Source organism: Prionailurus bengalensis, chromosome B2 (assembly GCF_016509475.1).
Source record: "Prionailurus bengalensis isolate Pbe53 chromosome B2, Fcat_Pben_1.1_paternal_pri, whole genome shotgun sequence".
Classification (NCBI taxonomy): domain Eukaryota; kingdom Metazoa; phylum Chordata; class Mammalia; order Carnivora; family Felidae; genus Prionailurus; species Prionailurus bengalensis.
Genome location: NC_057349.1, coordinates 73648570 through 73792748, shown reverse-complemented (window position 1 = coordinate 73792748; position 144179 = coordinate 73648570). Strand labels below are relative to the sequence as shown.

Sequence of the window (144179 nt, the reverse complement as noted above, 5' to 3'; positions counted from 1 at the left end):
TGGGTTGATGACTACCTCAACACCTGGGAGCAATCATAGAATAGCAGATATGGCTCTGAGCTGCATGTACCTGGCATATACTATGGTGACAAAGACAGAGTGTCATGAAATTTCTAACAGGAAAATACTGTCTTCTATAAAGTTAATTCTGACATGACTTGAGAAATAAAAGAGAGAAATACCCATGGTATTTACATGGACATACATGTTGCCCAAGCCTCTCTGTCACATTTTTGGTGCCTGGGATAACCTGTAGAAGAGGTGCTGAGCTGAGTGCTTCATGTTAATCAACTCAAAATAAATCTGGGAGATGCATGTTAAAATATCCCTATTTTACAGAGAAAACAGATTTAAGGAAATCACTGGTTTGCTCAAAGACACATAATTTCTACATGGTAGAGCTGATCTTAAAACCTAGCTCTGTCTGTGTTCAAAGCTTTGCTCCTAACAACCACACCGCATTGAATGAATGTGTCAGGAAGTTTGGAAGAAGGGTAGTAAGATGGTGTATCGTACAGATAAAGTTATTTCCAGAATTATGAATCTACAATATTGCTATTTAAAAGAAATATAGATTTGATCATTCAGATGACTGAAATTTATTTCTCACATATATTTAGTTTTCATCTATAGTTCCTGGCTCACAGCTTCCAAAATTCTTGTAATGTCCTAAGTATTGAAAGTGGTAAATATGTTTTTTGTTATTTTAATGAAGTGACTTTTGGAAAGCATCTATGGATGGGGGCTGGTGGCCAGGAGAGCCAACCATGTGATTAGAGGGTTGTAACTCTCCGTCCCACCCCCTGACTTCTGGGGAGAGGAGAGGGATTGGAGGTTGGATCAGTTCCCAATAATCAACCATGCCTATGTAGTATAACCTCCATAAAACCCAAAAGGTAGGGTTCAGAGAACTTCCACGTTGGTGAACATGTGGAGATGCTGGGAGAGTGGCTGCCCAGAGAGAACATGGATGCCCCAAGCCCTTTCCCCACACCTCAACTTATGTATCTCTTCTGTCTGTTTCTGAGTTATATCTTTTTATAATAAGCTGATATTTTAGTAAATAAAACATTTCTCAGAGTTCTGTGAACTGCTCTAGCAAATTAGTCAAACCTGAGGAGGGAGCCTTGGGAACCTCTGATTATATATAGCCAGTCAGTCAGAAGTACAGGTAACAATTTGGATTTGTGACTAGCATCAGAAGTGGGTGGGGGGTTAGGGAAGAGTCTTATAGGACTCAATTCTTAACCTGTGGAATCCGATGCTATCTTTGGAAAGATAGCCATAAAATTGAGTTGAATTCTCAGGCACTCTGCTGATGTCCAAGAATTTCCTGGTGTTGTGGAGGAAGCACACCTCTGCCACCTAACGTGCATGTTGCAACTGGGTCCAGGAACCCAAAAAGAGAATCCATATACAAGAATAAATTTAATTAGCCAGTACTCTTGGTGACAGAAACCCAATTCAAACCAGCTTAAGCCAGAAAAATATATATATTGGCTTATTTAACCTACAAGTCCAAGGGGTAACAACTTCCAGCATAGAACCAGGTACTTAAAATGAAGTTTTCAGGAAGCATTCTCTGCTTGTATTAATTTACCAACTTTGCTTTTTTATTTGTTTATTCGTTTATTTTTTTGGTTTTGGTTTTAATCTGTAGGCTGACAGTGTCTACATAATGAGGATGCATCCTGACAGCACCATATTTACACAGTTCTTGAAGTTCATGACCTCAAATGAGTAAAAGTAATCCTCTCTCCTTGATCATCTATATCAATCCTTGGAAAACTTTCTGGCTTCCCTTGAATCACCTGCCCATCCTTGGACCAATCACTGTGTTTGAGAAGGAGTACAATACTCTTGCTGGCCAGCCTGAGTAACAGGTTCACTCCTAGGACAGGTGAGGCCAAATGTTCCACAGCTCTGTTCCAAAAAAACAAACAAACAAACAAAAAAAAACAGGTCCCCAGACAGGAGTCTGGGCAAAGAAAGGTAAGAAAATAAATATGGATACAAAAATTACTAACTTACTAAATAAACAGGGCAGTCTCTAGTTGTGGGTGGCTAAATGAAGGATGTGAGCAACTCAAGCATATGAGAAAACACTGTTTGCTACCTCATTGAGCAAGAGACACAGTGTATTAAAAATAGCTCCCTTGAACAGAGTTCACTGCTTGAACAAAAATAAAGAGATGTTTTCCTTATTCTTAAAATGTAATCCTATACTACTGGAATAATGTTAACTTCCATCTCTGAAACATTTTTTTTTCCTAGCGAAGAATCATGAATCTCCATAGACTTATACATAGAGTTATACATAACTCATCTCATTATTCTGAAAATAAAAATCAATTTATGCATAAGAGCTATTATAATTATTTTAAATGGAAAACAAGAGGAGAGAAAATGTCTTCATCTAAAGTCGATGCCTGGTAGACTGAATACAGGCGACCTGTAATTTAGAAACACTCCTGACAGAATAGCATCTGGGTGCCTAGCTCTGGATTCTCTCAAGCTCAGAATCCTCCCAGAGCTGCTTTTTTTGGAAGACCATTTTAGCTTTCACACTTCGAATTCTTCTCCCCAGCCTCCCCCTTCTGAGTAGTCAGTGTTCAAAGGGTGTTGGACTAAGGAAGAGCTTGAGGTTGGTATTACAGATGAACCAGCCCAGGGAGTCCTTTCCCTTCTCCATCTAGTACCTGTTCTTCCTCCAACCACCTAAGGCACTAACTTTAGACTTTACTCAACCAACATCTCTCTTATGCATTCTTCTATCACAGAACTTCTCTTATTTTGTTGTCCTATTTGTTTATATGTGCATCCTTCCTCATTTTCTCCCAGTCCCCCATCATTGACAAGATGATGGAGCTCATGTTAATTCATTATTGTATCGAGAGCAGTTTTTATACTGCCTGACATATAGTAGGTACTCAATAAATGTTGGTTGAGGGAATGAGAACTTGACCATTATTTGTAAAGCAGTGATTCTCTGTATTGTTAAGAGACAGAATAGAATTCAGGGAAATTTTTTGCAGAACTCTAAGTACTATGGATATTCTAAAGTTAATTGAATAACTAAGTATATAATTTTATACTAAATTGAGTTTCATACTAGATTTTATTGTGGAAAAGTAGCAATAATATCAAAGGTTTAAGGAAAGCAGTAAAATGTATAGCTTAAAATGAGCATTAGAGGCCAGAACACCTAGGTTCTATTATTGGCTGTTCTGGTCATTATACTGCATAATGAATTACACCAACACTAACATTACAAACTAGTAGTTCTCACTTGGAATCTCTCATGCATTTGCAATCAGATATGGGGCTGCAAGCATCTGAAAACTTGGTTCTGTTAGAAAATTTTATTTTACTTTAATTTTAGAGAGAGGGGTAAAGGGAGGGGTAAAGGGAGAAAGAGAGAGAATCCTAAGCAGTCTCCATGTTCAGGATGGGGCCCAACACAGGGCTCTATCCCATGATCGTGGGATCGTACCCTGAGCCAAAATCAAGAGTCAGATGCTGAACTGGCTGAGCCTCCCAGGCATCCCAGGCTCTGCTAGAAATTTAAATGACTTACTAAATGGTTGACAGTTGATGCTGAGCTGATTACCAGAGCATCTATCTGTGGCTTCTCTAGCATGGAGGTCTCAGGATGGTCAGATTTCATACCTACCAGTTGGCTTCTACCAGAACAAGCATCACAACAGAGCCAGGTGCAAGCTGCATGACTTTTATTTCTTTATTTTTTTTAATGTTTATTTATTTTTGAGAGAAAGAGAGAGACAAAGCACAACAGGGGAGGGGCAGAGAGAGAGGGAGACACAGAATCCAAAGCAGGCTCCAGGCTCCAAGCTGTCAGCACAGAGCCCAAAGTGGGGCTCGAACTCACAAACCATGAGAGATCATGACCTGAGGCAAAGTCAGATGCTTAACTGACTGAGCCACCCAGGCATCCCTGCATGACCTTTCTGGCCTAGCCTCAGAAATCACACAGTTTCACTTCTACCGGATTCTGTCTGTTGGATATAAGTAAGTCACTAAGGCCAGCCTACTTTTAAGGGAAGGGGACATAGACTCTGAATGACAGAAATGTAAAAGAATTTGTGGACATGTTTAAATCTACCACACTAGGGGCACCTTGGTGGCTCAGTGGGTTGAGTGTCTGACTCTTAATTTCAGCTCAGGTCATGATCCCAGGGTTGTGGAATTGAGCCACGCTCAGCATGGAGCCCATTTAGGATTCTCTCTGTCTCTCCCTCTGCCCCTTTTCCCCCTCTCACTCTTTCTCTCTCCCTCGGAAAGGAAAGGAAAGGAAAGGAAAGGAAAGGAAAGGAAAAAAAAGAAAAGAAAAGAAAAAAGAAAAGAAAAGCAAAGAAAAAAGAAAAGAAAGAAAAGAAAAGAAAAAAGAAAAGAAAAGAAAAGAGTAACAGAAAACAATAAATCTACCACACTAGCTCTACCACCTAGTATTTCAGTAGCCTGGGGGGAAATTAGTCATTTGTGGGTTTTTTTATCTGTAAAATAGGATCCTTGTGAAGATTAAATAAAATGATGTATGCAGAACAATTAGCTCACAGTAAGCTTTCAAATGCTCTTTTATTTTGAGAAAAAAATATATGGGGAAAAGCCTTAAAACCAGGAAAATACTATATAATAATTGCATTGCCCTGAAAATTGGGGAAAGACCATTAGTCTCTTATATTTTTCTGTAAAACTTCTTGTGGGGATACCAGTGTCCAGTGGGAACATAATTTTAAAAGCACTAAATTCTAACAATATTTGTATATATCCAATCGTTCCAAGTTCTGATCAGCTGACCTCAAAGTGAACTTTTGCCAACTCAAATTTGTTTGTAATTGCAAAACAGTTTCCATATGTGTGCATGTATATCCATTTATTATGCTAATAGTGCATAACCTTGCTATTCTGCCAAAGAGATAAAAGAAAAGAAGTTTACCAGAAAAAAAAATCTGTTAGTCACTGACTGATATGTCTTTTTATTATGCTAAAAAATACCGGAAGAGAGACAGATGGTTGATCTTCATTTAACACAAAAGCAAGAACTTTAAAGACTATCAGAGCCTTTGCTGAAATATCACATTGATTCAATAGCTAGAAACACAATTAGTAAAGAATAGGAAAATCATGGGTGAAAACAATCATCCTTGTAATCAATCTTTTATAAATTCCCTATGGGTAGTTAATTTCATATAATACTATCCAGTGTTGTAATTCCCTCCCTGTTCTTCCCCTTCCCCCAAGCCCAGAAATATTTGAAATTCAATACAAGAACTCTTGCCACAGAATTATATTAAAAGATTTAATTAACAGGAAATTCTGCATAGCATATCTATCAGCTACAAGGAGATTATTCTCCATAGAGATCCCATGGACTCCTGAGCAACCTCTGCCTAAAGAGACCATTCACCTCAGTCACAATCTCTAACACATGCATTGTTTGTCTTCCTGAGAAGCTGTGGCTGATGTTGATTTTCAGTTACTTTTATATTTAACTTCTCAGTACTTTCTGGAACTCTTCATGCAATGAATCTTGAAAATGACCAAGAATTTCCCCTTGGCTCTTGGCATGTGAAATCATCATCTCTCCTCTCTAGAAGCCCTCACTCCATTTTTCTGGCTGTTACCTACTCACTCAACACCTTCTGGGAAGCCACTGAACAAGAGAAACAGTTGCCGAACCTGGAGAGATATGGGAACTCTCCTTGCTATTGCTAAAAGGAAGGGAACTTGGACTTTTTGCTAATGATCACCATCTTGTTTCTATGATAACTTTCTTATATTGGGCAGAGTAATATTCTCTCCCCACTGGGTCTATAATGGCTTTACTACCTTTCTCATTCTTCTAATGCTCCTTCACAATACATTCCTTCATGACAGTCTTATTTTGGGAGATATACTAGGACATGCACAAATGGGAGAGGAAAAACTAGCACTAATAATAATGACTTGACATCAGTGAAGAAACAAAGTAATACAATCCAGCCAATGTTGAATATTAATGAAGCATAAATGAATTGACCAACAATCAAATTCTATTCTCAACTCTCCTGGAAAGATTCCTGCCTTTGTGGTCTTCCTTGAATCCTAAGTACTTTTTCTTTTTCTTTGTCTTTTCAGTGCTACTTTGCTTCATTGGCCAAATATTCCCTTTTGTGACTGAGAAGGCACTCAGTGATTTGGTGGACAAAACACTCTTCCTTCCTGTCCACCCCCCACCCCATACAAAACATTTCCTTCAGTAGGACATTTCTTTCATCAGACTTAGTTTTATTGTTTGATATGCATGTGTGTGTGTGTGTGTGTGTGTGTGCTCATAATATATATGAACTAAAGAAATGGATATTATTTCAGTGAGACAGTGTGTTAATAGAATTGGTTTACCTGATAAACCAAGACCACCTATTATTTGGAAAGTTGTTAGGTCATAGGTTCATAAAATTTGAGAAATATGACAACACATAGGATTGGTAGATCATAAAATGCTCTGGAGATCATAGACACTGGTACCTTTAGAGGAAGGTTCTGCAAAGAGATAGGAACTGTTGTAGCCAATGTGGAAGACTGCAAAAGAACAGAACAGAAATAGACCTGAAAAATCACAGAAGAATAGTGTTACATATGCATCTTTCAGCTAGCCAGTGTCTCCAGGTTATTTATTTTCATATTTTTCATTTTTTATTGTGGTAAAAACATATAGGGTAAAATTTCCCATCTTAAACATTTCTAACTGTACAGTTCAGTAGTGTTAACTATCTGCAACAGATTTCCAGAACTTTTCATTTTGCAAAAATGAAACTCTATACCCATTAAACAACACTCCTGATTTCCATTTTTTCCCAAGTCCCCAGTAACCACCATTCTACTTTCTGTTTCTATGAATTTGACTACTCTAGACGCTTCATACAAGAGGAATCATACAATATGTGTCATTTTGTGACTGGCTTATTTCATTTAACACAATGTCCTCAAGATTCATCCATTCTGTAGCATGTGACAAAATTTCTTTCCCTTTTAAGTCTAAATAATATTCCATTATATGTATATACCACATTTTGTCTATCCATTCATCCAGTGATGGACCTTTGGTTTGCTTTTACTTCTTGGTTATTGTGAAGAGTGCTCCAATGGGCATAGGTGTGCAAATATCTCTTTGTGACCCTGCTTTCAATTCTTTCAGAATTTTTTGGATGTGTACCCAGAGTGGGATTGCTGGATCTTATGGTAGTTCTATGCTTTGAGAAATCACCACACTGTTTCACCATAGCAGCTACACCATTTGAAAATACTACCAATAGTAAAGTGTTCCAATCTCTCCATATCCTCACCAACACTTATTCTTTTCTGTTTTTTCAATAGTTGACATCTTATTAGGTCTGAGGTGATACCTCATTGTGGTTTTGATTTACATTTCTCTAATGATTAGTGATGTTGAACATTTTTTCATATGCTTGTTGGCCATTTTTATTGATTTGTTCATTTAAAAAAAAATTTTTTTAGAAGTTTATCTTTGAGACAGAGAGAGCACAGGAGGGGCAGAGAGAGAGAGAGAAAAAGAGAGACAGAGAGAGTCCCAAGTAGGCTCCATGGTGTTAGCACAGAGTCTGATGTGGGGCTCAATCCCATGAACCACAAGATCATAACCTGAGCCAAAGCCAGATGCTTAACTGACTGAGCCACCCAGGTGCCCATTGTTGGCCATTCTTATATTATCTTTGCAGAAAGGTCTATTCAACTCTTTTGCCTATTTTTAAATTGAGGTTATTTGTTATTGCTATTCTTTATAGTTGCAGGAATTCTCTATGTATTCTAGATACTAACATCTTATCAGATATAGATTTGCAAAGATTTTCTCCCTTTCTGTAGCTTGCCTTTTCACTCTGCTGTTTTTGTCCTTTAATGCACAGAAGATTTAAAGTCTTATTTGCCTATTTTTGCTCTTACTGCCTGTGCTTTTGGTATACCCAAGAAATTATTGACAAATTCATTGTCATGAAGCTTTTCTCTTATATTTTCTTCTGAGAGTTTTATGGTCTTGGGTCTTACATTTAGATCTTTAATCCATTTTGCGTAATTTTTGTATATGGTATCTGATAAAAGTCCAGTTTCATTCTTTTGCATATGGATATCCAGTTTTCCCATCACCACTTTTTGAAGAGACTATTTCCTGTTGAGTGTTCTTGATATCTTTGAAGATCATTTGAGCATATGTGGGAGGGTTTACCTCTGTGCTCCAGTTTATTTCTAAGTGAACTCAAATGTACCACTATTAGACAACTCTATATGCAGACCAAATGCACAGCCTCTTGTATCAGTCTGAATGAGTGTAAGTACCCCAGCATTTATTAATTGTGTGACATTAGATAATTTACTTTTCTGTGACTCACTTTCTTTATTTGTAAAAGAGGAATAATGATAGTACCTTCCACAGAATGGGGTTGTGAAGATTAAATAAATGAAACTTGTTAGAAAAGTCCTGATACATAGAAAGTGCTCAAAAAATCTTAGCTGTTATTATTGCCTAAATTTGCCTTTCTTATAATTTTACTAGGGCACGTCCAATACAATGATAGGCCCCTAATGATCTTCAGATCATAGCAATTCCCTCAATTCTAGATGCCAACCCTATTCATGCCTACCATGCACTCTCCATTGGTATTCCAACACCAGGGGTTTTTTATTTTATCTTAACTTCATAACCACTTCACTTGTACCCTTCTACCCATCCCCCACTTTCCCTAAATATAGGAAATAAAGAAAGATCAATATTGGGAAAATATAAAAGAAGGTAAAGGTCTCTGTAGTTTCTCAAAGTTGGTATTCAGTATATATTGATCCATGAACCTGAAATAGGTTTGAAAAGGATCAGAGACTCTCCCCCCTCTCCTTTTCTGTGGTGTATTGTGAAGTGACTAAGGTCAGATGGAGAATGTGTGAGGATATAGGAAAAGTAAAGTTTTTTTTAGCACAGCTTAATTTGAAATTGACAGGCAGCTACCACAAAACTGTTCTTGGCTTTAGAAAGTTGCACTGCTTAGTTCCTTACCTGACTGATACTACTGCTTGAATAAGGATAGAACAACCTACACTAAATTAAAATAGGGGCGCCTGGGTGGCTCAGTCAGTTAAGCGTCCGACTTTGGCTTACGTCGTGATCTCACGGTCCATGAGTTCAAGCCCCACATCGGGCTCTGTGCTGACAGCTCAGAGCCTGGAGCCTGTTTCAGATTCTGTGTCTCCCTCTCTCTGACCCTCCCCCATTCTTGCTCTGTCTCTCTCTGTCTCAAAAATAAATAAACATTAAAAAAATTTTTAAATGAGTATATTCAATCACTATGGTGTATACCTAAAACTAAAGTAATATTGCGTTTCCACTATACTAAAAAACATGCCAAAAATGAGTATATTAACTATACTAGCAGCAGAACAAGTGAGAGCAAGGTAAAATCATAGTAAATCTAAGGAAAAATCAAATAAATCTAAGCAAAAGTAAGTGTTAATATTGATGCCATGCAATGAGACTGGTGTAGCTGGCGTTCGCCATGTCTCTGTACTTCTGGTCCTTTTCAGATGAATTCTTTCTGTTAGACCTTATGTTCTTTTCATTACCTTTTGATCTCCTTCCCTTTCCATATTAAAAGACATCTGGAAAACCAGAATTATAAATGTTATTTGTAAAAATGTTTCTTGTTCCAATATTAATGCAAATTAACTAACTATGCCTGAGATATCAATGTCCAACTGATCTCAATATAAAAAAAAACCCAGCCATATTACAGTTTTAATTAAATTGATAGCTATCTTTAGTTCACATTATTTTATCCCAGAAAAGACAAAAATGTTTAAAGTGGATATTAAATATTAAGAAAGCTTTTATTCTTAATATACTTAATACAGTATTTATCAGCATGTAATTATCAAACATGGAAAGTTAATAAGTCTTAAAACCTTGGAACATAATGATTTCATTGTCAGGGAAAACCTTTATGGGAATTTTTAAAAGCATAGACTATAAATATAATTGAATATTGTTTTTGAAATGAGAAAAACTTCCAAAATTATTCAAGAGACCAGCAAGATATTTCCTTCATCTTTCAAAAGTTTCTCATAGAAATAAAGAGCATGTGTTCTATGGTTTGATTCCAAGCCTGTAGACTCATTTATAGTCTTCTATTGTTTCTATGATTAAAATAAAGTCAAAAGTAGGAGAATTGAATGTTATTTCAAATCAAATCTTGTGTGTCTGTGTACTTGTGTGTGTGTGTGTGTATGGAATCATAACTCACTTTTGGTGCCTCCATTTGTCTAAATATAATCCTTGTATATGTAGCCAGCCAGATGCATGGCAGACACATCTAAGAGATGCATTAAATATTTAAATAAGTGAATTGTTTTCTTTCAGAAAACAAATGGCTTTCTACTATTTTTTTCAAGATTGGATTTAGATGGGATCTAGGAAAGATGTTATACCATCATTGATCGAAGGGTGTCAATTTTAAAGTTTTATTTATATATGTTATTAATAAGAATAATATTTTGGTGCTATTTGGTCCTCGGTAATTCCTGTTTCCAAATGATTATGAGGCTGCTACATTAAGGGCTATACCTACTTGGCAGACTCAAATCAAGTGTTTCTTTCAGGGTGTGGAGAGGATAACTCATCCATCGTTAAGGCTGTGCCACTGGGCTCAGTGTTATGAGGAAAAAGAATATGATGTAGAGGTCTCTTCCAAAGAGGAAGAAAAAGAAAAAAGTCTCTTCCCTTCCAGAGCAAGACAGTTAGAGGCTGGATGTTCACCTCTTGGGAGTGGAGCTTTGAGGCAAGATGCAGGTGGGGACAGCTGGGGTGGCCCCATGAACGTTCTAGTTACACTTCGCTACATGCTAGGCAGAGATGATTTCAGAATAGCTACCAGATGGCAAAGACCAATAGAGAAGAATTACTAAATGCCAAGGGGCCACACTGCTAAGCATACTTTCCCCTACGGACCTTAACTTGAGTTTTTCTACTCAAGGAACATCCCTAGTAGAGAGCTGACAAAATATTTACCTGAACACAACTGTTAAATCTGGAAGTTATTTTAATTGGCAAGTTAAAGTGTCTCTTGTTCTGCCACTGAACTGTACATTTAAAAATGGTTATGTGTAGGGGTGCCTGGGTGACTCAGTCAGTTAGGCATCTGACTTAGTCTCAGGTCATGATCTCATAGTTTGTTAGTTCGAGCCCCACGTTGGGCTCTATGCTGATAGCTCAGAGCCTGGAGCCTACTTCAGATTCTGTGTTCCTCTCTGTGTCCCTCCTCCACTCATGCTCTATTTCTTTCTCTCTTTCAAAAATAAATAAGCATTAAAAATATTATTAAAATGGTTATCTGTATTTTACTACAATTTTTTAAATTGTAAACCATTTTAAAAAATGGTTATGTGTATTTTACTACAATTTTTAAAATATTTATTTGAGAGAGAGAGAGCAGGAGAGAGGCAGAGAGAGAGGGAGACAGAGAATCTCTACTCGTGAACTGGGAGATGGTGACCTGAGCTGAAATCAAGAGTCAGGTGCTTAACTGACTGAGCCACCCAGGAGCCACTTTTACTACAATTTTTAAAAATTAAAAGTTAAAATTGTAAAAAGCGTCTATTGTTTTTTCACCTTCCCACCTCAGTAATAAGAAGTAAAGGAGTTACACTTCTTTGCATGTCTAATAATACAACTGTAATTTAACCCTGAATACCCCCACCCCATACACACATACTTTTTAAAGTTTATTTAATTTTATTTTTGAGAGAAAAAGAGAGAGCGTGAGTGGGGGGAGGAGCAGAGAGAGAGGAAACCAGAGACAAGGAAGCCGAAGCAGGCTCCGCAGGGTCTGCACAGAGCCCAGTTCAGGAGTCAAACTCATGAACTCTGAGGTCATGATCTGAGCGGAAAACAAGAGTCAGAGTCAGAGGCTTAACTGACTGAGCCACCCAGGTGCCCCTAGACACGTACTTTCTATTAAAATTCTTGAGGCTTTCCTTTCTAGGACCCTTTTTAAACTGTCCTTTCTCTTAAGGTTCTTCTTGAAAGTGAAATTCCTCGGGGTTGGGGTCACACGTGAAATGTGATCTGGCACTGGATTTTTTCTTCTGAGTTCCTCATGGTCACATAATTATATTCACTCACATCTCACTAATAAATATAAAAACAGAACTGGGCCCAGACTTATACTCTAGCTTGTCCTCCCTACAAATCCCCAAATCTAGAATATCTGAGGAAATGAGAGTTTTGAGGAAGTCATGTGTACATATCACATTCCAAAGGGAACTTTGCGGGTGGTGGGTTCCACAAACTGTTTTGATAATAATATAAACTTTTCACAGTATTTCTCCATCCCTAATATATACTGACAGCCAGTTTCCCAAACTCCTGCTTTTTTTCATATGTGGCACTATTAGTGCCCATGACAAAAACCTCTATCCCTAGATAAAAGCAAGTAAAATGAAATGAATGTGAAGCCAGATGGGACCACACCATTCATGAACTATATGACTTTGGGCAATTACTTATCTTTGACTTGTAATTTTCTCCTTCATAAAATGAGGATAATTCAAATTTCATGAGGTCTGTTGTGAAATTTAGGGCTATACATACTTGGCCCTGTGTGTGGGTGGCTCAGTCAGTTAAGCTTCTGACTCTTCATTTCGCTGAGGTCATGATTTCATGGTTCCTGAGTTCGAGCCCTGCATCAGGCTCTGCACTGGCAGCATGGAGCCTGCTTGGGATTCTCTCTTTCTCTCTCTCTCTCTCTCTCTCCCTCCCTCCCTCCCTCATTCCCTCAAAATAAGTAAATAGACATTAAAAAAATAATGAATACAGAGTGCTTACTCAGTCTATGTTGCTATTTGAGTATATCTTCCTTAGCCCCTCTCATTTCCATTTTTGAATTGTGAGACACTTGTAAATAAATTCCTCTGTACTTTTAACATTTTCTTTTAGTCCTTTTCCGAGCACCTACTATGGCCCAGATTTAATGCTAACTTCTAGTGATCCAAAAATGAATAAGAGACAGATGTTCAAGATGCCCTTTGAGTAGCAGAGTAAACAAATGCTACAGAAGCCTGGAACAGGGAGCACCTGAGTCTTGCCCAGAGTGGGAGGGGGTCAAAGAAGACTTTCTAAGAGAACATACTTGAGTTGCACAGGAGGGGAGAGCACAGGCAGCTCATGGTGTTCCTTGAACCCCTTCCTTATGAAGAGGTTCCCAAAGATATCCATGCATCTCTGGGCTGCAGGTGAAGTCCGGCTTCCTTCAAATAGAGGGAAAACCTTCCATGACAGGACCGAAATACAGAAAAGATGATTCTCTGTCTCATAAGGAAATAAAGAAAGAAAATCATTGTTGTTCCTTCCTTCATGCATATGTTTCTCCACTCTTCTATGCACTCGCCAAACATTCATAGACTATCAGTTAAGTACCAGACACTGATAGATGCTGGGGATACAGGGAGACAAGAAATGCAGTCTAGTAAAAGAGACAAGAAAATCAAAGATTATGGTACATTTATGAAAGCTCTAGCAGAAGTACACTCAGGGGGACTGGGGAAGCAGTGTTAGGGTGACCAACTATTTTAGTTTACTTTCTATTGTCCATGTTTTAGCAATAAAAGGAAACCCCTCCATCCTGCACAAACTGGATAGTTGGTTTTCCCGGTTCCAGGCCAGAGTGGGCTCCCCTCATGCAGCCTGGCTAAGGTGTGGGGGTACAGTCAGAATTGGTGTCCAGCATAAGTTTAATGAAATACCAGATGGATGAGGACATTGCAACCGTTTGTTAAGTGAATTAATTTAGCGCATGGGAACTACATTACATTGAATGCTTAGGAAAATCCCAGGGCCCACAGTTCCTAGAACTGTATGGAGATTAGGTGATGTAAATGCTTTCAAGCACCTGTTATCTGAAAAGGTAATTCTGACAAAGTCATTGCCTGCAAGCAGCTTGTAGTTCAGTAAAGGATAAAGCTGTATATACAAATCGTGATAAAGTGAGGTAGAGAACGATGACCTCAAACCTCATGTCCATTTCAGATAAGGAGTATCTTTGGAGGGCCCCCGAGGTGACTCCTCAGGAATGAGTATGGGAGAACAAAGGAGAATAGCAGAGAGAATGGGAGACAAGGCTCTCAGGAGAGAAGCAAGAACTTCTTTACAGAAGCAAAGCAAAAAATTCACCTGACACCTTGGACCACGGCCCAACCACTGAAGTGTGGGAAGGAGACACTCGGTCCACGCTCTCCCACAGGCTTGACTTTCTCTCCCTCAAAATCTCACTGCTGCGAAATATTTCCCAGGAACTCTGAAAATGTGCTTACTTTGGGGTTATTTGGACTGCGGTCATACTTTTTTTTTTTGTAATCAGAGTCGATATACCAAGGCTTTGTTGCCTGAAAGCTTTCTTCACAGTGCTAACGGTTTAGTTGAACAGGCTCTGAATGCTTTAGTAACTATCCTCAGTGTGTTTATTAACCACAGTTTAATAAACCACAGTTTATTTTTCAAGGTGGTACTGAGTGATAATTGGTAGCAAAATTCAAGTTTCCTGATTTCTTTTTCCCAGTCGCTAGTGCTCTGAGCATCCATAAATTCAACCACACTGTTCACGGCTGTCTCTCTCACTGCTCCCCTCCTCCAACTTTTGCTACCACAAAACGTAGTTAGTGTTCATGTTTCATTTCTCAGCAAAATTAGGAGATGTGGTGAGTGAATTCACATTAATAATATTTTAGCTAATAACACTTTGAAGAGTCTACAGACCATTGACCAAGGAAACTAAATTATTTCAAATACTTGTGTCAAAATAAATGAACCAAGACTTTTCGGGTGTAATAGCCCAACATTTTATTGTGGGTATAAACACAACTCCCTGATCTCTAAAATTCAGCAACCCTTATTAGGTTCTTTCTTCATTAGTGAGGGTAAAAAATGTTCCCCTATGGATTTTTCCATAATTTTAGTAGTGAAATAGAGGCATTTTTTCCCTAAAGTAATTCAAACTAATATGAAATCCTTTTCTAATATAAAATTGTCTTTAGAACACCTTAGAATTATTGCAAACGATAAGTAGAATTTATTAAGGTTATGAATCAAAAAGAAATGTTGTGTGTTCTTGTTGTCATTAAAAAAAAAACCTCAGAGGTTAATCTTTTCCCCATTTTTTGGCTTAACAATGACTCTGGCTTTTTTTCCTCTCCTGATAGGTTCTCTTTGGTTCCAAGGTACTCCCAGCTGCTGAGAGTCACAAATTCTGTCTGAATAGGAGGGTGACCTTTCCAGAGAGAAGCCAATGTTTGTAAGCTAAAATACAAAGGAAGGGGGAAAAAAGTTTGCTGAAAGATGTGTGCTGGAGGAGGAAAGCTCATTCCAAGCAGCCACCTTCCACCCCACTCTGACCCACACCCAAGTGTCCCAACTCCATGTCTCCATTCCTCCCTGACCTTACTGGGCTAATAGAACTGCCAGCTGCAGACACTGTAGTCTGCTCAGGCTCTTTGATGTCTAAAATTCTGCCTCAGTGTCTGCTTGTCTCTTGCAGGGAGGAAGCAGCATCTGGTCCCTGGGCTCTGCTCCTGAGAAGGGGAGTCAAGAAGCAGCCAACAGGCCCTAGGAAGGCAAGTGACCTGGGTTATTCCTACCCACTGCCAATCACACAGATTACATTTTTCTGGATATGACCAGATGTCCTCAATTCCCCAAGCCTGAATACACTTAACTTTCCTTCTCCAAACTGCTTTATATTCCTTACCCACCCCCTTATCCCCCTCCATTCTTAGCTCTTAAAAAAAAATATCACAGATGCGGCAGTTATCACACATCTTCTGACTTTTCATCACAGCTTTGCATACCCCTTTCAAATATTCTCTTCCTTTCTCTCTCTCTCTTCTTTTAACCTCACAGTTTTGCTTTTTGGCAACCAACCAAAGATTTCTCTGTGCGACTTAAAAGAAATATTACAAGACAAACCTTCTCCTGGAACAGGAGCTACAAAATTATTTGCATACATAATCTCTTCCTGTGCCTCCTGCTAGCCAGGGCCTCTTGGTCTCCAATCCTCATGGTGTAACAAAAGAATAAATTATGGTACTACTGACAGAACATTAAACTGACAATCTTCTGAGGCACTGGCAGTTTTAATGGAAACCAAAGAAAATTCAAGATTATACATTTTCTTGTAAATGTATTTCGTTTTCCTGTCTGCCCTCTCACACATTATCAGTTTTCTTGCCTTCTTAGTATTCAGTTTCCTCTCTGAAATAGACACAACAAATCTAAAGCTGCTTTTGAGCCAATCTCTAATCAATTGAACTGTACTTGCTGATAGGAAATTAAGGTATGGCAAATAGGTTATAAGGTATTTAGGCCTATAATTTAAAGATTTCGTTAAATTAATAAACTGTAGCAATTTTTAAAAGACTGAACAGATTACCTTACCTAATATTTTGCCTCCTTCCTGACTACTTTGGGAAGATGGGAAAAGTGGAAATAAAGGTGTTTATATAGTGCCATCTAGTGGCAGATACATTTGAAAAAAAGGACTCCGTTTTCCTCTAGGGATTGTTGAAAGAAACCCAGAAAACATCTGCTACTATTGGAGTCTAGTCCAGGTTTAATTCTAGTTTTGTTTTAACCTCCTCTGAAGAGAATGCAATCCTGGGGGCTCTTTTTGGTGTCATTGAGAGTTTTAAGCTTTAATCTGGTTTGCGGAGAGCAAAAAAAAAGATGAAAAATCCGAAAATTCACAGCACTTACAGCCATAGTATTTTAACTTTAGACTTTTCCTTGCTGGTCCACTTCTGTGTGTCTCACTAAAACAAAGCACTGATTCTGCTAAGAATAGGAAATGTTAGCAATCTAAGGAAACCGCAATGATCATGCTACTTCAAATAGAACACTGTTCCCCTCTTCTCATTTAAATCTATGGCTCTTAAAATTTAAATCTTATGAATAGGAAGAAGCAAAGGTTTCTTCAAGTACGCTTATTAAAGAGACACCTGTAAGGACAGAGTTTTAGAAGTTAGCCCGCTGTTAGCAAAGTCCAAAATCAATAAACAACCCTTCCCCTACACATGAGGAAAGAAAACAAAAATTAGAAAAATAACAGCTCAATCAGAAACTAATTTATTTGTATTTCCCAGCATCAACTTGCCCTTTCAAAGACCAATCTTTAACTTGTAGCTCCTTTGGCCGTGAGATACTTGCAGGACTAAGCCTGTCTTCTGACCCACATTTATCAGGTGCTGTTTCCAAAGCACCTTCCACCTTTCTTAGCAGGTCTCTCTTCAAATCTGCCTGCGGCAATTATCACCCGCTTTCCAAGTAGTAAGAGAGGTGAATTCTTAGCATGTTTACCTCAGAGGCTTCGGGTTTCTCAGGACCTCTTCCTGTTGTGCATTCTTTCATTCTGTCTTGATCATGTGGATAAACTAATAGCCATGAATTTGGATTGAAATATAAAACATGCTGAGCAAATCCAGAAAGCTTTGATTAGTAGGAGGTAAATGGATGACGCTCAGAAATCATGTGACGTTAGCTGAGATATTGTTATATCTACTGGGCCAAGGGGCTAAATCTGTAATTTCCCAATAAAAGCCATCATCTGGAAATTTCTCCTTAAATAAATCTGATCTTCCTTTCTCAGTTCCCTGACACTTATGAAAGGGTTTCTTTGGCCTTAATTTTTTCTTCATTAAGATACCCATAACTGTGAAAATGAACATAATTTTTCAGAACGGCAAATTTTACCATGTTATTTAGAATGAGAGCAACTGAATGAGGCACATCTGTCAAGAGCAGTTTCAATTCAAGAAGACTCAAACCTCTGTTTTTAATTTCAGTCAAACTCTTCTAGAATTTTCCTTTCAGAAACAGGATAGTGACCTCTTGACCTCTATGGTTTCAGCATCCCCGAAGTATCAACTCAAAGGCTTCTGTTTTATTGATGGCATTAGCGGTGATTTTATAATTGGTACCTAGAATTGACATGCGGTGAGATTTAAATGGTTGTTGAGATCTTTGTAGATTTAAAGATTTTTAATTAAATACCGGTTTAGTATCTGATGTCATTTGAAAGGGCCAATCTTCCACAGCAGGAATTTTAGTGGAAGATTGCCAAGCAAGGCTCACTGCGTGTTTCCCTTCCAACCCTCTCCAGTGGTGCCAAGTTTATTATAGGTTAGAAACTGAACAGGGTCTAGCAACCCTTTTTAAAATGTAATCATTTAATTTTCATATAATTTCTTGAAGGCAGTTTAATTATTTTATAATTACATAACTGGAACAAGGTATGATACAAGGTTGTGATGAATGTACTATCTTACCAGCTTAAATATGGCAAAAATAAAGAATCAAATCATATACAGAAATTGAATTAGAGCAATGCATAATCTGTGTTGGCATCTCTTTCTCTCTCTTTCAGGTGATATAATAAGGAAAGCCTTCCTTCCATGTTATTCTGATTTCTCTGAGTTCTTCAACTTTCTAATTACCAATACAACACTATTGTGTGCTGCCCTTAAAAGTAGAAGAATGAAACTCAATAGTAGGATAGAATAACAACCACAACAACAACATGAGGACCCTCCTCTCAGAACCTGTCAACTCATCTCTGCTCCGCTTTCATTAATGGCATGTAATGATGACAGGCATAGATGTTGGGCCGTGGGCTTTGTGCTCTTACTCCACTTCAAAATAGCAAAAGCATGTCTGTGGTGTCCAAAAAATATTTCTAGAACATATTGACTCCTATTAAAATTTCATGGATTTTATGGACATAATTGAGGCAAAAGAATATTTCACTTTATGAGACAACCTCAGAGAACTCTAAGACACTCATGATCCCTTATATTATAGTTCTCCTTATTTTTAGAGGGGTTTTTCATGCTTCAGGTACTAAAGAGAAAGGGACATGGGGATAAACATAAGCAGGTATTTGTATCTTCACAGTCTAGAATCCATGGCCTATAGTTGCATGGTTTAAAGAGGCAATATAACTGTCTATTCAAAAAAAGGACAGGGTGTTAGGGACAGAAGTGAGAGGAAGGTGCATGGGCAGGAGCTGGGAAGCAGAGATATGAGGGGCTCCACTGGGAGAGAGATCAGAACCTGCTTGAACATTAGGCTCTGTAAGGAAAGACTTCAGTGGGAGAGGCCATGGTGTTAGAGCTGTGACACCAGGATTCTACTTGAGGTGTCTGGGATGAACATAGGTAATGAGAAGGGGCTACCTGCCAGAAAACAGATTTGCCTATCTATGAACAGAAGTTATCTGCATTGCCTTTGATTATCTGCAAATTAGAGAATGGTGAAATAGCTCAAAGGCAACGAAAGGCCAAGTGACCCTATAGACTCAGCTAATGCACCCAGTGTTCCACTGAAGTCATCCAGTGATCTTTTTGGTCAATTACAAAGTTCTTCTATAGTTTTTCGCTGCATTGGCAATCATGGAAACAAGAAATCTTTCAGATGTTCCATAAAATCCTTTTCATCCCTAAATTTCTTCATAGATAATTCTATTTAGAAGTTTTTTTTCTGATCCCTGCAACTGATTGTGATTTCTCCTTTGTAGCCCTTGTCTCTTTTTCATGGTACTATTTCATTTTACCACCAGTGATAATATGTATCTATCTAATTCCCCATATTGGATTATAAATTACTTTTTAAAAATCCTCTGCAGTAGCTATCAGAGTGCCTAAATATGTAATGTGCTTGATAGATATGTTTCATTGAATTTAATGTAATTCTTACATCCATTCAGCTGGTCCTGATTTGCTCTCTCATAGGTAAAGATGGCAGCTTCCTGCAAAGTCAGATCTTAGGAGCTGATCTTTATCTGGAATCCTCTTCCATAACACTAATATAAACTGAATAACTCTAGGCCATGCTTTCTTTAGATCCAGTCTATTCCCAAATCTCTCTGTTAAGCTACTATGAGTTCCTAAAAACATTCCCATTATTGGATTTACTAGTGGATTTGGTGAATTAAGATATTTCAAAAAGGCTCAGTACTAAAAACCCCACTAGACATTAGCTATTAACTCCCACTCATAGATCAACATAGACTATTTGATAGGTCTCAAAAGAAGGCAAAAAAAGGAAGAATTTTCCTCTTTTTCTTTTAAACAGTAAGTGAAAAAATAGAACAGCTATGATTGGAGATACACTGGGTCTGTAATGACTGAAGATGAACAGAAGTCCTTCACTTCATCCTTATGAGAATTTACTGTTATTTTCTTCAGTGAAATTAGAAGTTTAGAAAAAATATTGCCATAAAAAGAGTGAATAAAAAATTTTTAAAGTCGTTTTTAAGGATGCCTCTTATTTTTTGAAGTACAGATTCGATCATGATCATCAGCTATTATTTATGGGTTGGTATTACAATGAAATCTTTATGTCATTGGGTATGTGAACAGATCAAGGGAATTTAAAATACTGCCTTCAAAACTAGAAGTGATCACATTGGGACCCAGAAACAGTTGGCATCCTTGCATAAAAGACACTTGGTACCAATTATTTATGCACTAAATGGGTTTAGATTCCAGATTAAATTATCCACAGTTTTGATTCAATTAGCTTTTGATTCAGTGCCTATGTCTTTAACGACAAAGTTATTCTAGGAAAAGTTGAGCCCTGGAAAAGTTTTACCTAGCTAAGATTTCCCTGAAGGGAGGATGTGAGTCACACAGTACTTACACTGGCAAATAAAACCACAGTGCATGTCTGCTCCCTGTGGATTTTAATTTGCAGCAACAATAAACTGAAGTAATGGGCCTTGGGTTAAATGGTTAAATATAAAGTTCAAATCAGAATTAAGAGGGCTTGTCTTGAAAAGGTGAGGTAAATGTCATAGGCCAAATGATCTGAGAAGCCTTACAGAAATGCCTCCCCTCTCTCATCTAGATAGTCTGGTTTTATCTCCCACCTCAGATGTCTTCCTATCAATCTTTTCACTTAAATTAGTTTTTTCAACTCAGGTTGTACCTTGTACTCCTAACCCCTGGGGAAAGGGATAGTAATTATGACCAGGAGAAAATTTTAAGTTGTCAAAGCATGAATTTCTCAGTTAATACCTCCACTTAGGGAGGTATACTTTCAACTCTAAATACAGTGCTCAGGCTGCTTTTCTCCCTCTTGATTTGCTTGTTAATTTATCTTTTTATTTTTATATTATTTTACTTATACATTCATGTTTATTCATTCCTTCAATAAGCAAACACCTACTGAGAATCTGTGGTATTTCTCAATGGAAATGATATAGACATTCAGAGCGAAATAGTTCTTGGAGTTAATTCTTTGTACAGGATTGTCCAATACATTGCAAAATATATTGCAATGTATCCACAAAGCTGGTCTCAATCCAGAGCAACCTAACCCCACTCCCCTTTTCCATTTCCAGACTTCACAAGAGAAGAACCCTGGGTATGATTCACTGCCAAAGGATACCAGAATGAACACAATAAGATTGTGGACCTCTAGAAGCTGGTTCCCTTGTAAGGAAAACAAGTAAGTACACACAGTACAGTGTGATACATGCAATGAGAGAAATAAATACAAAATAATCATGGGGATATTCAAGGTTTCTCAGAAAAGAAAATTCATGAGCCAAGTCTTTAGAACAAGTAAAAATTAACTAGATGAAGAAGGTTTCTAAGCATCTAGATCCAAAAGCCATGCCAGCATTCAGAAACTTGCTTTAGGAGAACTTCAAGCAAATTTACCAAGACTGCTACATGGAAATGGAATTGAGGAGGTGGTGACTAATTGGACAGGAGGTGAGATTGTGAGGATGGTGTCATAAGCCAGGCTAAAATATTCAGACTTTATTCTTAGGAATACGGGGGCATGGAAGTGACATGATCATATTTGAGTTTCATATCACCCTGGAAAGGACTCTAGAATGTTGATTGGAAGAAATAAGATGGAGGACAGGGAAAACCATTTTGAAGTGTTACAGTAATTCAGAAGAGAAATGAGGGATGTTTCAATGGACTCCAACAGATGCAGTGAGGACTGCCAACACCCTCCAGCCAAAGACCACCAGAAATACACCTTTAGTTGACCAAGTTGATTTCATTACTCATTGCAAAGGGGAGGAACACTCACCATTAGAAACATAGAGCTGTTTCAGTAAGAGGGTGTTAGAATCCTATTTATCAGATTTGATCTTCAATAGGGTAATTTTGGGGAGAGCATAAGAAAATGAGGATTTATTCACTATCAAAAAGGGAAATTCCATGATTAAGTATATCAATAAATCTTATCTAAAGGGAAGACAGGCTAGAAGGAGGATTGGTAAAGAAGGAAAAGTCACTCCCATTATCTGGGAGAGGAAGTGTTTGATATTTCATGGGTTTCGGTGGCCTTGATTTTGTTTCATTTTATTTTGTTTTACATTGTGTGTAGACTTCATATACTGGGTTGGGAGGGGAGATAAACAAGGTAGTAGTTAAAACTCGTTGGTTTGAGTGAGTTTTGTTCTTTTTTTGTGAAAAGAGATACTTGATCAAGTTAAACTGAGGAAAAGCACTTAATAGTATAATGTGAAGGAGGGAAAGATTAATGTAGTAACCCCGCAGGTGCTGGAGAGCACGATTTTTATTTGTGCATTCCATGTGTTTATTTGGTTTCTTCTATTAACACCTATCAGCCAAGATGAAGAAAAGTACCTAACATGTCCGTTATTTCTGTAGTATCTATATTCCTGTTTCCAGTAACTACTAATTCCCACTAGGAACCCATATGATCCCAGGAAAATTGATTCAATTTCTAGCTCTAATATAGAACACAGAACTGAGTTTAAACTTCTCAGTCTATTCAATTTACCTGGCTAGAATGATTGGTTCAATGGTGAACCATTGAACCACGTATTTGCTTTTCCTTGCTGGATAAGAATGAAGAAGGATTATTTTGAAATTTTAGAACCCTAAGGCTTCCAATGGGAAAAAATAGGTCACATACCAAGAACTGGGAACAAGAATGGCATCAGAATTCTCAGTAGCACTACTGAAAACCAGAAAGCAATGGAGCAATGCCTGGTCTGAGCATAAAGCCAACTTGGAGGAAAGCAGAGTGAAAAGACCAAAAAAAAAAAAAAAATTGGTATTGCTCACATCATTTGAGCTGCAAGATCAAGCCTCATTTGAAGGCAGTTTTACCTTGGACTTTTCCATTCAAATACCCTTTATTATTTAAGCAAGTGTATGTTAAATGTTCTATTTCTTGTAACCTTTTCTCTAGCCTACCCAAAGTAAACAGTGAGGAAAGCAGATTTGTAGGTTGATCCAGGGTTATGACTGAGGTGAGCATGTACAACAAGGTCAAGGGAATTAAATGTCTTGCAAAAGAATGAATTAGACTGATGGTGATTGATTCAATAGCCATGGAAGTACATGGTCTACCTTCACTAAAATTTTCCTTTTCTCAATCTTACTTCCCTAGAGCAAAGGGAAGCATTTTCCATGCTATTATCTAGTCTAATTAAATTCTAATTAAATTCAAATAAAAAGTTATTTATAATCATTGCATTGCACTAAATTTTGTGAGAATACAAAAGTCTAGGTTCCTGTTTCTAATACTTGTACTATATAATTAGGGAGTTAAAACACACACACACACACACACACACACACACACACTATTCATCCATCATTTATTAAGCTCTTAAAAGCAAGACAAGACAAAATATGAAGAAGAGCTCAAGTGAATTTTACAGATGGCAAGTGCAATGGGATTTGAGAGGAAGTAGAAGGCAATCTGTGCTTTTCAGCTAATGTGGGGTGATTAGAGGAAATTCCCCTGGGCTCTCTTTTCTCTCATTTAATCTGTTAGCATTAGAGAGGGCAGCAGGCTTACTCTGTTTCTGAGGTGAACGATGAGGGATCTTTTTACTAGCTCTGTGACCTTGAACAAGTCACTTAACCCCTTTAAGCATTATCCAATTTAATACCTATTGATAACCCTTTAAGTCCCTACTTCTTTCTCAGGATTGTTGAATAGAAGCAAAAATCTTAATGGGAAACAAAGAATGTCAAAATACCTTCTTTTAACTATTTTTAATGTTTATTTATTTTTGAGAGAAAGACAGAGTGCGAGTAGGGGAGGTGCAGAGAGAGGGAGATACAGAATCCAAAGCAGGCTCCAGGCTCTGAGCTGTCAGCACAGAGCCTGACATGGGGCTTGAACCCAGGAACAGTGAGATCATGACCTGAGCTAAAGTCGGATGCTACCCAGGGGCTCCTCAAAATACCTTCTAAACTGGAAAGCACCAAAGATGAGTAGGTAATAATAATAGTTAATGGTGGCCCTTGGCAGACTCAGAGCTACCCCAACTTCCCTGTTTTTTGTTTTTGTTAGTTTGTTTTGTTTTGTTTTTTTGTTTAAAATTTGAATAATGAATGGTAGAATTTTAGAAAATATAAAAGGAACAATGACAAAGCTATGTAGAAGAAATTGTTATACACATCACAGCGTGTATACCTCTGATGACCCTATCATCTCCATTTGGGGGAAATCCATTGAGCAATTACATAAAATCTTAGGAAGTGCTTAATTAGCTGCATTTTACCCACAAATGTAAAACTCAGATCAAGAGACAGGTATAAAATAAAACTGTTTCTGTTTGGGACCAAATAAAAATTCCATTCAAATGAAGTTGTGTGGTTCTGCTCTTGTAAGCTTTATAAATTAACTTCTTCATGTTACAACCTAAGTAAATTAGGTACAAAGTCCTAACACCTGCAAAGATCCAAACCCACATACACATTTGATACAAAGCAATAATAAAGGGAAATTGTGACTGTGAGGTCCTTAAAGACTCTGCCCTGGCTCTCTTCCTCCTTCTCCTGTTACTTAAGCCAAGATAATTTCTGTAAGTCTTATTCCTTTTTTCAGAACTACATTTCTCATTCTTTTCTCTTGCTCTCTTCTCCGGTCCTTTGCCTGTCCTCTTGTGCATTCCGATCTGCTTGCAGCATAGGGCAATTGTAAAGCCCTCAACCTTCCCCTTAGAGAGCCCTCATTTAAGGTGTGCTTGACGCAGGCTTAATTCCTCCCTTCTAAGAACCAGTATGATACTAGCCCTTTTTTCATATGTCATTTGCAAATATCTTTTCCCAGTCGGTCAGTGCCTTTGATGGGGCGTGGGGAAGGGGGGAAAGTGGGTGATGGGCATTGAGGAGGGCACCTGTTGGGATGAGCACTGGGTGTTGTATGGAAACCAATCTGACAATAAATTATATTTAATATAAAAAAAAAGAACCAGTATGAGCCACTCAAGAGGTTTAAAGGGCCAGTGCTGCATATCATCAATGAAGTATAGAAGAAAAAACCGTGTTCTGGACACAGAAGTACACACAAGAGTTCTGGTATCTTAAGGATTTCAGAATTAAAAAAAAAAAAACTCAGAAAGACAGGGCCATTAATAGTTGCAAGGTGACATAAGTTCCAGTTCTCTCTACTTCTAGAGAAGTAGAAGTAGCTGTAATCAGGCTCATAACAAAGAAATTCTTGAGGAGTGTCATATATCCATTTACTAATGTGTAGCCTGACAGCGATTTCTCAGTGACCTCCATGTATATACATTTTAGCTTTATTTATCCCTCCTTAAAATGCCTCAGAAAATTCAGATATGCAATTAAAGTGATTAGAATAAAAATCAGCCAGTGTTCAAAGCTGCAAACAACAGAGCCCATATTGTCTTGTTTAAGCAGAAAAGGAATGTATTAAGATATTGTGCACCTTACCAATCTCCAAGAGGGCCTTATAATCAGGTTTATAGGCTACACAGCCTGGCAATAATTGGGCTACTGGGCTTTCCAGTGAAGCCTCTACCATGCCTACTTCTGGATGAAGGAAGCTTGGACTTTTGCGTCGTTAACACTGGATATGGGATTCAACTGCTAGTGCCTTCCTCCTAACTACCTTTGAAATCTTGGATACATGGGGCACCTGATAGGCTCAGCTGGTAGAGCATATGACTCTTAATCTTGGGGTTATGAGTCCCAGCTCCATACTGGGTGTAGAGATTACTTTAAAAAAATCTGAATGCCTTTGTTAAAAAACTTTATTTCCATTTCTTCACTTTTTAGAAAACCTTTTTATTTTGTGATAGAGATTCCCAGGAAATTGCAAAACTAGTTCAGAGAGGCCCCTTGTACCCTTCATTCAATTTCCCTTAATAGTTACATTTTACATAACTATAGCACAAATTCAAAACAAGGAAATTGATGTTGGTACAGTCCATAGAACTCACCCAAATTTCACCAGTTTTACATGAACTTAATTGTGTGTGTTTGTGCGTGTGTGTGTGTGTGTGTGTGTACAGGTCTATGCAAATCTATGGATTTACCACCACCACCATCTAGATATAAAACTGGTCCATCACTGCAAGATCTCCTTTCTACTACCCTTTTATAGTTACACCTACTACCTCCTGTCCCTAATCCCTGGCAACCATTAATTTATCTCCATCTCTATACTTTAGTCATTTCAAGAATGTTATATAAATGGAATCATATATGATCTGAGATTGGCATTTTTCATCCAGCATATGGCTCTTCAGATCCATTCAGGTCATTATGTGTTATCAATAGATAGTTCCTTTTCATTGTCAAACGGTATTCCAAGGTATAGATAAATCATACCTTGTTTTTTGTTTTTGTTTTTGTTTTTTTTTAATTTTTTTTCAACGTTTATTTATTTTTGGGACAGAGAGAGACAGAGCATGAACGGGGGAGGGGCAGAGAGAGAGGGAGACACAGAATCGGAAACAGGCTCCAAGCTCTGAGCCATCAGCCCAGAGCCTGACGCGGGGCTAGAACTCCCGGACCGCGAGATCGTGACCTGGCTGAAGTCGGACGCTTAACCGACTGCGCCACCCAGGCGCCCCAAATCATACCTTGTTTAACTGTTTGCCCATTGGAAGACATTCTGCTTGCTTCTAGTTTGGGGATATTATAAATAAGGTTTCTGTGAATATTCTAGAGCAGATTCTCTGGTCAACTTTGAAGCCAGTATCTTTCTCGGGGGAGTCTGCTTGATAAACCCAGGCAGAGTTTGTGCTCAAGCCTCTCAATAGATCTTTTACCACCATTAGCCCCTACCCGTCATTTTCAGTACAATTTCTAACATTCACAAAGTAGACAATAGTATATAATGAACACTCCTGTCCATCACTGAGCTTCACCAATTATCAGCATTCTGCCTTTTTTTTTCATCCCTACCTTCACCTACTCTCCCTACCAACACTGGATTATTTTGAAACAAATCCCAGATAATGTGATTTTATCTGTGAATATTGTAATATGTCCAACAATTAAGAACTCTTTTTTTAAAAAAAAAATAACTAAAATGCCATCATCCCAACGTCATACTGCAGTTCCTCCAAAAGCCGATACTGAGCAGAGGTTTTAGCAGGCAGGGAAAGTCCTCAGGCAAAGAAATGCAGGTGCTGGCCGCTTAATTCTGCGTAGCATGCACCAAAGTGGTAAGGGACTGTGGGACCTAGGAACTGACAGCATATCCTACACAGGCCTAAAAACAATGAACAAGTAACCAGTCAGTGTTCACATTTCCCCTAGTGTTTCATAATAGTTTTACAGTTTATGTGTCCAAATCATGATACAAATAAAGTTCAGTGTACTTGATTTACAGGTCTTTAAGTCTCTTTCCTCCGATGTTTTAGCTTGAATTTCTTAAACATGTAACAAATTTGGAAGAATTTTGCTGTGAAGGACTATGTATCCATCAAGATGACAGCATCAAGGGGCGCCTGGATGGCTCAGTCGGTTAAGCATCCCACTGTGGCTCACGTCATGATCTCACGGTCTGTGAGTTCGAGCCCCTCATGGGGCTCTGTGCTGACAGCTCAGAGCCTGGAGCCTGTTTTGGATTCTGTGTCTCCCTCTCTCTCTGCCCCTCCCCTGTTCATGCTCTGTCTCTCTCTGTCTCAAAAATGAATGAACGTTAAAAAAAAAATTAAAAAAAAAAAAGATTACAGCATCAACATGTTTTTTTAGTTATTTATTTTGAGAGAGAATGAAACCACACACAGACACATACACCCACACGCACGCACGTGTGGGGGGGGGGGGAGGGGCAGAGAGAGAGAGAGAGAGAGAGAATCCCTGGCAGTCTCCATGCTGTCAGCACAGATCCTGAGGAGGGGCTCAGTCTCACGAACTGTGAGATCATGACATGAGCCAAAACCAAGAGTCATCCAGGCACCCCAATAGTGTCAATATTTTTAATATACTTCCTTTATCACTTATATACCACCTATTCACCTTTTCTTCCAAATAATTTTTCTTGATGCATTTTGTAGTAAATTGTAGGTATCAATTGACAATCCCTCCAGCATAAAAATTATTGCTTAAGTTCATATGTTTCCTATTTATTTTTCTTTTGAGGTACATTTTACAAGTGCACAAATGTACATTTGTTGAGTTTTGATAATGCATACACCTGTGTAAACCACACCCCTATCAAGGTACAGAATATTTCTACCACCTCAGAAAGTCCCCTCATATTCTTTGCCAGTTTCTATCTCCAACTCTTCAAAGGCAACCCAGGGGTGTGACTTTTTAACCTAGTGTTGTTTATAGTGTTCTCTTATTTTTCCTTCTAATGTCTGTAGGATTTATAGTGATGGCTACCTAAATTTTTTTATTTTGTTTTTATTTTAATTCCAGTTAGTTAGCATAATGTTATATTATTTTCAAGTGTATAATATAGTGATTCAACACTTGCTATACAACACCTGATGCTCATTACAACATGTGCACTCCTTAATCCCCATCACCTATTTCACTCATCCTCACATCTCTTTCCCCTCTGGTAACCATCAATTTGTTCTCTATAGTTGAGTCTCTTTCTTGATTTCTCTCTCTCTCTCTCTCTCTCTTCCTTTGCTTGTCTTTTTTGTTTCTTAAATTCATAAGAGTGAAATCATGTGGTATTTGTATTTCTGAGTTATTTCACTTAGCATTATATTCTCTAGCTCCATTGATGTCATTGCAAATACCAAGATTTCATTCTTTTTTATGGCTGAATAATGTTACATTGTGTGTGTGTGTGTGTGTGTGTGTGTATTACATCTTATTTACCAATAATCAATCTATGGACACAGGCTGCTTCTTTATCTTGGCCAACATAAATAATGCTGCAATAAACATAGGAGTATATGTATCTCTTTGAATTAGTGTTATGTTCTTTGGGTAAATACCTAGTAGTCTGCTGGATCATAAGGTAGTTCTATTTTTAACTTTTTGAGGAACCTCCATACTCTTTTCCACAATGGCTGCATCAGTTTGCATTTCCACCAACAGTGGAAGAGAGTTCCCCTTTCTCCACATCCTCGCCAACACATGTTGTTTCTGGTGTTGTTGATTTTAGCCATTCTGACAGGTGTGAGATGATAATGCATTGTAGTTTTTGATTTGCATTTCCCTGATGATAAGTGATGTTGAGCATCTTTTCATGTATCTGTTGGCCATCTGTATGTCTTTTTTTTTTGAGCTATTTATTTAATTTATTTTTTTACTTTACATCCAATTTAGTTAGCAGAGAGTGCAACAGTGATTTCAGGAGTAGATTCCTTAATGTCCCTTACCCATTAGCTCATCCTACCTCCCACAACCCCTCTAGTAACCCTCTGTTTGTTTTCCATATTTAAGAGTCTCTTATGTTTTTGTCCCCCTCCCTGTTTTTATATTATTTTTACTTCCCTCCCTTTATGTTCGTCTGTCTTGTATCTTAAAGTCCTCATATGAGTGAAGTCATATGATATTTGTCTTTCTCTGACTGACTAATTTTGCTTAGCATAATGCTCTCAAGTTCTATCTGCATACCTGCAAATGGCAAGATTTCATTCTTTTTGATTGCTGAGTAATACTCCATTGTATACATATACCACATCTTTATCCATTCATCCATCGTTGGACATTTGGGGTCTTTCCATATTTTGGCTATTGTTGATAGTGCTGCTATAAACATTGGGGTGCATGTGCCCCTTCAAAACAGCATACCTGTATCCCTTGGAAAATACCTAGTAGTGCAATTGCTGGGTCGTAGGGTAATTCTATTTTTAATTTTTTAAAGAACCTACATATTGTTTTCCAGAGTGGCTGAACCAGTTTGCTTTCCAACCAGTAGTGCAAAAAGAGATCCTCTTTCTCTGCATCCTCACCAACATCTGTTGTTGCCTGAGTTGTTAATGTTAGCCATTCTGACAGGTGTGAGGTGGTATCTTAATTGTAGTTTTGATTTTTATTTCCCTGATGATGAGTGATGTTAAGCATTTTTTCATGTATCAGTTGGCCATCTGGATGTCTTCTTTGAAGAAGTGTCTATTCATTTCTTTTGCCCATTTCTTCACTGGATTATTTGTTTTTTAGGTGTTAAGTTGGATAAGTTCTTTATACATTTTGGATACTAACCCTTTATCTGATATGTCATTTGCAATTATCTTCTCCCATTCTGCCAGTTGCCTTTTAGTTTTGCTGATTGTTTCCTTCGCTGTTGTTTCCTTCGCATATCAGATATGTCATTTGCAAATATCTTCTCCCATTCCATAGGGTGGTTTTTGGTTTTGTTGATTGTTTCCTTCACTGTACAGAAGCTTTTGATTTTGATGTAGTCCAATAGTTTATTTTTGCTTTTATTTCCCTTGCCCCAGAAGACATATCTAAAAGAAGTTGCTATAGCCAATGTCAAAGAAGTTACTGCCTGTGTTCTCTTCTAAGATTTTTATGATTTCAAATTTCACATTTAGGTCTTTCATCCATTTTGAGTTTATTTTTGTGCATGGTGAGAGAAAGTGGTCCAGTTTCATTCTTTTGTATGTTGCTGTCCAGTTTTCCCAACACCATTTGTTGAAGAGACTGTCTTTTTCCCATTGGGTATTCCTTCCTGCTTTGTTGAAGATTAATTGACCATATAATTGTGGGTTTATTTCTGGAGTTTCTATTCTGTTCTATGAATCTATGTGTTTGTTTTTGAGCCATTAGCATACTGTTTTGATTACTGACACTTTGTAATATAATTTGAAGTCCAGATCTGTGATGCCTCCAGCTTTACTTTTCTTTTTCAGTGTGATAACTACGTTTTGTTCCTGATACTGGTAATTGAGCTTCTTTTTGAGAAACAATTACCCATGGGTCTCTTCACTTTTATGCACATCTTGTGAGCTGAGTCACTGACAGCTTTGTCCCTATCTTCTTAAGGACATTGTTCCAGCAAAAAGCCTTGGTAAATAGTGATAGTGGCTCCCTCCAGAGCAGAGGATAGGTTTGATTATTGTCCAGTATAATAATTTCTACTTCAAGGGTAAAAAGGCAGGTTTGTTTGCAGTTTATTTTAAAATGTTAAGTGTCCTAAGCTTGGAGTTCCTTAGTTGGTTTGCCAATCCACTACATTTGCAACACCTACCTGGGCCACTCTGTGTCATTCTTGTCAAATGGAAGTGATGCAAACATAAAGCTCATGTTGCTTGCTCCACCATGAGTAATCAAGTTCTGTCTCTGACCCAGGAATCTCAGTTAGTTGGCCAGTATCCATGAAACTGGCAGGCTAACTTATTAGCTTTGCAAGTAGGGTACAATCTCAAACACTTGAAATTCTTGACAGTCCCAATTTTTATTTTTTTCTTGATAACTAACTGTAACAAGGACTTTATGAGTTTTGTTGATCTTTCCAAATAATGACTTTCAGCTTTGCTGATTTTCTCTATTGTTTTTCTATATTTAATTTAATTGATGTTTCTCTTTATTTTTTTCTTTCTTCTGCCCACTTTGAATTTACTTTTCTCTTTTTCTAACTGCTTAGTGTGGAAGCTTAGGTCATGGATTTTTTTTTTAAGTTATTTATTTGTTTTGAGAGAAAGAGATAGAGACAGAAAGAGAGTGTCAGGGAGGGACAGAGAGAGGAAGAGAGAGAATCCCAAGTAGGGTCCACACTATCAGCTCAGAGAGTAAGGCAGGGCTCAATCTCACAAACTGATCATGACCTGAGCTGAAATCAAGACTCAAATACTTAACGACTAAGCCACCCAGGCACCCCTGCCTCTTTATATTCAAAGTGAGTTTATTTTGGACAACATACACTTGGTTTTTGTGTTTTTTTTTTTCAACTCATTCTGACATCCTCTGCCTTTCATTTGTAGTGTTTAGTACCTGATTGTTGATGTAATTATTGCTAGGGATGGATTTATTTCTATAATTTTATTATTTATTTTCTCTTAATTGATTTCTGTTAAACTGTTTCTGGTTTCTTTACTTTTTCTGATATTTGAACATTTTTTATGATTCCATTTTAACTTATGTATGGCTTTTTAGCTATACCTCTTCGCATTATTTTGTTTTACCAGCTGCTTTAGGGATTGCAGTATGCATCATTAACTTTCCAAAGTCTACTTGTTAGTATTGTACCAACTCATGCAAAATATAAAAACCTTGGCTTTGTATAGTCCATTTATTTTCTTCATACTGTCCTTTAGGCTATAGTTGGCATTTATACTACATCTACATTCATTATAAACCCATAGGCAATATAGTTTTGCTTTTGAGTCATATGTATTTAAAGACATTGATAAGAAATTATAAACTTTTATGCACAGTGATTCTTGTTATTTAAAATAGTTGTGTTTTAAAAGTCACCAAAAATACCAAATACCAAATTAGTGGATACTCTCCCAGGGGAAATATAAGGTTAGGTTCCTGGGAGCCTGGGTCACAATTATTTGTCAACTGATAAATGCATAACCTTGTTTTATGCATGTTTCTGTTTGAAGACACCTTATTTAATATATATTGTTGATTCACTAACATTGAACTAGGGGCCAATAGCACCACAAGTCATGCTCGAACAAAGTTTATCTAACATACAAACTTTCTTAATAAAGGATATTAGAGCCTTGGCCTTAGGAATGCTAGACTACATTTGAGGGCCATTTCAAGCAGTGAAATCACCAAGGAAAGCACACATACAAACAATCTGGTACTAAATAGACAGGAAAAGACACCTGTTTACATGATGGCTGAAACAAAGAGGCAGAGCATTTATCTTGTTTGAACTCAGCTGGGAACATGCTGGGAGTGTGCATGCACTAGGCGGCTCAATTTTTCATTTTTCTGCATATGTCCCTGACTTACGGTGAAGGCATTTTGAGTATTAATTTTGACTTATAAATAAATTTCAGCGAGTGGGCAAGTTCGTGAATGCGGGATCTGTGAATACAGGCATATCTCATTTTATTGTGCTTTGTTTTATTGCACTTTGCAGTAATTGTGTTTTTTACAAATTGAAGGTTTGTCGAAACCCTGCCTTGAGCAAGTCTATTGGCACCTTTTTTCCAATAGCATTTGCTCACTTTTTGCCTCAGTGTCACATTTTGGTAATTCTTGCACTATTTCAAGCTTTATTATTATTATACTTGTTATGGTAATCTTTAATCAGTGATCTTTGCTGTTACACTGGTAGTTGTTTTTGGACACCACGAACCACACCCATATAAAGTGGTAAAGTTAATTAATAAATCTTGAGTGTTATAACTGCTCCACCAGCTGGTCATTCCCTCTAATCTTCTACTTCTCCTAGGGCCTCCCTATTCCCTGAGACACAAATTATTGATATCATCCCAGTTAATAACTCTGCAATGGCCTCTGAGTGTTCAAGTGAAAGGAAGAGTTGCATGTCTCTCACTTTGATTCAAAATCTAAAAATGATTCAGCTTAGTGAGGAAAGTGTGTCAAAAGCTGAGATAGGCTGGAAGCTAGACCTTATGAACCAAAGAGTGAACCAGGTTATGAATTCAAAGAAAATGTTCTTGAAGGAAGTTCAAAGTGCTTACTACAGTGAACACGTGAATGATAAGAAAGTGAAACAGCCTTATTGCCAAAATGGAGAAAGTTTTAATCATCTGGATAGAAGATCAAACATTGGTCATAATATTTGCTTCAGCCAAAGCCTAATCCAGAGCAAAGCCCCAACTCTCTTCAATTCTGTGAGGGCTGAGAGAGGTGAGGAAGTTGCAGAAGAAACATTTGAAGTTGGCAGGGTTTGGTTTATGAAGTTTAAGGAAAGAAGCCATACCCATAACATCAGAGTGCAAGCTAAAGTAGCAGGTGCTGATGTAGAAGCTGCGGCAAGTTATCCCAAAGATCTAGCTAAGAGAATTAATGAAGGTGGCTCCACAAAACAACAGATTTTCCACGTAGACAGAACAGCTTTCTTTTGGAAGAAGATGGCATCTAGGACTTTTATAGCTAGAGAGAAGTCAATGCCTGCCTTCCAGGCTTCAAAGGACTGGCCAACTCTCTTGTTAGGGGCTGATGACTAAGCTGAAGCCAGTGCTCATTTACCATTCTTAAAACCCTAGGACCCCTAGGAATTAGGCTAAATCTATTCTGCCTGTGCTCTACAACTGAACAACAGAGCCTGCATGACAGCACATCTGTTTACTGCCTAGTTTACTAAATATACATTTCAAGCCCCCCTGTGGAGACCAGTGCTCAGAAAAAAAAGATTCTTTCAAAATATGACTGCTCATTGAGAACGCACCGGGTCACCCAAGAGCTCTGATGGAGATGTGCCACCACGAGATTCTTGTTGTCATGTTGTTTTTATGTCTGCCAACACAGCATCCACTCTGTAGCCCATGGACCAAGGTAATCATTTTGACATCCAAGTCTTATGATTTAAGAAATACACTTCATGCAAGTATAGTTGCCATAGACAGTGATTCCTCTGGTGGATCTGGGCAAAGTAAATTGAAAATCTTCTGGAAAGGATTCACCATTCTAGATGCCATGAAGAACCTGCATGATTCATAGAAATAGGTCAAAATAGTAACATGAACAGGAGGTTAGAAATTGATTCCAGCCTTGGTGGATGAGTTTGAGAGAGTTAAGTAAGTGTAGATGTGGTGGAAGTAGCAAGAGAACTAAAACAAGAAGTGGAGCCTGAAGATGTGACCAAATTGCTGCAATCTCCTGATCAGTCTTAAAGGGATGAGGAGTTGCTTTTCATGGATGAGCAAAGACAGTGGTATCTTGAGATGGAATCTCCTCTTGGTGAAGATGCTGAAGACTGTTGAAATGACAGCAAAGGATTCAGAATATATTACATAAACTTAGTTGGCTAAAGCAGTGGCAGGGTTGAGAGGACCGACTTCAGTTTTGGAAGAAATTCTACTGTGGGTAACATGCTATCAAACAGCATCACACGCTACCGAAAAAAATCATTCATGAAAGGAAGAGTCAGTTGATTTGGCAAACTTCATTGTTGAATTGTTTCAAGAAATTGCCATAGCCATCCTCACTTTTAGCCGCCACCACCCTGATCAGTCAGTAGCCATCAACAATGAGGCAAGAGCCTCCACCAGCAAAAAGATTACAACTTGCTGAAAGATCTGATGATGGTTAGCACTTTGTAGCAATAAAGTATTTTTTTATTTTATTACTTTTTTTAAAGGAAGCTCTATGCCCGACATGGGGCTTGAATTCATGACCCTGAGCTCAAGAGTTGCATGCTTTACCGACTGAGCCAGTCAGGAACCCAAGAAAGTATTTTATAAATTAAGGTATGTATATTATTTTTTAATTTTTAGACATAATGTTATTTCATACTTAATAGACTGCAGTATAGTGTAAATTTAACTTTTATATGTTTTGGAAATCAAAAAAAGTATTTGACTCACTTTTTGTGGTATTTGTCGTATTGTGGTATTTGCTTTATTGCAGTGGTTTAGAAGTGAGCCTGAGTTATCACTGAGGTATGCCTGTCATGGGGATTGACTTTATTTCATTGAGTGTTTTCCATTTCTCATGTTCTTCCTTCCTTACTGAAATTTGTAGTTTCCATCTGCAACATTGCCTTCAGACTGAAGAATTTTCTTTAACATTTCTTGTGGGGACACTTCCAATAGCTGCTCTTTTTCTTAATTTTTATTTCTTTGAAAACATCTCCATTTGCTTTCATTATTGTGGAAGATTTTCTGGGTTGATAGCTTTTTTCTTTTGCTCTTTAAAGGTATCGATTTACTGTCAGCTTCAGTTACTGTATGAAATCCATGGTGATTCAAATCATTCTTCCCCTATGTAATATTTCATTTTTTTCTCTGAATGCTTTGAGATTTCTCTTTATGATTGGTTTTAAGCAATTTGGTTATGATGGGTTTTTTTATGTTTGTTTATTTATTTTGAAAGAGAGAGAGAGCAGGAGCAGAATAGGGACAGAGAGGGAGGGAGAGATTGAATCCCAAGCAGGCTCTCAGCACTCAGGGCTCGATCCCAGGCACTGTGAGATCATGGCCTAAGCTGAAATCAAGAGTCAGTCATACACTTAACCAACTGAGCCATCCAGCTGCCCCTGCCTATGATGTTTCTAGGCATAGTTATTTTTGTATTTATTCTGCATGAGGTTTGCTGAGCTTCTTGGATTTGTAAATTTGTCTCTCAGGATGTTAGCTTTCCTCGAATATTTGGCAATTCTTGCTTCTGTGCTCATCTGTGTACTTGAGATTCTTTTTTCTTTTTAATTTGTTGCACACTCTGGGCAAGGAGTAAGACCTGTGACCAGCGCCTGTATATCTGTCTTTTCTTTAGATGTATGAGGAAGCGGTGGGGCATGCTGCTGAACAGGAAGAGCTAGGGACTGGTGTTCTGTGTTTAAGAGCTTCCTGATTGTTCCAGGTTTTATTAGACACATGGACACTATCCAATCTATTAAACTGAAGGTCCTGTATTCTATCTAGAGACAGATACCCTGTTGTCACAATGGGATAGGGGGATGAGGAGCTTCAGTTGGCTCACTTTATCCTGCTGTGAGACTCCAGTTAATTACCTTGTGGCTTAGTCTGGACCCCTTTCCTGCTCCCAATAGTCACCTCTAGATGAGGAACACTTTTGGGGCGCTTGGCTGGCTCAGTCAGTTAAGTGTCTGACTTCAGCTCAGGTCATGATCTCGGGAGCCTGGCATCAGGCTGTCTGCTTTCAGCCCGGAGCCCACTTTGGATCCTCTGTCCCCCTCTCTCCCTGCCCCTCCCCCACTTGTGCTATCTCACTCTTTCTCAAAAATAAATAAACATTAAAAAAATACTTTAAGATGAGGAACACGTTTTGGTGCTATTACCTTTTATAGCAGTTCTGTCTTGTTTGGGGCTGTTATTCCTTTCTTCTGTCCAATCCATTCTCATAAGTTCTGGGAAATTCTAAGTTCTGGACCACCAACAGCTAAACTTCTTATTTTCTAATGCACTTTTGAATTTAAGCTTTTAAAATATGTCTTTTCTGCCAGGTCTAGGGATTGATGGCATGAAGAGAAGGTTGTATCATGTGCCCACTCTGCCATTTTAAATCAAACTTGCTTTTCTTCTCCTTTTTAAAAAAAGGAAGCAGTGGTGTTAACAGCTTGATTTGATTAAGTAGTTAGGTAAAGAAGGAACGGAAGCAATTGTAGGAAAGGAACACTACAAATTCTTAGTCACGTAAAGGGGAGAGAGCATTTAGGGAGTTCAGATTGTCCTCATTATGAAATGATGCTAAGCCTGCCAAGTTTATAAGGTTGCTTTCTCACAGGTTTGCTTGTTTCATGTAGGCTTTAAATTTGCCTTGAATTTCTCCAGTATTTGCCTTAAAGTTTTAGATTCATTGGTGGACTCTGCTTTCATGCCTATACAGTTCTAAAGTTCTATTCAAATACTGCCATCTTGTGGGTCATTCCTTTTCTCCCCATCCCACCCATCAAATGCTCTCCCACAAATACAACCAGAAGAGTGGAGATAGGTCAATTTCGTTAAGGGCTAAGAGCTCTACTGAGAAATTTACAGATATGTCATTTACACTTCATAAGAACTTTATGAACAAACTAGAGATGAGGAAACAGAGACCTAGATGGGTTATGTAACTTGCCTAAGGTATCAAAACTACTAAGAAGAGGAGTCAAATTTTGTATTCGGGCAGTATGCCTCTGTAGCCCTTGCCTTTACTGCATCCACTGTAAAATAGTAAATCTAAGAATAATATAGTGTGACACAATAACATGAATAAGTTATAGAAGTAGTAGAGAGGAGGGGATAACTGTTAGGAAGGTGCATCAGGGATGGCTTCACAGATTTTTAAGGAGGTAGCCTCCTCTACGTGAGGATTTGAAGGATAATCATTGAGTAGAAAGAATGTAGCTGGAGCAATATTCCCTGGATCTAATAGTATAGAAACACCTTACTTGTCTATTATCTTGTCTGCCCTACCCCCTGCCCTCTTTGGGGGAGCTATTCATTATTCTGCTTTGAAGATGACTCTCATAGAGGCCATCAAGCATCATATCCTTGACTCTTCACCTAAACTGAGCCAATATGAACCCATCAGGGACCCTGGAATTTTCGTGCTTGAGGCAGAGGGCACAGGGCTGTCTTCCCTAATGGAAAAGCTGAGGTATGTGTCAGAAAGCTGTGGCTGGCCAAGCATTCTCACATGGAAAATGGTCTGGAGCAGAAGAGAATAGGGCCAAACCATAAGGTTCCAGTCATCTCTAGGTCAGCTGCACTGTTGACCTTCCTACAGTAATAACCATTCTTGCAGAACCTAATCAGGTTTGGGTTTTGATCCAATGGAACTATACAAGTTCTAACATTCTTAGGTTACCAGCTGAAGCAGGAGCAGCACTGGCAGCATTGCCTATATACAACTTGAACGACAGCACAACGCATTTTGATTATGGAGAGAACTATTAATTTATTTTGGAACAATGACATTTAGGGAGTACTGCAAATGCTGTGTTGTTTAAAAATATTTCTGTAGTGCTCTATTCTGGCCTCATCTCAAACTCTATTCCTGATACCTGAGCTATTCTCCTCCATGTCTACGTCACTGCAATTTTCTAAAGCCATCTCTAGATTTATTTCTTGCTTTAAGTCTGCTTCAGAAATTCTAGTCCATTTTGGGGGGCAAATTTGTTTTTTTTTTAATTCAACATTTAATTATTGCAAGGAAAAATAAATTATAAAATTCAAAGTGACAGAAATTAAGAATCACCCCTAATTTCACCACACTGAGATAATCATTGGTATACTGCTGTCTCTTCTTTCTTTTACGTGTAAACACAAACAAAAATGTTTAAAAATCCTCACAAAATGGCTAGTTTTGATCTCTTCCTCCCCTAACAGTATCTGCAATGCATTTTTCACTTAATTGTATTTCATTTGCACAATTTCTTGCAATTATTTCAATATTTCATGCAAATAACCAGTATCTGTGAAAGCATTCCATTTTCCAGGGGAATGAGAATTCTACATCATTTGGACTGGAATGTTCCTTCTTTTCTGCTTTGTCTAGTTATCTCCTACTTATTCCTGGGATCATAGTTCAAGTGTCACTTCTTTGAGAAGTCAGATTAAATTGATAGTATTCTTTGTCGTACTTGTAAAGGTTGCAATCTATTCTTACATTGGGATTATCCAGGTCCATATGTGTTTTCTCTCACTATTGGATCTCCAGTGCTTGCACTTGGTAATTGTTAAAATGAATTAATGACTTTTGGAATAACTCTGCTGCTATGGGAATACTTTTAATTCTTTTAAGATTTTGTTTGTAAGTAATCCCTACACCCAATGTGGGGCTTGAACTCACAAACAGATCAAAAGTCACATACTTTCCCAGCTGAGCCAGCCAGGGGCTCCTGAAAATACCTTCTGATTTATAAAAGTAAGATTATTCATGAAGTACTAGCCACTCTATCTATATCTATATAACTACATTTTCCAGAAATGTGAATGTATTTTTGTTTCTAAAATGCATTACTGATCCTATTTTACAAATGAAGAAAGTGAGTCTTCAGAAAAGCTAATTAACTTGCTTTACATCTATAAGAGAGAAAAGATTTGAATTCATGTCAGGTCTATACATTTACTTACATTATTCTTTTCATTACTGGTTTCTTTGTTCATTAATATAAAAGTCCTCATATATAGCTTATTTTCAAATCACTTAATTTTTACATTACTAACTGGTTTTTGTTACCTCGAAGTCGGAAATGAGAATAAGGGCAAAGAAAGAACATTGTATTGGGAAGGGCAGCAGGAGAGCTATTCACCCTTTCCCCTCACTAACCAGCTACAAAGAGAGTGGAGCTGAAATGACATCTAGTCCAACTTGGTTTTACAGATGGAAGAAAGAGTGGCGTGTAGAATTGACAACGTGGCAAAGCTGTACAGCCAACTCCTAACTGCTAGTGTTGTTTGTTCTGAGTCAAACTACCCCTCCTTGAACATTTACTGAATGCCTACTGTATGAGACATTTGGCAGCAGTGTTTTCCCATTTGGTATCCTAGCATCGGTTTCCTCCTCCTCTTCCTAAGACTGCTACTTTCTTTCCTCTCTCTCTCTCTCTCTCTTTTTTTTTTCCACTCCGCCACTTTTAAAACCGGCCTTGGATGCAGAGTTAAGTGGGGGAGAGCAGAGTGTGAGCCTGGAGGTCAGGCACAAAAGCGACGCGACCCTAACGGGCAGCAAGTCCCACAGTAGCGATCTAAGAAGGCAGTGAAGCATTCAGACCAAGGGAGTGACTCTTAGATAATCTGAAGGTAGAAACGGGCAGGAAAGGGCAAGGATGCGTCTCTGCGCGAGACAATGACTTTGGCTTTCCAATGACCCCACCGTTGGGTCGACGGAAGAACTATTCTGTGCAAGATGCCCCCGCTTTTGGCTTCTGCTGCGTGGTGACCGGCTGCCCAAGGCATTCCGCCAGGTCTCCAGGGCCCTCGCCGCACCGGGGTTTATCCTGAATTCCAGGGCTGCAGCTGACATTTCTGCCTAGGCCATGGCTGACCCTGCAAGAGACATTTCCACCACCGCTGTTGGCCTGTTGGCCGAGAGTCCCCAACTGCTATGTTTCCCCACCTCCGGGTTGCGCCGATAATCCCAAGGCCGGGGGTCATGTTCCCTTTGGATTCCCGGGAAAGGCCACAGTTTAGGTGCTGCCACGCGAGGCCTTCTGAGCAAACACCAGCCAATCCTCATGAGGCATACACGAGCCCCAGCCAATCAACGCCCGTCTTATTCCTGGGTCCCGCCCGCGCCGGCCTTTTTCCCCCCCTGCCCCCTTCCCCGTGCCTGTAGTCGCGGCTGTGGTTGCAGTCGCCTCCACAGCTTTTCCGTGCGTGGGGACCAGCCTCCCCCTGGCATCGTTCGGTTTCTCCTGTTGTCTTCACTAAGGATGAGTCCCTGCGCTACTGTGTGTCCGTCTCGCGGAGACCACCGGCGTACTTTCATCTAGCGACTGGTGAGGGAGTGCTCAGCGCGGCTCCCCCGTGCGGAGCGGGTTTAGGCGACGGCGTCTCTTCAGCCTGGGGGGTGGCGGGGGGGCGATGGGACAGTATTCAGTTTCCAGAGGGTGTGGGGTACTGGGGACGCCAGTGGCGCGGATGGACCGCGGGGAAGAGACCCAGTGGCCCCGAGACTGACGCACTTCGTGTAAGACAGCGCTAAGCGGGCCGTGGGGCCCGTGTCAGAGCGCCCTCCTCCCCGCAGCTTGGCTCTGCTAATGAATGGTCTGTTCAGCAAAGTGCTACGTTGCTGGCCTGCCTGACACGCCCTCCAGCGTTGCTGCCTTGCTAGTTTCACAGAGTTGACGGTGTCACTTCCGTTGGAGCCTTGAATTTGAAGCCATTCCTTGAAGCATTATCCCTTCCTGGGGGTCACATAGTTTTAGTCCACTTCGGGGATACTAACTGTGAAGTTCTGTGTGAATTGACTATAGTCAAGACCGGTGAAAAGGGACCGGTTCTTTTGGGGGGTGGGGGAGACAGAGACGATAGAGGCTTTTTATTCTTGTGTCTTGTCCGGTTCTAAATAGTTTTAGTTCAGCAGACATCCTTGGCTACTGTTTTCCAACATATTAATAAAACCTCAGGGTTTCTTTTTAGGAAGCAGAAATTGGTATAGCACTCCCGCCCCTTTCCGCCGCTCCATGCTTCGAAGTAGAGCGTTCGAAATTCGATATTTATAGAATTACTGAAAGAATGTGACTTGTATGAGTGATTGTGTTTCTTTACCCATAATGTACCAGTTCACATTCTTGTATAGCCACTTGTTCTTCTCACTCCTTTTTCTGTTTTCAATTCCTTGATTTTTAATTGGTTTTAGAAACTGGTGTAGATTAGATGAAGACAGAAAGATGTTTTCTAAAAAGAACTTATTACAGATATTTGTAGAAACTTTAGCCAAAGCAGAATTTACCTCAAGAAAATTTTTAAAATGGCTGTTCCTTTATTTAATTAAAACAACAACAACAACAACCTTGCATTGAGGGCTCTTAGTATCCTAAATTCTATGAAGGAACTTAATACATTCTTTTACTCTCATTATGCTTTAGGACCATATAAAGTTCCATAGACCATAAATGGATTTACCTATTACATAAAGGAGCTCAGTATTACTTGGCTTATTATTATAAGCGGTATCAAAGTTTGTTATTATTAGTAGGTCAATGACTTTTTGCCCCATGTGTAGAGATGTGCCTGCCCCCTAAAATTGGGCAATTATTCTGTTGTGAAACACTGATAAAGTATTCAAGTTCCTCTTTTTTGTACCAAGAGAATATTTGAGAAAATGTTAGACTAAAATGTAATATTGATGAAGCAAAATTATTAATTTCCTAAAGGAGTAAGTGCTTGTGTTTTAAAATTGTTATGTGAACTCTTTTCAGGACTTAACACAAGGAATTAAAGATGTTTATGACTCTTCAATTATGAGTTATAATTTGTAGCTTTGTAAGTTAATTTAATATATATAAGTTTAAAAGGAAGATGTTTTAGTATTAGTGTTTTTACCAATAAACCTGCTTATTGAATATATGTGTGTGTATCTACTTATATATATATATTTAAGTATATATACTATATATATATATATTGCACACACATATATATAGTAAGAAATATAAAGAAATACAGTATTCTCCCCCCACCCCAAAAGAACTTAAAATCTTTGTGTAGGCAAGGTACATACTAACAGGGCAAGTTATTATCATCTACTTTGCAGATGGAGATACTGGAATAGGGAGATTAAGTTATTTGGCCAAGGTTTTAGATAGCAGGAACCCAATTCTTATGGCTACAAATAAGGCTAATTTTTTTCTACTACACTATTCTACTTCTCATTAAAGGTTTCCTAACTGCATTTTGAGAGAGCAGTTTGGGTAGAGTAGAATAGGTGGAATCTAGAGTATAGGCTACTTAAACTTTCACATAAATTTCCTCATTGTAAAATGAAGGTGCCTATGTATAAAGGGCAGTATGAGGCTGAAATTTGTGTGACGCACCATGGTTGTCCATATGAAAGTTCAAAAGATGGTAGACACTCTGTAAGCCATGGCATGTTAAGCAGCCTTGTAAAAGTCTGGGTGAAAAGGATTCCAAGCAGAAAGGACTCTAATACAGTTAGGCCATTTTCCGACCTCCTTACCAATAATGTCCCGTTTCCTCCCTTTTTTTTCCCTCTTAAATATTTGTCGGGTGCTTACATATGAATGAATTGTCTCATTTATTTTTCAGAACAACTCGGGAAATAGTTGTTATCCCCTTTTTCCAAATGAGAGAATTGAAGCTTAGGAAATTGTGACGTGCCTAGGATCATTTAGTTAGTGGTGTACCTGGGTTACTAGCTGAGCCAGATGTTCTGAATTTAGAGTCTGAATTTTACGTGGTCTCGAGACTCAGTTGATATCCTCTTCCTGAGATCACAAGGCTAACCTTACGTGAAATAGAGATATTGGGTTTGGAGAATGGCATGATCAGATTTGTGTCTTAGGAAGATACCTAAACTCCTAACCAAGGATAAGTGGAACGATTATGACCTTTGTTAAGGGCTCATCCTCTGCTGGCTAACCCTTTTGTGGTGGGCCAGTTCTTAAGACTGAACAATTGCCTGTAGCTAGCTATACTCCTCCAACTCAGTTTTCCATCAGCATTTCATAATCCTCACATGTAAAATAACTTTCTACCTTCAATTTTTATTTGTTGCTTTCTTTAAGTTTGTTTTGTTTTTCTGATTTCCAAAGTTTTACCCCTTAACTCTGCTTGGCTGCCCTATGTATAATCAGGCCAGAAACCTGGGAGTTATCACCATATCTTGTCAATTCAAGAGCTTAAATATCTAAATGTGTCTCTGAATTGCACATTTTCTTTATCCCAAAAAGGGCACATAAGACTGTCTACATAATCTGGTCCATCCTTGTGTATATGTTAGGCCTCACTCTTTTCTGTTTTCTGAATTACTTGGAATTTTCAGGATAGACTAAAATGATTCTAATGCTTTTATTTATATTTACTGTTCCCTCTGCCTTGAATGTCCACCTACCCTGAATTTATCAGGGAAACCTGTGCTCATCCTAATATGGGAAATTTTCCCTATGTCTCTCGTCAACTCCTTATTCCTATGATTCACTTGTTTTTATCTTTACCAGGTTTATAATAATATGTTTTTATTTCTTAAAAATCAGTCTCTATCAAACTGTGACCCTTTGATGGTAGAGACTATGATAGGTAATAAATTTTGCTCATTCAATACAGATGTTAAATGAGCTATAGTTTCACTTAAGTATTATCTGTGAGCCTATACTTTTATCATTTTGTCTGAAATATACATGCCGTATTTATTTTGTATTCCTAGTACCTTGTGACATACAGTGGATGCACTGGAGAGGCAGTGTACTGTAGTAGAAATAGCTTGAACTTTGCTGTTAAACAGATCTGTGTTTGAGTTCTAACTCCTCTTTTATTGGTGCAATGATTCTCATGGCTTACTTAACCTCTCTGTGATGTAAGATGTCCAGTACATATTAGATGCTTAATAAATATTTCCTTTGCTTTCTTTGCCTTCAGTGAGCATTTGTTGAATGCATAAATAACATTTACACTGGTAATTGGAAATACGGGCCTGGAATTTAGGAGAGATGTGAGGGTAGGAGACAGATTTGGGAATTATGAGCATGTAGGTTACGGTTAAAAACTAGAAAGAAATTGAAATTATCCACGGACGGTATGAAGTAGAAAGGAAAAGAAGACTGAAGGCCAACATGCGAAGGTAAGGGGAGGTGACAAAGTCTTTGGAAGATGTGGTGAGAGAGAGCCCATGCTTAAATGTTTCAGTAATTCCCTATGCTTTCAGTATCCCTTTCTAGATACCTTGGGAGAATGCAGTGTTAATGACGGAAAGCAGGGGAGTCAAGTAAGAACAGAAAGTATCTTTAAAGATTTAGCAATTTGGAAGTCATTTTGGTAACCTTAGTATATGTGGTTTAATTGTAGAAGTATGCATGGAAACCAGGTAGCAGAGACAGTGGAGTTCAAACATGAATTTTGAGATTAAATTTGTTACCCTTTTGTTACTGAAGAAATAATAGTAATGAAAGCTGCTATTTGTTGAACGCCTGTTTATTGAACTGCCAGGTACAGTGCTTAGTAGTTTCACTTATCATTACAGTAACCTTGTGAGGTTGGTGACATTGTCTCCATTTTCAAATGAAGAAATGAGAGATTATGTAATTTTTAGAGTTACATAACTGGTAACAGCTGGCATTGCTATATTTGAATCCAAATATGTAAGACGCTAAGAAACATTAGCTCTTAGTCACTTCCTTATTTATGTTGTTAGTATTCTGTATGTTTCTCCATATATTTTAGTATGCTACCATTTTTGCATTTGATATTTCTTTTTTTTCCATTAAAATGTTTATATATAGTAACAGGGAATTTTCTTCTGTTATACCTTAATTCTTTGTGTAGTGTGTGAGGTATTTGCTGGTAAGTAGTTCTTTTCAGGTATTATGAATGCACTGAAAATGCAAAGGTGGAAAAATTTTAGAGCCTCAAAAGAATGAAATTAACTACAAGTGACTATTTTGCCATATAGCTTATTTTCCAGTTTTCACATTTTAAACACTTCAGGCCTTTGCGCCTTTTTCTTTATGTTAACTAACTACAAAATGCTTTGCTTTTGACACCAACACTTTAAGGTGGGATGTTAGAAAGCCTATATCAAATTATAAAACATGCAGACCAGTAGAAACAGAACTAGAACTAGAAGGGACTAGAAGTACTCTAATTCTTTACTGTCATCTCCAGATGGGGAAGTCAGAATAGCGAAGAACCAGTTAGATTTAGGACTTCTTATTCTTAGTGTGTGGTTTGAAATGGGAGTGGAAAGTGCAGATTGGCGATGTTTCGTACCTGTCTATGGTGCACAGTTTTCCCTACACGTATAGTAAACTCATATGTGTCTCTCTAAATAACTTTCTTATAACTGTTTTTCTTTGTCATTCAAAGTGTATATTTAAAAAATTAAAATGAATAAAAGTATTTTGGAGAATTTGTTTTATTTTTAAAATTTATTCAGTTTATTTAAAACAAGAAAAAGCAAACTGGTTCATCCATTTCTGTCCCTGCCCCCCCACCCCCCCAACCCCCCCAGATTCCATAACTACCAATTTGTTCTCTATCTGTGAGCTTCTTTTTGTTTTAAGATAACCACACATGAAAGAGTCATGCTATTTACTTTTCTCTGACTTATTTCACTTAGCATAATGCCTTTGAGGTCCATTCATGTTGTTGCAAATGGCAAGATTTCATCCTTTTTAATGAATGACTCAGTAATATTTCAGTGTGTGTGTGTGTGTGTGTGTGTAACTTCTTTATCCATTTATCCATTGATGGATGCTTAGGTTGTTTCCTTATCTTGACTATGCAGTGAACATAGGGGTACATATATCTTTTCAAGTTCGTGTTTTTGTTTTCTTTGCATAAATAGCCAGAAGTGGATTTGCTGGATCATATGGTAGTTCTATTTTTAATTTTGGGAGGAACCTCCATACTATTTTCCATAGTGGTTGTATCAATTTATTTATTTATTTATTTATTTATTTATTTTTTTAATTTTTTTTTCAACGTTTATTTATTTTTGGGACAGAGAGAGACAGAGCATGAATGGGGGAGGGGCAGAGAGAGAGGGAAACACAGAATCGGAAACAGGCTCCAGGCTCCGAGCCATCAGCCCAGAGCCTGACGCGGGGCTCGAACTCCCGGACCGCGAGATCGTGGCCTGGCTGAAGTCGGACGCTTAACCGACTGCGCCACCCAGGCGCCCCGGTTGTATCAATTTATATTTCTACCTATAGTGTACAGGGGTTCCTTTTTCTCCACATCCTTGGCAATACTGGTTATTTCTTATCTTTTTGATAGTAGCCATTCTAGCAGGAGTGAAGTGATATTTTATTATGGTTTTGATTTGCATTTCCCTGATGATTAGCAATATTGAGCAATTTTTCATGTACCTGTTGGGCATCTGTATGTCTTTGGAAAATTGTCTGTTTAGATCTTGTGCTCATTTTTTAAATCCGATGGTTTGGTTTTTTGCTCTTGAATTGTATGAATTCTTTGGATATTTATATAAATTATAGCTCTTTATCAGATATCTGATTTTTTTTAAGTTTATTTAGTTTTTTTGAGAGAGTGAACAGTGTAGGGGCAGAGAGAAAGAGGGAGACAGAGAATCCCAAGCAGGCTCTGCACTAACAGAGATGTGGGGCTTGAACTCATGAACTTTGAGATCATGACCTGAGCTGAACCCAAGAGACAGACAGTTAATCAGCTGAGCCACCCAGATGCCCCTCGGATGTATGATTTCCAAAAATTTTTCTCCCATAAAGTAGGTTGCTTTTTCATTTTGTTTATGGTTTTGTTTATGGTTTTGCCGTGCAGAAGCTTTTTGATTTGATGTGGTCCCACTTGTTGATTTTTTTGCTTTTGTTGCTTTTGGTGTCAGATTAAAATAATCCTCTCCAAGACCTATGTCAGAGAGTGTATTGCCTGTGTTTTCTTCTAGGAGTTTTATGGTTTCAGCTCTTACATTTAAGTCTTTAATGCATTTGAGTTAATTTTGGGGTATGGTTTAAGATAGGGGTCCAGTTCCCAGCACCATTTGTTGAAGAGACTCCTCTTGCCATCGTATATTCTTGGTTCCTTGTTGTAAGTTAATTGACCATTTATGCGTGGGCTTATTTCTGGCCTACTTTGTTCCACTGATGCATGTGTTTCTTTGTATGCCAGTGTCATGCTGCTTTAATTACTACAGTTTTGTAATATAGTTTGAAATCAGGGGACATGATGCTTTCAGGTTTGTTCTTTCTCTCTTGCTTTGGCTATTTGGGGTCTTTTGTGATTCCATACAAATTTTAGGATTGTTTGTTCTATTAAGTATTTTTGATAGTTTGATACCTTGGAGAAGAGAATGTACATAGAATTTCTATTATAAAATCTTTAAAATATAGCCATTATGAAATGGATTGATTAGTTACTTATAATCCAGAGATTAAAAAAAAAAATCCAGAGGACAAAAATACTGAAAAAAAAATTAGGAGATGATTAAAAGATGATGGAGAAACGTTGATTGTAAAGTAGTCCACTCTAGGTATAAAATTTCTAATATATCAGTAGTTTTCTAACATGAAGTAAAGAAACTGAAGAATAGTAGTTTGTCAGATAGTTTACAAATAGTATTTCATTTCTCCAGATCTGAATGGGGCAAAGCAGACAGGGTAGCATATTGGAAAAAAAGGAAGCTAGAGGCTCTTATATGGTGGCTGAGTTTTTTTTGTTTTTTGTTTTTTGTATTTTCTATATCCTCTCTAATCAATATATTAGCATTTATGTATATTTTTAGATGTTTATTTTTGAATAGCTTTTCATGCACATGGTGAAGCGTTTAAAAGTGGTTCCTAGTAAAATGCAGGTAAAGTCTGCCTTCCATTTCTGACTCCAACCATTGGTGCCCTTCTGCAGAGGAACCATTCTTTTGTGTATTCTTCTAGACTTCTTCCATGCATTTTCAGGCATGAACATGTAAATACATATACATCTTTTCCACAAATGATATTACATATACTTCACATTTTAAAAAACATTTTGAAGTATATATTGCAGATTATTTCGTATCAGTAAATATATAGCTACTTTGTTTTTTTTTTCATACATAAATACTATTCTGTTGCATGGACATAACATAATTACTTCTAACTAGGTTTTTTTCCACACTTTACTATTTCAAACAGTGACTCAGTGAATAATCCTATACTTATGCCATTTCACACATGGATATATTTTTCTAAGATAAATTCCTAGAAGTAAAATTGCTTGGGTTAGAAAAAAGTGTACACTTTACATTTTCATAAATACTAGTAAATTGCTCTCCAAAGAGATTGTATAAGTTTATATTCTCACTGGTAATGGGGTAGGGAACCTATTTTCTTACAATCCTGTCAGTACATAGTAATACCAACCTTTACTATTCTGATAGATAGAAAATGGTATCTCATAGTTTTTTTTTTTTTCCTTAAGTTTTTATTTTAATTCCAGTTAACATACACTGGTATATTAGTTACAGGTATACAAATAGTTATTCAACAATTCTGTGACTCACCCTGTGCTCATCACTGACAAATGCACTCCTTAATCCCATCACCTGTTTAACCCAACCCCCCATTACCATCAATTTATTCTCCGTGATTAACTCTGTTATCTTGATTTGTCTCTCTCCCCACCTTTGTTCATTTGTTTTGTTTCTTAAATTCCACATATGAGGGAAATCATATAGTATTTGTCTTTTTCTGACTTACTTATTTCACGTAGTATTATACTATGTAGATCCATCCATGTTGTTGCATGGTATCTCAGTTTAGTTTCAATTTGCATTTTTTTTTTTTTTTTTTTTTTTTTTTTAGTGAGATGAGTCTCATTTTTAAAATCTGTCTAAATTTCCTGGTTTTTGGGGCACCTGGATGGCTCAGTCGGTTGAGTGTCCAACTTCGGCTCGGGTCATGATCTCACGGTCTGTGAGTTTGAGCCCTGCATCAGCCTCTGTGCTGACAGCTCAGAGCCTGGATCCTGTTTCAGATTCTGTGTCTCCCTCTCTCTCTGCCCCTCCTCTGCTCATGCTCTGTCTCTCTCTCTCTGTCAAAAGTAAATAAACATTAAAAAAAATTTTTTTTTAAATAAAATAAATTTCCTGTTTTTTCTTTTTTTGGAGTAATGTTATATTCTTTGAGGTTTTTTCTCCTTATTTTAATGTAGGTTTTAAACTGATTAAATGTATTAATCTTTTATACCTTTTGAATTTCAGATCATAGGTAGAAAGGACTTTTGGTTGTTTGAAATTATAAAAAAGAGTCACCCATGCTCTTCTAGTGCTTTTATATTATTTATATGTTTGTCTTTGACTCATCTGAAATTTATATTGGTGTAAGGTATAAAGTAAGTATGTAAAGTTTTTTTTTTTTTTTTCCAGGTTGATACCTAGTTGTTTTGATACCTGATGTTTAATTATTATCTCCTCTTATAGTAGAGACTTTCTAGGCAGAGAGAACATTATCACAGTGCCTGGCTCTTAGTAAAAACCAAATGATGAGAGAGTTGTGCTGGTGGTAGTAATGAAATAATTTTAGGGGGTAAAGGTTGAGATGGGATTGCTATAAAGAGGGTAAATTTAAGTGTGTTTATAGCTTGTGGGGACATAGCTAATAAGAGTGTAAAAATATAAGGGAGAAGGAATGAAGCTTTTGGAAGCAAAAAGAGGTAGACTCCAGAATACAGATACAGAGGTTAACCTTAAACAGGAGACTGGATTAAAGGAGGAGAGAATGATTAGTATAGTTCTAGAATACTGTGGATGTGAAGGTGAAAAGTTGATAGACTTTTATTTTTTTTGAAATAGGAATTAGGGGCACTTAAATATGGAGGTGGCTGTAAAGTACTTGAGGAGAGCAAGAGGTAGATTTTGTATTTTTTACTTTTTCTTTCCCTTTTTTTTTATAGGTCACCCTTGCAATTATGGATATTTAAAAGGACCAGACAGTGTGGAGGGGGGAGTTCCCCTCCTCACTCCCCCTTGGTGCTTGACTCCAGGAATAATTTATAAACTGTGGAAAGTTTTTTTTTTTTAATAAAGAACTTGTATTTGATATAAACTTTATAGAGCTATTTATAATTTTTTGATTAAAGTGCAAAAATAAATTGTATAAAGGTATATAGTTTTATACTACTACCGTGAGGGTTTAAATTATAATCCTAAAAGGTCATTTATTCTCTATAAATCTTTCTGAATAGCACCGTTTTGTCTTGGCTTTTTCATTTTTAAAAATTAGTCTTAACGGACTATCTTGAACTAAAATTAAGCAGTCTAAAAACAATTAGGATGAATTCTTCCATCCCTGACTGTACATCAAAGTGTCGATCCCTGAAACATGCTTTGGATGTCCTTTCTGTGGTAACAAAGGGGAATGAAAACCAGATAAAGGCCTTTCTCTCCAGTTATTGTTACAATGCTGCAACTATCAAAGATGCCTTTGGCAGAAACGCTCTCCACCTTGTTTCCTCCTGTGGAAAGAAAGGAGTATTAGATTGGCTTATTGAAAAAGGAGTGGATCTGCTGGTGAAAGACAAGGAATCAGGATGGACAGCTTTGCACAGAAGCATTTTTTATGGACATATTGATTGTGTTTGGTCTCTGTTGAAGGTAAGTGTCATTTGTTTATTTAAAACTATTTCGTCCGGCATATGTTTTTCTTAGTCTTTTTCAAAGACTCCACTTACTTTCCAAAGATTTGAGTTTGTTCTTATCAATTGTTTGGTATTTTTTTCTATTGTAACTACTCTTTAGAATTCAAATCCCATATATATTTTTACTTAAACTTTTTGTGATGTAGAATTTTAAATATATACCAAACTTTACAATATATAATAGACTGTTGGCTAGTTTTGTGTTCTATATGTCCCCACTGACTTTGTTTATCTCATACTATTTTGAAATCCCACACATTTTATCATTTAATCAGTATTATGTATCTTTTAGTATTCTTAAGAAATACGCTTTTTATGTAACTATTATTAGCTACTTTAAAAGGGTACTAGTTATTGAAATATAACATTTAGGGACTGTTTTTGGGTAGTATGTTTGTTTCTTGTTTGGCTAAGATAAAATTAGTTGTGAAAACATTAATGATTAGAATCAGCTTAATTTATTTGAAATTTCCCATCAAGTAGATTAAATTTAGGTGTGTTGTACTCCATAGCCAAACAATGAAGTGTTTTGAGATATACCTCAATGTCATTTCACTAATGAATGCACATGAAAAACTCAAAATCAGACATCATGATATTAAAATTGAAAAATTTCTTTTGTATAGGCATTTTGTCATGTTTGTAGAGGACACAGAGAAAACAAAACACTTCCTATCCTCAGGGAACTTTTGGTCACATTAGGGAGCTTAGCTTAAGGGTCTTCATCTATTTTTGATTTTTAAAAATGTTTGCTAATTTAATTCCTCTTACTATGTAAAATGTTTGAATATTGGTTTAATTCCCTTACTTTAATCTTATTTTATATAGGAAGCTAGTTGGTATGAGTTAAAGCATTTTATCAGCTCTACTTTTACCCTTTCCCACCTCTAAAACCTCAGCTGTTTTCAAGTATCTGTTAGAAAGCTGGATTACCGCTAGTCTCATCAAGGTTGAGGGGGTCCTTGGATTTTCTGTTATCATAGGGGTTGTTATTCAGGTGTCAGGATTTGGGGCTTCAGTTTGAAATAGCGTCTGGTTTGAATTTTGGGCCTTCCTTCTCTTTGGGGCTTCATTTTCCTTTAGAAATCCTTAATCATTCTTTTCTCCTTGGCTAAGAGAAGCCAGGAAATTGTGCCTTGGGCCTCCTTGCCCTTGGCTTGACTGTCTTTTGTTATCAGAGCCCTATTGATCAATGATAGGTATCTAACAGTGGATGTGTTCCACTGATAAAATTTTCCCACAGAAATCTTTCCTATCCTTTTAGTATTCAGGTCTCAACATATCATGCTATCTGCATTTTGATTTTTAGCATATTCTTCTGTCCTTTGACCTTTCAATGTTGTTTAATTGGAAGAGCTGCAGTTATAGGAGTGTTCATGTCAGTTCTACTTCTGGTCAACTATAGCCCTTAGGATATTATGGTTGTCAGAAAGAGACCATACACAAATATACATTTAAAATAAATTGCATTGATTAAAAACTTTATAGTTGTAAGATTATTTAATTGCCAAAATAAATTGTACAGTAAATATAAACCCATACTTTCAGTTCCTGTTTGCCAACAACAACAACAACCACCTCAGTAGAAACCTCTTGTCTATCAAAAGCTGGAGTAGAGACAGCGAATTTTATGCATATCTTCTTTGGTTCCTTGATTCTATGACAAGATGTGTGCCTGGCAAAGACTGTTTATGCTTGTAGGGTCTTGCTGTATCTGTTGTTGCTATACCATTCTTTCATACTGGTGGTTTATTTATGGTACTTTTCTGGAAAAACTTTAATTTTTTCTATTTGTAAATAGAAGAACTAAATCATAGGATTTAGTGGATTAAATGCTATACTATTTATAGAGTATTTGGAACAATTTTTTTTTTTTTTTTGAGTGCCTGATGAGTGCCAGGCATTAATCTAGGTTCTAGGGATGTGTAATGAACACAACAGACAGAATCCTTTTTTTTTTTGTTTGAGTTTTTATTTTAGTAGAAGGAGATAGACCAAAACCAAATAATTAAATAAACAAATGGGACAATAAGTGTTGGTGTATTAGATATCTTATTTCATGGAAACAGAAACCAACTACGGTTACCTAAGTAAAAGATATTTTATTAGAAGGGATATCAGATACCTCACAGAATAGACCAGTCATGAACCAGAACAATAAAATTCACTGTCAAATTATAAGCAAGACAAATCTCCTTAAACTCAAATAGAATGGTTATAAACTAAATAGAACTGATATGAAGTTCCCACCTCCCTCCTCCAGGATAATTAGGTAGCAGGACCAGTTTATTAAAATTATTCTAGTTTCTGATGTTAAAACCATGTCCTTTGAATATAAGAGAATGCTTATTTTTCTGTTTTTTCTAGTATGAGGACTAGAGCCCAGTTTATCTAAAGGTACTTCCAAAGCTTTAAAGAACAGGCTTGAAAGAAGGAGAGAAGAGTATATCTCAGTTTATCCCACTGGAAATTATAATCTCAAGATAGTCTTTTGATCCTCCCTTTTTTGGCAGTATATGGGCAGCAATAGTGAGAGAGCCATATTAAACTCATTCAACTTAGCTCATAACTAAGTTGGAAAACTAAGTTTGGAAAAATTGGTGTATCAGATACTTTTGCTGAACCACTTCATGTCATTTTGGCCTCACCTTTGTGTATAGGCTTCTAGCAGCTTTGTGTAGGTGTAAATCTGCACCTTGTTTCTAGCATCTAATGCATGCCCCTTATTTTATGCCCCAGAGCTTGGCATTCATGCATAACCGACCAAAAATACAGGAGAGTTAAATCCCCTTTAGAGCAACTGTTTGCTAATGAAGGCAAACACTTAGCCCTTTTATTCTTTGACTGGAGAATTATTCAGTGATATATTGTATAAGGTTTCCGGAATGCCCTGGTAGGATCATTCACAAGGCTCCTTAGCAGTGGCCTACTTGATAACACATTTTTGTATTGGTTTTTCCTCCTTTTATCTACTTTCCTAGCCCCTCAGTTTCTAGGATCTTTTCCCAAGGAAATTATCTGCATGCCAGTCTTTATCATATGCTTTGTTTTTGAGGAAGACAGTCAAAACAGTTCTCTGTATTTGCAGACAGGTATCTCCGTAGTGTTACCAATGGTTTCTAGTGGAATAGCTATATAAAGCGCATCTGCTCCTTGTTGTAGATATTCTCAACAAATGCTCAGGCTTATAAGCCTGGTATATACTTAGATGATATTTAACAAACTAATGAATCTACCTATTCTTTTGGAGGCATGATCTGTATTTTATTTTTAAACAATTTTTTTTTGAGAGACAGATAGAGTGTGTATATGTATGTGACCTGGGGAGGGGCAGGGGAAGAGAGAGAGAGAATCTTAAGCAGGCTCCATGCCCAGCGTGGAGCCCAGTGTGGAGCTTGATCTTGCTATGGTGAGATCATGACCAGAACCAAAATCAAGAGTTGGATGCTTAATCAACTGAGCCACCAGGAGCCCAAGAGTTGATCTTTAAATAAGTAGGATAGACTACACACTGGTCCTACAACCTTTAGAATTTAAGATGAGCATATTAGAAAATATGAGTCCCATATCTAGGGAGCTCTAATAAGTAAGTAAGTAAATAAATAAATAAATGTAGTCTTATGCAATTGGAGCTACTTAGAATGATACAAATGTATGTAGTCTTACTAAGATCTGGTTGGTATGTATAATGTTTAGGAAAATTTATAAAACTGGCAAAATAAACTTTCTAGGGATCTCAGTTTCTGGGATCCCATTTGTTAAATTCTTAGCTTGGAGTACCCTATCTTGGAACTTACCTTTGTTACTCTTAAAAGGTCAATCTCAGGTCTTCTCATATGGATTAATTATATCTAATTAAAAAAAATGCTAGGTAACATATAACTTTAAATTTATTAAGATCTTAGATCATTTCTGATTTAAATTTTTTTTTTTTTTTTTTTTTTTACTGGTTAGCTCATAGCTCATTTTAGTCTTTTTTGCTCATTGACAGTCCTTATGTAATCAAGTATTATAACCATCTAGAACACAATGAATTTAAATTTTTTTTTTTCAACATTTATTTATTTTTGGGACAGAGAGAGACAGAGCATGAACGGGGAGGGGCAGAGAGAGAGGGAGACACAGAATCGGAAACAAGCTCCAGGCTCTGAGCCATCAGCCCAGAGCCTGACGCGGGGCTCGAACTCACGGACCGCGAGATCGTGACCTGGCTGAAGTCGGACGCTTAACCGACTGCGCCACCCAGGCGCCCCTAGAACACAATGAATTTAGAATTGGTTTTAGTGTTTTAGGAATCCATTGTTTCAAGGTAAGAGGAGATTCCTCTTTCTTAAGTAACCTAAAACAGAGTGTTCCAACATATTACACTTAGAGTTTAATAACTTCATAGTTCATCTCTGCCTGTAACTACCCAGGTGAACTGTGTGTACAGATGGGCTGTGATGGCTTGCACCAGTTAAAATAAGGATAAGTCTAATAGTTGAATGTTTTATTAAACTATCAACAAATAGTAATAGTTGTTTTTGAAAATAATGTTTTATATTTTAAAAACTACAGTTAAATAACAATAATATGAATCGAACCTTGCTTTCTATCCCTCCTGCCCCCTTGCACCATATTTTAGAAGAGACAAAAGTATGGTGATAGGGGTAGGGGTGTGCTAACTGCTTTAAATGTTCTATTTCGTGTTGGATTTTGAACTGTGAAGACACAAAGATTAGTTTAAATTCATCCTTAAAACATATACACACACATCCTCAGATTTTTTTTAAGATACCATTAATTATATGTGATTTAGAGAAGCCACAATTAAATGATACTAAGATGAAAACCTATATCACACAAATAGAAATATAAATAGAGGAATATAAATAGAAATATAAAAATAAAGGAATATAGTTGTCTTAAATGTAAATACTTGGTATAATAACATTCAAGGCAAAAAGAGATGGGGCCAAGGTGATCACATTATATAAATAGTAAATTCTAATAGAATGATTGTTCTGTCATTGCCTTGAAATCTTTATAACCCTTAACTGGACTAGACATGGAACATGGCTCTTTAAATACATAATGTGTATGTGTACATGGACAGGCACAGACAGAGAGACCAGAGCTAGGGCATTCTAGGCAACCAGACTTGCCTTACTGTGTTAAACTTTCACATCTAGTTCATTTTGATTTTAAATGTTACTTATTTTATTTCTTAATGTTTTCTGGTTCTTTTATATTCTAAGAATTAGATATCTTATTTTTCTTAGTTCTCTTCTGTGTGTGCGAAAAATGTGGGTGGGCATAGGAGGTAACGTATTTATATATATTTGTTTTCTATTTTTCTTTCTTTTTTTTTTTTTTTTTTTTTTTTTTTTTTTTAGCATGGTGTTAGTCTGTATATTCAAGACAAAGAAGGCTTGTCAGCTTTGGATCTTGTAATGAAGGATAGACCAACTCATGTAGTATTCAAAACTACTGGTAAGAAAATTCCGCAAATATATCCCATTAAGGTATAGCTTAGAAAATTTTAATGAAACTTTGTTCTTATTAAAATACCTGAGAAGGGGCACCTGGGTGGCTCAGTCGGTTAAGCTTCGGGCTTCGGCTCAGGTCATGATCTCACGGTTCGTGGGTTCGAGCCCTGTGTCGGCTCTGTGCTGACAGCTCGGAGCCTGGAGCCTACTTCGGATTCTGTGTCTCCCTCTCTCTCTGCCCCTCCCCAGCTCATTCTCTGTCTCTCTGTCTCTCTCTCTCTCTCTCTCTTTCAAGAATAAATAAACGTTAAAAAAAAAAATACCTGAGAAAATTTGTGTGTGGATATCTGCAAGGAATTTTTACTTTGGTAAAAATACTTTTGGTGTATATTGGTTGATAATTTTAGGGTTTTACTCAGAACACTGATTGATTTTGCATTTTCAATTTCAGTTTATACTGTGTTAGAGTAAGAACACAGCCTAAGTAGGAAGACGGTTGGAATTGTAACTACTGTAATTAATGTGCATCCAGAAAGTAACATCAGTACTGGAGGTAGAGAGGGAAAGGAGGTGATTCTTCTACCCTCACATCCTTCTGATTTCACTTATTTCTCCAATTTGTTTGCTTTTCAACTTTGGAAATGGAAATTGGTGGAAAAGGAGAAGAGTTTTAAATGGAACTGCTCCATAATTTGCATTTAACTAGTGAACAAGCAAGGACACATTCTTCATTTTTATTTCTACCTTGGGTACTATATTGCAGGTTACAGTTATAGATCTAGTTGAAAAATTTATACGCCTTCCAAAATAAAAATGAAGACTTAAAACTTAGCTGTGATTTTTATCCCAGTTTAATGGGTATTACCCTGATCACTAGTGTGATTTTGAATCTATCAAGAGTAAACTATTAAAAGTTAATGTTTCTGTAGGAACAGTAACTAATATCACATTTGCTTCATCTAGAACCTTTATATTGTATATTATATATAATGTAATAAACATCCTATATTTAAATAACTATAGGTATTATTTTCATGGCAACTAAATGGATATGGCAGGTGATATTTTACTCATTTGGCAGTTTAACTGCTAATGAAACAAGGAACAAATGTTAGATTCCTAACATTGATACAGGACTATGCTGATTTGGATTTTCTGTTTCTATTCCTAGAATTAGATAATGTGTTAATAGTTTCATAATGTAAGTGATAATGTTGGCAGCATCTTTCTAAATATGATGGTTAAATTAGTTCCTGTAAAGAGTCTCTGTTGAGGAAAACTGATTAGTAGAGTGTATCTATAGATTGAACTAAAACTGGTATTTGTTTTACATTTTAGATCCTACAGATGTCTACACTTGGGGAGATAATACAAATTTCACCCTGGGTCATGGAAGCCAGAATAGCAAACACCATCCAGAATTGGTGGATCTGTTCTCCAGGAGTGGGGTTTATATCAAGCAGGTAGTTTGAAGTATAATTTGAGTACTTTCAGAGATTAAAAAGAACTATTGTGTTTGATAGTTTATTTTTTTTTCATTTAGATTGTGTTAACTTTGTTGAAAGGATGATAACATTTTAATAAACAAATTGATCAATAGAACTTCACTAATTCTGTTTTAGATTTTGTTAGCTTTAATCCTACCTAGACTGTGATAAATACCATAAAACTATGAGATGTTTGTGCAAGCAGTGTTCGAAATTAGAAGGCACTATAGAGATATTACTTTAACTTTAAAAAGGTAGAGCTTCTGTTGACTTTCTAGCATTTGTTTTCATTTCACAAAAATTAAGAGTTCTTTACATTGTTTCTCAAGTGAATTTGTTATTGAAACTCATTGTTATTAGTTTTACGGGAGGGAACCTGAGTTCCTAAATATAAGTAATTATAAAATTTTAGTTAATATAATTGTGAAGGTTTGGTCTTTGGGCTTATTTCATTATGCTGAAGGATATCTTCCACTTCCATGGATTTTGCTACTGTTGACATAATCCTCTTTTTCTATAATGCAGTGTGTGTGTGTGTGTGTGTGTGTGTGTGTGTGTGTGTGTATGTGTGTATGTGTTCACCTGAGGTTGACTAGGTCCTCAGAATTCTTAAAATGCTATTCCACCCATTAGCAGCCACTGATGATTGATCACAATTAGGGCAGTTACAAAAGGTACCTCTTTTCCTTTTATGAATTAATATATGTAGTTTTCATGAGCTGAGAGTTTTCAGGAACAAGAATTTTTAAGCTAGTGAAGGAAGAAATGGTGGCATTAGGAAACCAGAGACTGACTACCTTCTGATCCTAAGATATATATGTTACAGAGGAAATGAGCATATTCCACTTGGTTAGGCTTATACATGAAACAGTACACTTATGGAGAAAGCAACACGTAAGGCAAGAAAGTGAGAATATTTTGTGAAGAGATTAAGGATTAAGGAATTTTATTTACCACAAAATGAGGGTTGAAGCAAGCATTATGGATAGGTTAGAGAGGAAGAAAAACAGTGTGAAGTACAATCAGAAAAGAGAAGACAAGTTTTACAGGAATATTTACTGAGCACCAGTTATATAGAGAATCCCATTAGCCACTGAAAGGGGCTGATACTGTACTATAGAACCAAGGGAATTAGCTGAGATTATTAATTTTAGCACAGTATATTCTAGAGAATTAAGGTGAAAAGCTGTAATTAGTTATCTCCTTAAAAAAAAAAAAACTCAAGAGGTTTGGGGCACCTGGGTGACTCAGTTGGCTAAGCATCCAACGTCAGCTCAGGTCATGATCTCACAGTCCATGAGTTTGAGCCCTGCATCGGACTCTGTGCTGACAGCTCAGAGCCTGGAGCCTGCTTCAGATTCTGTGTCTCCTTCTTCTCTCTGCCCCTCCCCTACTCACAGTCTGTCTCTCAATAACAAATAAATGTTAAAAAAAAATTAAAAAAAAAAACAAAACAAAACTCAAGGTTTTGAGGCACCTGGGTGGCTCAATCGATTGAGCATCTGACTTAGGCTCAGGTCACGGACTCGTGGTTCATGAGTTCAAGCCCTGTGTCAGGCTCTGTGCTGACAGCTTGGACCCTGGAGTCTGCTTTGGATTCTGTGTCTTCCTCTCTCTCTGTCTCTCTGTTCCTCTCATGCTCACACACACACACACACACTCTCTCTCTTTCTCTTCCTCTCTCTCTCTCTCTCTCTCTCTCTCTCTCTCTCTCTGTCTCTCACTCTTTCAAAAATAAAGATTTAAAAAGAAATTCGGAGGTTTTAAAGTTGGAAGACTTATTAAACTCTGGTATTGGTTGTTGAATAGAAGTCAGAAATATAGAGTGACATTCTAAGATTGGAGATAAAATTGAACAAAATGTATTATTTCTGGCTTCAAAAATTTTTCCTTTACAAATGCTAAATTTGTATTACAAATTTGAATACAATTTTGGGTTTTTAGACTTTGTGGGTATTTGTGATACAGCTAAATGAGATAATGACTTTATACATAACTTACCATAAGTGTACATATTCACAGAATTTACTAAGTAGTTAAAGGATATGTGTAAGTAGAGCTTGCAGTTCAGCTTCTAATTTTCTTACTTTCCATAAGAGCTTGACTTTTTTCTAAGTCAATTTCTAATAATCCTAACATTTCTTTAATTCTTTAAAAAAATTTTTTTAATGTTTATTTTTGAGAGAGAGAGAGACAGCGCATGAACAGGGGAGGGGCAGAGAGAGAGGGAGACACAGAATCTGAAGCAGACTCCTGGCTCTGAGCTGTCAGCACAGAGCCCGATGCGGGGCTCAGACTCAAAAACTGCAAGATCATCACCTGAGCCGAAGTGGGATGCTTAACCAACTGAGCCACTTAGTCGCCCCTAAGATTTCTTTCTTAGTCATTTTTTATATCCAAAGTTAGAAATATTTATAGATGGCCTAAGAAATGTAAATGCAAATGATTTTTAAAAGTAAGCAAACAGAATTTTTAAATACTCTATAAGGTAAAATAAATACACTGAATGTTAGATACATTGAAAAATAGTAAAGTGTGGCAGAAGGGTTAAGTATGTAGGTACCCAAACAGGCATACTTTGTTTTATTGCACTTCGCTTTATTGCACTTAACAGATACTGCATTTTTTACAAATTGAAGGTTTGTGGCAACCCTGCATTAAGTCTTTCGTTGCCATTTTTTTTCAATAGCGTTTCTTAATGTCTCCGTGTCACATTTTGGTAATTCAGTATTTTAAACTTTTTCCTTAGTATTACACAGACCATTGAAAAACTTAGGGGTTGGGGCACTTGACCCCTAATGCAATAAAAAATCTGTGCATAACTTCTAACTTCCCAAAAGCTTAGCTGCTGTTGACTTGGAGTCTTACTGAGAACATAGCACTACTTGTATGTTACATACATTATACTCTATATCCTTACAATAAAGTAAGCTAGAGAAAAGAAAATGTTATTAACAAAGTCGTAGGAAAGGAAAATACATTTATTTATTTTTTAAAGTGTATTTGTTTATTTTGAGAGAGAGATAGCACAAGCTAGGAGGGGCAGAGAGAGGGAGAGACAGAAACCCAAGCAGGTTCCATGCCATAAGCATAGAGCCCAAGGTGGGGCTTGAACTCAAACTGTGAGATCATGACCTGAGCTGAGCTCTGGAGTCAGACATGTAACCGATTGTGCCACCCAGGTCCCCTGGAAAATACCTTTAAAGTACTGTACTGTATGTACTGGAAGACATCTGCATATAAGTGGATGTGCACTGAAATTCAAACCCATGTTATTCAGGGGTCAACTGTATTTCTTCTGGGTGAGCTGTGATAAGTTATCTTTGATATTACCATTGTAATTGTTTTTGGGTAACACAAACTGCATCCATATAAGATGGTGAACTTATTTGATAAATGTGTACTGCACTGTCCATTGTTCCCTGTGTCTCTACCTCTTTTGGAGCCTCCCTATTCCCTGAGACACAAATTATTATAATCAGTCCAGTTAAGAACTCTGCAACGGGGGTGCCTGGGTGGCTCAGTGGTTGAGTGTCCCAACTTCGGCTCAGGTAATCATCTTGTGGTTGATGGGTTCAAGCCCCACGTTGGGCTCTCTCTGCTAACAGCTCAGAGCCTGGAGCCTGCCTTGGATTCTGTGTCTCTCTCTTTCTCTGCCCCTCCACTGCTCATTTGTCTCTGTCTCAAAAATACATAAACATTGAAAAAAATTGTTTTTAATAACAACAAAAAAAAAAGAACTCTGCAGTGGCCTCTGAGTGTTCAAGTGAAAGGAAGAGTTGCATGTCTCTCGCTTTGATTCAGAAGCTAAAAATGATTCAGCTTAGTGAGGAAAGTGTGTCAAAAGCTGAGATAGGCTGGAAGCTAGACCTTATGAACCAAAGAGTGAACCAGGTTATGAATTCAAAGAAAATGTTCTTGAAGGAAATTCAAAGTGCTTAATACAGTGAACATGTGAATGATAGGAAAGTGAAACGGCCTTATTGCCAAAATGGAGAAAGTTTTAATCACCTGGATAGAAGATCAAATGCTCGCCATAATAATCGCTTCAGCCAAAGCCTAATCCAGAGCAAGGCCCCAACTCTCTTCAATTCTGTGAGGGCTGAGAGAGGTGAGGAAGTTGCAGAAGAAACATTTGAAGTTGGCAGGGTTTGGTTTATGAAGTTTAAGGAAAGAAGCCATACCCATAACATCAGAGTGCAAGCTGAAGTAGCAGGTGCTGATGTAGAAGCTGCGGCAAGTTATCCCAAAGATCTAGCTAAGAGAATTAATGAAGGTGGCTCCACAAAACAACAGATTTTCCACGTAGACAGAACAGCTTTCTTTTGGAAGAAGATGGCATCTAGGACTTTTATAGCTAGAGAGAAGTCAATGCCTGCCTTCCAGGCTTCAAAGGACTGGCCAACTCTTTTGTTAGGAGCTGATGACTAAGCTGAAGCCAGTGCTCATTTACCATTCTTAAAACCCTAGGACCCCTAGGAATTAGGCTAAATCTACTCTGCCTGTGCTCTACAACTGGAACAACAGATCCTGAATGACAGCACATCTGTGCTGCCCACCTGTGGAGACCAGTGCTCAGAAAAAAAGATTCTTTCAAAATATGACTGCTCATTGATAATGCACCGGGTCACCCAAGAGCTCTGATGGAGATGTGCCACCACGAGATTCTTGTTGTCATGTTGTTTTTATGTCTGCCAACACAGCATCCATTCTGTAGCCCATGGACCAAGGTAATCATTTTGACATCCAAGTCTTATGATTTAAGAAATACACTTCATGCAAGTATAGTTGCCATAGACAGTGATTCCTCTGGTGGATCTGGGCAAAGTAAATTGAAAATCTTCTGGAAAGGATTCACCATTCTAGATGCCATGAAGAACCTGCATGATTCATAGAAATAGGTCAAAATAGTAACATGAACAGGAGGTTAGAAATTGATTCCAGCCTTGGTGGATGAGTTTGAGAGAGTTAAGTAAGTGTAGATGTGGTGGAAGTAGCAAGAGAACTAAAACAAGAAGTGGAGCCTGAAGATGTGACCAAATTGCTGCAATCTCCTGATCAGTCTTAAAGGGATGAGGAGTTGCTTTTCATGGATGAGCAAAGACAGTGGTATCTTGAGATGGAATCTCCTCTTGGTGAAGATGCTGAAGACTGTTGAAATGACAGCAAAGGATTCAGAATATATTACATAAACTTAGTTGGCTAAAGCAGTGGCAGGGTTGAGAGGACCGACTTCAGTTTTGGAAGAAATTCTACTGTGGGTAACATGCTATCAAACAGCATCACACGCTACCGAAAAAAATCATTCATGAAAGGAAGAGTCAGTTGATTTGGCAAACTTCATTGTTGAATTGTTTCAAGAAATTGCCATAGCCATCCTCACTTTTAGCCGCCACCACCCTGATCAGTCAGTAGCCATCAACAATGAGGCAAGAGCCTCCACCAGCAAAAAGATTACGACTTGCTGAAAGATCTGTTGATGGTTAGCACTTTGTAGCAATATAGTATTCTTTTTTTTTTTTTTAATTTTTTTAACGTTTATTATTGAGAGAGAGACACAGAGCGTGAGCAGGGGAGCGGTAGAGAGAGGGGGAGACATAGAATCTGAGGTAGCCTCCAGACTCTGAGCTGTCAGTACAGAGCCCGACATGGGGCTCGAAGTCACAAACTGTGAGATCATGACCTGAGCCGAAGTCGGTCGCTTAACCAACTGAGCCACCCAGGGGCCCCAGTATTCTTAAAATTAAGGTATATACATTATTCTTTTTTTAGCCACAATGCTATTACATACTTAACAGACTATAGTATAGTGTAAACATAACTTTATGTACTCTTAGAAACCAAAAATTAATTTAACTCACATTGCTGAGAAATTCTCCCTATTGTGGTGATCTGGAGCCAAACCCACAATATTTCCAAGATATGCCTGTATTTAAAACTGCTTTTGGTTTCCTGTTAATTGCCTTTTGATGAAGTTCAGTCATTTAAGTACCGTTATCTTCTGGTAAGAGGTTGTGAGTATATAAGTGTGTGGACCAAGAAGGTAAGGGGGATGTTGGAAACATGGCAGGTAAAAAAGGAAGTGGGGAAAAGAGTAAGAGTAAACTTGAAAATAAATATAAAATTATTTAAATCCATGTAGTGATATTAAAGACATTTTAGACAAAGTCAGAGATATTAAAAGGACATACTAACCACCAGTCTAACATAGGATGTTTTTTAAAAAATATGCTTGGGGCGCCTGGGTGGCGCAGTCGGTTAAGCATCCAACTTCAGCCAGGTCACGATCTCGCGGTCCGTGAGTTCGAGCCCCGCATCAGGCTCTGGGCTGATGGCTCAGAGCCTGGAGCCTGTTTCCGATTCTGTGTCTCCCTCTCTTTCTGCCCCTCCCCCATTCATGCTCTGTCTCTCTCTGTCCCAAAAAATAAATAAACGTTGAAAAAAAAATTAAAAAAAAATATGCTTAAGGCATTTTCACTGTTTCCTTTAATAACATATATTGCTAGTTGTTAATCTTTGTGTTTCATGTTGCATTGCCCAGTTCTTGTTTGGGATTTTATAAAGCTGGGAAACAGCTGGCTACTGCTTTTTGTGGTTGAACACTTGATATTTATATTTCCCTTTGTTTAGTCTCTTCTGTGGGAAACATATGCTTAATTTCTTTGTTCTTTTTCCTATTTATCAGTGTTTTTAGGGATAGTTTTTAAATAAAGCATATATATTTTTAATTTTTATTACATAACATGTAAAAAGTAGAGAAAAGTTACAATAAATCCACACATACCTATCATCCAGCGTAAAGTTAGCAATATTCTGTAGTTTGTGTTTTTATATAAAATAAAACCTATTTTATTCAGAGAAATTCAATAATATTCTCTTGTTTTCTCTTAGGTGGTGCTTTGTAAATTTCACTCAGTATTTCTGTCTCAGAAAGGGCAGGTTTATACCTGTGGTCATGGTCCTGGAGGACGTTTAGGCCATGGAGATGAACAGACATGCTTGGTAATTGAAATGTCATTACTCATTTTAGGTAACTTCAGTAAAATTTCCATAAACTGGAAGCTTCTGTTAACTAAAAAAAACCATTATTTTTAACCTACTATAAGCAGAGAGTTATATACCAATTGATAATATAGTTAAAAAAATCAGTGTCCTGGTATATGTCATGTTCAAATTATAGGATTTTGATATGCACAATTCTAAAGCATCATAGAAAAATTATATTTTGCTTATAGCAAATACTTAGACGAGAGTGTATAAATAAGCTTTAAAATAATTCCATAGTTGAGATTTTAAAAGCCAGACTAGGGGCGCCTGGGTGGCACAGTCGGTTAAGCGTCCGACTTCAGCCAGGTCACGATCTCGCGGTCCGTGAGTTTGAGCCCCGCGTCGGGCTCTGGGCTGATGGCTCAGAGCCTGGAGCCTGTTTCCGATTCTGTGTCTCCCTCTCTCTCTGCCCCTCCCCCGTTCATGCTCTGTCTCTCTCTGTCCCAAAAATAAATAAACGTTGAAAAAAAAAAATTAAAAAAAAAAAAAAAAAAAGCCAGACTAATTGTAAAATGCTTTTCTTAAAGTAGTTGGATTTTTTTTTTTTTTTTAACTTCTCATCAGAGTATTTGTGGTCTAAAAGTTGAGCCCTTATTCTCATTGTATAATCACAAAATTGACTCTCAAGCTACTAAAACTTAGTGATAATTAGAAGAAACCTGCTAATCATTACATTCAATAGAATTGCCTCAGTAGGTATTTTTAAGGTAACTTTTTTTTGAAGGGATTACTGGTATATTTGTCATCTACTACAGGGTGCTTTATAAAGAATAGAGAGGTATGACAACAGCTTCCATTTTTTGAGGGTTTATATGTTCTAGGCATCAGTCATACTTTTCATGCAGTATTATTACCTTAACTTAAGCCTCACAGCAGTCCTGTGAGATTATAGACATTATCATCTCATTTATGTTGTGTCAGAGACTGTTTTTTTTTTATACTTAAAAACTCATTTACTCCTTACACCTGTATTTTCCTGTATTTTTATTTATTTTTTCCATACTTGAATACTTTGGCTGAAGAGCTGCCTTTATTTATACCAAACAAATTTGCACTGGGTGTATAAGGGCTCAAAAATCATTTGTTGGACTGAATTATTTTATTGAAATGTCTTGCTGGGATTTTGTATTTTATTCATAAGCCAATGTCCATATCCTATTAAACTCACCTGTCCCTTGCTGAATTGTAGGGTTTACCTATGATAGATACAGCCATTTATCAGTGTTGTCATTTTGGATACAGTATCACCAGATTCTATTTGCATTTTTGTATAAATGACTATTATACTAAGCTAATTTTATTTTGTAGATCCCTAGGCTTGTGGAAGGACTGAGTGGTCATAATTGTTCCCAGGTGGCAGCTGCAAAGGATCATACTGTTGTACTGACTGAAGATGGATGTGTTTATACATTTGGACTAAATATTTTTCATCAATTAGGAATTATTCCTCCACCTTCCAGTTGTAATGTACCCAGACAGGTAAACTTCTTTTTTTTAAAACAAGATGACTGTTATAAAACCTGTGTGGATAAAAAGATGGAAGATATTGATATGCAACTTATTTTACTTATATTCCATGGTATATACTTTATTTTTCACAGGAGTCATTCAGCATAGTATAAATTAGCATTTGTTTGGAGTAAGAAAGAAGGCACTTGGGAAATTAGGCCCCAAACTGCCTTTGATTCAGCTTCTTTTTTTTTTTTTTTAATTTTTCTTAATGTTTATTTTTTTTTTGAGAGGGAGACAGAATGTGAGCAAGGGAGGGGCAGAGAGATTGGAGACACAGAATCCAAAGCAGGCTCCAGGCCTTGAGCTGTCAGTAGAGAGCCGGATGCGGGGCTGGGACCTGTGAAGCATGAGATCATGACCTGAGCTAAAGTCAGATGCTCAACTGACTGAGCCACCCAGACACCGCTCATCTTTTTAAGTATTCACAAACAGAGGGGGATCCACATTTTTGGGGTTTGAAACAAATAATTTTGAGGGCGTCCTTAAGAAAAGACATGAAATTTATAAATGCAAAATGGGCTATCCAAATGAGTTACCCGGAAGCCTGAGCTTATTGGCCTCATGGAAAATCTGCCTCTGCACAGAAATCCTACCTGGCAAGATTATTTGAGGGGACATAGGTTCAAAAGCCACTGTTATTTGTTCTAATTTCCAGCTCCCATTTGCACAGCTACCACTGCTCAATTTCACAGACCTAGTTCACAGAACTAGGAGTGGTGCTCTAAATTAATATATTACTAGAATCATCACTTAATAACAAACGTGTTTTCAGCTCATAAAATTTTGTATTTCAGAGGTTAAATTTCTTTACTGGTTTAATCCTCTGGATTTAAATTTTTTAGGTATATGGGGTGCCTTGGTGGCTCAGTTGGTTAAGCGTCTGACTTGATTTTGGCTCAGGTCATGATATCACTGTTTGTGGATTTGAGCCCCACATCAGGCTCCATGCTGTGCAGAGCCTGCTTGGGATTCTCTCTCTGCCCCTCCCCCTCACGCACGTGTGGCACTCTCTTAAAATGAATGCATAAACTTAAAAAATAAAATTATTAGATATACATTTTTTATTTACTAAATTATTAAATCTAATGCTTTTCCATTGTGGATGAATAATGGATCAAAAGGAAGTATTACTCAGAAATAGAGGTACTCTCCAATCTGTGGTACTTTTTGGTTGGAAGATCCATTTTCTATAGTGTGGAATTTGTGGATATTTAATCATTTTGTAGATTTCTTTAGAAATGGTAGATTTTATTTCTGTTTTTATTCTCATTGTGTGGCTGTCTTGGAGCTTTGGGTTGATATGGACATACCCAATATTCTCAACTGGGGTTACTTTTGCATCTCCAGGAGCCATTTGGCAATGTGCAGAGACATTTTTAGTTGTTGCACTGTGGGTAGGGGCGGGAGTGGTGCTACTGACATCTAGTACGTAGAGTCCAGGGACACTGCTAAACCTGTAATTTACAAGATAGTCCCCTACAACAAAGAATCATCAGGCTGAAAATGTCAATAGTGCTGCCCTGAATATGTCAAATTTTTTTTTTTCATTTTCTTCATTTTCCTTTTTTTTTTTTTTTTTTTTTTTTAATCTGGTAAGTGTACTGTTTAATTCCCATCCACTCTTTCACCCTTCTCCCCACCCACCCACCACCTCTCTGGTGACTTTCAGTTCTTTATAGTTAAAAACCTCTTTCTTGATTTCTGTCTTTTTCTCCTTTGCTCATTTTTTTTCTTAAATTCCACATGTGAATGAGATCATATGGTATTTGTCATTCTCTAATTTTGCTCAGCATTATTCTCTGTAGCTCTGTGTTGTTGCAAATGGAAAGATTTCTTTCTTTTTTTTTTTTTTTGTGGCTGAATAATCATCTATTGATGGATGCTTGGGCTACTTCCATAATTTGGTTATTGTAAATAATGCTGCAATAAACATGGGTGTACATGTATTCCTTTAAATTTTGAGTAAATACCCAGTAGTGTGATTCTTGGATCATAGGGTAGTTTTATTTGTAGTATTTTGAGGAAACTCCATACTGTTTTCCACAGTGGCTGCCCCAGTTTGTATTCACACCAGTGCAAGAGGGTTTGTTCCCCTTTCTCCACATCTTTGCCAACAATTGTTTGTGTTTTTGTTTTTAGCCATTCTTCCAGGTGTGAGGTGATATCTCATTGTAGTGTTGATGTATTTCCCTGATGATGAGCATCTTTTTATGTATGTGTCTGTGGCCATCTGTATGTCTTCTTTGGAGAAATGTCTGTTCATGTCTTCTGCCCATTTTGAGCGGATCATTTGTTTTTTGGGAATTGAATTGTGTCAATTCTTTATATATTTTAGATACTAACCCTTCATCAGATATGTCATTTGCAAGTATCTCCTCCCATTCAGTAGGTTCCCTTTTGGTTTTGTTGATTGTTTCCTTTGCTGTGCAGAAACTTATTTTAATACAGTCTCAATAGTTCATTTCTGCTTTTATTCCTCTTGCCTCAGGAGACCTATCTAGAAAAAAGTTGCTATGGCCAGTTTCAGAGAGATTACTGCTTGTATTCTCTTCAAGGATCTTTATGGCTTCAGGTCTCACATTTAGGTCTTTTATCCATTTTTGAGTTTATTTTTGTTTATGGTGTAAGAAAGTCATCCAGTTTCATTTTTTGGCATGGAGCTGTTTTTCCCAGCACCATTTTTTGAAGAGACTGTCTTTTTCCCATTGTTTTTTCATTCCTACTTAATCAAAGATTAATTGACCATATAATTGTGGATTTATTTCTGGGTTTTCTGTTTTGTTCCATTGATACATGAGTATTTTTATGCTAATACCATACGGTTTTAATTATTACTACTTTGTAATATACTTGAAATCTGGAATTGTGATACCTTCAGTTTTGTGTTTCTTTTTCAGGATTGCTTTGGCTATTCCTGGGATGCAAGGGTGGTTCAGTATTTGCACAGCAACTAGTGTGATATGTTATATCAATAAGTCATCTGGTTAAAAATGTCAGTTGTGCCATTGAGAGACCCTGAATGTGCCAATATTTGCACAACAATCAGTATGATATGTTATGTCAATAAGTCATCTGGCTAAAAATGTCAGTAGTGCCATTGAAAGACCCTAAATGTGTCAAATTTAAAAGTACTACATTTTCTGATGAAATGAAAATGCCTGTTTTGCATATTGCTTGTTGATAGTTCGAATGATTTGGTTTGTATACCATGCCAATTTTTTATATGTTAAAATTGCTGACTTAAAATGGCTATATCAAAATGTCTTGTGTTCTAAGAAGAGTTGGAATCTCAGTGTTAGTGCTGAGATCTGTTAGTGAATTCTGTCATTAGAACTTGAGAGGGTACTGATGGTGAGTATGCCATATATTGATACCTTCATCAACTGGATCTTGTAAAAATTGTACTAGTTCATAGATACATAGTAAACTGCTGTCTTGTCTTTTTGAATAGATGCAGGCAAAATATCTGAAAGGAAGGACAGTCATTGGAGTAGCAGCAGGCAGGTTTCATACAGTGCTATGGACTAGAGAAGCTGTTTACACTATGGGACTAAATGGTGGACAACTGGGTAAGAAGTCTTGATGACAATGTCTGAAAAAAAATTGAATTCTTAAAGTGGATATTTTGTGATTTATTTGTGCAATTTTTTAGGTTATTTGCCAGATCCCAATGGAGAAAAGTATGTAACTGCTCCTCGTCAGGTCTCTGCCCTTCATCATAAGGATATCACTTTGTCTTTAGTTGCTGCAAGTGATGGGGCCACAGTCTGTGTTACCACGAGGGGAGATATTTACTTACTTACAGACTATCAGTGCAAAAAGATGGCTTCTAAGTAAGTGTATTTCTGTAAAGAAATCTCACTTTAATAATAACTCAACTCTTCCAGCAAAACTCTGATTATCAGCTTTATGCTGTATGATCTGAAGTGTCGGATTGAGAAAGTGGAATGGAGAAAATTTAAAACTGAAAGGAAAGAGTTTTTGCATTTGATGACCTTAGTCTTTTGACAAGTATCCAGGGAATGTATGTAGTAGAAGTTCTCTGTAGGGACACCTGGGTGGCTCGATCGGTTAAGCGTCTGACTTCGGCTCAGGTCATGATCTCATGGTTCGTGGGTTCAAGCCCCATGTCCAACTCTGTGCTGATAGCTCAGAGCCTGGAGCCTGTTTCAGATTCTGTGTCTCTTTCTCTCTCTCTGCACCTCTCCTGCTCACACTCTTTCTCTGTCTCAAAAATAAACATTAAAAAATTAAAATTCTCGGGGTGCCTGGGTGGCGCAGTCGGTTAAGCGTCCGACTTCAGCCAGGTCACGATCTCGCAGTCCGGGAGTTCGAGCCCCGCGTCGGGCTCTGGGCTGATGGCTCAGAGCCTGGAGCCTGTTTCCAATTCTGTGTCTCCCTCTCTCTCTACCCCTCCCCCGTTCATGCTCTGTCTCTCTCTGTCCCAAAAATAAATAAACGTTAAAAAAAAAAAAAGTTTTAAAAAATTAAAATTCTCTGTAAATTATAAAGCAGTATTTCTGAATTCTGTTTAACATATGGTTAAGGGTGACCTATAAATTTCATTTTTTTAATGCTTCAGGTACACAAAACTAGATTAATCATAATTCTTGGTTTGTGACACAATCATCATTGGTTCATGTGTACCCCCCTTTTTTTTTGTTATGTACTTCTTTATTTAAAAAAAAAAATAGTTAATCATATACCATGGATTCAGTCCATGTATTTATAACTAAGTGGTATATTTTTTATCTTTATATTTGTGTAGCCTGTTGTTACTGAAAGTAAGTCTAGTAGAATGCAGTTAATTTAGCAGCAGTTGGTTGGCTCATCAAAAAGCCAGGTAAAGCAGGGAATCCTAGAACTAAGGTGTAAATATCACTAGGTCCACCAGTTGGAGTTCCCTCCCTATCTTTCATACATAAGCTATACCCAGAAGGTGTCATCTCTGATTTCATCTTGAACAGTGTAAGGAGCAAGTGATTAAAACAATTGTGAGATAAATTAATATGGTAAGAGTCCTTTACTTTTCATACATTTTCAATCTTATATAGTCAATTAATCCCATTTCTGGTTTGACAGCAGTTTTTTGCTTTACATATTTCATGTGTCATTCCAAAGTATTCAACTTTCAGAAAAAACATTCTTTTAAGAGTAATATTTTATTGGCTTATATGTTATCTTATTCAATAATTACAGTAATAAATACAAGTAGAGAAATACATCTTGGAACAAATAAGATGAAATTCAACTACCTGGAAGAGTATAGCTCAATTAGTGGAAGCAATAGTGTGCAGGATTTCTAAAGATTCGCCATCTAACTTTTAAATAAGGAATCAGGCATTTAATTTGAAATGCAACAAAATGTGCCTTTGCTATTGTAAATGAGATGGTACTTCATAAACAGATTCCATCCATGAAATTAGCTTATGAGCAGAGAATGTCAACCATCAGTTTGCCACAATTTAGCTTCTATGTGTAACAATTGGAAGGGTATTAATTGTAGGTCATATTTCAGTTTTAGAAACATGAAAGTGTGAACATAAATGTTTCTTGGAACTGACTAGCTTTTTTTCTGGTCATGAGGTAGTTTTTTTGGATATTAGATTTTGTTATTGATTAATAACATTAAATTGTGTAAATATGTTATAGCCAAGTTTCTAACTAAGAAAATTCTTTTGTTACAAATTGTTACAACATAGTAATTTTGAAAAGTAAAAAATAAAAAAAAAATCTTAATGCAAGCAAAGTATCTGAAAGGGAGTACAATGACTGGACTAGCAGTAGGTTTCACACAATACTATGGGCATATCACATGTGCAGATATAATGGAATGGCTAGTGGATGTGTTATTAAATTAGTAATGATTTTCCTGGTAGCTGTAGCTATTTAGGGTTGTCCATATTTGAAATTAAGAATTTGTTTCATTTTGAATTTAAAGTTTTTCATTTCTGTTAAATTGCAAATATACTTAGGAGCTTTTAGTTTTATCAGTTACTTAAAATAGAGTGAACGTGTGCATTAGCAAGTGGGGCTTTAAGTGTCAAATGTGTGTATATGTGTGGGTAGAGGCATTTGGGAGGGAAGGACTTGCTATAAAAAGATATGGCCATTATATAGGGGAAACTTATGGAAAGAAGGGACTAAGGATACCAAAGTCCAAATCATCTTCCTTTACCTTTCACAATAATCACCCGAGATTATTGTTTGGATAGTAATTTCTTTAAAATCGAGCATGTGTATTTTAGAGAACATATTAATGTAGAATTTTTTTTTCACCTAGGCAACTAAACTTGAAAAAAGTTCTTGTTTCTGGGGGGCGTATGGAATACAAGGTTGATCCTGAAAATTTGAAGGAAAATGGAGGTCAGAAAATCTGCATTCTTGCAATGGATGGAGCTGGAAGGGTGAGTGTATATTTATGCAAAAATGTAGTAATTTTGTTCTCAGTTGATAGCTGTAGAGGACCTGATAATGCGAACATGAATTACCATGATAATGATTTCTATTAACTTTATTTCTCTCTTTTTGACATCTAGTACTAATTAGTATGGAGCTGGTACTTCAGGGAAAGTTTGATGACATTAACAAAGCTGCCCTGTGAAACATTAGTTAAAACTGTAGCTCCAGATTTCATTTACTGTGCTTAAAATGGAAATACGGGATTTTGATGGATTATTTGATATGTATACTGAGTACTGATAAAGATATCAAGTTGAATAGATATGATATATGTAACTACTCTTTAAAAAAAGTAATAGCTAAACAGTAGTAATAAAAATTTGGTGCATAATTAGAAAGTTTTCCCCCTATTTAGTGTTTTTTTTTTTTTTTTTTTTTTTTAAGTTTATTTGAGAGAGAGTGAGCAGGGGAGGGGCAGAGAGAGAAGGGGGGAGAGAGAGAATTCCAAGCAGGCTCCATACCATCAGTGCAGAGCCTGATGTTGGGCTCGAACTCACAAACCATGAGATCATAACCTGAGCTGAAACCAAGAGTCAGACACTTAACCGACTGAGTCGCCCAGTTGCCCTTCTCCAGATTTAGTTTTAAACAAATATACATGTATGTATGTTTTCAGAGGCTGTAACTGTCATATATAAAAGATAATGTATTTCTAGATCACTATATGATGACTCTCTAATCTCTCTCCATTTAAGTAGAGTTCTAATTTTAGTTCCCTGTTCAAATATGTCAGTACATTTCTCTAATGAAATTGTTAAATTAAAAGTATGCATTAGTGACATAAAGAATTTTACACTGTGGCTAGAAAAACACAGATTGTTATTTGTTTATGAAGTAGAAACATACAATGAGAATATTTTCTGAGGTTTACATAGTGCTATAAAATTTGACATTTTTGAAATTGAAGAATTAATCATAAATCTCCACCTACTGGTACTGAACAGATATAAACCTATAGTTGATCATTTTAACATAGGGAAGTATATTAGAATTAGAGTTCTAATTTGTACTAATGGAAGCAGAGGCATGGGATTACACAAAATAGTACAAAAAACATTTGATTCTAGTATATGTTTCATTTATATTAATATGGATCTAGTTTATACCTCTGGATTTTTACTTTCTGCAAAATTAGAATCTTACTATGAAAAACCAAGCTCTGAAGGAATCAATCAGTATAGTCTTTTTTATGTAACTTTTGAGTGACCTTGGCAGATAACCATTTTGTTTTAGTTTTTTTAATTATGAGGGGATTGAACTCCTAAAACTAAGCAGCATTAATTTTTCAAATGAGATCTTTCTTGGAATGCAAATATATAAAGCAGACAAGAGTTGCTGCTCTGGATAAAGCTGGATTGTGAAACTCAGCACCCCACCTCTCATTATTTTCTCCATCCCTGAGCATCAGCGTCTAAGCCATTTCTCAGGAACACTAAGATTTGCAGAACCACCTGGAAGCCCTAACTGTATTATGAGTTTTCTATCTCTAAGATTTTGTTTTAGTTTTATAATTGGGTTATTCATACATCTCCTTTTTTTTGAGAGTTAAAGTTTGGTTTTTCATAGGGTGATTTTCATTCTTGCAAATAGATGGTACTGCATGAGTCTGATATCTAAGATACAGCTTTCATAATTTTTTCTTTATCATTGTAGCAAATCTGTTTGCCAAAAACAGGTAATACTGAAAATTACTTCTTCTTAAGAGGAGTGTCTTTGAAATATTTTTAATGCTTCGTATTTGTTTGATATACTTTTTTCTGGAAGACACAGTTCTTTAAAAATAGATTTTTATAGTATCTTTTTTCCATAGAAGAATGAACATTGAAACATTAATTAGAACTTTTATTTTATAGATACTCTTTCCTGATTTCAGTTTTTGGTTGTTCAAATGCTGTATGGGAATATATTTATATTCCAATGTAATTTGGTTTTAGGTATTTTGCTGGAGATCAGTCAGCAGTTCCCTGAAGCAGTGTCGATGGGCCTATCCACGCCAGGTGTTCATTTCTGATATTGCTTTAAATAGAAAAGACATTTTATTTGTCACACAGGATGGAGAAGGATTTAAAGGGAAGTGGTTTGAAGAAAAAAGAAAGAATTCTGAAAAGAAAGGTCAGTTCATATACGTGAGTAGCACATAAAGTACCTTTCAGTTAACCTTTTAATTTTGCAAGTATTTATCATTAGGTTTGAAAGTATTATTAGGTTTTACCCTTAGGTCTCCTCTTCTGGTTGTGGTTTGTGTGTGTGCAGGTAAGCAGAGTGAATTCAGTCCACTTAAATCGAGTTTTCAACCTTTCATCTGTCTCAGTAGATCTTGAGGTCACGGCTCCTTCCTATCGGTAATAGAAGATCACTACTGTTAATAGAATATTACACTGTTGCTAGCCTTGGCTCAAGGGGCAGGGAAGTGTAAAGTTTAAAAAAAAAAAAAAACAGCTTCCCAGATGCTTTTTTTTTTCTTTTTTAAAAAAATTTTTAATGTTTGTTTATTTTTGAGAGAGAGCAAAGACAAAACATTAGTTGGGGAGGGGTAGAGAGAGAGGGAGACACAGAATCTGAAGCAGGCTCCAGGCTCTGAGCAGTCAGCACAGAGCCCAATGTGGGGCTCCAACCCACGAACCGTGAGATCATGACCTGAGTTAAAGTCAGATGCTTAACCGACAGAACCACCCAGGTGCCCCTCAGATGCATTTGAACCATCTTCCAAGCTCCATTTTTACTCTTCCTTCCTACGTTGAGAATTGAGTGGCTTGTACTTTTTTTTTTTACATGTATATATACAGTTAAAGTTTTTAAACAGTACATTTCATGACTTAAGGGAAAATTATGGGAAGAATAGAGTTTTCATATTTATTGAGAATTTTAAAAAGAAAAGGTAGTTGTATTAAACAGCTGCTAAATAGAGATGTTTTATTTCATTCCTTGATGAATATAAAGGATAGCTTTAAGATGCCACCATTGAAAATAGAAGCTTTTCATTATATAGTTCATTCTTAATTTTTTCTGATTATAAATTTATAAATGTTTGGATTACTTGCATTGTTTTTTAACTTAGGTTAGCAACTTTTTTCTTTCATTCATAATTATTCTCTGTTGATTTTTCTTCTGGAGAAACTAGAATACATTTACTTCTTCACAGTTCATTGGCCCCACCGTAGCCCATGTCACATGGACAACTGCAAAAAAATATGTTGCCTTATTTGTACTCTTGTTTCTTTTTATCTGTTCTTAATTGATTATCAGAGCGATCTTTTAATATTCCTGTGTTTTTAAAAACTCTTTAATGGTTTCTGCACTTGCTAAACGTGGCCTCTATAGCCCTTGCTCTGACTCTTGTCTGTGTCTCTGAAATCATCTTGATTTCTCTCCCTTTCATTTACCACTCTCCAGTCACATTGACCTTCAGATTTTCAATTTTGTTCAGTAGTCCCAGGGCTTTTTCTGATTTTTCACATCTCAGCTTAATTTGTATGTCAGAAATGTTTTCACAGATCCCATAATCTAAATTGAGGGTACCCGATTTCACTTCTCATATTCCCTTTGTATTTTCATGATGCAGTTCATTTTTATTTGTTTTCATGTATTTATCTTTGTGACTAATTTTTTTAATGCTTTTTTCCTATCAGACTGTTAAGATGGCAAGGACCTTAACTGCTTTACTGTATCCTTAGCATTCAGCATATTTTCTGACAGATAGTAGTCCCTTATTAAACTATCCGTTGAATAAATAAATCAGTTATTGTATGCTAAAACATACATAGAGCACATTTATACTCAGACAATTACAAACATTCTTCAAAATCATAAAGCCACAGTGGAGTGATTAATGATTTGTTGTATTTTATTTCTTTATAGATTATGCAAGTCTGTAAACATTTAAAGTATATTTACTACATGCCAGATATAGGACTATGCTTTAATGATACAAAATATATGTAAGATAGGCCTCTGTTCTCAGACACTCATAAGTTTGTAGGGATAGTAGACATGTATATAAATACTTACAGTTTAAAAATACTAACATATTTATGTTAGGTTTTTTGAGAGCACAGAAACTGAAATAACTTGAGTATCAGAGTAAGATTAGGAAAGCCCTCTAAGACTGAAATAGAGTGAATTTGAGAGAGTAACCAAAATGCAGGTTTTGACTTGTAAATGTTGGAAGTCCTTGGAATTGTATCTTAGCCATATTTAGTGGTCTAAAACTGAAATCATGATCTCTGCTCCCACATCTGTTTTGCAGTGTTTTCTTTCCAACTAAATGGTTACCTTTGACACCTCACATCCCCCTCCCCCCCGCCCATCCCTGTATCCAATCTGTCACCAAGTTTTTTCACTTAAGTCTCAAGTATTTCTGAAATCTTTCCACTTGCTCGAGTTTCATTGCTACAGTAACTTCAGTGTTATCATTTATTTTTTTCTGGATTCTTATTAAAGTAATTTCCTAAATGATCTCTTTGTTTTTATTTTTAATTACTTCCAACATTCTTCATATTGCAGCTGGAGTCATTTCTTTGCATGCAGATTTCATACTTTTCTTTCATAGCCTTGATCTGACTTGTAATGATACAATCATTTGTTTAAACATCTGTCTTCTCTGCTACATTGTGTACTCCGAGATGGTAGGGACATGCCTAACATCACTACTGTATCACAAGGGATAGACTGATGATCACTGTATCACAGGAGCACAGTGTAGTCACTCAGATATTTGCTGAATAAATGGAGGAATGGAGAAGGAAGTGGGGGAACAAACAAGCATACAAATTATGAGGATGCTAAATTTACATATTTTTAATGCAAGCTGAGGAATTTTAGAAGCCAGTATAGCACTAGATTTGTTTTTTAGAAAGATAACTTTGGTTGCAGTGTGGAGGATGTTTTTGCTGAAATGGATGAAATTGTGGATAATTGAGAATGGACTCACCAAAATTTCCTGTTTAATACCTGTACATAGGGTAGAAATTGTGTTGAAGAGAGGGAGGATATAGTTCTTCAAGAGGACTGACTTCTATATGAAAGATATTTCCATATTCTAGTTGTTTTTCTATTTTCTTTACTCTTAAACCATTTTAATAGCTTCAATAAAGCCTCCATTAATGAAAGTTTATTTATTTTTCTTTTTAGCAGAGATTTTATCAAATCTTCATAATTCCTCATCAGATGTGTCTTGTGTCTCTGATATAAATAGTGTGTATGAAAGAATTCGACTTGAGAAACTTACTTTTGCCCATAGAGCTGTTAGTGTCAGCACAGATCCAAGTGGATGCAACTTTGCAATCCTGCAGTCAGATCCTAAAACAAGGTACACTTGTATATATTAAATTTCATTTTTTAGAAGAAATAATCCCTTTTGTTTTCAGTAGCTGCTGGAACAAATTTAATTGAACTGCTTTTGCCAAGACTTGAAGAGACTTTAGACATAAAATCATATTAGCTGGATAACTCAAAGGTGGAATTTGTTATAGGAAATGATGAGAGTTTCTTTTCGTTTGTAAACTGATATTTATTGAAAATACTGAAGATACATATGTACATGCACAATATTTATTTATATTGTAGTACTTAAGATGTACTCTAGGTTCTCAGATTCTGAGAAATATAAATATTTGTTATGTAGTTTGAAAAAATATCTAACCTTTGAATATGAAAATTAATAAAAGAAGAGGTAGTATATAGTCATCTGTAGGGTAGTGTGACTCTCAGTGCAAATCTTTCCTAAGTCACATTAGTAGAGAGATGACAGGTTAAGATAAATATTAAATATTTAATAAATATTTATAGGGTACTGTTGGGAAGAAATCCTAGAAGCAGGGTGACCATCCAACCTGGTTTGCCCAGGTCTGTCCCATTTAAAGCACCAAAAGTCTCATCTGGAAAACCCCTCAATCCAGGACAAACTGGGAGGATGGTTCCCCTACCTGGAAAGGTGGAATGTGGATTGGGAAGGTGTGATAACATTCTTACAGTATTGAAACAATCAGTGTTGTGGACTGATTGTATGTCTTTGTGTGTGTTTATCTTTACTTCCTGAGTTTCTGACCTATTCTGGGATCATACCTGAAGTATTTGCTCATTTTTTTGTATATTTGGTTTTCTTCACTTATAAGGATAAAGAATAAAAGGATGCAAAAGAAAAGGTTGAGAACTGTACCCTTTTTTTGATGTTTTTAGTTTTATAGTTCTTTGTGGTTAGTTACAGTCATTTAGAAAATTTCTATGAAGTGGTCATTTGGATTTATAGCCTAGTGTTTCCCTATAGAAATAGAAAACACTACTTTTAAAGGAAAATTTAAATCTTGTCATTTTAGTTTAGGAGAAAAATAGAAAAAGGAATGGAAACATTTTAAAGAGTAATATAGTATCTAAGACTGTGCAGTATGCTTATATTTTAGGAAATACCAGATATAAAGTCTTGTAAGTTTGTAACTAAAAAAGAAATTGTACTTTAAAAGGAGAAGAGGCTAGGGATGCTTTTTTTTTTTTTCATTTTCTTGAAAGTAAAAATGATTTTTTGTTTCATTTCTAGCCTTTATGAAATTCCAGCTGTATCTTCATCATCCTTTTTTGAAGAGTTTGGCAAACTGTTAAGGGAAACAGATGAAACGGACAACATACATGATGTGACATTTCAAGTTGGCAATAGAATCTTCCCTGCACATAAATATATTTTGGCAGTGCATTCTGACTTTTTTCAAAAATTGTTTCTTTCAGATGGGACTACTTTAGACTTTGCAGATGTTTACCGGAAAGATGAAGATTCTGCAGGATGCCATCTCTTTGTGATAGAGAAGGTTCATCCTGACTTGTTTGAGTACCTTTTACAATTTATATACACAGATACTTGTGACTTTTTACTTCATGGCTTCACACCAAGAATAAACTTAAACAAAAAACCAGAAGAATATCAGGGTGCTCTGAATTCTCATTCAAATAAAATGAATTGCCATGAAGATAATCAGAAGTCAGCATTTGAAGTTTACAGAAGTAATCAAGCTCACACAGTTAATGAAAAGCAGAAAAGCAAACCTAAATCTTCCAATAAAGGGAAAAGTATTAGGGAAGATGATCCTGTAAGAATGTTGCAAAATGTTGCAAAGAAATTTGGTTTCAGTAATTTGAGTAGTAGGTATGGCCTCTCCTTAATATCTATTCTTGAACCTCATTATGTCCTTCTTTTAGAAATTCTTCTTTTTCTTGTCTACTCCTCTTTTCCCCTCCCCCAACTCTCTCCCCAACCCTCCTTTTTAGAGGGAGGTACATGGATATGTTCTCTCTTTCCTTTCTTCTAAAGCTATCTCTGCAGGACTCACTGGATTAAAACATTAAAGGATGAGGAGGCTGTTAGTCGGTTTGAACTCTCTATGGTGTTTGTATAACAGGGATCTGGAATGGTAGGCAGTGTGGTATGCTGGAAAGAGAACTATCTTTTGAATTAGAAATACCTATATGTGCCTCTTTACTATGACTGCCTGGAGCCAAGATTTCTTAGTTTCTTTGAACTTCAGTTTCTCAGTAAAGAAAATGGTGGAGGGGGGGTGGATAATTGTGATCTCATGTAGTTTTGTTATATAGCATGTGTAAAATGCCTAAGGCAGTATTTGTCATATAAGCCAGATTCTTTGGAATTCTTGTTTTTCTTAAAGTATGTATATTGCTTGTGAAAGTATAATCTTTTTTTTTTTTTTTTTAATTTTTTTTTTCAACGTTTATTTTTGGGACAGAGAGAGACAGAGCATGAACGGGGGAGGGGCAGAGAGAGAGGGAGACACAGAATCGGAAACTGGCTCCAGGCTCTGAGCCATCAGCCCAGAGCCTGACGCAGGGCTCGAACTCCCGGACCGCGAGATCGTGACCTGGCTGAAGTCGGATGCTTAACCGACTGCGCCACCCAGGCGCCCCATGAAAGTATAATCTTATGTGTGGGGTAGGAGCAGAGGAAGAGTGTATATCTTGTTTCCTATATAAAAACACTAATGGGCTTTGTGGTATGATTTTGATATATTTTTTGTCAGTGATGATATTTAATATACAGTTGACCCTTGAGAAACATGGGTTTGACCTGTACAGATCCACTTGTATTCAGATTTTTTGTGATAAATGCAGTATAGTACTGTAAATGTATTTTCTCTTATGTTTTTCTTCACATTTTCTTTTTTCCACATTATTGCAAGAATATAATATGTAAATGAATATAACATACAAACCACAGACATACAAACAGATCTACTCTTTGATACTGGGAACACTTCCAGTCAACAGTAGGCTCTTAGTCGTTAAGTTTCTGGGGAGTCAAAGTTATATGCAGATTTCACCTCCTTGGAGGGAGTGCTGGTGGTGACTCTAACCCCAGCATTGTTCACGAGTCAACTGTACTTTAAATTGAACTAAAATTGAAGGAGAATATATGGTACTTTTTTTTTTTATCACAGAGTAGGGTTTGTTGAGATACTTTTCTAGGTGATATAAATTATATAATTAGGTTCAGATGTAAGGTACTGTAATTTGCTGGATTTTCGTTTTTGTCCATCAACTTAATTTTTATCTACTCTTTGACAGGTTAGATGGAGTCAGATTTGAAAATGGAAAAATTAATGTTATTGAGAAGAAAACTGGTAATAAATCAAAGCTAAATCAGAAAAAATGGTAAGTTAGGAAATGAAGACAAACTTTTCATCTCTAGATTTTGAACCTAAGTATGAAAACAGAGCCCTTCTTACTGACATATGAAACAAAATATGTGAATAGATACCCTTTTACCTTTACTAGTCTTCATTTCTAGAAATATTGGAGAACTGTTAAGGTAAGTGGATAAAATATTAACTTCTCAGTAAGACATTTAAACAGGTTTTTTTAACAGTTTTTTAACAGTTTTTTCATTATGAATGAAAAAAATTTTTATTTTTTCTTGCCCAAGTTTTGTATTTTTCAATAGGTAGGAAATAGTGTTACCCTAAAACCAAACTAATTATGCCTCTGCATCATTATGATTATTTCCTTTAGTATAAGTTTTTTAATAATAACAAAAATATTTAGAATATAATTTATTAAAAAGGTTTTGTGAGGCATGTGGGTGGCTTGCTTGGTTAAGCGTCCAACTTCCGCTCAGGTCGTGATCTTGTGGTTCCTGAGTTTGAGCCCCACATCAGGCTCGCTCCTGTCAGTCTGTCAGCTCACTTTGGATCCTCTGTTTCCCCCCCGCACCCCTCCCCCACCTGCGCTCTCCCCAAAATACATACATACGTATTAAAAAAAAAAGTTTTGTTTTTAGGTATTTTTACTTTGTAGGTGATAAGTTCTGGAGAAAGAAACTATGGAGATATCTAGATTGTGCTTAGCGAAGAATAGGTTGTAAAAGGAACTGACTTAAAGACCTTTGATCATGATGTCACTTACTATTATATTATTAAAATTTGGTCTGGCCTGTACCGAAAAAGGAAAATTAGAAGTCTGTTCTTGAATATTTATCTGTATTCAGTTCCCTTTAAATATTCTTTATTATAAGGCCCTTATTATCTTTCCTCCAGTGGAAGGAGATGAAGTACTTTATTTGTATGTATGCCCTCAAGTTGTTTGTTGTCTGCTATCTTTAAGACAAAATCAAGCCAAATCCTATAATAAATTTTCTACTTGCTAAATATGCTAAAGAAATCACTCTTGCTTCAATTAAAAAAAATTTTTTTTTCAGTTCGTTTCTATGTGATGTGACCATGAAATCAGTGGATGGAAAGGAATTTCCTTGTCATAAGTGTGTTCTTTGTGCCAGACTTGGTAAATATACTTTTTATTAGTTCCTGATTTGTTGGTTTTAGTATTGTTTTACTGTTCTAATAGCTTGTACTTTTTCTTTTCTCAGAATATTTTCATAGTATGCTGAGTAGCTCATGGATTGAGGTAAGATTTAAGTTGAAAACACATGGCTGGTAATCACACTTTTTAAAATATATCCTATATATTTAGTATAATATACTAAAGAAATTTAAAATGGGAGCCTGATATTTTAACTTAATTTTATTTTTGTATTAAACTTGATTTATGCTGAAGCCTGCTGGAAAATAGCAGCATTTAGAATTAAAATTTATTGCAGAAAGGCTTCTTAATTTTTTTTTTTTTTTCCAACGTTTATTTATTTTTGGGACAGAGAGAGACAGAGCATGAATGGGGGAGGGGCAGAGAGAGAGGGAGACACAGAATCGGAAACAGGCTCCAGGCTCTGAGCCATCAGCCCAGAGCCCGATGCGGGGCTCGAACCCACGGACCGCGAGATCGTGACCTGGCTGAAGTCGGACGCTTAACCGACTGCGCCACCCAGGCGCCCCCAGAAAGGCTTCTTAAATCAAAATTTCCCCTTTATTATTTAGACGTGTATTTGGAATACCAGTGTATTTGGTTTTTGTTTCAATTTTTCTTGCTACTCCATGTTATAAGGCATTTTAAAATTAAACGTATGTCATTTTAGCTTTGTGTTTTATAAATGTTTTTTTTGTTTTTGTTTTTTTTTGCATTTGATGTGATTCCTGTTCAGAATTTTCTGTACCAGTCAGAATGTAGTTTTTTGTAGTTTAAAATTAATTATTTTACTTTATTTAGGCTTCCACTTGTACAGCTCTGGAAATGCCAATACATTCTGACATACTGAAAGTTATTTTGGACTACCTCTATACTGATGAAGCTGTGGTGATAAAAGGTATTCATAAGAGGACATTTTAGATGTTTAAGATATAATTGAATAATGGCAAAATCAACATGAATCTTTAATTGAAATAAGCCATCAACAGAGGCTTAATTTAGAATAAGCAATAGGGATGATTACTAATAGTAAAGGAGTGGATAAAGAAAATTTTCATTATCTCTGTGAAAATGAGTTCTACAAGAATTATATATAATAGTTGAGATTAGATTGAACAGTTTCATACCCTACTACTTATGTGATTGAGATGAGGAACTGATGATATGGAGTATGGTTTTGACAAACACTTTACAAAGTTTTTTTCTTGTTTGTTTTCCCCCTTGTGGTAATATATCTGAGGGAAAAGAACTAGACCAAGAATTGAATCAAAATTTATGAAGAGATTGTGTTTATATACTTTGTCAAGCAATACACTGATGTTTAGTTACAAAGTATTTTTGGTCATAGTTGTGATGGACTGTTCAACTGTATGTATATACCACATTTTTTTAAATTCATTCATCCATCAGTGAACATCTGGCTATTTCTATATCCTTACTGTTATTATTTATGCTGCAGTGAACATGATAATGTCTTCAAGATTCTGATTTCAATTCTTTTAGCTAAATACCCAGAAGTGGGATTGCTGTATCATACGGTGGTTATATTTTAATTTTTTGAGGAACCTCCACACTGTTTTCCATAGTGGCTATACATTTTACATTCCTGCTAGTAGTGTACATCCTTTCCAGCACTTTTCTCTACATCCTTGCCAGCACTTGTTATCTTTTGTTTTATTGATAATGGCCATTCTAACAGGTGTAAGGGCACCTCTCACTTTTTATTTGCATTTTTCTGATAATTATTCACATTGAGCACCTTTCATGTACTTGCTGGCCATTTGTATGTGTTTTTTGGAGAAATATCTATTTAGCTCTTTTGTCCATTTTTTAGCTGAGTTTATTTGTGGGTTTTTTTTTGTTTTTGTTTTTGTTTTTTGCTATTGAGTTGTAGGAGTTTCTTATATATATATTTTGGATATTGATCCCTTATCAGATATGGTTTGCAAATACTTTCTCCCCTTTCTGAAGGTTGCCTTTCATTTTGTTGATTGTTTTCAACATTGCTTTGTAGAAGCTTTGTAGTTTCATGTAATTTCACTTGCTTATTTTTGCTTTTGTTGTGTGTGGTTTTGATGTCATATCCAAAAAATCATTTACAAGACTAGGATCTTTTTCCCTGTTTTCTCTTATGAGTTTTACAGTTTCAGGTGTTAGGTTTAATCTTTAATCCATTTTGAGTTAATTTTTTTATATGGTACAGATCCAGCTTAATTCTCTTGCATTTGCTCATTCAGTTTTCCTAGCACCCTTTATTGAAAAGACTACCCTTTTCCCATTTTGTATTCTTGATACTCTTGTTGAGGATTAATTGATAAAATGAGCGTTTATTTCTGGGCTCTGTGTTGTGTTCCATTGTATTTGATTACTGTAGCTTTGCAACATAATTTGAAGTTAGGAAGTGTGATGCCTCCAGCCTTGTTCATCTTTCTCAAGATTACTCTGTCATTCAGGGTTTTTGTGGTTCCATATAAATTTTAGGATTGCTTTTTCTGTTTTGTGCAAAATGCCATTGGAATCTTGATAGGATTTTATTGAATCTGTAGATTGTTTTGGGTTGAGTGGACATTTTAACAGTATTCTTTCAATCCATGAACATGGGATATCTTTCCATTTATTGTTATCTTTAATTCCTTTCATCAATGTTTTATAGTTTTCAGAGTATAGATCTTTTTTTAAGTTTATTTATTTATTTTGAGAAGGAGAATGTGCACAAGTGGTGGAGGGAGAGAGAATCCCAAGCAGATGCTCTCCATTGCCATTGCGGAGTCTGACTTAGGGCTCAAACTCACAAACTGTGGGATCATGACCTAAGCCGAAATTAAGAGTTGGATGTTTAAATGATTAAGTCACCCAGGTGCCCCAGAATACAGATCTTTTATCTCCTTGGTTAAGTTTATTCCTAAGTGTTTTATTCTTTTTGATATAATTGTGAAAGGGTTTATTAGTTACTTTTTTGGATAGTTCATTGTACATAGAAAAGCAACTGATTTTTATGTTGCAATTTTTACTCAATTTGTTCATTCTTTTTTTTTTTAAGTTCCTATATTTATTTTGAGAGATGCAGGGAGGGAGAGAGTTGGCTGTGGGGGAGGGAATCCCAAGCAGGCTCCACACTGTCAGTGCAGAGCTTGACTTGGGGCTTGAACTCACAAACTGTGAGATCATGACCAAAGCTGGAACCAAGTGGAATGCTTAGCCAACTGAGCCACCCAGGTGCCCCTATTTGTTACTTCTAATAGATTTTTGATGGTGTATTTAGGGTTCTCCAGATACAAGATCTTGTTATCTGCAGAGACAGTTTACTTCTTCCTTTTCAATTTGGATGATGTTTATTTCATTTTCTTGCTTCATTACTCTTGCTAAGAATTCCAGTACTATGTTGAATAGGAGTGGCAAGAGTGGGGGTCCTTGTCTTGTTCCTGATCTTAGACAAACAGCTTTCAGATTTTTACTGTTGAGTATGATATTAAACTGTGGATTTGTCACAGATGGTCTTTATTATGTTGAGGTATCTTCCTTCTCTACCTAATTTGTTGAGAGTTTTTATCATGAATGGGTGTTGAATTTTGTCTTCTGCACTTACTGCATGTACTGCAATGATCATATTTTTATTCTTTTGTTTTTTAAGTTTATGTATTTGAGAGAACAAGAATGATGGGGGATGGGGACAGAGAGAGAGGGAGAGAGAAAATCTCAAGCAGGCTCTGTGCTTTCAGTGCAGAGCCTGATGAGGGGCTTGAACTCATGAATTGTGAAATCCTGACCTGAGCAGAAATCAAGAGTTAGACGCTTAACTGACTGAAAATCAGTTCGCCCTGATTTTTATTCCTCTCTTGTTACGATAGTATCACATTTGTTGATTTGCATGTATTGAACCATCCTTGCACCAAGCATTAATCCCACTTGATTGTGGTATATGATCTTTTTAACATGCTATTGAATTTGATTAGTTTCTTACTAAGGATTTTTGCAGCTATGTTCATCAGGGGTGTTGTACTGTGATTTTCTTTTCTTGTAGTGTCCTCGACTCCTTTTGGTATCAGGATAATCCAGGCCTCATAAAATAAGTTTGGAAGTGTTCCCTCTCCTTCAGTTTTTTTTGGACAAGTTTGAGAAAGATTGGTGTTAATTTTTCTTTAAATATTTGGTAGACTTCACCCATGAAGCCATCTGGTCTAGAGCTTTACTTTTGGGAGATTTTTGATTTATGGATTCAGTCTCCTTACTCAGTTATTGACTATTCAGATTTTCTGTTTCCTCATGATTTAGTCTTGGTAGCTTGTATGTTTCTAGGAACTCATCTATTTCTTCTAGGTTATCCATTTGTTAGCTTATAATTATTGACAGTAATCTCTAATGATTTACATTTCTGTGATATCAGTTGTAATATCTTCTCTTTCATTTATGATTTAATTTTTGGAGGGATCATTTTCTCAGTTTACTTAAGGGTTTGTTAATTTTATCTTTTCAAACAACCAGTTCTTAGTTTCATTGATCTTTTTTGTTTTTCTAATGTCTAATTCATTTATTTCTGCTCAGTCTTTATTATTTTTTCCTTCTGACTTTGGGCTGACTTCTTTTTCTAGTTCCTTGTTATATAAAACCCTTAAGGTTCTTTCAAGATCTTCTTTTTTTGTTAAGGCATTTATCAGAATTAGAACTTCTTTTGCTGTATCCCATAAGTTTTGGTATGTTGTATTTTCATTTTCATTTGTCTCAAGATATTTTGTACTTCTCTTTGATTTCTTCTTTGAATTACTGTGTTAATTTCCACATATTTACACATTTCCCTATTTTCCTCCTGTTCTAGTTTATACCACTGTAGTTGGAGAAGATACTTGTTATCATTTCAATTTCTTAAGTTGTTAAGACTTGTTTCATGGCCTAATGTATGATCTGCCCTGAAGAATGGTTTATGTGCACTGAGAAGAATGTGTATTTTGCTGTTGTGAGTGGAATGTTCCATATGTATGTGTTAGTTTCATTTGGTCTGTAGTTTTGGTCAAGTCTGATGTTTTCTTGTTGATTTTCTGTCTCCATGATCTATCTGTATTTGAATATGAATATCCATATTGAAGTCCTTTTATTACTGTATTGTTGACTATTTCTGCCTTCATTTTATGTGTTTTATAAATTTAGGTGCTTCATTGTTGTATACTCGTATGTGTATTTATAGTTCTATTGATTTATTGATCTCTTTATTATTATATAATAACCTCTTTGTCTCTTCTGTTTCTGACTTGAAGCCTATTTTGTCGGATAGAAGTATAGCCACTCCAGCTCTCCTTTAGTTACCATTTGCATGGGGTATTTTTTCCCATCATTTCACTTTCAGCCTACGTGTGTTCTTACAGGTAAATTGAGTCTCTTATAGGCAGCATAATGTTGAATCTTGTTTCTTTATCCATTCAGCCACTTTGTCTTCTGATTAGAGAATTTAATCCATTTACATTTAAAATAATTATTGATAGGTAAAGATTTAATAATGCCATTTTGTCAGTTTTCTGTTTTGTAGTTCCTTTGTTTCCTTTTTCTCTCTTGTTGTCTTCCTTTGTGATTGAATGATGTTTCGGTAGTGGTATGCTTTGATTCCTTTCTCTGCATTTTTTGCATCTGCTCTACGTTTTTCCTTTGTGGTTACCATGAGGCTTACATACATGTAACAGTATACATAAAACAGTCTATTTTAAACTAATCACAACTTAACTTCCATTGCATACAAAACCTCTACATTTTACTTTTCCCCATTCTGCCATTATTTCTTAAAATATTCTTTAGGTCATACCTTTATCTTGCGACTCCCGTATGTATCTTGATATGCTGGCTGGTGTTTCATAGGTCTTTTTTTTTTGTTTCAAAAAATTTTTTTGATGTTTTGTTTATTTTTGAGTCAGAGAGAAAGCATGAACTGGGAAGGGGCAGAGAGAGAGGGAGACAGGAACCAAAGTGGGCTCTGTGCTGACAGCAGAGAGCCCGATGTGGGACTTGAACTCAAGAGTAATGAGATCATGACCTGAGCTGAAGTCAGATGCTTAGCTGACTGAGCCATTCAGGCGTCCCCATAGGTCTCTTATGCCTTATTAATTTTTATTCATTGTTTTTTCTTTCTGTTCTTCAGATTGCTTATTTCAGTTGACCTGTGATTTGTGTCTCTTCATTGATATTCTTGATTTCAAGAGACATTATCCTCATACTTCCTTTTAATTTTTTAGACATTTCCTTTAATTCTTTGTACATATTTAAAATAGCTGATTTAAACTTTAATAATGCAGCATCTTCATTTCCTCAGGGAGAGCTTCTCTTGGTTGCTTTTTTTCCTGTGGATGGGCCATACTTAACATGTATTTTGCATCTTGCATAATTTTCATAGAAAACTGGACATTTTATTTTATATCTATTTATATTTTGGGAGAGTGCAGGTGGGGGAGGGGCAGAGAGAGAGGGGGGAGGATCTGAAGTGGGCTGGGCTCTGTGATGACAGGATGACAGCAGCAAGCCCAATGTGGGACTTGAGCTCACAAACTGAAAACTGGACATTTTAAGTAATATGATGTGGTAACTTTTGAAGTCAGATTCTCTTCCCTCCCTGGGGTTTGTTAAAAAGTTTTTGCTGTTTGCTTTTTGACTTTTCTGAACTAATTAATACTGTAAAATCTCTGTTCTTTGTCTTGTGTGACCACTGAAGTGTCTACTGGGTTAGCTTAGTGGTCAGCTGATAAGTTAGAAATTTCTTTAAATGCCTAAAACCAATAAATGCCCAGCCTTTGCCACAGAGTTCTTTGTGTGTGTGTTGGGGCTTGCCTTCATTTTTCAGGCAGGCAGTTCATGATTCTGCTTTAGCTCTTATTTTCTGTTTTAGCAGAGCCTCAAGTTCAGCCAGAGGTAAAAATTTAGGACCTTAAGTTTTTCCTTGGCATGTATATAGTCATCCACATACATGTGGGCTTCTGCTTTCACAGCAATATTTTGGGACTTTTCAAAGCCCCCATGGACATTTGTATTAGTCAACTGGGACAGCCATAACAAAATATGATAGACTGGTGGCTTGAACAACAGAAATTCATTTTTTCATAATTCTGGAGGCTAGAAGTCCCAGATTAGAGTCTGGTAAGGTTGGTTTCTGATGAGGACTTTCTTCTTGGCTTATTATACATGAATGCCTTCTTATTATGTCCTCACATGGTCTTTCTGTGTGTGTGTTGTGGAGAGAGGGAGGGAGGGAGGGAGACAGTTATCTCTTTGATATCTCTTTTCTTAGAGGGACACTAATCCTATTGGATCAGGGCCCTACCCTTTATAACTTCACTTACTTTTAATTAGTTTCTTAGAGGCCCCATCTCCAAATATTGCCACACTGGAAATTAGGGCTTCAACATGTGAATTTTCAGGGGACACAAACATCTAATCATTAACATCCTTTTTCCCTAGCTTTTATTTAAAAAAAATGTTTTTTGTCTGCTTCTTGTTTGCTCCATCTATTATCATTGTCTCAGTCAGCTTCAACATTAATTGCAACTGATTGTTTTTAATAAACACCCTGGGGGAAGAGGCTGTTCACACCAGTAAAAGCTTTGAGTCAGGTCAAAATAAAGACAAGCCCTGCCGCACATGTCAAATAATGACTTATCTTTAATAATGTTGCTTTGTAACTCTTCTGTTGTCTTCAGTGGCTTTGGTTGTTCGTTTTCACTGTGATTGCAGGCTTGTTGGTTTTTAAGACTGGAGGAGGGGAGGGGAAGATTTAAATAGAAAAACTACAGTGCTCCATTGCTCACTGTTCTTACCAAGATTCAGCCATTTTTCTTGAGTCAATACTCCCTAGATTACTGTAAGCCTTTGGCTAACTTCTAGAATTTTGAAAAAGTTGACAATTTTCCTAGTATCTTCATTGCTTTTGTGGAGAAGAGGAATTCTGGAAGTAGTCCTTAGTTTGCTATTCATAGTGAGTTCACCTCTTCCTCTTTGTCAAAAATAGTTTTTCGACATTTTTTCTTCTTAATCTTTTTTTCTTCCTATTGTGGTTTTGTTTTGTTTTGTTTTGTTTTTGTATTTATGTTATTCTGGCAGTGGCTCAGGGTTACTGCTTTAGGCGTTAATAGTACTCAGGACGAGAAAGATTATTTTAAATAAGGAACTCCTATAATTTAAAAAGAAAATGTACTCTTAGGCTTGCTTGCTTGTTTATTTTGTTCATTTATTTATTTATTTAGAATGTTTATTTATTTTGAGAGAGAGAGCACAAGCAGGGGAGGGGTAGAGAGAGAGGAAGAAAGAGAGAGAACCTCAAGCAGGTCTGCACTGTAAGCGCAGAGCCCGATGTGGGGCTCAAACTCACTAACTGAGATCATGACCTGAGCTGAAATCAAGAGTCGGTTGCTTAACCAACTGAGCCTCCCAGCTCCTTAGGCCTCTTTATTTAAAACAAATATGAGGGGCGCCTGGGTGGCGCAGTCGGTTAAGCATCCGACTTCAGCCAGGTCACGATCTCGTGGTCCGTGAGTTCGAGCCCCACGTCAGGCTCTGGGCTGATGGCTCGGAGCCTGGAGCCTGTTTCCGATTCTGTGTCTCCCCCTCTCTCTCTGCCCCTCCCCCGTTTATGCTGTGTCTCTCTCTGTCCCAAAAATAAAATAAACGTTGAAAAAAAAAATTAAAAAAAAAAAAAAATATGAGCATCTAAAAGCATTATTCACCCTACTCCCTGTATATACATTTGTTCTTAACGTATATGTTATATGTATTTAACACATATCTACATAGTAATTTTGATGCTGAGATTTGAATTTCCTCTCTATTTATTAGATTGAGAAATGTTTAACAATATGGGAGATTTTAATAAATCAGGCATTTTTAGACTAAATGCTTTCTAGACTAAAAAGATCAATTCAAGTTACCCATTTTATGGTCCTAGTGTGAACCAAGGCATTTTGGTGTGTTTCTTTACAGCTTTCCACTTAAAAGGTAGAAAAGTCTCACATTATTACTATTTATCATAGTTGCCAGTCTTTAGAAAATAGTCATTATAATTCTCCCTTCTTTGTGTCTTAATTACTTGAACTTTTGTCATAGGTATAATGTACAAAGTAATAGTTTTGCTTGTTTTCTTTCTTTTTTTAGAATCTCAAAATGTGGATTTTATTTGTAGTGTTCTTGTGGTGGCTGATCAGCTTCTCATAACTCGATTGAAAGGGATTTGTGAAGTTGCATTAACTGAGAAACGTAAGTATTTTTGAATTTGAATATTACTATGTTTGCAGGTTGATACAGGATTATTCATTGACTTTTGATGCCATAAATTTACCATTTTACCATATATGGTAAAGTGCACCATTATGTTTTTGAATTATGAAGAATGTCAAAACATTTAAGCTATTTTGTGCAACAATAAGCACATCCATTTTCCAGACATGTTAATATGTGAAAATATATACATCTGATAATTGAAATATGTAAATTTTTTGAAATGTCATGAAACCTTGAATAATGAAGATGGTATGAAATTTATTTTGAAATTACAAAGATGAAAGTTTGAAAGAATTAAAAAAAATTTTTTTTTAATGTTTATTTTTTTTTGAGAGCGAGAGAGAGCAGGAGTGGGGGAAGGACACAGAGAGAGGGAGACACAAAATACGAAGCAGGCTCTGAGCTGTCAGCACAGAGCCTGACATGGGGCTCAAACTCATGGAGATTATAATCTGAGCCAAAGTCAGACACTTAACCGACTGAGCCACCCAGGTGCCCCTCAAAGAAATTATTCACTCTTGTCCTGGTCTTGGCTGTAAGCCTGTGTTTAGCTATCTGTTACTATTTGCTAGAATTTTTGTTTTAATTTTTTTTTAATGTTTATTTATTTTTGAGAGAGACAGAGACAGAATGCAAGTGGGTTAGGGGCAGAGAGAGAGGGAGACACAGAATCCGAAGCAAGCTCCAGGCTCTGAGCTGTCAGCACAGAGCCCGATGTGGGGCTTGAACCCACGACCCATGAGATCGTGACCTGAGCCAAAGCCAGACGCTCAACTGACCGAGCCACCCAGGCGCCCCCTTGCTAGAATTTTTATATAATCATCTTATTTATATATTTGATCAAAACTTATCTCTTTTCTCTTAAACTCTTATTTCTGTCTCTGTTCGTTACTTCATTTAATAAATAGTTCATTATTTCAGTTCATTGCATGGCTGTCTTTTTGAACATTGAAATTTTGAAACCCAAAGCTATTTTTTATATTGTTTTTGTTCTTTACGTCCAGATTTTTTCAGTTGTCAGAACTGATGCATCTTAACTATATTTATTAATCATATTTCCCCCTACCTTTTTATTCTGTGTCTATGCTAGTTCAGGTAACTGTTATCCATCCCTTCTGTGTAGTGTTACTGTAATGTTTTAAGTCCTCTTTCTGTCTACTTTAATTTTTCTGTTGGGAGTAATTGTGTCTTCCTGTTTTAGGTATTTTTAATTGCTTACTCTAGGATAAAGGTTAGATTTTCTTAGCCTGATATAAAAGTTTCTAATTTTATCTTTGTTAATCTTTGTTCATCTTTGTTCATCTTCATTGTCACATTGTCATACTTAGGAAGTATGAAAGGATTTCCTGTCAGAATTTTCTAATTTTTTCTTGCTGATAGTTTGTCTTAGTTCTGGTGTCTTATATAGTTACTTTTCTTGAACTTTGTGGAGAGACTTCTCCTTGGTTATCAAAAAAAAAAAACCAAAAAAAAACCAACATCTCTAATCTTTTAAGCTACAAAATGGAAATATATTAAAATAAAGGATACAACATACTACAGGAATAAAGTATACGTATTGGAGGGGCTCCTGGGTGGCTTAGTCGGTTAAATGGCTGACTTTGGCTCAGGTCATGATCTCATGGTTTTTGAATTTGAGCCCTGCATCAGGCTCTGTGCTGTGCTGGCAGCTGAGAGCCTGGAGCCTGCTTCAGATTCGTGTCTCCCCTGCTCACGCTCTCTGTCTCTGTCTCTGTCTCTCTCTCTCTCTCTCTCTCTCAAAAATAAATAAACATTAAAAAAAAAAAGTATACATATTGGAGATATTTTTAGTTGTTCAGTTGACTTTCCTGGCATTCCTTGGATATTCTTTTTCGGTCCATGCTACACAGCTTCCTTATTAATGAATATCTTGATCTTCCTAGAACTTAGCAAGAGAAGAGTTCAACAGAAGTTTGATCTCTATTATTGGGTAATCCTTGTTCTCAACTGAACAACTGTAAAGTTTTTATATGATCCATTTTTTTGTGTGTGAAATGGCAGAGTTTGGGTTCATATTAGGTTTGGTTAGGAGCGAAGCAAAAACCATTATTGACTGCAATTACACCTTTTGACAGAGTTAGAAGGAAGAAAAAAAACATAGGGTAAGCCAGGTGTAGAAAATAGTTATGTTCCTCTCTTGGTTTGGACTCATAGTAAATAAAGAATGAAGGGGTTTGGAAAGCCAAAGTCATTTGCTAGGTGAGTAGAATATTCTGAGATAGTCTCTAGCAAAATAGGACACTTCATGCATAAAGTTACCAGGATTGTAATAAAATACAGAATCTTTTGTACAGTTATACCAGATTCTGTACTGGCCATCAATAATGATATAGTAATATTTAAATGTGAATGTTTTCCAAATATATAGTGTGTATATGTGTTTATGTAAATATACCCACATAAATTTTGATAGATTACTCAATGTGAATATATTTTATAGAATGATTTTGTCAGTTTCTTAGTCTTTTTTTAAATTACCCTTAACGTTACTCTTGACGTTATTTTTTATTTTTTAAAATAGTTTATTTTTTAATTTTAAGTAATCTCTGTGCCCAACATAGGGCTCGAACTCACCACCCCAGGATCAAGAGTTGCAGGTTCTACCAACTGAGCTACCCAGGCACCCCTGGTTTCTCTTAATCTTAAGATCTTCTTAGTTTTATAGAAAAGAGACTATTCTGTCTATATAAATAAAAAGGAAGGTTTATTTGTGAAAGTTAAAACTATTCTAAAATCCTTAGATAGAAAATTGTCAATTTTTAGGTGACACATATCATCTCTATTTTCTTTTGGTGTGTTTATTTTGCCTCATAACCAATCATTTAAAATACTTTGGCACATTGGGATGAAAAGTGCATTCTATATTTGCCCTACTATAGTTATTTTGGCAAGAAAGTACTTTCAGTTTTCCTTGTTCAAACCTGACAACTTTAAAAATAAGTATGTATTATTTGCTGTAGTAACATGGCTTTTGTCTCACTTTGTCTTTTCTTTGTAGTTACCCTTAAGAATGCTGCTATGTTACTGGAATTTGCAGCAATGTACAATGCTGAACAATTGAAACTGTCTTGTTTACAATTTATAGGACTGAATATGGCCGCTTTACTTGAAGCAAGGTAGGTTGGGTGCATACATTGTATGACTGTTGCAAAAGCAATTATTTATACATAATAGCAGACATGTTAGCAATTTAAAAGAATAGTGACAAATTACAGCTTTGTAGAAAAAAATGTATGGGGATTCAATCATTCCATCAATATTTGAGTGCTTGCTTGATATATGCCAGCCACAGCTAAGCTACAGCAGTGAACAAAATAGGTAAAATTCTTGCCCTCAATGGAAAGCATGCATTTTTGTTGGAAATTTGTGGGGGAAAAAATTATATTTTTTAAATCTATGCATTCCACTGTTTTTAGTAGTGGAATTATTTGGTGAAATAAATTTGCAGGTTTATTTTTTAATATAAGGTCTAATTTTTATTACTATAAAGTTGGTGGTGAGAAAATGAGTGTTTTGGTGAACATAGAAGTTTTAGATTAGAGTTCCGCATGTCAGTTTGCACTTTTGAAGCTTCAGTATTTTGTTTTGGATATAATAATGATAACTAATACTATGTGCCAGGCAGCATTCTCAAAGTGTTATATAGATCTCAGTTGATTTTCATGTAAACCTTATGATGACATAGATTCTGTTTATATCCTCATATTATAGACGAGAAAACACAGGGACACTTTTTTTTCAAAGAATCAAAATTTTGATCTACATAATTTATTATATATGGTAATAGGTTTTTCACATCTCAGCTTTCAAAGTCAGGATGGTCTTTAATGAAACTAACTCTAAAATATGAAATAAAAGTGCTCTACTTTTTAGAGGTGAATCACTGATTCTTAATAATTGCTATGTAGGATTCAATTCACAGGAAATTCTTTTGGCAGTATAATGCTTTGTTATTTTGTGAAAATGCTTTTCAAGTGCATATTAATGTTATGGGATATTAGTATGATTTTAAAATGCCTCTGGTATTTTGGTATCAGAATCTCGCTAGGGTTTCAGAATAAATTTCTTTGCTGACATCACATTAATGATTTTAATCAAAGCAATTTTTTTTTACTTTGCTTTGCCAAACTAAGCTCATTCATTTGTCAGTAAGAATCAACCAAAATGCAAAACAAGCACTGAATCTACTTAAAATATGATACTGGGGGGGGGGGGGGCGCGCCTGGGTGGCTTGGTCGGTTAAGCGTCCGACTTCAGCTCAGGTCATGATTTCACGGTCCGTGAGTTCGAGCCCCGCTCGGGCTCTGTGCTGACAGCTCAGAGCCTGGAGCCTGTTTCAGATTCTGTGTCTCCCTCTCTCTCTGCCCCTCCGCTGTTCATGCTCTGTCTCTCTCTGTCTCAAAAATAAATAAACATTAAAAAAAATTTTTTTTTAAATAAAAAAAAATATGATACTGGAAAATGATGTGTGTCACTACCATTGTTCAATAGTTACGTTGTGACAGGTGTCAGATGAACCATTAAGAATGGGACGTGTGCTGTGGTGATGTCTCTACTTGTATAATTTTACATGAGTAGACATGTATAACTTGAATTAAAACAAAGATTTGTACAAATTTAACCATTCCTAGACAACTATTTGTTTGCTGGGAGTATAAATAAATATGTATAAAGATATTAAAAAAGGAGAGCTGCACCAAAATGGATATAACATCACAGGTTAATTATCCTCAAAATGTTAAAAACTGGTATGGTACAGATTTAAATATCCAAATTGTTTTGCACTTGGAAAAATAGTTTAACATATATTTTAGAATGTAAACTTGAAGTTTTTACTGATGCCTTAAAAGTATCTCTTTGGAACTGGAGAGTTCCCTGAAATCTACTTTGAATACAACTGATGTAGTCCAAACATTTTATACATCATGAACATACTAAAGTCCAGAGAGATAAAGTTAGTTGCTCAAAGTCATGCAGGTAATTGCTAGCAGTGATAGCTGTAGATAGAATTCAGGTATCGTGACAGGCCATTGTTCTATCACTATAATACTTTAGGAACTAAAGATTACAGATGTGGAAAATGAATACAGGTGGTGCCTGACTTACCATGGTTTGACTTAGGATTTTCTGACTTTACAGTAGTGTGAAAGTGATACACATTCAGTAGAAACTGTACTTTGAACTTTGAACTTTGATCTTTTCCGCATACTAGTGAAAAGTATAAGTGATCCTGGTGATCACTTATGGTGATCCTGGGCAGTGGCAGTGAGCCGCAGCTCCCAGTGACACACAGGGTTTTCAAGGGTGTAAACAACTGACACACTTATTTTTTACTTTCAATATAGTAATAAATTACATGAGGTAGTTAACACTTTGTTTTAAAATAGGCTTTGTTGGGGCGCCTGGGTGGCGCAGTCGGTTAAGCGTCCGACTTCAGCCAGGTCACGATCTCGCGATCCGTGAGTTCGAGCCCCGCGTCGGGCTCTGGGCTGATGGCTCGGAGCCTGGAGCCTGTTTCCAATTCTGTGTCTCCCTCTCTCTCTGCCCCTCCCCCGTTCATGCTCTGTCTCTCTCTGTCCCAAAAATAAATAAACGTTGAAAAAAAAAAATTAAAAAAAAAAAAATAAAAATAAAATAAAATAGGCTTTGTATTAGATGATTTTGCTCACTCAAGGCTAATGTAAGTGTTCTGAGCACGTTTAAGGTAGTTTAGGCTAAGCTGTTCAATAAGTAGGTGTATTAAATGTATTTTTGACTTAAGAGATTTTCAACTTAAGAGATTTATTGGGATGTTGAGGAAGAACTATATTTACAATTTTGCTATGATATAAGTGATATAAAAATCTTTTCTAAGGGTTTGATTTTACTGAAGATGTTTGTGTATGTATCTTCCTGTTTATTTGAAATATATAACTATACATACTTTCAAAAAGAATTTGTAGCATATTGATGGCATATTGATGATTTTAAAAATAATGTACTTATTCAGCAGTGTAAAGTGTCTCAACAGATTTGAAAATCTTGGTAGGTATTAAGTTACTTAAGTCTTAAAATAGAATTTTGTATCTTATTTTTTAGGTCTCTTGATGTTTTAAGTGATGGTGTTTTGAAGGATCTTTCTGTGTTTTATAGAAAAATGGTAAGGTTTATGTTTTTTCAATAATATAATCAAATTAAAGTAGTATATTAGATCAGACTTCTCACTGAAATAATTTCCTAATAAATTGTAATACATTAGGATATTTTAAAAATGAAGACATAGGGTTTTTGTTTGTTTTTTTTATAGATCCCACAGGTTAGTATGATAATCATAATTGAAAGTATTTAATGATAAAACTAATAACTTTTAATTCCTTTATAAATGAAAATTATTGAAGACTTTTCAAGTCTTTCATTACTTGTTAATTTACTAAACATCAGGACAGTACAAAAACATGGATTCATATTATCCCCAAAATTGGATTAATTTGTATTTAATAATGAGTTTTTATGGAAAGTGTTTTTTGATATTTTTTGGAATAATCTGTTTAATGAGTCTAATCATTTTTCCCTTTGTTGTAAGCATAGGAAGTCATTAGGCATTCTAGACTTTTCCTTGTTAATGTCCCCACATATCAAAACAAGTGGGATATTATACCTATTTTGAAAAAATCTTTACACATTTTATATTTAAAAAGTGACTTTTTAAAAAAAAAATAGATTCCAGCAATGGATAGAAGAGTCATTACACCATATCAGGACGGACCAGATATTAGCTATTTGGAAGTAGAAGATGGAGATATCTTTTTGAAAGAAGACATAAATACGGAACAGAATTATTCGTAAGCTCTGTTTCTCTTTCTTTTCTTCTTCCCTCCTCTTCTTCCACTCTTCTCCCTGATCTTTGACACTATTAACACGTTTATACTGAAAGAGAAAATTGGAGAATCCTGAAATAGGAAGTATGTATTTATGTTTATTCTTAGTTTTGCTATAAGAAAGTACATGCATAATTATTTGCAGATGTAACAAAATTAACTATAAATATAAAAGGAATACAACCTTTAAGTTAACATGTTAGGTTGAATAAATGCATTTATCTTGGCTACCTTCCCAAACCCTGCTAAAATTACAATAAATAAAAAAGGCATATTGCACTAGAGCAGAGAGAACAGGAAAGGAGAAACAGCAGTTAGGAGGTGTTAATAGTTTTGGAAGTTGGAAAGTGGTTGCTGAGCAGTAATGACTTAGGAAAAAAAACTAAAACAGAATTCCAGAAAGTCTTAAGAATTAGAGGTAGCAGGTTTATGAAGACCAGGGTGAGTGGTTAGATTTGAAAAAGATCATTTTTTTAGCTTCTTTCAAAGAAAATTGACCTTTTTCTGAACTCAGTTCAACCAAGTGATTGTTCCTCCTTCATCTTGGCTGAAAGATTTGCCCTCTGGAGAGATTGAACTAAGACTACATCAGCCATTATGGATTTTTCTCTATAGAGAACCTGACTGGTTCAAGAGATATGACCTATAGTGACTGACGTTTGGGAATCCTCTAACAAAATATCCCAGGTTCTACATAATCTCCCTGTAGTGTGGCCAAACATATGACAAGCCCTGTTTAGTATTTCCAAACTGTGTGTTAGGCTCAGTTATCAACTGGTTATAGAATTACTTTCCTTCTACTTAGTAAATGACTTGTTAAAATCTTTGGGCATTCAAGTCATTTACTATATATATAATAGTAACTAACTGTGTAGCCCACTGAGAAACTGCTGTTAGGTTCCAGATTTGTTTCTAACCCCTTTTCTAGTGTTTGTTAGCATTTGGGTTACTTGAAGTTTATGATATTTGATTATTTACTTTTAAAAGTATTTCCCTATTTCTAACTTTCACAGAAATAGTCGAGTTACATCTAGTAAGAGTACACACTGAGGTTCAGTAAAACTGAGTAATTTGCTCTGAGCAACATAGAAAAATGCAACTAGAGCATGCCTATTTTTTGTGTTCTCTGTTTGACTAAAATGCTATACACACACACACACACACACATATATGTATATTTATTCTCTTGCTCAAAATGCACAGTTCTTTTGCTGTTAATCTGTAACTTATTTCTAAAAAATGAATTTTGTATTTGCTTTTCTCGTAGGGAAAGTATGTTCAAGAAGGCAAAAACAAGAGCAAAAAAGAAGACACGTAAGCGTTCGGATAGTTCTGGAGGTTATAACCTTTCAGACGTTATTCAGAGTCCACCATCTACAGGTTAGTGAAAGCGTCTTAGGATATATTTCCTGATCTAATCTTTCATGTCTCTATTATCTAATTAATTTAACATGTATCAAATACTATTGTATGCCATTTGCCAGGCCTACTGAAAGAAAATAGCCTTCGTCTTAGGGAGGCTACGAAAAATGATCGTATATTGTAATAAATATTCTGATTGAGGTTTGCTTTGAGAGCACAAAAGAAAAGCCCATATTAGGGGCACCTGGGTGGCTAAGTTGGTTAAGCGTCTGACTTCAGCTCAGGTCATGATTTTGTTGTTTGTGAGTTCGAGCCCTGCGTCAGGCTCTGTGCCGACAGCTTGGAGCCTGGAGCCTGCTTCGGATTCTGTGTCTCCTTCTCTCTCTGCCCCTCCCCTACTTGTGCTCTGTCTCTCTATCAAAAATAAATAAATGTATAAAAAAAAATTAAAGCCCATATTAATCTGAGGAGATCAAGAACGACCTCTTGAGGAAAATGATACATGAGTTGGATCTTGAAGAATGAAGAGAAATTGGCCAAGAAAAGGAGGCACACTGATAGACATATGAAGCAAAGGGGGCAATATACTCCCAAGGCTAGAGGCACTGGAAACAACTGCATATTTCTTGTGCTTTGGTCAGCATGCTTCAGCCATATAGGGCATGTGTAGATAAGTAGTAATTGGCAATGGTCAGATTTTGGAGGGATTTTATGCTAAACTAAGGAATTTAAATGTGATTCTGAGGGCTATGAGTAATCGATTGATGGATTTTTAAGGCATATAATGTGAGTGGATAAAAGTTTTTTTTAGAAAGACCACTCTGTCCAGTGGCATAGACTGTTAGTGATGGGCAAAACAGGACAGAGACACTATTATCACATGGATTCATTTCATTTACATCAGTACTCCGAGTTAGATGCCATTCATGTGCATTAGAAGGTTATAATCCAGTAATAGAATACAAAATATTTTATATCTATGCATTATGTGAGCTGTTTGAAAGTAAAGGTCATGTAGTTTTTCTAAAATGGTTTTCGCAGTTTAGTTTGAAAATCTTTTACTGAAGAGATGAAAGAATGAAAATCTGGATACCCTTCCTCCAAATTTATTGTTAACCTGTTACCACATTTGCTATTTTTTATAGACTTTCTGTTGCATGCTCACTTCCTTCATTCTCCAGTCTGTCATTTTTTACAGATCCACTTGGAAGTTGTAGGCATGGCATTTTAATATAAATTAATACGAATTTCCTAAGAATAAGGATATTCTCCTACACAACCATAATATCATTAGCACATCGAAGACCATTAACATCAGTTCATGAATATTACCTAGTATTACAGTCTCTATTCAGATTTCTCCAGTTGTCCAGGAATGTTTTTATAGCCTTTTGTGTTTTAACCTTAAAAAACACTTGGTATCCTGTGAAGATAGATACTGCCTTTGCTTATTAATGTCTCTTTAGTCTCTCAACTAGAACAGCACCTCTCACACCTTTTTGTTTTGATTTCAAAAGTTCAGGCCAGTGGTATAGACTATCTCACATTCTAGATTCCTCTGATTAGATCTAGATCTAAACTATCGAAATTGTAATACTTTCTTTAGATGAAAATACGGAAGTGTGACCACAATGAGACTACAGTATGGCTCTAAGAAATAGTATGTGTGTCTGTAAGAAGACATAAATAGGTATAACTTCTGTCAGCAGTATTTTCTTAGTCAGCCTGATGAGGTAACTTTGAAAAATACAAGTACACATTTTGTCCCTGTGGAAAAAAAAAGAAAAGCTGTCACTCAGGGCAAAGAAAGAATGTCTTTATATTTAACATGATCTATAAATGAGGTACTTGATGTGTTTGATAATGTTCAAAGGAATAAACAATGTCAAGAATAGTTGTTTTAGATAACACAGAAAGATATAAAAAAGACAATGGGGCGCCTCGGTGGCGCATTCGGTTAAGCGTCCGACTTCAGCCAGGTCACGATCTCGCGGTCTGTGAGTTCGAGCCCCGCGTCAGGCTCTGGGCTGATGGCTCAGAGCCTGGAGCCTGTTTCCGATTCTGTGTCTCCCTCTCTCTCTGCCCCTCCCCCGTTCATGCTCTGTCTCTCTCTGTGCCAAAAATAAATAAAAAACGTTGAAAAAAAAATTAAAAAAAAAAAAAAAGACAATATACCTGGATTGATTGATGAAGCACTGAAGCTAGGTCTTTCACGTTTACTACATCTCCTAATTCCTACTTAGGACCTTTTAATATGTAAAATTCTGTGATTTTGTGTTCTCTCTGTTACACGAATTACCTCTAGTCCATAGAAGGACGTGTAGGTGGATTGATGGAAAGATGAATAAATGGACAGACAGGAAGTTATGAAACTAGTTGTTTTTCAGTTGCCTAAAAGACTTAGGGAAAAAGCAGATATTTAGTTTGTTTTAAATAATGGTATTATTAGCACACGTGTTAGAATCTTTATATTTCAGAGATGGAAGAGACATTAGTAATGAACTAAATTTTTGTCCCTTCCTTTAAACCTGAGGAAACAAAAGCGCAGACAACTTCAGTGATTTGAGGTAGTGACAGACAGAAATAGAATTTATTTTTTTTGATTCCAGTTCTTATGCTTCCTGCTTTACTACTCTTTCTGTGGCCAAAGCAGAGAAAGGTCAAATTTAATTGGGGCCAAAAAGCCTGTTCTGGAAGTAAACTTCGTTGTGTGATCCTTTATGTTAGAATACCATCTGTGAAAATGTTTATACTAAAAATAATTGTTGGCCAGTTTAAACATCCTCTTTATTCATTAGATTTATTTCTAATTGACTTTTGGTAGCATTCTGGCATTAAATACACTCTCTTAAAAATTTGCTGCTCTTAAAAATATTTAAAAGATGGGGGAGTGCTGAATGTTATTTCCAAACTATTTGAGCAGTGACAGCAACAAAAGAGGCATATATCTGGTCAGAGTGATTTACTTTAAGGAAAACCCACTTATTTAAATATATAAGAGATAGTATGTTTTATTTATTTTCCTTTTTCCTTAAAAATTTTTTCCTTAAAAATTTAAGTCCAAGTTAACATACAGTATAATAATGATTTCAGGAATAGAATTTAGTGATTCATCACTTACATATAACACCCAATGCTCATCCCAACAAGTGTTCTCCTTAATGCCTGCTACCATTTAGCCCATCCCCCCACCCAGCAACCCTCCATTTGTACTCTGTATTTAAGAGACTCTTATGGTTTGTCTACCTCTCTGTTTTTTATCTTTTTTGCTTTCCTTCCCCTGTATTCATCTGTTTTATTTCTTAAATTCCACAAATGAGTGCAGTCATATATTTGTCTTTCTCTGATTTATTTCACTTAGCATAATACACTCTGGTTCATCCACATTGTTGCAAAATGTGTTTTATTTATTTTTAAGTCAAATTTTTAGTTATAGCTCATGTCATGTGTTTTTTTGCTACCTCATTTAGATTCTACTAAATTTGAAATATGTGAAAGTAAACACATGAACTTAAGCAAAAGTTTGTTTTCTCTGTTTATATTTGAAATGACTTTGATCTCCTAATGAATCTGGATACCAAATATGGCAGGGAAACAGGTATTTAGCTTGCCTGGGAGAAGAAATGGTATGTACATTTCATAACAGCCCTTTGCTTTAGGCAATAGGCTAATTAAAGTAGCTGTCAATCCACAGATTCCACCCCCCTCTCCAGAAGTAAAAACCATCAATCAGGCCACGGTTGGCTTCAGCATAATCTCTGCTACGGGGCCAAAGTCATCCAGTCTTTGACTAGATGAGAGGTAGAAAGGCCACAGTGTTCCTCCCACACAGAATGAGGCCAATCCCCGTCTGCATGCGTGCAGAGAACTTGGTACAGAGAGACAGATGAGAAAGGGGACGGTCTGAAGTTTATTAATTTTGTCTTTTTTTTTTTTTTTAATGGGGAGAAAGAAGTTCTGAATCACTTCTCAAAGCAGATCCCAAAGAAGTGTCTTCCTTAATGTTTTATTGCATAATTGCTATATAATTGAAATGGATAAAACTGCTGTTTTATTAAAGTCCCCTGTTTTAGTTTTTTACTTTAACTTTTTTCTTCAGTTAGCTTGAATTGTCAAGATTTGATACAGTGAATATAATTTAAATGTTATTAAATCTGGATAAATGGAAGCTTTTAGCTCTATTTAATTCACTGAATGTAATATACACATGTTTACTGTATTTTAAATGTTTTAAAATTTTTACCTTTTAGGATTATTAAAATCTGGTAAGACCAATTCTGTGGAATCTCTTCCAGAACTGCTGACATCAGATTCTGAAGGAAGCTATGCAGGAGTGGGTAGTCCTAGAGATTTACATTCCCCAGATTTCACAGCAGGATTTCAGTCAGATAAAATTGAGGTTTGTTTTTATTTATTAATGCACTGTTTTCTTAACTTCAGATTTTAGATCTTTATATAATTTATTTTTAGTTTTTATTATTTTTTGCTCTAACTTTAAAATACTCTCCTGGCTGGTTTATAAAAAAATACATATGATTAGTAATATATGTAGTATTAGTTTTCTCAAATTTGCATTATGTTTCTAGTTTTAAAGATTTTAATGGCAGTTTCAGCCCTCTATGACATTACATTTCTAATCCTCTTTCTGTAAATTAAAATATAATGTTGATGCAAAAGATAGCAACACTGTATAGACATCTGGAAAAATATATTTATAGCTAAATTACTTGAAATTTACTTTGTGAAATGTCAGTTAACACCAAAGAACTGTCAAAGGAAAATGATTTTGAAAGGAAGCCTAACTTCAAATTCTGCATAGTCTCTTCCCTCTATCATGTTAATGGGAGCAATACAGGCTGGAATGGAGTTCTCCTGGTCCAGCACAATTGACATAAAATGCAGAATTTCTAGTCCAGTTGAACGCCGGAGAGTCCATTTTTTAGACATCTCTTAACATTTTATTCCATAATTGTTAATGTACAGGAAAGGAAAATGTCTAACTTATTAGATATAGGTCATTTTTCTCTAATCCCTAGTCCTCCACAAAACTATTAGCACTTCGAGAAATTCATGAGACAGTGGAAAATTTATCTGTTCTTCTTAGTCTTCTAGGCCTCAAGAATTGATTTTTTTTTTTTTTTTTTTTAATGTAGCTAGATAGAGGTTTTGGGGCAATTCATATTAACACCAAGGTTGGTGTAGAGGACAGTTGAGGCTTAAAAGGAAAATTAAAGGCATGCTGTGAATGTTTGGCAATAAGAATCTGTCCTAGCAATGGAAATAACCATTTTAATAACTTCCTTGACCTATTATAATGGCAATTGTTTTAAGGTTCCTTTTCAGCTGTCAGTATTATTTACCTTTAATTTTATTCAGAATGAATTATATGACATTAATATGAAACAAAATGAAAGTTTGGTATAAAGTCATGGACATTAATTTTAAAGTTACTGCTTCATATCTTATTTCAGCAACTTTTATTAACATTTTTACTTAATGCTCATATTAATGGGAATTTAATGTGCAAACTTATTTTCCTAAAAATTATTCTCAAAGCTCATGGTAACTGGCTTATAGTGACTTAGAAGTTTTGAGAATTGGTTAAGATGCTAAAGTAGAAGAATGCTAGATGATTATTGTTATAAGATTTTATGCTTTAATATAATTTAACCAATATTTATTAAGTACCAATAGGTGTCTACTATTATTTATTTTTTAATGTTTGGGGTTTTTTTGTTTTTTTTTTTTTTTACCTCCAGGGGAAAATTAAACCATATCTTAATGGTACACCTCCTGCATATTCTAGGGAAGATTTAAAACCATGGGAAAAATCACCAATACTTAACATATCTGCTCCACAGACCATTCCCAGTAACAAAATTGATACTACAAGCTCTTCCAGTTGGGTTGCTGGCTCTTTCAGGTAGGATTTTCATCTTGTTCTGTACCTGTTAGTTGGAGAAATACTATTTATTTTTAGTCAAATGGAAATTTTTAATGAAGCACATTTAAAAAGTATTAATGTAAATTTCTAATACACAGAAAATTACTTAGATGCATACAGATTACTAGCTAGCTAAAATAGGCACTTTTTCCCCAGACAGAATTTAGTTCCCTTTGTACTGTCATTTGTGAATGCCAGTAAATACTATATAACCCACAGATATCTATATCTAGATATATAGTGACTTAATAATAAGCTATTTTTTTGATAGTATATATTAAAACTCCCATTCAGGAAGACCATTTTGTCATTTGTAGGTTTATTGTATCTTTTTTTTTTTTCTTTTTTTTTCTTTTTTCTTTTTAGCACATTAAGGGGTATTTAAGATCTCACAAAACACATTGTTATTCACAGTTAATTTTCAGAACAATGTCACACTGCTTTTAACTTGCCTATATTGCATCCATAGTTTTCTTTTATTTAGAAAAGTCAATTTTTTTAATTGAAGGAGTCGATATAATTAGAATGCACTCTTTCAGAGTAATTATTGAGCTTGTGCTTCATATTTATACACCTACTATGGTTTATGATAGGCTAAAACTGTTAATTGACTTACCAATTATATTTACATAATTATTTTGAAATATGCTGTATTTTGCAAAGTTGGAAGACCAGATTATGTGCCAGTTTATGTTGTTTCATAGTCTAAAAGTAGTTTAGAAATCAGTCTCAATTTTTTTGCCTTTTAAGTAAACATATTTGTGGGAACCCCAAGAAGCATCTTCTAATCACTAGACTATTTTATTGAATGTGTTTTAAGATAATTGGCTTGATGTAAAGTCAGCAATATAGATCGGCTGTTTCTAAGGATGGTAGAATTTGGTTTTTCTCATTATAGTACAACTTCCTCTGGTGGGTTTCTAATATTACTGAGCATCCCCAAATTTTACTTTAAAATTTTTGTGGTTGGTATCATTAGACAGTAGTAAGAATTTTGTTAAAAACAATATAATTTTCAAGTTCTGTTCATCTGAAAGGTTTAGAATTTAAACAGAACTTCAGTTTCTTATGCCTAAATTAGATAAGAATTATTCTATTGTTTGGCTTTTTTTTTTTTTTTTGGTTTTGTTTTTTTCTTTAAGAGTTTCAGTTTTATGTTATTACTTTGGATGAATTTTAGTTATTTATATATATATAAAAGTAGCTTTCATTCAAAGTATCCTTTTTGAAGTTGGCCACAGCTGACAAAATAAACCTAAATTATCCTTTCATTATCAATCTTACATATAATTTATAGTTTCAGTGAAGTTTGGGTATTGGACTTTATGGAAAATAACTGTATTGTAAAGTAAATTTTATATGTATTTTAGTCCTGTCAGCCCTCCTGTCATGGATCTCCGAACCATCATGCAAATTGAAGAAAATAGACAAAAATGTGGAGCTACACCAAAGACAAATTTGGGGTTGGTTAAAAACTCATAAAAAAGGAAAGACCATGTTGTTTTATAGTTATGTCCTAAAGAATTAGAAAGACCTACTATATTCTTTTTCTGCATTTGATGTTAAACTCAATTAGAAAGACCTACTGGACTTTTTTTGTTTTGTTTTTCTGCTTTTGATGTCAAACTAAGTTATAAACTCTTTTTTATTTAGGCTTATAGCCTTCGTAACATTTCTTAAATACATGCCAAAGATTGAGTTGGTTGGTAGTCCAACTCATGTAGAATATGGTGTTGTCAGAAATTTGCCTCTAAAGTATCATTGTGGACTATTTCTGGTGCAAGTGTGATGTAAATGTATTAGTAGGAAGGCTCATTTAGTAACTGTTATTTGATCGTCGATAGTATAATCTGATATTGTCACTCTTGAATCTTATGGCCATTTTGATCCAGTAATAGTAAAATCACATCAAATAAACAGAAAGCAGTATAATTACCTGTAACCTCCATTAAGCAGAAATTAATGCTAATTCATTTAATTTCTAGCAAAATGATTTCTCATGGAGTTAAACTTTCTCAGAAGCAACGAAAAATGATTGCAATGACTACCAAAGAAAATAATTCAGGAACAAGTAGCATGGAAACAGCTTTAACTGCTCCTTCAAAAACTCCAAAACCAGTGAATGCATGGTATGCTTTAAGTTTTATTAAAATAGGCAGAGATCTGTGTGTTACCTTTTAAGGTAGTTCTTGGCTTCTGGGTTTCCCTCCTAACTTTTCAAGTATTTCACTCCTCTCTTTAAGTTAAAAATTAGACCTTGGGAAATAATTTTTTTGTTTTGACATATGCACCATGGTTTGTTCATTTGTTCGTCATTCTTTCTATTATAGATTTCAAAATGTTTTGTATAGATACAGTTTCTTCTTGGTATTCTAATTAGCATGTATTACTAAAGTAATTTAAGGAAGGAGCCTTACATTTTTTTCATTTGTTGTAAGAAACAATATATAGCATAGAAAAATTGGATAAACAATTTTTTACCACCTTAATTTCTTTGTCCTTCGGTATACATCATGAATATCTTTGCAGTGTTAATAATCTTGGTTTTCGTTATCACTTGTTTATTTTTTAAGTGTTTATTTATTTTGAAAGAGAATAGAGAGAAAGAATCCTAAGGAGGCTCCACGCTGTCAGTGCAGAGCCTGATGTGGGGCTCGATCTCACAAACTGAGATTGCGACCTGAGCCGAAATCAAGAGTCAGACGCTTGGGGCGCCTGGGTGGCTCAGTCAGTTAAGCGTCCGACTTCAGCTCAGGTCATGATCTCGCGGTTCGTGAGTTCAAGCCCTGCATCAGGCTCTGTGCTGACAGCTCAGAGCCTGGAGCCTGTTTCAGATTCTGTGTCTCCCTCTCGCTCTCTGACCCTCCCCCGTTCATGCTCTGTCTTTCTCTGTCTCAAAAATAAATAAACGTTAAAAAAAAAAAAAAAATTAAAAAAAAAAGAGTGAGACGCTTAACCAACTGAGCCACCCAGGCACCCCTCATTGTCACTTCTGTAAGCAGGAGTATTTACTTGCTATTATAGAGATTTTCTCCATTACAGTTTACCTGTAATTTGGAGATTAATAGGAGTAATCTCCAAAGAGGTCAGATAGCAGTTTTGAGGTGTATAAAATAGGTTGTACTTCCTGCCCCCCTTCCATCCTCCCTTTTCTTTGTAGCCTGTCAGAACCACTTACTACAGATCTAAAGCATGATCACAGAAAAGAAAGTAAAGGAAGATGTGGGAAAACCCAGGTAAAGAATAAAAGAGAGTAAAACTTGAGAGAATGGGTTTAGTAGAATGTTTAAATTCATCAGTATTTGTGCACACCTTCTATATATGAGACTATGGTAGACTGATTTGGTCACCCTCTGTAGGGTTTGTGGGATAGCTGTTAGAACATTGAGTTGTGTTTTCCCTAAAGAAAAGTATGGAGGGGCATCTGGGTGGCTCATTCACTTAAGCGTCCAACTTAGCTCAGGTCATGATCTCATGGCTTGTCAGTTGGAGCCCCATGTCAGGCCTGTGCTGACAGCTCAGATCCTGGAGCCTGCTTTGGATTCTGTGTCTCCCTCTCTCTGTCCCTACCCAACTTGTTCTCTCTCTTTCTCTCTCAAAAAATAAATATTAAGAAAAGTATAGAAAATATAAAAAGAAAGTTCTTGGATCAGCTCTCAAGATACTAAATATCTGTAACTTGAGAGAATTAACTAAGCACATGAGGAAGCTTTGGGCTTAGTAATATAGTTTTAGCTATGCCATTATTCACTCTTATTATTTAAAAACAAAAAGTAGGGGAGGATCCCAGGGAAGATGGCAGATTAGGAGGACCGTAAGCTCACTTTGTCCTATAATACAACAGATAACACACACATCATTTTAAATAACCCAGAAAATGATCCATACTACCAAGAGCAATCTATAGATTCAGTGCTGTCCCTATCAAAATAACAAGGGCATTTTTCATAGGACTAGAAGAAATAATCCTAAAATTTGTATGAAATCACAAAATAACCTGAACAGCCCAAGTAATCTTGAGAAAGAACAATGCTGTAATAATCAAAACAGGTATGGTACTGGCACAAAAACAGACACATAGATCAATGGTGTGGAATATAGAGTCTATAAATAAACTCATGCTTATATGGTCAATTAATCTTTGACAAAGGAAGCAAGAACATATAATGGGAAAAGAACACATCTCTTCAACAAATGGTGTTGGGAAAACTGGGCCATTTCCTTATACCATATCCAAAAATAAACTCAGAATGCATTAAAGACTTAAGGACAGAAACCATAAAACTACTAGAAGGAAATGGAGGTGGTAAGCTCTTAGACATCATTGTGAACAACAAAATGAAAAGGCAGCCTACTAATTTGGAGAAGATAATTGCAAATGATATGACTGATCAGGGATTGATATCAAAAATACATAAAGAATTCCTACAACTCAATATCCAAAAAACAAAAAAACAAAACCAACCCAACTCAAGTAAAAAATGGGCTGAGGACCTGAATAGGCATTTTTCCAAAGAAGACATACAAAGAGGTAACTAATAGACACGTGAAAAGATGTTCAGCATCACTAATCATCTGAAAAATGCAAATCAAAACCACATTGAGATACCACACTTCTGTCAGAATGATGATTGTCAAAAAGACAATAATAAGTGTTGGTGAGGATGTGTTGAAAATGGAACTCTCATGCACTATTGGTGGAATGCAAAATGGTACAGCAACTATCGAAAACCGTATGAAGGTTTCCCACAAAATTAAAAATAGAGCTTCTGTATGATCCTGCTGGTTCTCCTCCTGGGTACTTATCTGAAGAAGATGAAAACACTCATTGGAAAAGATAAATATAGAATCCTGTGTTCTTTGCAGCAATATTTATAATAGCCATGATATGATACAAGTAAGTACCATTGATGGATAAATGGATAAAGATGTGTTATGTATGTGTGTGTATATATACACACACAGTGGTATATGAGCCATAAAAAACAATGAAATCTTGGCATTTGCAACAAAATGGATGGACCTAGAAGATATTATGCTAGGTGAGATAAGGAGGAGAAAAACAAATACTCTATGATTTTTCTTATATATAAAATCTAAAAAACAAATGAACAAAACAGAAACAGACTCATTCATACAAAGAACAGTCTGGTGGTTGTCAGATGGGAGAAGGGGAAGGGGATTAAAAAGTCAAAGTAACACACTTCCAGTCATAAAATAAATAAGACACATAGATACAACGCAGAGTAGGAAATATAGTTAATAATGTGTAACAATGTTCCTGCCAGATGGTAGCTAGATTATGGTGGGTGATCATTTCAGTGTATATAAATGTTGAATCACCTGAAACTAATATAATGTATGTCAACCATACTTTAATAAAATTAAAAAGTACAAACTAATCAATAGTTTTATGTATCTTAGGATACCAAGTAAGTTTAATTATAATTTTATTCTGAATTATTATCAAAGTGAATTATAAAATTATTTATGCACTTTTTGTGCATTTTTGGCTTCTTGAGACTATATTTTTGGTATCTGAAGGATCTTTTAAAGTTTCTTTCTGCTAAATTCTTCTGAATATATGTACTTTTATTTGTACTCATTGTACAGTGGGCTGATGGAACTTAGCAAAATATAGGTATTAATTTGTCAATATGTATCTAAAAATCAAATAAGCATATAAAATATATACATATGCTTTGTTTTATTATGGAAATTTTATAAGTTAATGGAACTAATAAAATATTTGTTAGAGATTTTAAGAACCTATTTATAAAATGGTTGTTATTCATGAATTTTGATCCATATTTAGTATAAATGGAAATAATCATTATTTGATTGTTGAATACTTTTTACACATAGGGTGCAAATCTATGGTAGTATATGTTTGAAGAAACTAAAAATGAAATAGATTTGTTTTCCTGAGAGTATCCCATGTAAGTGTTCATCTAATGAAACTTGGTCAGATTTAAATTTTACTGTGCTATGAATAAATTAGAAAAGCTTAAATTAGCATTTTAATCTGATTTACAGATTGTATTTATAAAGTATATTCAGTATTGTAGTGATTTAAGTTTTTAAAGATATTTCTTAAAAGTGTATCTTCCTCATCCTGAAGAATCCTCTAACAAGATTTTTTTTCCTTACAAGATTTTTTATGCTATGTTTTTATCTTGAGGTTAAGGTGCAACTTCTTAGCACATCACAAATTAGCCCTGTGAGTCTGCTTCTGATTATGGGAAGGATTTTCACTAGTTTGTTGGCAGATTCGTTCACCTAGTTTATATAACTCATAGTACATAGTTGTGCTCCTTCTGTCTACAGTTAGGTGTGGCAATATGTATTAAAGACAACTGTTTTCTTGCATTAGAATAAGTTCTGATTGGCTGAATTTAAATCCAGTGTGCAAACACCAAGTGTATTTGAGAGTTGGCCAGTTTTCATTATCAACTGTTTTACTTGGAGAAATAATACATTTCTCACCATCTTGAGTGGAAGAATGTGCAAGCTTTGTGGCCTGGCTTGATGCATAAATATAAATTCTTCCAAATTCCATATACAGGTAACCCATAAATTATAAACTTATTTCAATGTTTAACTCTTTAGAGCTGAAAATTTTATTTCTTAAGGCAAAAATTTCAGGGCTGCTGTAGCTGAGAAACAAAATCTTGATTAAGTTTTAGTGTGGCTGTAAGTGTCTACAAATGCTTCTTCATAAAGTTACTGTGGCTGCTAAGATGGCAAGTAGCCAGAGCCTGGGTTAGGAAAGCAAAATCATGGGAAATCAGACACTGTTCCAAATTATGGCATCATCAGTGGAAAGAATAGTAGAACTCATTTAAAGAAATCTGGGTAAGTCATTTTTATAGGTAACCAGTAAGCACGATTAATGAACATGTGAGTTTAAGATATTTTGTAAGCGCTGTTACTTATATTTGTTCCAAAGGAGATATTATCAGTAGCTTTAAAAAAAAAAAAATTCAGAGTTTTTAAGAAGTATATATATCATTTATATCTAGGAGTCCCTAAATTACTGCCAGGATAAATCTGACAACTTGTGCTTTTCAGATCATTATGAAATTTCTGTATTTAGAAACATGAATTACTTACAGGGGACATTCAATAGATTCTCCATCAAGAACTTTTGCCAGCAGTGTTCGCAAATTGCTAATGTTACACTGTACTTTACACCATAGTTACCTTGTCAATGGAAACTGTTAGGTATGTGTGCTTTGGGGAGGAGGAAAGAGTTGTTAAAGAAATGGGGAGTGATTTCTTTTGTATATATGTTTAACTTTTTATTATGTTTGGTGTATGTACGTGTTTGGGGAAAATTTTTCGTCAAGTTATAGGAAACTTCCTTTTGAAGAAATATTTTTAGTATGAATACCTTAGTAGATCATGTTTCTAGTACAAATCTCTAAGGAAAATTTCTCTGATGTGATTTAAGGTTTTACTTAGAGTAAAGAACTTTTAAATATGGGCACAGCAGTATAGTGATTAAGCTTAGGTTCTGGAGTGAGTCTTGCTTGAGTTTAAATCATGTATCTGTTACTTGGGAATAATGTAAACTTAGATCAGTTTTTAATCTTTCTTGGTCTTACTTTCCTTGTCTATAAATAGAGTTAAAAATAGTACCTATTTCACAGGAGTATTATGGAGCTGAAACTGAGTCAAAGCATGAAACATTTAGTATATTCAACAATGTCTAATCAAATATGTAAATTTTAGCCATTAATATTTTAATAAGTTATAACTTAATTTGTAATATGGTTATAATTGTATTAAATTTTGGTGAACTTTTTTCTTAGAAAAATCTTATGTGAGACATTTTGTATTGATCTAATCTTTATTGAGCAAATAGAAATTTGGTGAAAATTTTTAGTTTTGTTATGAATTGATGCTTATCTCATACGATAGCAAAACAAAGTGTGGATCATCAGTATCTGTGTTATCTTTGGCACTTTATAGGAAGTATTGTCTTGATTTCTTACAGAAGGCAACAGTAGACTAGATGGCAAGGATGGGTTCCATCATTAAGAACTGGTTCTGCCTTATCTCTCGTGATCCCTGCACTTTGGTTATACTCTTCTTTTAAACATAGGAGATGATAAAAATGCTTATCTTTCAGGATTGTTATTGTAAGAATTAAATGACAGGATGCACGTTAAAGTGTTTTACAAATATAATTTGGTAATTAGGTCAGATTCAGGTACAAATGAGTTATTCAGACAAGATATAGGATTTTATAAGTCCTCACTTTTTTATGGACTACCTCAAATAGTTTATGAACTTAATCTAGGTATGGATTTTAAGGTTTCTTCCAAGTATGAGTTTAACTTTTTGGAGAATTATCCAGTTAGCATTTGTATTCACTTATTCACATGGCCACTTTGTTTTCTGAGTAAAGAAAATAGAAAAAAAAAAATAACTTAGGCCTGGAAGTTGTTTACATTATTATTGCTGAGAATTTTGACTATCTAATGTTAAGGATTCTGAAAATGATGCCAAGAATATGGTGTAGATCTAGTGTACAAAATAATAAGTAAGGGTTATCTTTTTAATTTTTCTCAGTCAGACTTTAGAAAAATACTAAGCCTATTATAACTGATTATATTTCTTCATGTCAGAACTTCCTTGTTCTCATTGTCTTCTTTTTCTCTTAAATCACAGTTTTGTTAAATGCTATGAAAATTATGGATAGTAAGACTTACATAGCATTTCTCTGTAACAGGTACTATTTTAAGTATTTTTCCATAAATTAACATTTGATTCTCAAACATTATCCTCATATTATTGATGAGGAAACTGAAGCACAAAGGTTAACTTATGAAGGTCAGAGCCAAAATTTGAACCCAGGAAGTCTAGCAACAGAGGCTGTGTGCCTAATCCTGACTGTTATCCTGCAAATTGCTTTTGTACTGATAGTAAAATAAAGCATTGATTATTAAGAGATTCTGATATCATAAAAATCTGAGTATGAGATCTTTGAAAGCTCAGTTGGTCTGTATAGATGATTAAATTTTTGCCTGTTTTTGGTGAATATTATTCTAAAATACATTCTACTTTTAGTTATCAAAGTATTATACCTATAGTGAGTGTGATTAATTTTGTGTATTTAGGGTCAACTTAATTTTTATTTCTATTTTATCCATGTAAAATTAGGTTTACATTTTAAGTAACTTTTTATTAAAACATTATATACACTTAAAAGTGCAGTTATCACAAGTGTATAGGTTGAATTTTCACAAACTGAACACATCTTGCACACTCAGAATTCAAATCAAGAAGTAACATTACCAGTATCTAGTCCCCTCGTGCCACCCTGCCATGCCCCCTCCCCAGCCACCAACCCCACTATCTTTTTTATCATCCACTCTCCTGTGACTTTTCTTTCCATATATTTTCTTTTAATATATATATAAATAGAATTGTGTTCCTTTGTTCAATGTTATATTTATTAAGCTCATTCATATTTTGATGAGTACTAATATCCGTTGTGTAAATATTCATTCAATTTTTGTTAGCATTTGAGTATCCTCCTTTTTTTACTATTAGGATTGGTTCTGCTATAGATATTCTAGTTCATGTCTTTGGTATACATACAGTTGCATTTCTATTGGGTATATAACTAGGAATAACTGGGTCATAGGATATGCATGTATTCATTTTTAGTGAATATCACAAAACATTCTCATCAGTGGTCTATGAGTTGTTCTTTCTCCACCTCTTTACCAAAACTTGGAATTTTTTAACTTTATTTTAGTCTTTTGGGAAGGAGTGCAGATTTCCTTTTCTATTCTGTTCTTTTTTTAATAACGTTATCAAGGTATAATTTAAATACAGTAAACGAACTAACTGTGTATATAGAAGTTTTGGCAAATGTATTTACATCTGTATATTCACCACCCCAATGAAAATTTTAAAAATATGTCCATCATCCAAATACCTTTTCTTAGTCACTCTCTACCCTCCTCCCATGTCACCACTGATGAAATTTCTGTCACTATAACTTAGTTTTCGCCTGCTCTCAAACTTTATATAAATGGTAGAAGTCCAGTATATTGTGTTTCCTTCATTCAACTTAAAGTTTTGGAGATTCATCCATGTTGTTGCATGTATCTGTAATTTCTTCCTTTCTTGTTGAGAAATACTGGGTTTCCAGTTTGTTTTATGAAAAAAAAAGTTATATCCAAGTCTTAATAGACCTGTATTTTTATTTACTTAGGGTTGAAATTGCTGGGTCATATATTAAGTGAATGTTAGACTTTATCAGAAAATCACCAGGTGTTCCAGAATGGTCATATTTTACATTTCTGCCAGTAGTATGTGAGAATTCCTGTTGTTCCATACCCTATCCAACACTTGGTACACTTAATCTTTTTAATTTTGGCTATTCTGGTAGGTGTGGTTTATTTTACATTTCTCAGGGGCTTATTGGCCATTTTCATATCTTTGGGATGCATTTTCAGATTTTTGCCTTATAAATTGGGCAGTTTATTTTCTTAATATAGTACTGTTAGAGTTTTATATTCTGGAAGTAAGACCTTTGTTAGATATAGATGTTTTGTGAATATTTTCTTCCACTCTGTAGTTTAGCTTTTCATTTTCTTAACATTATCTTTTGAGGAGCAGAAGTTCTGCATTTTGATAAAATGCATTGCATCAGTTTTTTGTTGTTATTTGATGTTAGGGCTTTTTGTGTCTTTGACTAAGGTTACAAAAATTTTGTTTTTGTTTTGATCTATATGTTTTATAAGTTTAGCTTTTACAATTGGGTTTATGATTCAAATTTATTTTTATATATAGGGTAAGAAAGAGCCCAAGGTTTTTGTCCCCCCCCCCCACCCTTTTTTTTTTTCCTTACCAGGTATCTAGTTGTTCCAGCACAATTTGTTGAAAAGATTGTCCTCTCCTCATTTTATTACTTGGCACTTTTGCTGGAAATCAGTTGACCATATATGTGTCAGTCTAATTCTGGACTCCTGTTGAGTTCCATTTGATCTACATGTATATATCCTTAAGCCCATATCATACTGACTTGATAATGATAGCTTTTGTAAATATTGAAATCAGATAGTATAATTTCTTTGGCTTTGTTCTTTTTATACAAAATTATTTTTTCTAATTTAAATTTTTCCATGTTTGTATAAATCTTAGATTAGTTTATCAAAAATGCCTACTAGAATTTTTTAGGTATTGTTTTGGGTTTGTAGATGAATTGGATTGACAGTTTACGATATTGAGTCTCCCAATCATGAACCATATAATATCTTTTAGATCTTCCTTAGTTTCTCTTAGCAATTTTTTATAGTCTTCAGTGTATAGATCATGCCTATCTGTGTTTTGTTAATTTTATCCCTAAATATATGTCATATTTCAGATCATAGGACTTTTCTATAGGATTTTTCTCTTTTATCCTGTGAGTGTTAGATCACTCTTGCATTCCAGGAGAAAGAAACCTCACTTGGTCATTGTTTATTATCTTTATTTAATAAATTGCTGGGCATTACCATTATCGCTGAAAGTTTTCTTCAAAAAGTTCTTTTTCATCCTGGTCCCTTCTCCATATCAATGTCAACCACTGTGGTGATTTTTCTTTTTTGACCACAGATTAGTTTTGCCCATTCTAATTTTTTTTTTTTCAACGTTTATTTATTTTTGGGACAGAGAGAGACAGAGCATGAACGGGGGAGGGGCAGAGAGAGAGGGAGACACAGAATTGGAAACAGGCTCCAGGCTCCGAGCCATCAGCCCAGAGCCCGACGCGGGGCTCGAACTCACGGACCGCGAGATCGTGACCTGGCTGAAGTCGGATGCTTAACCGACTGCGCCACCCAGGCGCCCCAGTTTTGCCCATTCTAGAAGTTTATGTGAGAACAAAACATAATATACTTTTTTCTGTTTTCATTCAGCATATTTTTTCTTTCATTCAGCATGTTTTTCAGATTTATCTGGGTTGTGTGAACCAATAGTTTATTCCCTTTTATTACTCGGTAGTATTCCTAGGTATGAATATACCACAGTTTGTATTTATTCCTGTTGATGGACACCTGGACTATTTCCAGTTTTTGGCTATTGTGAATAAAGCTGCTGTTTGAACATTCTTGTGTAGGCCTTTTAATAGACATATATTTTAATTTCTTTTGTATAAATACCAGGGAGAATTGCAATGGATTATACAGAAGATACATGTTTACTTATTACAAAATTGCCAGTCCTTTCCCCACAGCACTGTGGTACCATTTTATCCTCCCAGCAACAATGTATGAGAGTATTGGTTATTTCATATTCTTGCCAGCACTGGTATTGTCAACTAATTTGACCCATTCTGGTAGGTGTGTAGCAGCCTGTCATTGAGGTTTTGTGTTTCCCTGGTGAATACTGAGTACTTTTTATGTGTTTATTCATCATTAGCATACTTTCTTTGTGAAGTGTACATTCAAATCCTTTTTGCTTTTTGAAATTCCCTTGACTTTTATTATTTGTGTTTTTGAGTTCCAGGAGTTCTTTTTATGGTCTGGATACAAGTCATTTGTCACATATGTGTTTTGCAAATGTTTTCTGTTTTCTTAATATCTTCTGATGAGAAGTTTTAATTTTCATTAAGTGTAATTCATCATTTCTGTATTTGATGTTTATACCTTTGCCTACCACCAAGTTATAGTCGTCTGTTTTCTTCTAGGATACTTAGCTTTTACATTAGATATATGATCCATCTTGAATTAATTTGGGGATATGGTGTGAGATAAAGGTAAAGGTTTCTTTTATAAACCATTTGTTTATTATAGATAATTACTTTCACCACTGAATTGCTTTGGTAATTTAATTATTGAAAGTAGAAGGACTGTATATATGAGGTTCTATATGTAAGCTCTCTGTTCTTTTCCATTGATCTGTTAATACTTATGTCAGTACCACTCTGTCTTGATTCCTGTGACTTGTTTTATCTTCCAGCTTTGTATTTCTTTAAGAATACTTTGACAAATCTAATTTTTTTTTGTATTCTCATAAATTTTAAAATCAATTTGTCAATTTCTACGATAAAAAAACTGCGGGATTATTCAATTTTTTAAATAGAGCTAGGTCTATATATTTTTTTATTTCTATTTTTGTTATCTTTGATAAATTGTGTTTTCAAGATATTTGTCCATTTTATGTAAGTTGTCAAATTTATTTGCACAAAGTTATTATAATCTTTATTATCTTTTTAATTCCAGTAGTATCTTGTATTATCTATTGCTTTGTAACAAATTATCCCTAAATAATGACTTAAAACAACCAGTGTTTATTGTCTCATAGTTCCTTTGGGTCCTATTGTCTCATATCCTCTGGATATGGCTTCACAGAGTTATTGCTTATGGGTGCCCCTGGCTCAAGTCTCACATTGCTGCAGTCAGAGTTCAACGAGGACTGTAATCATTTCAGAGCCTGACTTGGGAAAGGATCCTTGTCCAGGTTCACTCATATAGAGAACTGGATGGATAGTTTTCTTCCTTACTTTCCTCATATTAAAGATGTTGTTCTACTGTCTTTTGGCTATCCTTGTTTCTAATAATCTAAGTGTTTTCATACTGTGTTGTATTTCTGTGGATGCTTTCAAGATTTTGTTTTGATCTTTGGTTTTCAGCAGTTTGCTCATGTGCCTAAGTATGGTTTTCTTTAGTTTGATCTTTGGGGTTTGCTAAAATTCTTCAATCTTTAAATTTGTATCTTCTACCAGATTTGGGGAATGCTTGGGCATTGTTTCTTTGAATATTTTTGTCAGCCATATTTCTCACCTCTCCTTCTGGGACTCCCAGTTATATTTATGGTAGACCTTTTGATATTATCTAAGTCACCATGGTGGAAATTTTTTCAGTCTTCCCTCTGTTTAGATTCAAAATTTTGTATTGCTTTATCTTCAGTTTTACTGACTCTTTTCTAATCGGCTGTTACCTTCATCAGTGAATTTTGTTTTTTAAATATTGAATTAAAAGTTCTTGAATTTCTGTTTTATTCTTTTTCATAGTTTTTCTCTGGGCTTATTCTTTATTTTTCTCTGGGCTTATTCTTTAATTTATTCTGCACATTTTTTTATTGTTGCCTTAGGCATAGTTATAATACTTGTTTTTAATATCATTGTTAATTTCAATATCTGGGTTATCTTCAGTGTTGGTCTCCATTGTTTTGTTTTTTTTAATCACATCATTTTGATTAGTTCACAACTGACAGCAAGAACCCAGCATCGCCTTAAAAACTAATTACATAATATTGTAAAATTTTTGGTGTACATTTTCCCCATTCTCCCATTGTGATTTCTAGCACTGACCTTTTAAAAAAATGGATGTCTTAACATGATCTTTTGTCTTTTGCAGGGCATCTTCTCTACATTCAGTTTCATCTAAGTCATTCCGGGATTTCTTAGTAGAAGAAAAAAAATCTATTACTGGTCACAGTTCAGGAGATCATGTCAAAAAAGTTTGTTTTAAAGGAATAGAAAATTCCCAGTCTCCAAAAGTTGAAAGGTAATAAGTTAAACTTATACATTTTCTACCTTAAAAAATTCTATGGTAGTTTCACATTCTGAAATCTTTAAAAATTTATCAGGCGGATTTTTACACATTCTTTTACACTGAAAATTAACATGTCTTTTTTTTGAGGCTTTATTTTGGTAGAATTGTCTTATAGTAAGCTTGTATATATTTAAAGTATTTAATTTGATGTTTTGGCATATGTACCTGTGAAACCATCACCAGCTACACTCAAAACAGTGAATATAACCATCATTCTTAGAAGTTTCCTCATGCCCCTTTGTAATTTCTTCCTCCCTACTCCATTTTGCTCTCTAGGCAGCTACTAACCTGCTTGTGTCAGTATAGACCACCTTGTATATTCTAGTTTTATACCTGTAGGACCATTCAGTATGTGTATGAATCAGTTTTTGATTCATCCATGTTGCTGTGTGTATCAATAGTTCATTCCATTTTATTGCTGAGTAGTAGTTCATTATGTAGATATAAAACAGATGATGGACCTTTGGGTGTTTCCAGTTTTTTCTCTAGCTATTTTTGATACAAGTTTTTAAAGTCCATTGTATTTTATTTTATTTTTGTATATACATCTTATTTAATTTTTTAATATGGAATTTATTGTCAAATTGGTTTCCATACAACACCCAGTACTCATCCCAACAGGTGCCCTCCTCAATTCCCATCACCCACTTTCTCCTCCCTCCCACCCCCATCAACTCTCAGTTTATTCTCAGTTTTTAAAAGTCTCTTATGGTTTGCCTCCTTCCCTCTCTGTAACTTTTTTTTTCCCCTTCCCCTCCTCCATAGTCTTCTGTTAAGTTTCTTAGGATCCACATAAGAGTGAAAACATATGGTATCTGTCTTTCTCTGTATGACTTATTTCACTTAGCATCACACTCTCCAGTTCCATCCATGTTGCTACAAAAGGCCACATTTCATTCTTTCTCATTGCCAAGTAGTATTCCATTGTATATATAAACCACAACTTCTTTATCCATTCATCAGTTGATGGACATTTAGGTTCTTTCCATAATTTGGCTATTGTTGAAAGGTCCAATGTATTTTAAAAGAGGTTTCGTATTTTAAATGCTTACATGGAACATGAAAATCTAAGCATAATTTAAAAGCAATTTTCTAATAAAAATAGCTTCTTTGCCATGGTATGTAAATTCTCTTAATCACTGTACAAAAAGGAACATTCTTAGAGCATTAGATAGTCCTGTGTTGGAAGAAAGAACTGTGTTTCAAGTTGGTTGACTAAATGGAATTTTTTTTTCTTATTTTTGCTAATATGACATCTCCCAAAGATATTAATCCCTAAAGTATTTTAGACAAAACAAAAACATAATTAAAAATGTCAGCTGTGACCAGATTAATATTGTTTTAGGTAATGATAAACCTTTTTTCACTATTTGTTAAGCCTTTTTCCCCCTAAACCCTTTTTTTTAAATGAAATCTTATATCCAATTCCAATGTTATCAAATATGTTTTGCCGATTGAATCAAGAAGAGGGATGTGGGAACCATTACTAGTTTAACCTTATCATATCTACCTTACAAGCAGCTCCTGAAGAACTGTCAAAGTCTTCTAACAACATTGGAAACTACTGGTTTAGATGAACTCTTTAAACTATTTTTGTAGTTTATGTCGTGACTGACTGCCTTATTATAGATAATGTATATTTGGGACCAAAGATCTTGAGCCATTTACTTACAATATGGAAAATCAGGGATCAGAAAGAATCTGAAAAAATCATTTGCTCTCTCTTCCTATCTTTATGAAAACTTTCATTAGTAGAACATGATTTTAAAATAAAAATCTTAAATGTAACTCTAACATATGAAACAGATAAACGTTTTATATGCTTACTTAGGAAAAAGAATATTAAGGCTGGTTTGTTAGGGTCATAAATACAGAATTGGGTGTGATGTAAGACATATGTAGTCTTAAAATTGGCAAATATTTAATGACTTATCTGCTATCAGACATGATGCTAGGTACTAGAGTTACAGTGATAAAATTACCATAGCCCCTGCCTATTTAGAACACAGTCCAAAAGAGAGGAAAAACCTTACACAATTCAGTGTACAAAGCATATTTTAATTCTCTAATATTAAGAAAATCTTGACTGAAATAAGTAGTTATAAATGATATAAAAATCAACTCACAGATTCTTTAAGAGCACAGTTCACTTAAAGATGACAGAAGAAATTTTATTCTTGAATTGATGTAAGAATGAATGAACCTGGCAATAGAAGTTAACATGCCAATGATCTTCAGTGTATTAAAAGTATTTGTATATTTTTAGTTTTAAAAATGTATTTCAGAAAAAAAATACCAACAAATGTTTGGTGAACATTTTATTGTACACTGAAAATGACAAACTATTCAGTATTTATAAGGTGTTTTCTTAACAATGTTGAGGGAAGGACATTTTATTCCATTCATAAGTAATAGTCTCTTAAGTTCTCACAGTAAAAGTGTTTATTTTCAACTTCATTTGAATGCCATTGTACACATACACATGCATTTGTTTATATATTTCGTAAATGTGTATGTTTACAAATTCTAAACAGATGTTTTAAATCATTATCTCTCATGTTTTTCAATCCCAGGTTTTTAAAAATTTTGAGTTGGCTTTTGTTATACTCAGTAATGATCCTGTATCATAATACTTTTAAAAACTGAATATAGTCTTTTTTCAATAATAAAAAGAAATAAGAATACCATTGGTTTTTGTAAATTGTGTGATGAGTGATGTAGACCCACTTTTAAATAGAAAGACATGTAACTTATTTTCTTAATATGAAACACAAATCTGCATCTGCATGTATTCTTTTTTTTTTTTTTTTCCTCCTTTCTTGTTTTGCACTGGAAGAGTTATTTTTCCTATCTAAGGTTAGTATTTGTACCTGTGCTGGCATCTTAACTCCTTTCCACTTCAAAAGCCTTAAGCTGCTAATTATCCCTTTCTTTCCTTGTGGATATTCAGCCTTTTTCCTTTTAGGTAGATACCTCCCATCTGGTTTTGAATATGCTCAAATCTCTCTCTTGTGGTCTGAGTGAGGTAATCAATCCCTCAGTCATCTCCCACACTTTCTTCTAACAGTTGTCCTATCATTACCAATCCCTTACTCCCTTCACAGCCAGATTTCTCAAAAGGGCTGTCAGCTCCCAATCACTTCTTAATCCAGTCTGGCTTCCAGTCCCATTACTAAACTGAAACAGTTGAGGTGAAGTTCAGTGACCTCCATATTGCCAAAACCATGAACTTTTTTTTTTATGACTCATTCTACTTGAAGTTCAATTACAGGTCATCTTCTCATTTCACTTTATATTCTTTCTACACTATTTCATGAGCTTCTATCTTCAGTTATTAGCTATAAAGATTCAAAAATTTTATCACCTGCCCACAACTATCATCTGAGCTTCAGACTTACTTAACTGTCTTCTTGATATCTTCATCCCACTTAGATGTTCTGAAATACTGTAAACTTTATGTCCAAAACCAAATGTTTTTTCTCATACCCCTTTCATAAAATCAAACAAAAATATAGAAAAAACATGGGGTGCCTGGGTGGCTCAGCCGATTAAGCGTCCGACTTTGGCTCGGGTCATGATCTCACAAACTGTGAGTTCAAGCCCCGCCTCAGGCTCTGTGCTGACAGCCTGGAGCCTGCTTCGGATTCTGTCTGCTTCTCTCTTTGCCCCTCCCCTGCTCATGCTCTGTCTGTGTCTCAAAAATAAATAAAACGTTAAAAAAATTTTTTTTAAATATATACAAAAAACATCCCCTTCCCTGATTTTTCTTCCAAAAATTTTCCAGATTTTTTCTTCTTGATTTACCCAAAGATAACAGGAATATTATTTCAAAAAGATATATGCACCCCTATATTTATTGTAGCATTTTTTACAATAGCCAGGTATAGAAGCAGCATAAATGTCCATAGATAGATTAATAGATAAAGAAGATATGTGTGTGTGTGTGTGTGTGTGTGATGGAATATTACTTGGCCATAAAGAAAAATGAGATCTTGCCATTTGTGACAACACCTAGAGAGTACTATGCTAAGTGAAAGAAATCAGAGAAAGACAAATACCATATCATTTCATTTATAAGCAGAATCTAAAAAAGCAAAAGAAACAAGCAAAAACAGAGACATAAATACAAAGAATGGATTGGTGGTTGCCAGAGGGGAGAGGGTTGGGAGGATGGGCAAAATAAGTGAAGGAGACTAAGAGGTATAAACTTGGGGTTATAAAATAAGTAAGTCATGGGGATGAAAAGTACAGCATAGGGAATATAGCCAATAATATGTAATAATGTTGTATGGTGACAGATGGTGACTACACTTACTGTGGTTAAGCATAGCATAATGTATAGAACTGTTGAATTACAGTTGTACACCTAAAGCTAAGATGACATTGTCAATTCTATTTCAAATAAAAAATGCATATATAAAGTCCAGTTCTTAATGAGAAGAATGGAATATTTTATGGTTAGTTGGAAACAAAAAGGTATATCATAATACTTAGCTTAAAATTAAGACAAAAGTTCTCTTTTAAAAAGCCCATTCTTGGGGCGCCTGGGTGGCGCAGCCGGTTGGGCGTCCGACTTCAGCCAGGTCACGATCTCGCGGTCTGTGAGTTCGAGCCCCGCGTCAGGCTCTGGGCTGATGGCTCAGAGCCTGGAGCCTGTTTCGGATTCTGTGTCTCCCTCTCTCTCTGCCCCTCCCCCGTTCACGCTCTGTCTCTCTCTGTCCCAAAAATAAATAAAACGATGAAAAAAAAAATTAAAAAAAAAAAAAAAAAGCCCATTCTTCCCGAGTTTTCTTCCTTGGTAAATGGCATTTGCAAGTCTTTAACATTCTATTTTCCTGACCAATATCTAGTCTACCATTAGGACATGTCATTTTTAGATCTTGAAAATTTATCAGATCATATAGTAAACTTTGTCTTCACTGTTTTCTCCCTCGTTCATATTACTGTGATCTTTCACTTGGGCCACCTGAGTAGCCTAACTGGTACTTGCCATGGCTTTTCTTACATTCCTCCAGTATATTGAGCCAGTATATTCTTTACTGAAATGCAGGGTGAAAGCTAGAATCTGTATATGGCCTTTAAGGCCTACATAGTCTGGCTCCTGCCAGCCTCTTATCTTTCTCTTTTAACATCTCTGTATTCTAGTTCTCTTCTCAAATGCCATTTATTTCTGGCCACCTGCCTACCCTTTGACTAGTTGACTCTGATACTTCTTTTAGTCTCTATTCAGTCATATTCTACGGAGAAGTCAGACTTCCCTTCCTGCGTCAGTTTTCTATGTGTTCCCATAGCATTTCTTATTCATCACACTTTCCACAGTTGTTATTAGTGTGATTCATTGTTTAGTGTTTTCACCTACAAGTACTTTAATGTTTTTATATCCAACTATATATTCAATGAAAGCATAGGAGAGGAGAGTCATCTCAATGAGAGAAGTTTGATCGCTGCTCCTTACTGAATTACCAACGCTTATTTTCTAGCATGTAGTAGGTGCTCAGTGAGAATAAGATGAATAAATGAGGTAAAATTGTAGCTGTTTCAAGTAACATTTGTTTCTAATAAGTGAGTTATGTGCCTTAGGTGTATAAATTGTAAGATATGAACATTAAGTTTATTTTTGTAATAATTTTACATTTTGAATATTAATGCTGTAGATTGAAATTTTATTTTCTTTGGATAAGTCTTTATTTGTCATAGAACTCAAAATATGGAGGATCTGTGGTTTCATAGTTGATCACTAGAGTGTGCTATAACATCAAGGCTCTTAATTGTGAAAAGTGGCATCTGCTGTTACACTGGTTTGGAAATTGTAAAGGAGTGTATAATAGTGTCATGCCATCCATAGCTTGACTGTTTGGTAAGTGGAAGTTAATGTTTTAAATAGCTATAAGTTATCACTGAGCACTGTGTTTTATCTGGTCACTAACAAGTAAAATAGCTTGACTTTCATTTTTTAATTTCATCACAGAAAATGTGTAACCATAAGTGAGCTTTTTAAAAAGGAAATAATAAAACAGGTGAAGTAAAATATTAATTCACCAAATTATATATGAACAACATTCTGCTAGCCTCTATTATGTGTATATATAAAAGTGTTATATACAGGCCTAGTCCCTTAAGTATATTTGAAATCTACTTGGTAAGTCTATATAGGCACTACATGGAAGTTAAATTAAAGGTCAGGAATGAAATTGGAGTACAGTATAATAATATGAAGTCACAAGGCAATATATGATTTAAGTGATAGATGAGTGGTTCAGAGAAGGGGAAAAAATGGCCATGGGCTGGAGATGTGTTTAGTTCATAAACACTTATTCAGTGCCAAATATTTGACCATTATATGTATGGCCATATGAATAGTATTAGAAAAATATTGATCTATTTGCATTGCCACAAGCTTTTGAACATAGGATGGGGTTTTTAAAAGAAGAGAGGAGAGGGGGTACTATAAATAGAGGAAACAGTGTTATGGCAAGAAGCAGAAATGCTGTGATTCTTTAGGGAATTTTCATGGCAGGGATGATGGAACTCATCTTAGGAAATTCCTCAAATCCTACATCTTGTTTTAATTGTAGAAACTGTGATTTTTTTTTCCCCTGAGGCTAGAGAAATCTAGGAATGGCAATGTTATTTGGGGATTTTAAAATGTAGAAAAGGGGTTTGTGTAATTTATGTTTATTGTTACTTGTGTGTTCTTTCATATTCCTTTCACTTAAACACCCCCTTACGTAATTCTGGGCAGAAACTGATCTCGTGTTTCTCATTGGTTAGGAAAACTAGTTGTGAGATAAAAACTGTTACATCAGCTCTAAACTTACGTAAAAATCTTTATAATTAAGCTAATACAGAATTTTTTTAACTGTATGAGTAAGAAGTAATTTATTCTCAAAGTCTAAATTTGGCAAGATTAACGTTCTTTGAACAAAAATCTCTGAAAGAAGATTTTATTTTAGCCAGCCTTTCAATGTTGCTTTTATTTTCAAAAGGCTAAATTTTATAGATTATCTATTGAGATGTCTGTTTTGCAAACACCTAAAGCTTAATAATGTTGTGTTTATTATCTGGAAACTTAGCATATTTTGATATTTGTTTAATCAGAGCTCTGTTTAACAGTTTTGCTTCATTCTAAGATGAAATTTTCATGGACTTGCAGTTGTTTGGGTAAATTTATAACTAATGAGATTATCCATTGAAAAACCATTAATGGAAAGACTTCTGGGATTACCATCTTATAAAACAGATTTGAGTTTCAGTCTAACATAGTAGCCCTCTGTGAACCTCTCCTGAACCAGTTTTATCACATGAAATGAGAACAATAATGCCTGTCATACAGGTTTATTATAGGGCTTATATCTGATGATGTATATGAAAGTACTTTATGTATTATAAAATCTGTTATACAGGTGAGTTGTTATACTTAAGCTCTGATTTGCCTAACTTTGATTTAATAAGGCCTGTATAAAATAGTGTAGTCCTGATACTCAATTTGTTTTAGCCAGTATCATAGCATTTTCACAGACAGTTTGTAGCTGTTGCTTCTTACTTAATTGAATAATAATTGATTACACAATATTTTTCCATTTCTTTGCAAGTGTCTAACACTTTTAGCTGATCCCCAGATACCAGAGGGAGTTTTGAGCACCACTTAAGTCATTATCTGTGTTTATTCCATGCTATGCTTCAGTGCCCCTATAAGGCCTCTAATCTCCAGTCTTGGACTGACTTTATTGACTTTAGGACTGTTTTTTTTTCCTAAGAACCTTTCCAGGAACTTAACCATGGGAACTTGCATTTAGTCTTTAAGGTACCTCTTTATTCCATCAGAATGTAGAATTTTTTCTATTTATTTTGTAGTTTTTATCTCATACTTAAAATCCTTTGGCTTTCTGATTCAGTTCATTATTCCTAATTATATTTTTACAAATGACTGTGTTCCACATGTCCTGCTGGACACTGAGAGACAAACATGAATGAGGCGCAGTGTGTACCTTGAGAGACTAGTCGAGCAGTTAAGGCAGGCGTGTAAATAATAATAACAGTGTGTAAAGTTCTGTAATAGTAGTTGAAGTGCTTTAGGAGTAGAGAGGAGGTGATATTTGAGCCAATCCTTAAAGAATAAGAAGATATTTGTAGTGGAATGTATTCTAAACTAAGGGGAATAATAGAAAAAAGGCATTTGTGATAATGGAAAACATACTGTACTCTGAGTAAAAAAGACCAGCTTTCAGCTGTCCCTGCTACTTACCCAACCTGTGAATAAGGCAATTATGTAATATTCTTTGAGTCTAAGTTTCCTAATCAGTGTAATGGAATAATACATGCTGCTTTCTTTACAGAGTATTACGAAGATTAAATGAGATAATGTGTATGAAAATACTCTCAGTAAATTTATTTGCCCACACTTCAGGTCTGAACATTTTAGCTTTCAGCGCATTTTGTACTCTGGCCCTACTGGTTCATTTTATTAAATTTATATCCCTTTTAATCGCATCCAAACTCTTAAGCCTATCATTCTGTTTATTGAAAAGAACAACTTACCTTTACTTAAGCCACCAGAATCTTTTTACTATTCCATGTATCTGTACTACCAAAAACCCTGTGTCAGTGCCACCTTCCTCAGCTTTAATGCAGTTTCCTCAGTGAAGACAGCAGCATATACCCTCATCCATAGTATACCAGTTTCTCCTGTGAATCCATACTACTTAGTACATATTGGTACAGGTATCAATTGTTTTATCTCATGTTCTTTCATCATTGTTTAGATAGATTTTTAAATCTCTCCTCCAGAATCTTTTGAGGGGAGAGACTGAGTTTTAATCAGTCAGATTTTCAGCACCATAGTGCTACACATACCCAGTAACTGCATAAACAAATCAGGATGTCAGTATTTTAGGCCCTGTTTGTTAATTCTCTGACTTTCTTTTAAATCTGTCTAGGCCTACATTTGCTCATTCCTGAAAGAGAGCATTGGATAAATCCAGATAATCTCTAGGGTACCTTTCTAGCTGTAAAATTCCACAATTAGGCCAGTCTCTGTAGTACCTTTGTTAAGTTTTTCCCTTACAGGAATACTTCCTACCCCCCTAATCCTGTACCCCGTTACTGTCTTTTCCATGAAGCCCTCTCAAGTAACCAAATCTTTAAAAAAAAAAAATGTTTTTAATGTTTATTTTTTATTTTTTTAGTTTTTTTTAAACGTTTATTTATTATTGAGAGAGCGTGAACAGGGGAGGGTCAGAGAGAGGGAGACAGAATCCGAAGCAGCTCCAGGCTCTGAGCTGTCAGCACAGAGCCCGACGCAGGGCTTGAACTCACGGACGGCAAGATCATGACCTGAGCCGAAGTCGGATGCTCAACCAACTGAGCCACCCAGGCGCCCCTTAATGTTTATTTTTGAGAGAGAGCACGATGTGGGGAGAGGGGAAGAGAGAGGTGGAGACACAGAATCTAAAGCAGGCTCCAGGCTCTGAGCTGTCAGCACAGAGCCCAACGTGGGGCTCAAACTTACCAACTGTGAGATTATGATCTGAGCCGAAGTCGGACACTTAACTGACTGAGCTACACAGGTGCCCCTAACCAAATCTTTTTTGATTTTTATAGTCCTTGTTAGATACTAAATTATTTTCTGCTATACTATGTCATTTTATGTTTTTTTCCTCATTTAGTTTGTGAGTTCTCATAGGATAGAAATATAAGATCTCTCTATATTCTAATTCTTGGCTTATCAAAGTATTTACTATAATAGTTGCTCACAGAATTTGGCTGCTAATTATCTTTATATGTATTTTGAAACAGTGCTAATTTTTCACTTTTATTCATAAACTATTAATGTGGAACCTTATTTACAAAGTTTTCTGTATTTCCTAATGTATGTTTGATAATAGTAAATGCTTATATGAATATCATTATAAAAATAGACCATTTCTTGCAAGATAATTCTCTGTGGTATTTTATACACATGATTTTATGAGTATAGTTTTTTTGTGTTTTGTTTTTTACTTATAATTTTAAAGGGAAATCTGACCTGACTCAGGGATTCGTAATTCTTCCTCTTTATTTCTATTAATAGTTTTGCTAATATTACTAGAGGTCTTAATCTCCAGTTTTGGCATTTGTTTTGCAGATGTTCCACTCATGGTACTCCAGTACTAGAAGGCAACCATATTTCAGATTTACCACTTCTGGGTAGTCCCAAGGCTAACTGATTAGTTTTGGAGCCTTCAAAGCTACGCTGTTGCTTAGCACTGAAAGATAATATTAAGACATTGGGAATAGTATGATATTGAATAGAATGTATTATCTAACTACTGTCTGCTCCACAGTTTTAGTTACCTTTCTGTTTAGTTATATTGTTTCCGCTCCATCTCACCTATTGGTGTTTTCTAAAGTTATCTCTACAGCACTGATCTCTGCAGCACTGATCCAAATAAAGTATTAGCTCTCCTTTCTTCTATTTCTCACCTTACCATTCTATAAAGAGAATGCAAAAGCTTCCAAGTCCCCTTAAATTGTAGGTCATTGGGAAAAAATGTGGAAGAGTATTTGAGAGGAGATTTTATATGCCAAAATTTGGGAAGATGAATGAAAACTCATTGTTACTATTCTTTCAGTCCCTGGCTGTCTTCTTCATTGACTGCTCCTTCCATGGTAGCCCCCGTCACTTTTGCATCTATTGTAGAAGAAGAACTACAGCAGGAAGCAGCTCTTATCAGAAGTCGAGAAAAACCCTTGGCTTTGATTCAGGTAAGTAAGTTGCCTATAATGGACTTAATTTAGGGAAGAACTACATTACATATCATCCACATGTCTTAAAATTATGTTTGTTTTCATTGCAAAGGGGCATATATTTATTACATTAAAATGTAAACATAAAATTAAACTGAGGCACTCAATAAGTATCAGTTGAAGTATTCAGGATAATTCAGAACCAATTATCATAAGCTCATTTTTTTTTTTAGCACTGGTGATACTTTAGACCATTTTAGTTTTTAAAAGTGATCGATAACGAACTTAGCAATATCTAGTTCTACACCCAGCTTCTGTGTCAGTAAGTGTTCTTAGGTTGTAAGCCACAGATATCAACTTTGGCAAACTTAAGGGAAAGGGAAACTATTAGAGGGTTATTAGAATTCCTCAGACTTGGGGCGCCTGGGTGGCGCAGTCGGTTAAGCGTCCGACTTCAGCCAGGTCACGATCTCGCGGTCCGTGAGTTCGAGCCCCGCGTCGGGCTCTGGGCTGATGGCTCAGAGCCTGGAGCCTGTTTCTGATTCTGTGTCTCCCTCTCTCTCTGCCCCTCCCCCGTTCATGCTCTGTCTCTCTCTGTCTCAAAAATAAATAAATGTTAAAAAAAAAAATTTTTTTTTTAAATAAAAAATAAAAAAAAAAATAAAGAATTCCTCAGACTTAGTTGAAAGACTTGAAAACCAGGCTTAGAAACAGGTAAGACCCACAGTTGCCCCAGAGAGCTTAGAAGCAAGAATTAGAAGACTTGTACAGTATCTCACTGAAGTTACTGGAATGAATGGATTCCAACAACTATTTTCAGGTGTTGTTTTTTTTGTTTTTTTTTCCTTTCTGCTCAAGATTAAAATTCAAGGCTGGGTAGGTATCTGATTATTCTAATTTAGGCCTTAATCCTTCTTGCCAAGGGGATAGCAGGATACCTAGTTTTGCTGCATTGTATTCACAAAAAGTGGTACTTCCACAAAAGGAAATTGGGAAGCTAATATAATCCTTCTAAAATAGTAAAGCAAGTCTTGTTTTTTTTTTTTTTCCACCCTTCTTTCAGATCGAGGAGCATGCGATACAAGATTTGTTGGTTTTCTATGAGGCATTTGGAAACCCTGATGAGTTTGTCATTATTGAAAGGACACCACAGGGACCATTAGCAGTACCTATGTGGAATAAGCATGGATGCTAATTTGCTGTGGAGTTGAAATGCATTTTTTCAGAAATCATGATTGTTATAAAGAAAAGCTGTGGAAAAGAGTTCTTACAATTTGGTAACATCATTCTAGATAGAATAAGAAAGGATATAATTACTGAAGTTTAGGTATTTAATGTTTGAATGATTAAAAACAAATGCCACAGAATTGTGATTTTAGTAACTTTATGTAAAAATGTGTCAGAGGAAAAACTTACTGGTTAAGATTAAGTAGAATTATTTCTTCTGAACAATCTTAAAAAATACGAGTGATTGAAGTGTAAAATTTAAGAGTGAGGCATTAAAAATAAATTTCCATGAGAATTTGAGATAAATAAGTAGATTTTGCCAAATGTCTGTTGTCACTCTTTTTTTATGTGATATTGATGAGCTTAAAGTAGGAGCATCAGCCATTATTTCTGATCCATTAATGGCCAAAATTTGTATTCGCTACAGTAGTTGTTTCCATTCTTGGGTCTTTTTTGATCAGGCTATCATGTTCTAGGTCTATTTAAAGCTTAGACTGCTCGAATGCCATAGTTTTTCAATTTGTACAGCACATTCTGCATTAAACTACAGAGTCCAGTGAGAAAAGAATATGGTTACTATTCTGAAATGTAGTCCAAGATAATGGTTCCTTTATAAAATTTGGAGCCATTGTGGGTTGTATTTTGGTGGGGAGGGGAAACCTTATAAAAACCTGATTGTGAGAGAATCAGTTTCTCAAAATGTTAAAATTTTCCAAAATAAATGCTTAATTATACATATAAGAATTGAATAGTTTTAAAGACCCTTTACAATATTATATAATCAGAAGTTCTCTGAGCCTGAGTTATATGAATAGACATAAACATTGTTTTCTTTACAGTATGCTATTTGTTTTTGAGTGGTTAAAATTTTTAAAAACAAATGTTAAATGTGTGCTCTAGTAAACTAAACAGATTGGGAAGGTTAATCTTCTAGTTTCTGAAACATAATCGTAGGGGGACATAGAGGCAAGTCACTGCTGTAATTCAGTTGATGGAAATATGGCTGAAATTAATACTTGAGATTTAGCTCTACCGAAAACAGTAAATTTGTAAGCAAATGTGCAATAAAAAATAATCGATCTATTTTACTGCTAATGTGTCTTTGATATTACTATATTGACATCTACCATAGGAGGAATTATTAATTATTCCACCTGATATACAATAGATGTAATAAGTTGATGTTGTATATTCACTCCTTGATTGCTTAAAATAAGGCGGTTTTCCTAAGATGCATCTGTGAACAGTTTTATGTTTGACTACAATGAAAAAAATGGATTTTATATTGGAGCTGCAGTAAAGAGGCCTTCTGAAGTAATGGATTTATTTCATTCGAAGCTCTTTATTGGCATCTTTAACATTTAAAGATGCTATAAAGGGATGGTTTTCATGGTGTACTCCACGTTGCCTATAGGAAGCACCATAAAGGATCTTTGTTGGATGGGATGTGAAGGAAGGACAAAGGCTGACTGAGTCTGTGGAGCTTCAGACCTTTACGAACCTCCATCAGAGCACTGGACTGTATGGCCCATTTGGTATTATAAGGTATTATATGAAATTTCATTGGGAAAAAGAGTTCTTTTGCTAATAAAATGAAAGAGAAGCACTACTATGCACTATAACTCTGTAAACAATTCCATGAAAATAGTAACCTAATACTTTACCACCAAAAAGCCCAGGAAAGTGAAAGGCTTTTTTTTTCCCCTAAAATAATATTCTGCCTATAATAATTCATCTTTAATCCCTTGACTTTAAGACCTAATAGTGAAGAAAATCTAGAAATTGACAATTTAAAGGATCAGGGGATGGAGAGGTTTTTAAGGTGGACCAAAACAATCCTAGAACTCTTTAGCCTGGAAAGGTGATGGTTAAGTGGAGGTGGGGGTATAAAATAAGAATATCCTGAAAACTTGCAGAGTTGACAACTCTACCAGTCAAGTAAAGTCAAATATTTTGACAGAACACTAGGATTTGGGACCTCTCAAAGTTCAGAAGAGATGGCTTTTAAAACAAATTTAAGACTTTCCTACTATATAGAAATGACAGACAGTTGAGATATATTGCTAGTTAATATCTAAGTTGGTTCTGTAACTCTTTTGGAGGTTGGGGTATATGTGTTTGCTCATAAGGGTGTTAATAGCTGTTTCATAAAATTTTAGATATGAAGAAGCCTAATAGACTAACCCTGCAGATTCTATTTGATAAACTGAAGAAAATGAATTCCAGAGAAAGTGACTAATGAGAATGAGGTTTTCTTTCAGTCCGATTCCCCTACAGCTGTGCCTCTTAGAAATTGCTAATTGTCTGTAACAATTTAACCAAGACTGAGAAAATATAAAAAAGCACTTAGTAAAGATAAATGTAATCCAGAAAGAAGCTTTCCAGAATTGTCAATTTAAGAGAGGTTTTCAGAACAAACTACAACAACCTTCTACCAAGGAATTGGGACAAGTGATCCGAGATTTATGGTAATGCTTATGTGTATCTTTTTTGCCTGAAGTGATGATGCTCAGTTATGTAAGATACCAGAACAAGCTGGTTTTTCCTATCCACATGACCATCAAACTAGATCTTTAAGACCTTATGTATTGTATTTTCTTACATGTCATCTCTCTACTTGGCTGGCATTTCATTTGTGTCAAAACTGAATTCTTGACACCCCCAAACTTCCTGATCTTTTCTATTTCCTTATCTCTCAATTTGTCATTCTTCTAAGTCATTTGGGCTGAACTCTTGGATTCTACTTTTTCTATTTCCCCATTTGACCTCTACATTTATCAGTTGTCCAATTCCTATTGATTCTGTCTGCAATATCTTTTATTTAATCTTTTCCATTTCATTCTTACTACTACTGCGTTTTATGTCCTTTTTTCTTTACAAAAATTCTCAAACCTTTTGGTCTCAGGACCAAAGGTTTATACTGATAAAAATTATTGAGAATTCCAAAGAGCTTTTGTTTATGTGTTACATCTATTTGTATTTAATGCATTCAAAGTCAAAACTGTAAAAATTCAATTCCTTTAAAAACCAGAAACCATCATATGTAAACATAAATAACATTTTTAAATTTTTTTTTTCTCTTTTTTTTTCCACGTTTATTTATTTTTGGGACAGAGAGAGACAGAGCTTGAACGGGGGAGGGGCAGAGAGAGAGGGAGACACAGAATCGGAAACAGGCTCCAGGCTCTGAGCCATCAGCCCAGAGCCCGACGCGGGGCTCGAACTCCCGGACCGCGAGATCGTGACCTGGCTGAAGTCGGACGCTTAACCGACTGCGCCACCCAGGCGCCCCATAAATAACATTTTTAATGAGAATATTTTTATAAAACAGTAAGGAGATTGGAATCATTTTCTGTTTTTACATATAAAAATATATGACTCAGTATTTCAGGTTTAGGTCTTTGTTGCCTGGTTTGATCTGCTTCTGCATTCAATCTGTTGCAATGTCACTTGTCATATAGCATCTGGAAACTTGAGAGATCAAGACAGAAAAAGGCAAATGACATGTTATGAAAATCGTTTTGATCTAACTCCTCCTGAAAGGTTAAGAATGTGGTTAAGAACCACTGCTTTAGTCTTTAGCTGCTACCCCTTTCTCCATCTGCCTTGTCCAACCCAATACACTTATTAATTCCCAAACTAATAGCCCCAGAGCATAGGTCTTGTTTCTGCTTTGAAAACTTAAGTCACTCCCTTTACACTTCAAGTAAATGCATATTTCCTCGGTTTGGCCTTCCAGTGATGTTGTTTTTCCCCAATCTCTACATGTGGTGGTAGAGCCAAACTTGATCTGATATTTCTCCCAAATAGATTTTGCTTTGTTCATGCAGATCTCTGCCTAAATTTTTCTTTCTCTTCACCTGTTGAAATTCTCTTTATCCATGATTAACACAACCCAGATTCTGCTTCTTTATAAACTTTTTCCTGTTTTTTTGTCCTCCCCATACTCCACCAAAAGAAAAACAAAAGATAGTATATACATGGATTAACTGTGTTCCCATTTCCTTTTAACACTTTATACTTTTTAGGGTATTTGCCATATTTTGCCATTATTTTTGTCTTTCTATTAGTCTTCATCTTTCACTAAACTACTTATACTTTGAAGGCACAGACTAGGCATTCTTTCCTTTCTTGTGTGTATTTTATTTAAAATCTTGAACCGTAACACAGATAAGTGCACAACACAAAAATATTCAGCTCAGTTATTTACCAGTAGTCAAGAAATGCACCATTAACAGCACCTCAAAAGAGGCATTGGATTTGGTTTACTAATACTTGATTGAGGTTTTTTGCTTCTATAATTCATGAGGGATATTGGTCTGTGGTTTCCATTTCTTTTGTTATCTTATTCTGGCTTTAGAATCCATGTAATAATGGCCTCATAAAATGAGTTGAGAAGTATTCCTTCCTCTGTTTTCAAATGATTGGTATTTCTTACTTAAATCTTTGCTAGAATTAACAAGTGAAGTTAACTGGATGTAGGCTTTTCTTTGTGGGAAGATCTTTAATTATTAATTGAGTTTTCTATTTCTCTACATGTTACAGGCCTACTGAGATTTTTATTTAAATCTTGAGTAGGTTTCAATAATTTATGTCTCTGGGACTTTATTATTATTATTATTTTTTTTGACGTTTATTTTATTTTTGGGACAGAGAGACAGAGCATGAATGGGGGAGGGGCAGAGAGAGAGACACACACAGAATTGAAAGCAGGCTCCAGGCTCTGAGCCATCAGCCCAGAGCCTGACGCGGGGCTCGAACTCACGGACCGCGAGATCGTGACCTGAACTGAAGTCAGACGCTTAACCGACTGAGCCACCCAGGCGCCCCTCTAGGACTTTATCTAAATCTAGTTTGTTGGCACAAAGTTCTTCACAGTATTTGAATCCTTTTAATTTCTGTAAGGTTGCTGGTGAGGTCTCCATTTTCATTCTCAATTTTGGTAGTCTTTGTTTTCTTTTTTTCCTTGATCATACTAATTTTGTCAATCTATTCAAAGAATCAACTTTGGGATTCATTGATCTTTTTCCTGTGTTTTTTTCCATTGGTTTTAATCTTGGTCTTCATTTTTTCACTTTTTCTGCTTGCTTTAGCTTTAATTCACTGCTATTTTTCTAGATGTTTAAGCCTAGCTTATTGATTTAATCTTTTTTCCAAATATAGGCATTTAGAGCTATAAATTTACCATTTAGCACTGTTTAACCTACATTCCACAGATTTTTATATGTTGTATTTTCATTTTCATTCAGTTCAAAGTATTTTCTAATTTCCTTTTGATTTTTTTGAACCATGGATTATTTAAAAGTATATTAATTTCAAAATATTTGAGAATTTCTCTATCCTTTAGTTTTGTTAAATTTGGAGAACCTATTTTGTATTGTTTCAAACCTTTTAAATTTGTTGAAATGTATTTTATCATCTAACACATGTAGAATCTTGGAGATTATTCCATGTGTTAATGAGAAGAATATGACTGAATTGATACCAACATCTTATGAAATGGCAGTTTACAGAACTTTGTTTTCTATGTTGAAGAATGAAATTGTTAAATAAAGGACAAGAATAGGTGAAGATCAAAAGGTTTGGACCGTGCTGGATATTATCTATTTGCACCTCAGATCCATTCTCTGTTCTTCTCTCTACTATTCTGTCTTACGAGGTTGAAGTCTAGAACTTTATCAACCAGCTCATTTTCCTTCTGGATTTTGATAACTTTAGGCAGTTTGGAGCACCAATATAATATTGGCATATTGACAAGAGGAAAGAGAATGAACCTTTATTTTTTTTTTCCTGTCTCCACCTCCATGGTGTTGCTATGGGTTACGCTCCTCACCAGAATGTCATAGCTGCCATGAGGCAGCTTGCTCCAATGGGGCAGTCTCTCTCCAAATTCTGGGAGGTGTTGTTTCCTGTTACTGATTCAGATTTAGGAACTCCAAAGGACCATCTCTGATTGATTATAGCTCACGTTACTACAGCATGCATTGTAGTTTTTCTACATCCTGCCCATACTTTTATAGTTTATTAATAATTTGCCCAAGTTGACAATGCTACCTGTTGGGACTCTTAATTCAGAGATGATTCAGTAATGAAAAGCATGTAGAGGTTTTGGTGCAAGGATATATTATCTAGAAATTTGGCAGTGGATAAGTAAATGCATGAGAAAAATGGTAGATGGCGCACTTGTTTAGTGTTTTTAAAAACAGAGCTCTACTCATCAAGAAGGCAAAAGGAAGAAGTCAGTGCATACAGAGATTGGAGATGCTGGGGGTAGAGGAAATAATTGCAGAATGGAGATGAAGAGGGAATTGAGTACAAAGTAAAATTTATTGGATAGAAATGTTATTTATTTTTCTCTTAAACTGAGGGGGAAATTTTAGTATAATCATAGGGCAGTGGTTCTCAGTTTGATCTCCAGATCGGCAGTATCAAAACTGGGAACTTGCAAGAAATGCAAATTATTGAGCTCTACTCCAGTTCTACTGAATCTGAAACTTGGAGTGGAACCCTGCAATCTGTGTTTTAACAGGCTTTCCAGGGGATGCTGATGCATGCCAAAGTTTAAAAAAAACCACAGTATAGGGGCCATTTTGAGGTGAAAGAAAAGGGAAGATATGCTTGGCTTGATAATCTATAGCGTTATTTTTCGTAGTACAAAGAAGGCTGGTAACTGGAAGAGAGTGGCAAACATACTTGCTATAGAAACTTAAAAGCTTAAATTTTGTTTATCACCAAATGGAGGGCTTTTTACTAATTGATAGCAAGAGGGGAATATGTGTAAATTGCTTACAATTCCCTTTTAATTTCAAATATTTAGTATACTTTAAAAAAAAGATTTTGAATTTTCTTAAGTGCCCTAAAATCCACTCACTAGTCCTAATTATAACTTGCCATAAAGAAAATAAAAGTTTTTCCAAAGATCATCCAGACAGGAAATCAAAGAAATAATGGCCTTAAATGGCATGTTAAACCAATGGACTTAACAGTTAATATACTAAACATTCCAGGGGTGGCTTAGTTGGTTAAGCACCCAACTTCGGCTCAGGTCATGATCTCACAGTTCATGGGTTCAAGCCCCGTGTCTGGTTCTGTGCTGACAGCTCAGAGCCTGAAGCCTGCTTCAGATTCTCTCTCTCTCTCTCTCTCTCTCTCTCTCCTCCTCAGCCCCTCCCCCGCTCATGCAGTCTGTCTCTCAAAAATGAATAACCGTTAAAAAAATAAGATATACTGAGCATTCCATCCAGAAACAACAGAATATACATTTTTCTCAAGTGTACATGGAACATTTTCCAGGATAGATCATGTTAGGCCACTAAGCAAGTCTTAATAAATTTAAGAAGATTGAAATCATATCAAGCATTGTTTCTGACCAAAATGGTATAAACTAGAAGTCAATCACAGAAAGAAAGCTAGAAAATTCAGAAATATGTGGAGATTAAACAATATGCTACTGAACAACCAATGGGTCAAAAAAGTCAAAAGAAATCAAAAAATACCTTGGGGAAAATGATAGTAATACAACATAATAAAACTTAGAGGATGCAGCGAAGGCAGTTCTCAGATTAAAGTTCATAGCAATAAATGCCTATATCAAGAAACAAGGAAAAAATTCCAAACAACCTAACTTTACCCCTCAACACTTAGAGAAAGAACAAATGAAGTCCAAAATTAGTAGTAGCAAAGAAAGATCGGAATGGAAATAAATGAAATAGAAACTAAAAAGACCATTGAAAATATCAATGAGAGTAAGCTGATTTTTGAAAAGATAAATATGACAAACCTTTAACAAGACTTCGCAAGGGAAAAAGCACACAAAATTAGAGGAGACATTATAACTAATACCACAAAAATACAAAGGATCACCTAAGTTACACATACCAACAATTTGGAAAGCCTGTAAGACATGGATAAATACCTAGAAACATGTAAGACTGACTCATAAATAGATAATCTGAACAAACTGATTATTCAGGAGATTGAATTGGCAATCAAGAACCTCCCAACAGGGGAGCCTGGGTGTCTCAGTTGGGTAAGCGTCCGACTTCAGCTCAGGTTATGATCTCGAGGTTGGTGAGTTCCAGCCCACGTTGGGCTCTGTGCTGACAGTTCAGAGCCTGCTTCAGATATTGTGTCTCCCTCTCTCTGTGGCCCTCCCCTGCTCACACTCTTTTTCAAAAATTAAAACAAAAAACCTCCCAACAAACAAAACTCCAGGACCAGACAGCTTTACTGGTGAATTCTACCAAACATTTAAGGGAGAATTAATAGTAGTCCTTATCAAACTCTTCTGAAAAATAAGAGGGACCACTTCCAAACTCATTTTACAAGGTCAGCATCACCCTAATACCAAAACCAGCAAGGATACCACACACAAAAAACCTAAAATTACAGGCCTATATCCCCAGTGAACATTGATACAAAACCTTCAACAAAATACTAGCAAGTCATATTTGACAATACATTAAAAGGATCATGTGCCATGATCATGTGGGACTTATTACAGGGATGGTTCAATATCTGTAAAACAATGTGATATATCACATTAACAAAATGAAAAATAAAAATCTTTTATAGAATTTTTATAGTAGCCAAAATATGGAAATAGCCCATGTCCATTGATGGATGAATGACTAAAAAATTGTGGTTCACACACACATACTGTGTGTAGAAAAAAAGTTTGCAATGATACATGGTGATGGATATTAACTAGACCTACTGCAGTGATAATTTTGCAATATATGCAAATAATGAATTATTATGTTGTACACCTGAAACTAACATAAGTCAATTATACCTCAATGAGAAAATTTTTCCTAGTTACATTCTCTGTTAGAAAATAAAAGTTAAATGGTATATACTGAAACTGTGTGGGGAAAAATTACAAGGCCAAACTCATTTTCAGATATCCAAGACAGATCATTTCCTAAGTAATCAGGTATTTGTGCTATAAGCTCTCCCTTTATGTGTCTTTTATACACTAATTATGTGCATATGAACTGGATACATTTTTTTTTCTTTAAGAGAGAATCTTAAGCAGGCTCCATACCCAGTGCAGAGCGCCACATGGGACTCAATCTCACCACCATGAGATCATGACCTGAGCCGAAAGAGTCAGATGCTTAACAGACTGAGCCACCCTGGTGCCCCAGAACTGGATACATTTTTAAGTTGTGAATATGAGTTTATATAATACAAGTATTTTTCAAAATATTTACAAACTTCTTTAGATATGGAGCTTGGTTTAGGATGCATTTGGAGCTCCTAAATAAAATCCTATAAATACACTCCTTTTAAAATAGACGGCATTTGAAATAGATGGCAAATATATATATAGTATTCTTTTAAAGTTAGGCTAAAATATTAAGGGAACCTGCAATCCTTTCATGTGCATATGAAATGATAAAAGAAAGATTTGGAAGCGGTGTAAGTTGTTTTTACTTACACTTTCAAGGCACAATTTAGTGTGCAGTAGGACTTCCAGTTTTAAGATGACAGAGAAAAGACATCTTCAGCCTCCTCTTGAAAATCACCTCTGAATAACAAGAAAAAGAAGCAAATACAAGCTTCACCTTTGATCAAACCAGGGGTTATCCTTAAGACTGAATCTCAGTATAAGATGACAAAATGTGTATGAATCCCATCAAACTTAAAGCAGAATGGCCTCCACTTATTACTTGACTGGAACTACAGAAAAGCTCTAGTTCTTGCAGATTTTCCTCTTTGCCTGGTTCCAGTTTGACCTCTTTTGGGTCCAACACACGTATCCTGAGTTTTTTAGAATTTTCTCATTTCTCAGAGTAGATTTGGTTATCTATACTGAGGAGTTTCAGGAACCACGGATTAACTGACAACTTCAGCTTTTAGCAGACTTCAGCACAGTGCTTTGTTATTGTGGCCCAAGCCAATTCAGTATCATCAGGCTTACCTCACAATAGTATCTCATCAGCTCATCAGTCCTACTAGTCACCCCTATGTTGCAGTCCACAAAGCATGGTCTTACTTCCTGATTTTGTGTGTGGGTACCTTTCCTAGTTAGCCCAGAACATTTTGTATACAGTATACAAAAGTTCTGGAGACCTACTTTACTGCATACCACCTATAGCAAACAGTAGTGATCTTATACTTAAAATTTGCCAAGACAGTAGATCTTCTGTTACTGCACCCCCCCCCCCCCCACACACACACACTACAACGATGACAATGACTACTGCTGCTGCTGCTAAAGAGGGAAGGAGGAAACTTTGGGAGGTAATGGATATGTCTATGACCTTGAAGGTGGTAAAGGTGGTGATGGTTTCACAGGTATACACTTATTACCAGACTTATCAAGTTGTATACATTAAATATGTAAAGCTTTTCACATGTTAGTCATCTCAATAAAGTGGTTTAAAAACTCATTGAAATAAATAGGTTGAAAGAGCTGAACATGATCGCCTTTGAGCTGGGGTCAGAGAGCAACTATTTTGGTACAAGTCTTTTTTAGCAGGGATTGACTTATAAGCTTTTCTAATTATTTTACAATAATTTAAAAATTATAAAATTAACTATAAACTAAAAACTACAGTAAGTAGATAGCTTTATAGAAAAGAAAGACAATTCTTGCTCAGTATAAATACTGATTTAACTTGTGTTTGATCTTAAAATCTGAGACCGTAAAACAAGTACACTGAACCTGGTTAATATGAAAGCTCTAATTATTCAGCCAAGTTTCCTTCATAAAATAAGCCCCAGTCTCCAAAGATGGACAAGTATAAAGCCTCCATCTTCATTTGCTATAGCTATCAAATATTTTAAGACAAAAATCTGTGATGGAATATAAGCATTTAGATT

The 144179-nt window shown here is 35.7% G+C and overlaps 1 protein-coding gene and 1 long non-coding RNA gene across 5 annotated transcripts in view; both read left to right on the top strand.

Annotated features, from left to right (window-relative positions):
• Nucleotides 1-41117: 41117 nt before the first annotated feature.
• IBTK (inhibitor of Bruton tyrosine kinase) lies at nt 41118-134432 on the top strand. Of its 4 annotated transcripts, none has more exons than XM_043591884.1 (28): nt 41118-41317; nt 50901-51600; nt 57020-57116; nt 58451-58575; nt 65491-65601; nt 66955-67125; nt 70610-70727; nt 70811-70991; nt 73442-73565; nt 75555-75732; nt 78754-78928; nt 80153-80752; nt 82183-82269; nt 83312-83394; nt 83480-83517; nt 84214-84310; nt 92530-92631; nt 95675-95792; nt 98755-98815; nt 99376-99497; nt 100801-100913; nt 105146-105294; nt 106655-106818; nt 108210-108302; nt 108825-108968; nt 121200-121349; nt 132008-132140; nt 133186-134432. In XM_043591884.1, the coding sequence occupies exons 2-28, from the start codon at nt 51280-51282 to the stop codon at nt 133315-133317; spliced, it is 3987 nt and encodes a 1328-aa protein (XP_043447819.1). In that variant the 5' UTR covers nt 41118-41317; nt 50901-51279; the 3' UTR covers nt 133318-134432. The 4 variants fall into 4 exon arrangements, with proteins under 4 accessions (XP_043447819.1, XP_043447821.1, XP_043447820.1 ...); XM_043591886.1 differs by having other exon boundaries at nt 41130-41317; nt 105191-105294; XM_043591885.1 differs by having other exon boundaries at nt 41130-41317; nt 78751-78928; nt 105191-105294.
• Nucleotides 134433-142053: 7621 nt separating this feature from the next.
• LOC122489730 overlaps nt 142054-144179 on the top strand; it is a 21808-nt gene continuing 19682 nt past the window's right edge. The window contains exon 1 of the long non-coding RNA XR_006298985.1: nt 142054-143597. This is a non-coding gene — a long non-coding RNA (uncharacterized LOC122489730). The remainder of the gene's footprint in view (nt 143598-144179) is intronic.

Bases quoted from the DNA above. Each gene is read 5' to 3' on its own strand.
- IBTK (XM_043591883.1), top strand. From the start codon at position 51,280: ATGAATTCTTCCATCCCTGACTGTACATCAAAGTGTCGATCCCTGAAA. The intron at 73,566-75,554 runs GTGAGTGTATAT...ATTTGGTTTTAG, and splicing joins CAATGGATGGAGCTGGAAGG to GTATTTTGCTGGAGATCAGT. The intron at 105,295-106,654 runs GTTTGTTTTTAT...TTTTACCTCCAG, and splicing joins TTCAGTCAGATAAAATTGAG to GGGAAAATTAAACCATATCT.